The sequence below is a fragment of the Melozone crissalis genome, unplaced genomic scaffold, assembly GCF_028551555.1.
Source record: "Melozone crissalis strain CALT ecotype California unplaced genomic scaffold, PUWL_Pcris_2 ptg000293l_1, whole genome shotgun sequence".
NCBI lineage: Eukaryota > Metazoa > Chordata > Aves > Passeriformes > Passerellidae > Melozone > Melozone crissalis.
In genome coordinates this window covers 2,361-146,539 of record NW_026536045.1, presented here as the reverse complement: position 1 = coordinate 146,539, position 144,179 = coordinate 2,361, and the positions used below count along the sequence as shown (strand labels likewise).

Genomic DNA, 144,179 nt, shown 5'->3' with positions numbered 1-144,179 from the left:
TGTGGGAGGATTCACGGGAGGACCAGCAGAAGTCGCTCAAGCACTAGTTTTGGGAAACTATCAGAATCAAAGCTGACTAGAAAAGGATCTTAGGGTAGTTTTAGAGATAGATGGAAAGGATCAAGAATTTATGGTAGACACTGGAGCAACCTATTCTGTACTTAATAGACGATTGGGACCTTTGAGTGACACAACAGTACAGGTGGTGGGGGCAACAGGGAAGCTAGAGGAACAACCATTTTTACAACCTTTAAATCTTAAGTTTGGGGGGAAGGAATTAGATCACCAATTCTTGTATATGCCAAACTGCCCCACACCCCTTCTTGGCAGAGACCTGTTGTCCCGACTTAGTGTGAAAATAATATTTGAAGGGGGAAGGGTGAAATTGGAAATACCTGAGGAACAAATAGCAGGCATTTTTGTGATCAAGGAAGTGGATGCCTCTCCTATTCCAGAAGAAATTGAGCAGGCTGTAGTACCCTGGGTATGGGAGTCAGGGGTTCCCGGAAAATCTAAAGCTGCACAGCCAGTAAAGGTGGAACTAAAGGAAGGGGCCCAACCGGTGAGGGTAAAGCAATACCCCTTGAAGCTTGAGGCAAGGAGGGGAGTAGCCCCATTAATTAAACAATTTTTGGCTCAAGGAATATTACAGGAATGTGAATCAGAGTATAATACTCCAATTTTTCCAGTAAAGAAACCTAATGGTAAGTACCGTTTGGTACAGGACTTAAGGGCTATTAATGAAATAGTGAAAGACATACATCCAGTTGTTGCTAATCCTTATACCTTGTTAACATCTGTATCGGAGGAGTTTAAATGGTTCTCAGTGATTGATCTTAAAGATGCCTTCTTCTGCATCCCACTGGCAGTAAAGAGTAGGAAATATTTTGCCTTCGAGTGGGAGAGTCCTGATTCTGGGAGAAAGAAGCAGCTTACATGGACCAGAATCCCACAAGGATTTAAATGGTCCCCCACTATTTTTGGAAATCAACTGGCCAAGGAGCTGGAGGAATGGAAGATAACCCAGGTAACAATATCCCCATCCTTGTATGTAGTCCTGCAGTACGTGGACGACATCTTTCTGGCTACTAAGGAAAGGGAAATGTGTGTGGAATTAACAATTAAATTACTCAACATGCTGGGCCAAGCAGGGTATCGGGTTTCTAAGGAAAAAGCTCAACTGGTCAAAAGCGTTATTTATCTCGGTTGTGAGATCACACAAGGGCAGAGATGTTTGGGAGTAAACCGAATAGAGGCAATATGTGCTATTCCTTTGCCTCGTAACCATCAGGAATTGAGATTTTTTCTAGGAATGGTGGGATGGTGTCGACTGTGGATCATGAATTTCGGTCTCCTAGCCAAGCCACTGTATGAGGCCTTGAAGCAGCATCGGCTGGAGTGGACAACATAGCAAAAGAAGGCCTTCCAGGAATTGAAGCAGGCACTAAAGGAGGCCCCAGCCCTAGGACTCCCTGACCTGACCAAGGAATTCCAGTTGTACGTGAATGAGAGGCAAAACTGGCATTGGGGGTCCTCACCCAGAAGGTGGGATCCTGGAAGAGGCAGTGGGATACTTCTCTAAACAACTGGATTCGGTAAGTTCCGGGTGGCCCTCATGTTTACGAGCTGTGGCGGCAACAATAATTCTTATTCAAGAGGCCCGGAAATTGACTTTGGGGGCAAAAATGAAAGTGTTTGTTCCCCATATGGTCATGGCTGTTTTGGAGCAAAAGGGGGGTCACTGGTTATCATCCAGTCGAATGTTGCAATACCAGGCTACCCTGAGAGAACAGGATGATATTGAAATAAAGACTACTAATCATGTTAATCCAGCAGAGTTTTTACGCAGTGACCAGGAGGCTGGGGGACTGGTGCACGATTGCGTAGAGGTAATTGAACAAGTATATGCCAGCAGACCCGACTTAAAGGATGAACCATTGCAAGACCCTGAATGGGAACTATACACTGATGGATCCAGTTTTGTCGAGAATGGGACTCGCTATGCCGGGTATGCAGTGGTAACATTGGATCAGGTAATAGAGGCAAAGGCTTTGTTACCTGGAACTTCGGCCCAGAAGGCAGAGGTGATTGGACTCACCAGAGCCCTGTATTTGAGCAAGGACAAAAGGGTTAATATCTGGACAGATTCTAAATATGCCTTTGGTGTGGTTCATGTACATGGGGCGTTATGGAAGGAAAGGGGGCTATTGAATTCACAGGGAACCAACATCAAGCACCGGGAAGAAGTGCTACAGCTACTGGATGCAGTACATAGTCCCAAAGCAGTTGCAGTTATGCATGTTAGAGGACATCAGACTGCGGAAGGAGACGTTTACAGAGGAAACCGATTTGCTGATGTTACAGCACGGCAAGTGGCACGGGAAATATGGACTCAAATGGCACTGGTACCGGTAAGAACGAATCCGGCTACCCCTTACCTGAATCAGGAGCCCAAATATTCAATAGAAGATGGAAAACTAATAAACTTGCTAGGGGCACAGAGGAATCAACTTGGGTGGTATGTTACACCAATGGGACAAATAGTGGTACCTACTCGCATAATGAAATTTATTTTGGAATCAGAACATAACAAATGTCATTGGGGGGCAGAAGTATTGGTAAAATTTTTGAAAAATGAGATAATCTCTAATCAGATGTTAACAATGGCAAAAAGAGTTAATGCAATGTGCCCGGTATGTTTGAAAAATAATCCAGTAGTTAGGAGACAAATACAAATGGGAAAGCTGCAAGTCGGGCCACAACCGGGAGATTACTGGCAAGTTGATTTTTCCAAATTGCCTAGGGCACAGGGATACAGATACTTGTTAGTGTATGTATGTACGTTTTCAGGGTGGCCAGAAGCTTTTCCATGTAGAACTAATCAGGCTAAGGAGGTGGTAAAAACCTTGTTAAAAGAAATAATACCAAGATTTGGAGTACCTTTAGGATTGTCATCAGATAGGGGTCCGCATTTTATAGCCGGGGTAGTACAGGAATTAGCACGACTGTTAGATATAACATGGAATTTGCATACCCCCTGGAGACCTCAGTCTAGTGGGCAGGTGGAAAGGATGAATCAAACCCTGAAAGTACAAATTAAAAAGATTTGCCAGGAAGCTAAACTGCACTGGCCTCAAGCTTTGCCTTTGGCCCTACTCAGGATTCGAATTAAGCCAAGGGAAAAGGTAGGCGTAAGTCCATATGAGATACTATATGGCAAACCATATCATGCAACTGTATTAAAAGGGGAGGTACATGTGAGTGGGGACCAGGCAATTGCAGAGTATGTTATGTCACTTAATAAGATCTTGAATTCTTTAAGAAATACTTTACAGTGGAATAGACCGCTCACGCTGGAGAATTCTGTCCACAACATTCAGCCTGGGGACCAGGTGTACGTCAAGAAGTGGATCACGGATCCGCTACAGGAATCATGGAGTGGACCCCACCAGGTGATGATGACGACCTACACGGCGGTGAAGGTCCAGGGGATGGATGCTTGGATCCATTACACCAGGGTAAAGAAGGCACCGTTCCAATGGGAAACCCAGATAGTGTCTCCAACCCGGATGATCTTCCGCGCAAAGCCGCCTTCTTAATTATATTACTGCTAGTGATCATGAGACTATTACCCGTTCAAGGGTCTACTCTAGTACAGGTTGAAGAAACAAAGGTTACAGTCATGGAAGGGATGGATGTTCAATTAACTTGTGTTATATTTGACAGCCAGAGAGTTGAGGCCGGTGAAGTTATTGCAATATGGCAACGGGGGGCTGAAAGAAGCCGAGGCAAGATCGGAGTCGGCTGGGATCAGGATAAACAACAAGGAAACACGGTACTGAATCTTACTAAGGTAACCACAAACGATACGGGAGAATATACATGTTTGGTCAAGATACGGGATAGTTTTGATTACAAAAGAGTGAGTATGAGGGTTTTGCCATGGACAGGGGATCGTGCTGAAAACATAAAGGTTGATCCAGTATCAATGGCAGCGGACATGTGGGATGGGTCACCCCTTAGAATAAATTGTTCCTTCCTAGTAAGATCAAGATATCAAAGGAACCTATGGGTCAAAAGGTGGAGGCAAAATAGGGAACTGACCTGGGACAGAATAGAGGACAGGACCAGTTGGTGGGAGAAGGAAGGCAAAGGTTGTGGGTGGTTGAATGTCACTAATCGTAGAATAGGAAATGCATGGTGGAGGCATGACAGAATGATGTTATCCTTACAGAGACACGGTAGAAGGGGTAGACGGGAGGCTAATGATACAATAGAACGGAATACTGAGCAGGAAAACTTAGTGGTAGGATTAATTAGAGATTTTGGGATCATGCAGAACGTGACTAAAATAACAGCTTGCCTACCATTACCACAGGCTGCAGGTGAACCAATTCCCTGGGGAATAATACCGGTAACCAAAATGCCTGAAACATTTAAGAATGTTTCATGGTCCTGCCAGTCAGTTCCCAAACCAGTGGATGTATGGAGGGATTTGTGTATGACCATTCGGGCTATGACTAGAGAGGAATGTGAAAAGAAACCCAATCATTATGGTTGGATTCAAAATACCAGGAGGTGTTTAATTGCAACCCCAATAGATGAGCCATGCAATACAGTACGAATAAGAACGAAATCCCACCGAAATGAGATGAGTTGTCAGAATGTCACACAGAATTTTGACACCTGGAATAGTTGGAAGACATTATGGGGACCTAGTGTTTTGGAACACTATAATTACCTTGGGGAAGTACAATGGTGCATCCAATGGTCAGGAGTAAAGAATCAGTCACATTATAGGGCCCTCATCACATCTACATCTTCCCGAGAGTTCAGACCGCAGAAAGAGGATTGGAATTGTACTGAGGTTTTTACATGTGATACACCGGAAGACCGAATTGGATTGGTACCGGTGAAAATGGCATTAAAGTGGGGATGTGAGTGTAGGGGATATGATCATACAGTTAGCAAAGAGTCCATGGAGGGACCTATAGATTGCAGATATACTACTGTGCATAGCCCTGGAAATCTAGTCTGGGTGTTGGGACATGGACAGTGGACCACACATTTACCTCTAGATGGATCAGTAACACAAATCACCCTAGGGGTTCCCACATTGTGTCCATACTGGAAACAGAATAGATTGATCCAAAGGAAAGGACTCAGAAAGAGGGAAGAATCCCTAGAGGAGCAGTGGCATGAACCTGGCTCAGGAGTACACTTTGGATGGATATTAGAATCATTATTCCCTCCGGTAGCGACATATCGAAATAGGGAAATGCTCAACAACTTGTTAGGACAGACAGAAAGGTTGGCAGCAGCTACTAAGAAGGGATTTAAAGATCTAAACTTGCAATTGCAAGCTACATCAAGAATGACCCTACAAAACAGAATGGCATTGGATTTGCTACTGTTAAGAGAACATGGAGTTTGTGGTTACCTGAGTAGGAGAATAGATCATTGCTGTGTACACATTCCAAATGTTACACTTGAAGTTGAGAAAGATATTTCTCAACTGGCAGAAGTGGAAACAAAAACCAAAGAAATTGAAAAGGAAGCACAGCATAACTGGATAGGAGCAGTATTTGATTCTTTGGGGCTTCACCTGTCTGGCTGGATTACATCTGCTATACAGTATGCACTAATGTTTTTAGTATTTTTAGTGACTATATGGATTGTATATAGATGCCTCTTAGGAGTGATCGAAAAGGAAAAGAAGCGATCTCTCCGGTTGCTGAAGGCGATGACCCGCGGGCGGCAGAATGAAGAACACTCCCCACCTCGTTATGAAGATGTTACTGTCAATACTGTTGATTGAGCATCCTTGCAGTAGGACTGAAGGATGCTCAAAAGGGGGGAAATGTTGGAAAAGAAATGAAATTTAGCAAAATGTGTAATTATAGTTTAGTTATGAGTTGTGTGTGAATTGGTTTGTTAAAAGCAGTTTTGCAGTTTTGCAGCCGTTGATAGTGTGTGTGTTTGGTTTGTGTGTAACTTAGCAGGTAGTCTTAGGAATTTAGTAAATAATTAAACTAGTGCAGGAGAGTAAGAATGCTAACCTGTCTGAAGGCAGCATACAATGCTCTTAGAATAAGATAAGCAGAAGATTTATGATCTTGCCTGTGAACTAAGGAATGTATCACAAGGGAACTGTTTCTTAGAGACTTTGTTGTGAATCGCATGTATAAGAGGGAAGCACCCATATGTGAAATGGGGGGCTTGGGTTTTTGGGACGTGAGTCCCCCAGCACCCCGGGCCCGTAATAAAGCACCCACAAAACTTATCCGAGTTTTGTGTCATTTATCACTCGGGCAACATGAGGAGCCCCTGGGGTGGCAGTGAGCAACCTCGGCTCTGCTCACTGCTGCTGGCATTTTCTATTGAACCATCTCCAAGGACTTCTGTTGTGCTCTGTATTTCTAAGGGTTTCCCCCCTTGGTTTTTTTGTTGTCTCCTGCACCTTTTTTCCTCCAAATTTTCCTACCCTGTCAGCAGCAGCCCCTGTCCAGAACTGGCTCTAAAATATCAGCAAAGCAGCTAGGAACAACAATGGGTGGAATCCTGCGGCTCAGGAATTCGTATGTCAGAGCCCTGCCTGTGCCTCATGCTTTGTCAGGACCTCCTTCTCTGTGCAAAACAAGGGACTAGTGGAGTCTTTTTGCCAAAGAACTCCTGAGAAGCAAATGTTGTGCTAGGTTTCTCAGGAGTGTATCCGTTAAGTTCATTGCTGGCAAACAGAAAGTAAGGCCAGGGTAGCAGAGCAGCTGGGAGCTGGTCACTCCCTGCAAAAGGCTGGTGCAGGATGTGGGAACACCACGTTCCAGGAGGGGTGAGCAGGGTCAATGTGCTCAAGGTGCTGCCAATGAGGTTTGGGTTCACTTAGAGAGTAGTCAGAACTGGAGAGCACTGGAAGATCCAGCTGCAGTCCCCATCCATGTCCCTTTCAGTGCTGGCTTTAGGGTATCTGCAGCCTGGATCCAGAGCGCCCTGGGGGCTCCTGAGGCTGCCTTTGCACTCAGGGTGAGGATGCCCAGGAGCCCCTGAGGCCGGCAGTGGGCACCAGGGCTGGGGCTTGTGGCCTGGCAGGTGTGGCTCTGGGGGCTGTGACATGCCAGTCCATGGGTCACTGTCACTGCCCTCCGCAGCCCTGGCTTGCTCTGTGATGCTCCAGGGACAATGGCAAGAGTGGGGAACTGGCTAGGTTGGGGTTTTGCCTGAGCCAGAACCTCTAGGCCAAATGCCGAGCAGTAGAAACCCCTGGAGGACCGAGTGAAGAAAGCAAAGGAGGCTCTTCGGCGGTGTAAAGGGCAGCAATTTCATCAGGAGAAATAAGGGGAAGGTTCACAGCTGAGAATTCCCAATGGAACAGATGTTGCAAAAACCCCCACCATCCCTGTGCACGGGTTTTTAAAATCTTTCAAAACAGGGGGTGGACACCATATAGTAACCAATAAGCGACTCTTGGGGTGTGGTTTTGAGGGCTACAACAAATCAGAACAAGGGGAGGAGAGAGCGTTGGCATAGGGATTGGATCTAAGGGTGAGGGACAGGGAATTTTCTGGAACAAAGGGTAGGGTTTGGGCTGATGGATGGGGCAAAGGGGCCGAGTTGTCTTGACAGACAGGGAAAAATCTGGTGAGGAGGGAGGGGATTCCTCGAGGGACACTTGGGTAGGAGGGCATAACATAGGGGAGGAGCTAACTGTAATAACTCGGGGAGCACTTGAGCATACCACTATATAACAGAACATTTGACTCAATAAACTAACACAGTGCAACACAGAAATTCAGGCTTTCAGCAGCTGAGAGGTGGCACTGTTAGAACCCGCAGCAGCTGGTGAAAGCCGTCTCTGTCCTTCAGGTTCTTGCTATGTGGGAAGGTGCTGCGAGTTGTGGTGGCTGCACTCCCCCTTTGCTGGAGGATGATCTGTACCAGGGGAGAGCAGAAAGCTGCCATGGTGAGCAGAACATGCTCAGAGCATTACAGTTCCGAGAATGGCGCTCCACCTGAAGGGCAAACAGCTTGAAAGCATAGAATTCTGTGCAGAACTGTTGCACAGATTTTCTCTTCTAGAACATGCCCATTTTTGTATACTGTAGATGAATACTCTGGGTTTTATAGAATACATGGGGTTTTTTCTTAAGTTTTTTGGGAGAACTCTCAAGTTTATTTCTGTTTGTATTTTACATCCAGCATGCATACAGGTTTTTTTAATTATTATTATTTTTCTTCAGTAAATACTTAGGGAAAAATACCTAAGCATTTTTTAATCCTTTGGGATATTGTGATTAATATTCTTAGAAAGAAAACCTTGTTGAACAAGTGTGAAAACACAGAGAGAGGGAAAACAGTATAAAAGTCTTTTAGAACAGGGCATGTAATAGGGACTGCAGAACTGAGTAATTCCTCCAAGTGCAGAATTAGCAAGATATATCCCCAAGAGTAAGTGCCAAGATACTTCCTTAAACCAAGGGAAATGTGACCTGCAGCCATACGAAGCACAGCCAAAGCAAATGAAAACCTTTGGAAAAGAGGGAATTTAGCCAGTGACATCAGTCTGTCTGGATAACTGAGGGATGCCCATCAATATTGCACTACATTCCTCAATATTTGAAATGTCTTTTCTCCCAATTTCTGCAAAATTAATAAGCTGCAGTTGTTTACCATTAACTTAAGCTCTTAGGGGAATTACCAAGCACCATGTATGTTTTTCTGTAGCTGAGCAGGACTTGAGTTTCCCAAATCTTCTACAAAGCAGAAGGGAATCACACAGTTACTTGTGCTAATGTTAATGAAGGATTTAATGAAAGCAGGTGAATGAGAGCATTGCATTGTAAAACTTCCACATGCAAGAAAACTGGGGTCCACTTAGAATAAAACATAGAAGGCTAGCATAACATCAGAACAGGATAAAATGAAATTGCTAGACAGGAACTGATGCGTCAGAAATTAGGTGTATCATTTCTGATAGATCTGCATGCATTTGCAAGCTAAAACAGAAAAGGAAGGGCAGAGATAATAAGGAACGAAGATTTTAAAATTGCACTGTGCAGAAGAGACACACAAACCACCAGTGTGAACACAGCTGGGAGATTCAGCTTGGAGATGGATTAGAGTGGAATCCATTCACTGAAGGTCTCTGGTGCACATGAGTGCAAAGACTGAGGAAAAAAGGAGAAAAGTTTAATTTCTGAAAGCTATTTAGATTCCTGGAAGCATTGTCTAGAGATCTAAAAATCTAAAGCCTCAGAGAATCTGAACCTAAACCATCCCCAAATGGATTGATCAGGTATGATGTGCACATCTCTGCTGTTTTCAGAGTCAATGAAATTGACAATGAGTGTCTGGACATTAAAAATGCCCACCCAGATTTTATCTCCATTACTTTAAGAACACCTTAATAAGGCACTTCAGGAACTGAACACTGACATTCTCACCCTGCTCTATTTACTTTACATTTAAATACAGGTTGGTAGAAGGAGAAATCGGGCTTTAATTTCTCCCCAAATTACCTGTTGCACTTTCAGGTTAGGAGTAGATGTAAAATTCAGCTAATCACTCTCTCTATGCATGAATATTCCACTAGTGAACTGACATACAGAACATCCTTTTTCTCTTTTGTACCTTCCTAAATGGTGCCCAATGAACAGGACTCTTGCATAAATCTCACAGAAAATCACCAAAATTGCTGAAATTAACACTCAATTCCCTGATAAAAGCTTCTGAGAAAAGGCTTGAGAGAATCACTGAACAAACTGAAACTTGGAAGAGAAACACACATTTCAGCACTGATCAAGGGGAAAGAAAAAGAAATGCTGTAAAAATTCCAGGTGGAAGTTAAGGAGAAACACAGGAAGCACAGAAAGAACAAGGCCCTGTCAGATGACCTGTGCAAAGTAACTTTGTGCCCCAGCACTGTTAGAGGTCATTCCCTGTCATTGGTGCAAGCAGCTGGAGACATAAATGCTGATTGATTTGGGGGCCACAGTCTTGATAAGTGCAGAGGTGGTTCAATAACGTGACATGAGGGAGTTCCCTCAGAGCAACTGGGATGCCAGAAAGAAGTGAACAGCTCACCACAGCCTGGCCCGCTCGGCTGCTTTTCCTTCTGACCCTCCTGGGGAGGCTCTGACATTTCCTCTTCCCTGATGGAAGCGCAGCCGCTGCCAAGGGAAACGTCCCCACACTCACTCAGTGTTCCCTTTGCTTGCCAGATGTCCCATCTGCTGTCCCTGCCCAGGAGAGCTGCTCTGCTCGGGAGGAGGAGCCCGAGCGAGAGCCTGGGAACATCGGCGGCTGCAATCCCTCCTGATCTAGCGCTGTTTATGGATGTGTAGTTAGATTCGGATAGTTACAAGTATAGGGATATTTACATACACGGGCTGATATTTGTATAGGGATAGTATGTGTGTATATTGTTATATTGATGCGTGTATATTCATCTGTTTACATACTTGTACAGCTCTGTAGCTGTGCATTTCTATTGCTGGGGTTGTATTGATGTTTTTATTGGTCCATTGATATTTGTGTATTTATAGACAGGTTTGTTATATTTGTATTATATTGTTGTGTTATATGTCATGAAATATGTAATGCATGTTTACATCTCTGTATTGTTATGCCTATATATGTATTTACTTCTATTTATTATGTATGGAGTTGTATAGTTCTAAAATTCTATTTATTTAGTTCTGGATCTGAGATTCTTTGGAAAGGGATATTGATGTTTCTGTATTTGTATATGGGCTGTATTGTTGTAGTAATATGTAATAAATTTAATTGTTAAACTTCAATTCAGTAACTTCAATATTTGTGTACAGTGAGTTGTTGCAGAGGGTTGCAATAAAGTAATTTTTTTTTCACTGAAGTTGATATTTGTATATATTTACATAGCACAATTATCAGAATAAATTAGATTTTAATCATAAATTGATATGTCAGTGTTTCTATATTGGTAACAAAGGTGTTGTAATTTATAATAAATTTCATTTTTAAACATAAGTTAATGTTTGTGTATTTGTACATTAGTAGTGCGGGTGTAACTATCTGCAATAAATGCAGTGTTTCAACTGAAGTAAGCGTAGATTTGTGCTACCCAAAGCCATGGGCAGATGTAAATGCTGAAGGATTTTGGCCATGCAAATCTCCGGCCATGCCCAGCACATGCCCCACCTGCACTCAGGCTGGGCAGGGGAAGTGCAGATTTGGGCTGGCAGCAGAGCCCCACGTTGGCTCAGAACTCGCTGCAGAGGCTGCTGAGAAAACTCCGGGGCTCCATGAGCACAGAATCCAAGCAGGAGCCACCCGGGGAGGACAAATCCCTCATCCCACGGGCAGCTCTTTAGGAAAGTGCTCCAAGTGTGCCCCTGAAGCTCATCCCAGAGAGCAGAAGCCAGCAGGGATCCTGAGCCAGCTCTGCTGCCTTTGGCAGCACTTTGGCAAATGAGCTGCAGCAAGGGGGAGGCAGCAGCGACTGTGACTGCTGCAGGCCATGGACACAAGTGCTGAGATGCCCCAAAATCCAGAGGGAGGCTGGAGAGCCGGGAATCAACTTGGCATTTCAGTGCCAAGCTCTCACCGACACTGAAATGATGGAATCCCTTTGTGTGAAGTGACCTGGAAGAACTGACAGGGAGTTGCTGCTAGGATCAGCAGTAGCAGAAAGCAAAAATGTACAAACACTAGGAGATAATCTAATATCCCCCACAAGCAATGGCTTCAAAAATGATCTCATGTATATATTATATTATGTTATATTATATCATGTTATGTTATTATTATATTAATGAAAATATATAATATATAATATGCATGAAATTTAATGCACATGTATTTTTGGACAATTTTATTTTTTGATATATATTTTCATTTAAGATGTATATTTGAAATAGTCTTTCAGCTTGGGATAGTGAAGATTTACAACAGTGCAAAACCATCTGCACACACAGCAGTCAGCCCCCGGGTGTGTGCATGCACACCCACCCACTGTGCTTGCTCCTCTCAGCACCTCAGGGCTGCTGTTTGCACAGAATTGGGATGAATTTAACTCAACAGAGCCACGAGTGGGGTTTCCAGCTTGTCATGAACACTCATGTGGCAATGAACAACAGAGAGCTCTCAAATCCCATTATCACATGTCGCTTCATTCCTGCTGGGCACTGCGGAACTCTTAAAAGACACAGAAAAGGGGTGGAAAACATTGGCATCATGCTACTGCTGGTGTCCTCCTGGAGGAAAATCTGTTGGGTTTCTTAAGGTGGTAGCTTTCCAAAACCTAGGAATACTGCTCAGTAGTGGTAGCCCAATTCTGAATGGTTTTCTTGACTTGGCAAAGCTGGGGTGTTAACAATGGACTCTGTCCTTGGTCCAAATCACCTGCCCTCACCTGCAGACAAAAGCACCACCACCAGCAGCAGCTACATCTGTCAGTTTTCTCAAAAAGCTGTGTTAAATTTGGGAGAGGAAAGGAAAACACGACAGACACTGTGGATTAATGACAAGACTCTGAGGAGCAGTTCCAAAGCAAAGGGCAGCAGCTTCTCTCTGGGCCACTCCTTGTGCCCCAAGGCAGCCGGGCTGCCCTGGCTGCCCAGGACCCTGCACCCCGCGGGCTCTGCAGAGCTGCACAGCGGGGAGGCAGCTTCGGGCACCTCAGCCCCTGGGCAGGAGGGGCTGCTTGCTCTGCAGGGCTGCCTGTGGGCAAAAGCAGGGTGCTGGCCTTCTGCTCTTGGCCTCAGCCTGGCCTTGCAGGGCTAATCCTGTTCCCTGTCTCAAATGTGCTAAAGACAGACTTGTTTGTTTGCAGCTCTGCACAGGTGTGATTTGCACCACAAAATACTGAAGGACTAAGGACTGAACAACAGACCCTGACTGAAGCCTCAACAACAGGACCTGAGCCAAAGCTGCCCTCTAGGTGACCTTTCCAACCCAATATTCTATGTATCTGCTCCTTAACCAAGTGTTATTATCAAAAGGATTGTTGCATCCATCCACTGGTGAAACACGTCTTCACCTTTCTGCATGAGGAAAATGGACAAGGCCACACCTGGCCTTGGTTCCTCCTTGAGCCCTGGCACGCCCTGGGGAGAAAACCAAGAGGAGAATGACACCAGCTGTGCCCCCAGCAGAAGCTCTGGCACATTGCTCGCCCAGCACTGTCAGAGCCGGGCTACTCTCACAGCGCACTCGGGAGCCTCGTGGCTGCCAAAGGTGGAGGCACCGCAGGATTTCCCAGTTCCCGGCCGTGGCTCTGCAGGGCTGGGCTGGGACAGCTTCCCCCAGCTGATGTGCAGCTCTGGATGAAGGGGAAACCATTGGGCTATCTGGTGATGGATCTTCCTTAATCACCAGAGGCACCCTTTTGTAATAATGCTGAGGTGCATTGCTTAGCTTATCCTTTCCTGACTCTTTTTTGCATTTGTGCATTACAGTAAATTACACTGTTCCTTCAGCTGGTGTCTGTGTCTGCATCTCTGACCCTCTCCACCATCAAAACAAACACACAGCCCGTTTAGCATGTGTGGTGGTTTGACCAGGAAGAAGCGGGAATTCTGGGATGCTGTGGTCAAACCAATGGGTGCTCGGATTTTGATATTGGCACCTGATGTGGCCAGTGGGATCTGGACACACCTCCGAGAAAACACAGGGGTTAAAAGCAGAGCTTCGGCCCTGGGAGGCTCTCTTGGGACTTCGAGGGACGGAGGTCGGATCTCCCTTCCCCCGTCCAGCCGCTGCTGCTGGGCAGGGGAGGGGCAGCCATGTGGTACGCCTGGGCCTGGACAGAGATGGGGGGTGAGGAGGCCCTGGAGGATGGAAGGGTGGAGGAGCCCCAAGAGACATCGGGCAGCCATTCCCCCCCGGAGAGAGAGAGGGAGAGCTGGCGACGACGAATGTGATAGCAGCCGGCCCAGGAGGGGAAAAGGGGGGGAATGCAGCGAGGGAGGAGGTGCCCGGCCGGAGCAGCAGCAAGTGTGGGAGTGCCGGAGTTCTGGGACAGACAGAGACTGAAATTTTTAACCCTTTTCTTTCATGATTGGAGCATTGCAAAAAAATACTGATCCTCCTCGGAGCTGAATAAGACGGGAGATAAGAGATGAGATGAGACAAGGATCTGGCCTGAAGGACATGGAGAAGGCTTGCTGAGTGGAGAGAGAGATGATTGGAGTGGCCTTTTGGCTGGACTCTTCTTGTGTAGCCATAGACTGAACCAGTTTTATTCCTGTGGCACAGAGACTGCATTTAGGGGGAGGCAGTGCCTCAGAACCAGGAGGGTTCATTGTGGGGACCCCTCGGCCCCAGGGGGTTGGATAAAAATGGGGGGGACAGATGTCCCAAAGCAGAGACTGTGCCTTTTTGGAGTGAGACAAGCCATCCTTAAAAGACAACCCTAAAAGCAGCTCTGGTCCATGCACAGTGGTGAGAGCACTGGGCATGGAAGGAAGATGTCACAAATGGCAAAAGGACTTTCTGGGCAGTGCTGAGTGACATGGAAGCACATGAGGTTTCAGCGTGTTTCCAGGGGAAGCCTGTGGTGTAAGAAGGACTCCTCTCCTCTTCATGGACTGAAGTTTGAATATCCTAAAGGGTGGTGCCAGACTGGGCAGTTGGTGATTTGGGGGAATGTATCGGATTGGGAAATATTGGTGGTGGGGAGGAGGAAAGTGCTTTTTGTAAGGTTTTCAATTTTTTCCCTTATAGTTTTCTTCCTTCTTCTCTTGTAGTTTAGGTAATAAAGTTTTCTTTTTTTCTAAGCTGGAGCTTGCTTTGCTTATTCCTGGTCACATCTCACAGCAGACACCAGGGAGAGGGTATTCTCATGAGGGCACTGGCTCTGTGCCAGGCCCAAACCATGACACTAACCCAAAGGGAAGAGGGAGAGGACTCTTTGTCAGGAAGTGTAGTGACAGGACAAGGGGGAATGGGATCAAACTGCAAGAGGTGGAAGAGATTTGATGATGGGAAGAAGTTCTTTACTCACAGGGTGCTTGTCCCGGACACAGGGACCAGTGCAGAGAGGCTGTGGATGCCCCATCCCCAGGAACATCCAAGGCCAGGTTGGACAGGGGCCACAGCAACCTGGTGTGCTGGGAGGCTGCTCAGCTTGGAACCAGATGAGCTTTAGGGTCCCTTCCAAGCCAAACCATTCAAGGATTTGATCATTCTGCCATCCCCATCTCCCACTACGCAGTGGGCATGGAATTTCAGTGACATCACAGCTCCCAGAGGGTTCCAGGTGGAATGTCCAGGACCTGGAAACGAGCAGAGCAGACACTTCACTGGCTGCCAAGGGTCAATTGCCACTCGCTGTGTGCTCTGCCCCTCACTGCTGAGGTGTTGCTGCTGACTGGGCTTTTCCTGCCGCCTACTCTGGAGTGCCAATCGCAGCAGGATGTGCACTGCTGTGCCAGTGGAGGTACAGTGCCATGCCAGGCAGGGGGCACCTGGCTTGGGCAGGCTGCAGCCATGTGGGAATGGATGGTGTGGGACAGGAAGCCCAATGGGGGATTGTGCTGCCCCATGCAGAGTGCCAGAGACACCGTGGAGGAAATGGAAGTGGATATGGAGCTGGAGAGGGAGGAGATGATGGAGGTGGACGAGAAAGATCCTGTTGAGGACAGGGAAGTAGAGGAGGGGGACAACATAGAAGAGATGGAGGTTGATGAGGAGGATGACATCGAGGTAATGGAAGTGGACGAGAAGGATGAGGAGGAGCCCATGGTCCTTGGATGAAGATGGAGCCCCACAGGTAAGACAGGCAGATGCTTCCCACGCCCTGCCCACACACACACTGGGTCCCCTGATGCCAGGCTGGGGCTGGGCTGGATGGCCCCGCTCAGGGACATGGTGCCTAAAGGGGGTCTGGATTGTGGTGGCAGAAGCACCAGTCCCGGCCTGCCCTGCGCTTGCCTGGGGCCACGCCAGCCCTGCCAGGCCCGGCCCAGCCCCTGGGGCCCAGCTCCCAGCCCTGCTGGGCCCAGTGCTGCCAGCTGAGTCCAGCTCTGCTGCTTCCTTTCTTCCAGGACTCATGCAGACGATGGCACAGTTGGGATGCCTTTGTGAATACGTTTCAAAGTTTGGAAGTTGCTTGTAAATACGTTCAGTATATTAGAAGTTTTCTGTAAATACGTTTGAAGATTGTTAGTCCATCAGATCCCATGTAAATACGTTCTGTACATTGTTGTTGTTGTTGTTATAAGGATTGTTATAATGAAACTTGTTCTGTAAATCCGAGCTTTTGCCGATCTTCAGCAAATAAATACTGTTTCTTTTTAAAACATCTCTACTTTTTGCCATTCTTTTGGGTGCAGGCAGTGTTTGCACTGTTGTGGGTTCCTCTTCATCCGAGTTCGCAGGGCTGGAGGTCCCTGGGGGTGCTGGCACAGGCACCCTGGGGCTGGGGGTCCCTGTGCACAGGGGCTCCCACTGACACCACTCCTGCCACTGGACACTGCTGCTCTTCCTGGCCTGGGGCACAGCGCTGTCCCCAAGAGCTCAGCTCTCACCAGCTCTCACACAGGGGGCTCTCACAGCACTGGCCCCTGCAGTCATTCCACCAAAGCAGGCAGCAAACCTTCAGCCACCCTTCCTGCTGCAGCCACAGGGACTCCTGGGCCCAGAGCCGGCAGCAGGCCACAGCCATGCAAAATCCACCTGCACACTCTCAAGGCCACCACAGACTTGGCAACTGGGGCACCTGCATCTGGGCTGCTGCAGGGGCTGATCTTTAAGCCTTGCAGCCTCCAAAGGCCCTGGGCTCTGCTTCCCAGCCTGCTCTGCACTGCCCTGAGCCCGCCTTGCTCAAGAGACAAAAGCCAAGCCAGGGCATCCTCGCCATGCCCGCATTCCTGCTGCTGGCAGTGGTCACTGGCCCCTGGGCCCCACTCGGGTGACAGCTGCCGGGACAGGCCTCTGCTTTCAGCACAACTGAGCTCCTCACCCAGCAATGAAGTCTCAGGAAGTAGTAGTTTTGTGGAGGTCCAGGGGCCTTCCACTGGAACCGCAGTACCTAAGGGCAAAGATAATGAATTAAAGTGAGACACTTCTCTAAATGCAATGATCTTGCCCAAAGGCTTTTGCAGGCCTTTGGGGATTCAACAGGGTTTCTTGGTATGATGAACTTTTTTTTTTCTTTATATGTACTCCCCCAAGTTGTTCTCACCTGTCTTTTCCCCTGTTGGTCCTGGGTTGCTGCATATAAGACCCTTTTATCCCCCATATAAACCCTGTGTTCCCAGCGCCATTTTGTCTCTGGCCCTGGACCCTCTTCAGCACAATCCACAGTGTTTGGAATTCCACACAAAGACCCCTCTCTTGCCTCGTTCATCAGCAGTTTAAGCGAGCCTGCTCCCAGCTCTGGCAGTGCAGGTGTCTCACAGAGGCTGGCTGTGGACATGCCGCAAAAAGTGCTGCCCAAACAGGGACCATCTTTGAAAATTCCTGAGAGCGACTCCAGTGATGATCCGGCTGTTCCACTGTCACTGGATAGAAAAACGCCTCGGGTCAGCCTCCGCCCTGGAGTGGGACCTGAGTTTTATCAGGGCTTGCTGAAGGCAGCGTTGGCACCCTCAAGGGGCAGGAGGGCCAGCTCAGCTGGTGAAGCCCATGGAACATTTTGAAACACCCGCATCCAGAGCGCCAGAGCAGTGAGTTGCGGGACAGTGCTGTGGAGGATTTTATTAAGAGTTGGTTAGTTAAGAAAGGCCATACTGACTTAATGCCGCTGGTTAAGCTTGAAAGGGAGGTCAGCAGTCTCTGATTCAGTGACTGCTGACAGGCAAGAATGCCGGATGGCCTTGCTGCAACATGAGGAAAGGGAGGTGAGATTAGTCCTGAATATCTGCAGAATGTAACAGAAGAATAAGCACAAGAATGTAGAAGTAGGTGTAGTTGCTGATATGTAACTAACCAATCCTGAGCTCAACTTTTGCAATATGTATGAAGCTTATTAAGAACTATATTTAACCCGCCATATTCGATCAATAAATTGGACTTGGATGAACCAATTGGTGTCTGGGTCCCCTTCCTCCGACAAATGGTGGAGAATGCGGGCAAAGGCAGCATTCTGAACGTTCGCTCTCTTGGATTATAAATTCGCCACGGTCGGGGAAGTTGGGTGAGAGTCCTTGCAGCCGGGACGGTGCCGGATTTTAAAAGCACCCTTGAGGATTACAAAAGGTATCTCAAGTCTCTACGTGTCGCAGGAAGCCTGGAAGGGCTGCAACAGCGCGCGCTGATATATAGGTATGGATAGGCAAGCGACATACGGTCCCTTCTCCTCATATTTAGAAAGGCGAGGAGTAAAAGGGATAGATTTAAAAAAGGAATTACCAGGGTTATTAGCTTATGGTTATTCTAAAGCAATTTTTGCTAATTCATATACAGTTCATGAGATAGTAGAGTGGAAAAGGTTTGGGGATATCCTGTGGGATACAGTGTTAGATGATGATAAGTCAGCAAAGAAATTTGGCAAGTTATGGCGGGTGGTATATAATACGTTACTTCAGCAGGTCTCTGAGAGAAAGGCAGCAGAAAGGGCGACAGAAGCTCATAAGAGGAATATAGGGTATGGTCGTGAGGATGATCCCTTAGCACCTTCTGTAAATCAGATACTTATGCCTAAGGGTCCCCAGCAAAATGGTGTGGAAAATTTTCCCTTAGATACAGTGGAACCATCTGCACCCTTCCTGTCAGAGGGGGAGGGCGAGTTGGATGGTGGGGGTGGGAGCAAGCCAGCTTCGCCTCCGCCGCCAGCTTCAGGCGAGTTGGATGGTGGAGGTAAGAGCAAGCCAGCTTTGCCTCCGCCGCCAGCTTCAGGCGGGTCGGATGGTGGGGGTGAGAGCAAGCCAGCTTCGCCTCCGCCGCCGCCTTTGCCTCCGCCGCTTCCCCCGAGCGGGCCGGCTCCCGGGGGGCCACTTCCCCCGCGCGAGTCGTCTCCAGTTTCACTGTCAGCTCCAGCAGCGGGGGGGCCGCTTCCCCCGCGCGAGTCGGCTCCTGCTCCACCGCCTTCCCCGTGCGAGAACTCGGTCTCGGTACCGAAGTGCCAGCAGCATAGCACCCTTAAAAAGTCAGATCCCATCCCGGGGGCACACAGTGACCTATGGGGGGAGATGGCTAAACAGAGGAGGGAAGCTTGGGCTGCTGTGGCAAAAGAAGTAATGCAGATGGGGGATGGCGAGGCGGTGGAAGTAGCTTCTAATCTTGCATGTCCGGTCACATACACACCACAGTATGATGCACAGGGGAACCTTACACATAATATAGCGGAATATACTCCCTTAGATTGGAAGATGTTAGCTCAATTACGTTCTATGGTTAGTTTGGAGTAAAAAGTGAACCTGTTAGGCAAATGCAAGAGTGTTAGCTACTTTAGGGGCAAATTGGACTATTGAGGAAGCTTTAGAGCGAATGGCATTAATGCCAACAGCTTCACAGGCATTTATAGTAGAAACTTTAAAGGAATTAGGATTAGGGTTACAAAGGCAAGCAGAGTCTACTCAAAATCAGGTGTTAGCTGCTCTTGCTCCTCTCCGAAGCGGCTCACTGGCGGACACGCAGAGCTCGAGACCATTCATCAAGTGTTACTGATGCGGCAATGAGGGACATACGCGCCCAGACACAAGTTGCCGCCGTGACATCGGAGACATCAGCTGCTGCCGTGACATCACTGTCACCTCCTGTCTGCAACAGCAACAGCAGAGAGCCTCGGTTTGGATTTATCAGCAGCAGTAGACGTCACACTAATGACGAACCGGCCTGAGAGGATACAAACTGGAGTAAAGGGTCCTCTTATATTAAATGGATAAAGATGTGGAGCATTGTTATTAGGACGTTCTTCAATAACTATGCTGGGATTATTTGTATTGCCTGGTGTTATCGATGTGGATTATACAGGGGAAATACAAATCATGGTTTACACCCTTTATCCTCCTATTAAAATAACAAAAGGACAACGCATTGCACAATTAATACCACTATCACAAATGACATCTGGTATACCATCATTTACTGGGCAAATACGGAATGAGAAGGGTTTTGGCTCTACTGATGTTACACTTTTAACTGTGGATTTACAAAATAGACCAAAACAAAAAGTGGAAATTACCCATGGGCATCAAAGCATAACCCTTTATGGATTATTGGATACAGGAGCTATTACAGCTTTTACAGATGCAGGAAAGAAATCAAGGCGTGCTGCTGTCACCTGGCAAGAAAAAGGACAATGGAAGCATCAACTTCTCACAGCAGACCCTGCAGATAGCTTACAAACCCTGGAGTTGTTAGCAGTAGTATGGGCAGTGTCCAACTTACAGGAGCCTTTAAATGTGGTCACAGACTCTATGTATGTTGCCGGAGTAGCCAGACGAATAGAGGAAGCAGCAATTAAGGAAGTGAATAATAAACGATTGTATGAACTATTGATACAATTAAGGAAAGCTTTACGAGAAAGAAGTGCAGCGTATTCTGTGATTCATATTGGGAGTCATAAATGGTCTGAAGGTTTAGGAGAAGGGAATGAACGTGCAGACAAATTGGTTACTTTACCCATTGATAACTCTTGTCCTATTGACAAACATACATTGGCCAGAGAAGCACATAGCAGATATCATCAAAATGCAAGAGGGCTTGCAAAACATTTTGAGCTGAGTTTATCAGAAGCTAAAGCCATTGTTAGAGCATGTCCAATATGTAGTTATCATAATGAGGGAATAGGTTTAGGCATGGGAGTTAATCCTCGAGGTTTGGAAATAAATGAAAAATGGCAAATGGATGTTACACAGGTACCTAGATTTGGTAAAGTTAAGTACGTGCATGTCACTGTAGATACATATAGTCACTACATATGGGCTACGGCTCAGGCAGGACAAAAAGCTACACATGTTATTAGACACCTGTTAAGTTGCTTTGCTGTTATGGGAGTTCCAAGAAGCATCAAAACAGATAATGGTCGAGCTTATGTGTGTGCTAGGGTCCAGAAATTCTTGAATCAGTGGTCTGTTAGGCATGTGACAGGTATTCCACACTCTCCTACTGGATAGGCAATAGTGGAAAGAGCAAATGGTACCCTTAAGCAGTATATTGAGAAGCATCAAGATTTAACAGACCCACAATCATGCTTAGCTAAGGTTCTGTATGTGATCAATCATTTATGTATTTTTGGGGAAGACAATATCCCTCCTGCAATTAAACATCATCCGAGGTCAGGTCAGGAAATTAAAACTCGACTACAGGATTATGGGAAAAACCTGCAAAAGTATTATACTGGGGTCGGGGATATCTTTGTGTTTCCTCACCTACAGGACCTTTGTGGGTGCCTGCTAAGTGGACTAAACCTGTTTTTGATGCAGCCTCTGGTGGACCACCTCACGGAGGAGGACAAGGAGCTATTGGGGAAGAAACTGTTTCTAGTCCTACGACCACTACTGTTACAGTTGAAGGGACACTCGAAAGTGTTGGACAAAGCACTGACACGTCACTATCGGACGGCCCAGGAGCCGATTGGTTTTATTGACTCATTATCAACTTTTCGTTTAACAAATCCAGCAAAGGAACATTGCCTTGACTGTTATGATCCACATTGTGCTGCCTGGATTGCTCTACGTTGTGGGGGTTGTGATAATACTTTTTGGATAGAACAATCATTATTATGGGATTTGTGGTGCCACATTTGTAAGCACGAGCACACGTGGGGTAAAAGCTGGCAAGATGAATTAAGGAGACAAACAGGGCTAAATGCATATGTAGCTTTAAATCTTTATGAGTCTCCTGAACAAAAAATTCTTGCTTATTATCAATGGGAAGTACAATGTGTTGTAAATAGAATTGAGGTTCAAAGTAAAGTCACGTATAGTCTCTGTAAGGTGTAGAAAATTAGTACCTTTAATGCAACGTTCGATTGTAGGGTCCTTCAGAGGGAATCCTGAAAGAGCACTAGACTGCTGCATTGAAAAGTTGCAAAAATTAAGTTTGCAAGTAACAACACCAGTGAAATTAGGAGCAGCAAAACTGAAAACAGATAAGAAAAAGAAGGTAAGATAGGGAACGACCTCATCTAAATAAGGCTATTAGTGATTGCTAATTAGCTTTCTATGATTAGGGCAATTTCACATCTATGGGACTCTGCCTTGTGGGATGATGTAGCTCCATGGGACCCTGCTTCGTGGCATGCTATAGGTGTTGAAGAACAAGAACAGCGATTACGAGATAAGATACATTTTGTATTAAAGAAGGAGCTTGAATTGGTAGCTGTATATAGTAAGAAAGCTGAAGAGGCTTTGCAATCACCGCCATTGAACTGGTTGGATTGGATCACACAGATAAATTTTAATACTGATCCTTTCCTATATACACTTCCTTGTTATGTTTGCAAAAAGGATAATAATAAGTGCTATGCTTGGGTAGCTTTGCATTGTGCTGATTGCAATAAGGTTTACTGGTATTCACAGAGGACAGTAGGAATTTTATGGTGTCACCCTTGTTTTGGGAAGTGGATTCAAGATTCTTCCTGGTATAGAGCTCTTGAGCAAAGTACTGGTCTACCAGGAAGGTCAGGATTACAACTTTATGAGAGTGCAGAACAAGTGGCCATAGCATATATGAGGTGGAAATTACAACAAGTACTTAGAGAGCTTGAAATTACTACATCCTCACACATCATAGCAGCTCGCTGTAAAGCTGATTTGCCTTTAAATCTACCACATGTTATACCTGTAAGCAAGGATGCTGATTTGGAGTTAGATCAGTGTATTCAAAAACTAACTCAAGTCCACTTTAATCGTTATAACAAACCAGGGAAAAGACAACGAAGAAAGAAAAAACAGGCAAAAAGGAAAGAAAAATGAAGTTTGTTTTTATTATACTGCTTAACGCTGTAGCGATTAAAGCAGTAGGAATAACACATTTCAGTCAGCCAAGAGAAAATCTATGGGTAACACTTGCTAAACAAATTAACCAATCATCGCTTTGTCTTAGTCTTGGAGGGGTTACTAATCCATTTTGAACATGCTTGGTAGGACTTCCAGTGTGGTCTCCAGGAGAATTTTGCGGTTTGATAAATAATCGAACCTTATGTATGTCTAACATGTCAAACATCACATTGCCAGTGCAACAAGGGTATACTGCAGGTCAGTGATGGCTATCGCCAATGCTTACTAATCCAATCACTTAACACCTCTTTGCATTCTCCTCCTGAGGAATTGGATCTTTTTGGAAGTGCAAATGCCAGTATGCCTAACACTACAGCTGGAGGATAGTTTAGTTTCAAACCCTTGGATGCCCAGAATTTAAATCAACCTAAAGACACATGGGTCACCTTGGATTCATCCCTGAATTTGAGTGAATTCTCTCCACAGCATTACAGTCAATGTAACGGCACAAACATCACGGCACCAAGAAATTACCTACAGGAATATTTTTAATTTGTGGAGACAGGGCGTGGAATGGTATACCAGCTAAGCCACAGGGTGGACCCTGTTATTTGGGAAAATTGTCCTTGTTTCACCCTAATGTATCCTTGCTAATGCAGCTCAGTCAAACATCAAACAGGAAAAGGCGTAGTATACATGACTTGGACTGCAGCCAGATTGGAGATCCAAAGTTTTGGGGTACATTCAGACAAGTAGTAGTTTCAACTATCTTACCAGGAGGATCTGCCAATAAGGCTATGAATTTAGCAAAACAATTAGGGTGCTGGACAAGAAATGAGCTGAACCAGACATCCCAAATTCTGGACATGATGACTGCAGATGTGCAAAGTGTTAACCATGCTGTTTTACAAAATAGAGCTGCTGTAGATTTTTTGCTCTTAGCACAAGGGCATGGATGTGAAGAATTTGAGGGAATGTGTTGTATGAATTTGTCTGATCATTCGGTGTCCATTCATACTAAGATAAAAGAACTACAACAGGGACTTCACAATCTCAAAGAAGAAGAAGGTTTAGGAATTGACGAATGGCTTAAAGGCTTAGGGCTTGGACCATGGCTAAGGAACATTGTGACATATGCTATCGGCTTACTCGGTGTGATCTTAATGTTTTTGCTTATTTTGCCTTGTATTTTTACTTGTATTCAAAACATGGTTAGCCGTATGATAGCAAAAACCTGGCAAACTAATCTCCTTGCTCAAGAAGAAAGCGGGGGAAATGTGGAGGATTTTATTAAGAGTTGGTTAGTTAAGAAAGGCCATACTGACTTAATGCCGCTGGTTAAGCTTGAAAGGGAGGTCAGCAGTCTCTGATTCAGTGACTGCTGACAGGCAAGAATGCCGGATGGCCTTGCTGCAACATGAGGAAAGGGAGGTGAGATTAGTCCTGAATATCTGCAGAATGTAACAGAAGAATAAGCACAAGAATGTAGAAGTAGGTGTAGTTGCTGATATGTAACTAACCAATCCTGAGCTCAACTTTTGCAATATGTATGAAGCTTATTAAGAACTATATTTAACCCGCCATATTCGATCAATAAATTGGACTTGGATGAACCAATTGGTGTCTGGGTCCCCTTCCTCCGACACAGTGCAGTGCAGGATCCTTGGGTGATATTTTAGTCCTGTGGGTGGGCGACCCTTTACATAAGGGGCAGCTATGGGTAACCAATTATCCAAAGCTGAGAGGGACATATATGTTCCAGTTAGGGAGGTTCTCCTTTCAGAGGGGAACACTTTTACTAAGGGAAGTTGGAAGCCTTTTGTTCATTGGCTCTTTAAGGAGTTCCCAGACATTTCTGTTGATTCAGTTCTTCATGGAGCATTTTGGGACTCAGTTAGGGGGAAGACTCTTTCTTTTGCAAACTCAGGGAGTGGTAAGAGTCACAAAATTTTACCCAATTTTTCACATGACTTATAGAGTTTTCTCAAGGGTTCAAAGTTCTAATATTCAACCCAGATTTTGTGCTCTGCCCCCAGCATTCCTGAACCCACTGATACCAAGATTAAGATGAGAGACAGAAACTGCTCTAAAGCACAGACGAGCCACCTGCTGTCTGCCATCTCCTCTCCTTCTCTACCCCCTGTCCAGGTCTGTACTGATCACACCGGCCTGGATTCTACCCTAACCCATTCTTCAGTACCTCTTCTCCCTGGATCCCCCTTCAGATAGCTCACAAAATGTCAAAATCCCTCCCACCCCCAGGGATGTCTCATTGGGTCATCCCCCGTGTGAAAAATGCATATATTTTATGATTGGCTTTTCGGAAATATTAAAATGAATATTATACGTGTTGTGTTAGAAAGCAATGCTGTATTAATTTTCTTAAGTACTGTGTTAAATATAGTTTTAGGTTATAAAAATTGTTATGCTATGTAAGATGCATTGTTTAAAAGAAAGGACTTGCAGCAAGATAGCAGCCACAGGACACCTAGATCTTTAAGAGAAAAAGAATTTATTGCCTTCTTATCAGAAGAAACTAACTTCTTCCAGCCTCAGAGGCGCTATTAGGATTAGAGGGAAGAAGTTGACACTGACCAGACAGAATCCTGTGTTTGAATGGAATTTATGCATCATGTATGAAGTGCATTAATATGCAACAGGCTATTGTTTTTGAGGGTTAATGCTTTATTAACGGGTGTCCTTTTTTGGGCTCGTGATGCTCAGAAAAAGGTACCCAGACATCCGTAAGTCTTTGTTTTTATTGCCTCATATTGTCCTAATTCAATTTGTCCAAATCGTTATTACTCTAATTGTGTTACTATTTTTATAACCATTTTACTACTATTAAGCTTTTAAAATTGTAAAAACAAATGATTGGCATTTTTCACAGGGAAAAACACGTTCAGTCTCCTGTTAAAATGTACAAAGTTTAATAATGGATAATGGGAGACCAGGACCATGGAGCAAAGGTTATTACGGTCAGGTGCATCTTGGCACTCAGCCAGGAGCACCCTGTTACCTTTGGGGATCCCCCTGAAATACCTTTCCTTTACATCAGCCTGTTGCATATTCATAGAACCTCACGCATATCCATAAACTACTTTACATATTCCAGGAACAATTTTACATGGCCCCTCTTGGGTCTGCCTTTTCAGAGCATGTGTGTTTCTTGGCTGTGGTTTTGGCTCCTGCTCTTTATCACCGCCAGTTTTTGGGCCTTGGTCCACTCTGCCTTCAGACGGGGAGTGCTGATAGTTGGCAGATCTATACAGGTGTCCACATCCTGTGTGCATTGGATGTGATCCCATCCAAGCAGGCAGTTTAACACAAGCAGCTATTCCACTGAGCTTAATTAACAACAGAAATAAAAACTGTATCTTTACAACAAAGTTACTTTAACACCACGCATATAAAATCCATTTTAATATTTGCGAAAAGCCAATATTATAATATGTATCTATAACATTGCCCATATCTGTCCTTACCCTTTGGTTCCCCTGAGTGCAGCAAGGAGTGGGAACTGCCAGCACGGCACAGAGTTGCTGCCGTCTCTCCATCACCCCGTGTCCCTCTCCCGTAAGAACCTGAATGAGAGATGTGGGACTCCAGGCAGCTCTTCAAAATACAGTTTATTGTATCCAAGATGTTACAGCAGTCCAGGATCGTGGGTGGCAGTGCCTGTGCCTACAGCTGTCAGCTCCAGCTGCACACAAGCCTGGAGACCGTTTAGCTTTGGTTACAGTGCATTATAGACTCTTCTTTGCTGAGCATCTTCACACAGAAGAACCAATCTATACCTTTACTTTTACCTATAGCCTATCATAACTCCTGTAATTACCATATTGATGTTACTATTCTTCAATCACTAAAAGTTAGTATGTGTGTCTCCCTGCCTGTGCTGAGAAGCCCTGATTCCCTGGAGAGCACTGCTTTTGACCTTTGTCCATGGAGAAAGCTTCCAAGGCTTTGGGATGAACTGGAATCTACGAGTGTGTGAAATAGATAGTAGCGTAGTTTATCACAGGATGAAAAACTGAGAGCTTTGGGATTTTAGTATGAGGGTGAACAGAAGACAGGATGGAGGATTTTGGGCATTGTCTGATCTCCTTGTCCTTCATCTACTCCATTTTCTCATTTTCTCCTGTGTTGGGAGCACAGGGTGATTGGTTGGAAAGAGCGGCAATGCAGATGCTGAGTGGCAGACAAAGAATTAGTCACTGGCTGAAAGGTAGAAATAAAATGCATTCTAAGATTTAATTGGACAAAATCGTTTTAAAACACCTTGAACCTTGTGTCCTGTGACTTTTGGTGCCTTCTCTTTTTACGCTAAGTCTGGTGTGCAGCCAGCGTGCTGAACTGTTGACGATAGAAAAATAAACAACAACCTAAAGACAAAAAAACCCAAAAGTCCCGTTCGTTTCTCAGTCCTGGCCCAAAACTTTTTAGGGGTGTCCCCATCAGGGGATCCTCGGGGGGGTTTCACACCTCCTTCCCTCCCCCCCTTCCTGCCCCACTGCTCAACCCCCTCCAAGCCCTGCACCCGGGGCACTCACGCGTCACAAAAGGACCCAAAATTATCCCAAATCCACCCAAAATTACCTCAGAGCCCATCCTGAGGAGCTCTGGGGGAATTTTAGGGGAGTTTTGAGGGAATCTGGGGAGATTTTGGCTGGGTTTGTGTGGGGGCCTGAACATATGTATGTATTGTTATGGAGAGAGTCCCTGTTAAGATCTATGTGTGGGTCCTAGTTACTCCAAATGAGCTACAGCTGCAAAGTCCTTAGTTGGGCAGCAGCTGTGGCTCCTGAGGGTAACTAGAATAAATAGGGGTGGGTCGAGAGCCCAGGAGGAGCCCCTGAGAAGACACACGAAGAACTGCACAGCAGAAAAGAGCAGCTTGGTGCAGTGTGTGGGACCTGAGAAATATGACTACAACAAGAATGCAACAGGTTTGCATCCTACGTCAAATTTGTTGTCCAGGAGGTACCAAAACCACCCAAAATCCACCCAGAATTGACCCAAAATTACCGGAAATTAACCCAAAATTACATCCAAATCTATCCTGAGGAGGTTTGGGGAAGACTTGTAGGGATTTTAGGGGAATTTTAAGGGGAATTTTGGGTGGGTTTGAATCCTATGCCCACTTCGGCATCCACAAGGTGCCAAAATCACCCAAAATTACCTGAAATTAACCCAAAAATTCATCCTGAGGGGGTTGGGGGGAGGTTTGGGGGCGGAGGAGTTGAGGAGATTTGGGGGTTTGGGGGGCAATTTTAGGGGTGTTTTTGGCAGTCATCATCATCCAAAACACAACACCCCATGCCAAAGCCAAGACCAAACCCTAAGGACTGTGCCCCTCGTGAAGGAGAGATCAAAGAACTGCACCCCTTCTGGGGAGGAGATCAAAAGCCAGAGGAGACTGAGCTATTAACTAAGCAAAAATGTATTCATTTCATCAAGTATCATCATTTCTGTTACTTTATCCTTTGTGATTAGGTCTGGAATGCTTTTCTAGTCCTTGTTAATTTAGCTGAACAATATTTATTTTGGTTTCGTAAACGATTAAGTTATATTCCTGATGTTATATATGAAGTCCCATATGTCTAATTTAATAAACCACAAACTTAAAATTTAGCAGCAGTTTTACTGAGATAAAATAATACAATCAAATAGAACCCAGTAGTTACAAGAAGAAATTTGGCAGTGGTTTGGATAAAGCATAAGCAAAACCGATCGATCGGGGTTTGGGGAGGGCTTCCCACCCTGCCTCACATGCAAAAGGCAAAAGAATCCAAACACAGCTTATATACTGTGTGCTAATACATATTCATCAATATTTTCCTGTAAATCTCCTCCTATTTCCAATTCCTGAAATCTACATCACCACACATACAGCACATGCTCCCGCTGTGGCTAAGGGGGCTTCTGGCTCTTTGGTGCTCTCCTTGGATGAAGGCTGACAGTCTTCCTCGCTGTCCTCTGAATAACTTGACAGGTTGTGCCTGTGCCCCAAGTCCTGTGTTATGTAAGTAAGCACTATGCTCCAATTAAGCCTCATTATTTTATAGATAAGAGCACTATTTTAGACTCCCTGTCTGGAATTGTCCCAGCGTTATTCATGTCACGGCCGATCCTGTCCTGGGAGTTGTCTTAACTTTGTCTTGATGCCAATTCTGACTTGGGAGGCTTCCTAAATTTTGTTCATCAAGGCCATTCCAATCTCCTGTATCCTGTTTCCCACAGGTATCATCTACAAAGAAACCCATTTTCTTCATAACATTAATCACATATACCTTTCCAATTATTTTCCAAAAATATTGAAATAATTACAATTTTGTTAGAACTAATCACATCCATCTATCACAGGAGGCCAAAAGCTTGGAAAAGGATGAAAGAAATTCTCCAATGATGACGATGACAAAAAAATCCCAATTTATTTTTGACAGCAAATGAACACCGGCCACCCTCCAGCCCTCTCAGCCTGGCAGGCCGAGCGGGGCTGTTCCCATGGCATGAGGTGGTGGCAGCCTGCGGAGAGAAACCAGAGAGCCACGGTCAGTCACAGCAGGCTCCTGTCCCCCTGTTCCACCATGGCTGTGCCCAGGCCAGGCTGCTGGCTGTGCTCAGAGCCCAAACCTCCCGAACCATTCTCTGTTTTTAGAGAAGGGCAGTGGGGCAGGCAACGTTCCACCTCCTCTGCTTAATCAGGGCACAGCAACCTCCTCAGCAGCTGCAGGAGCGGCATGCCCGTGTGCCCGCTGCTGCTTGCCCGGAGCCCTTCTGCCAGCCCAGCTGTGGAGCCGGGTGCCCACCTCTGGAGAGCTGCTGCCAGGAGAGGAGCCAATCATGCACCAGGTCCTCATCCTTCTGGAAGGGGCTGTCTCTGCAGACCCTGGCCCCTGGGGTAGCGCTGGCACTGGACGCGCTCCCCGGATGCTGCAGGTGCTTCCCTGTCCGGTCCGGGCACCAGGTGTAATCCTCCTGGGGAAAACAAAGAACAATTGCATTAAAGTCAATTCAAAACAAGACCTGGAAACAAGAAAAAGCACAAAGCCTGTCACTGTTTCACGGGCCTGAGGAGGGTCTGACCACTCCATGGGAGAATTAAATCTGTCCACCTTTCCCACCCATAAAGGCACTCCCCACCTTTCCCACCCATAAAGGCGCTCCTTCCTCAAGGGCCTGCAGAGCAGGCCAGCTGGGGCACTGCTTCGGAACTTGCCCCCTCTGCTGCCCCTATCCACATGGATGGATGCTTTTGTCAGGCTGGGTGCCCCCACCTCAGCCCGTGCCAGGCTGGCTGGCAGAAGCTGTCAGCAAGGCCAAGATCTGGCTTCCCTTCCACAACATCAGTCCCGTGTCCCGCCAAAAAGCAGCTCAGCGGCCGGCGGAACAATTAATATTCCCCAGTGCTGCCGAGCGGGGAACCTCCGGTGCATGGCCAGGCCGAGCCCTGCCGTGCCTGGGAGCACCAGCATCCCCCCGCCCCGGTGCCGGCTGGGGACTCATCTTGATTCCATCGGGGCGCAGAGCGTGTCCTCCAGGCAGGGGCCACAGCCAAAGACAATGGGCTCCAGGATGGTGTTCCCAGCTCCACGTCGTGCTCCAGAAGAACATGCCAGCTGTACCTCAGCTTGTGGGGACGTCACGATGCCATTGAGCTGCAGGGGGATGTTTCCCTTGTCCCAGTCTGTGGCACCTTCACCGCACTGCCACCACTTCTCCAATGGGATGGGCAGCATCGATCCGCTCCCTCCACAGCTCACGGGGACCAGCGGAAGCATCTCCTCGGCTGCACTCTCTCCTCAGCGCTGTGGCCACAGGGAAATGCTCTGGGGTTTTCTTCCAGCGCCACAAGACGCGTGCCGCTGCTACATGCTGGCTCCTGGATCCTACTGTGCACAGGGATGAATCTCTGCTGTCTCCTGGGCCAGGCAGGGCTCCTGCAGCCAAGAATGCTCAAAAAGGTCCTCCAGTGATGGCCCGTCTGTGGGGTCCATGCATAAACACCACCTGATGAGGTGCTGGCACTCTGCGGAGAGAAACCAGAAACCGCCGCTCAGCAGGAAGGGGCTCCTGTCCATGCTCTCCCACATTCCACAATGCCCAGGCCACCAGGAGTGCTCAGAGCTACAGCCAAAAGCTTCCTATTGATCCTCTCTTGCAGAGGACACCAGCACAGAGGCACAGGTGCCACCTCCTCCAGCTGAGCCCAGGAGATCCACTCCTCACCAGCTGCAAGAGTAGGACGCTTATGCGCCAGCTGCCCCTCCCAATCCCGTTCTTCCCCTCATGCCTTGAAGGTGCATCCCCACCTTGAGACACCCGTGGCGGGAAGAAGAGCTGGTCCCGGACGATGTCCTCATTGGTGTGGAATGGAAGGTGCCTGCAGACCAGCTCATAGAGCAGGATGCCCAGGGACCAGATGGTGGCTGGCTGGCCATGGTAGCAGCCAAAGAGGATCCACTCTAGTGGGCTGTACTCTGATGTTCCTATGGGACATAGGCGCAGCTCATCAGGCCCATGCTACTCCCTCCCTCCCAGCCAGCTCCCGTTCCACAACAGCCAGCCCCTGCCCTGCCAAAAAGCAACTTGGCTACAGCTGGCTGAAGAAGGATTCCCCCTCCTTCCCTCCCTCCTTCCTTCCCTCCCTCTTCCCCCTCTGCCAGCCAAGGGGGGAACTTTGCTGCCCTGCTGGGCCCCCGGCTTTGGGCTCACCTGACATCTGGGTGTAGAACGTGTCCTGGAGGATCGTGCTGCAGCCAAAGTCGATAAGCTTCGCCTCACCTGTGGCCAGGTAGATGAGGACGTTCTCGGCCTTGATGTGGCGGTGCAGGACCCCCCGGCTGCTGCTGCACCACACGGCCTCCAGCACCTGGCGGAGCAGCCCCTGCACCATGGCCTCCGTCAGGAACCGCCGCTCGTGCAGGAAGTACCAGAGGTGCTGACAGCGCTGCGGATGCTCCATGAGCAGCGCGAAGCTCTCGGGCACCTCGAACTAGTCCAGGAGCTGTATGACGCCGCGGAAGCCAGGCCGCGACACCTTCCACAGCAGCGCCGGCTCCAGGGGCACAAGGGCGCCCTTGCACTGCGGGGGGACCGCAATGCCGTCAGCGGGGCCGATGCTGCACCGCACCTCGGGCAGCCCCTGCCCGGCCCCGCCACGGCTCGCCATGGCCTGGCCCGGGGCGCTGCGCGGCCTCCACTCACTCCACGCTTGCGCTTGCTGCCCTCGCTGCCGCCCTGCCGGGCCTCGCCCGGCACGCCCCGCCGGCTCCTCCCGCTGGCCCCGCTCACTCACCAGCCACGCCCACTCCGAGATGCGCTCCTGGGACACTCGCTTGATGGCCACCTGCGAGCCAAGGCAAGCGGCGGACTTAAGATCACACTTGGTTAAGAGCGTATAAGCCAGAGAACACGCAAAATAAAAAAAACTTTTTTCTTCTCGTACCCTGATCACATGTGTATTTCACGTCTGGCCTAATGGCGACAGTTGCCCCATCTCTGGGTCAAGAAACAAGTATTATCTGACAGGTAACTTGTCAACAAACTGAGAAAGAAATTAGTACCTGGGCATGCAGATTTCTGAAGGGAGGAAAGAAAAGTGTTGACAAGAATAAGCCTGAATTTTAAATGCCTGAAACACTCAAAAATGACATGTTTTGGGATATTGTACCAGATGTTACACAGAGTTCAAGCAAACCACAACTCATTAGTATCTGGACTTCATTGCCCACTATGCTTTGAAATGTTGCTTGAAGGCACTTTGTGTCAAAGATCCAGTTCCTGTAGGCCACTGTAGATGTAGATCAAAATCCTACCAAAAAATCCATGTCCAAACCAGCAAGAGTGAGACTTTTGTCCTTGGCAGTAGCTTCCAGGTGCTCCTGGAAATCCCCAGGCCTAGACACAAAGATGTGTATTCAACGGAGGGAGAGAAGCATCATGCTTAGCTCTAACTGTGACCTTTGCTAGCAGATCTTACTAGCAGGTAACAAATTCCATTTGTTCTGCTCTTAGCCAGAGCCAAGATGGGAATCACAGTTTAGATCACAGGAGAAGATCACAGGAGCCTCAGCTTTTCCAGAAGAGGAGAAATACAAAGGATAGTAAATTTGGGTTGGGTTTTCAGGGTGTTTTTACAAATCCATAGACAAGTGATGAAGCTTAAGAGATGACAGCAAAGGAAAATCAACAGATATGCTGAAAGTGAGTGAAGAGGAAGGAGACTTTAAATTCACTGAAAAGCTGCACAGAAAGCTTCTCTACTTTTTGCAGTTGCTTCAAATTTGAAATGACAAATTCTTGTAGCACTTCCAACTTCTTTTTATTAATTCTAGATTAAAGACAATCAAAACTGTGTACTCCTGCTTACAGTATGCGGTAAAGCACAGGAAGCCATTAGAGTAAGAAAAATTGTGTTTAGAAGGCTGAGGCAGCCTTAGGGGTAGGAGGAATGGGGAGGTGTGGAAATCAGGCCTGTGGGCACCATTCAAGGAGCATCCAGGCCCTGAGCAGTCCCTCACAGTGGGTATCCCAGCAGATGGAGTCCATATGGAGCCACAGCTGGGTGGGAAAAGTGCCGGGCTGGTGAGCCGTGGTTAGCAGGGGCTCCTGCATCAAATTGCTCCCTGATAGGTGTGGTATGCTGTGTGTGTGTGTGCCCAACAGCTGGCAACAGCAGGCTGGCCCAGATGTGGGAAAAGGCCAAGGAAGCAGCAGAGTGGGAATGGGGCTCTGAGGAGGCCCTGGTGGTTGCACACACCCGTGGGGGATGAGGCTGGCCCAGATGGGCCCTGGGACTCTGGGTTGAAAAGGGAGGAAAAGAGAATCAGGGAGGAAGGGCCAGAAGCCGCTATGACAATGCCATTCCATCCCATAGGTGACATAGTGAGAGGAGGGTGGGAACCAAATGGTGATTGCTGCTGATCACCCTGACATCTCCAAGACAAGAGGCCCAGCAAGGACTGCACATCTGCCTCCTAGTGTTGTCCTGAATGTGAGCTCATCTCCTGGCGTTCATTACCCGCAAGTCTCTCAGCTTCCCACGGGCATTCCATACTTCAGGCAAGCAAAGCTGCTTACCTCACTATGTTCTTTGGGCCTCTGAAAGGGACTGTCCCCTTAGCTACAGCCTGGCAAGGAAGGGAGTCTTACAACACTCTGGATATTTTAGACTTTTATTGGCACTCGGGCTGAAACAAAGTATCCCCTCGCCACTTCTCCATCTTCATCCTTCTGTCCTGCAGGTGGCCTGTTCAGGCTGACAGATTGGAGCACCTGCAGGCTCCAGTTGGGCTGCAGCCCAGCTTTTCCTCTCACAGCTTAATTCTTATTATGACAATTCTTTCGTTTCTACTTAAAAGATACCTCAGAGCTTCCCTAAATTAACAACACTCTACTCTAAGCTAAACAATCCTCTATTATCTAAGCTATCTATGTTCCAAATGTTGGGATTCATAAAATTTGAGGGTTTTGAGAAAGTGGTAAAAAAGACAGGCCTCAGACAGCAGATTTGTGAACATTGCTAATACAGCAAAAAGTTTTCTAAGCAGTAGAGCAGACATGAGAAATAGAACAATAAGCCCCTGTGATTTACCCTTATAGGTTGCAACAAGTTTATTTAATGTATATCTTTAGAAGGTTAGTATGAATGAGCCTCTGTGCTTTGTCTCTCATAAACGAGCCATTGTGTTAGAAAATAAGTCCTTATTTTGTTAACTACTGTTACGTGTGTTTCATATGATTGGATAGAATTATTGTCAATATGTTTTGCTCTATGTGTGATTGGCTGAAACTTAGGCTGAGAGGGTTTTATGCTACCCTGTAATGTGACGTTTCCTTGGCATTCCATTTGAATCAGCGAGCTGTAAACATATCCTGTCTCCATTGTCCTAACAATGTACTGAGACTGATGTTTGAAATAAACAGCTCATGACACTGATTCAGAGTGTCCCATTCCGTTTGTGGCTGTATATAGTGTGCCAACAGCACCATAGTCCTTAGAAGTTGATCCCTATATTTCCTAATTTTTTAAACGTTCATCTTTTTGAGAAAGAAAAAACAACAGAGTTTTAAATGGAACCTAACACACCCAACCTAACCTAACCTAACCTAACCTAACCTAACCTAACCTAACACACACGTAATCTAACCTAACCTAACCTAACCTAACCTAACCTAAGACCTAAACTGAGCAAATATGAAAAATGTCACATTTCCTATCTAGGGCACAGCTCCTCTTAATACTTGGGGGATGGCTGAAGCTCTGCCTCAAGATGACACATCCCCTTTTCCCTCCTCTCAGCTGGCGGGGCATAAGGGTCTCCTCAGGTGCAGGTGTCTCCTCTCCAGTCTTCCTGCACTTGCTTGGCTGAAATGATCAGAGCAGCCAGGATGGAGGCAGGATGGCCTGAGGTCACAAAGGGATGCTGCCCAGAAGAAAAAGAACAAAGAAAGGAACTCTTACTTTCCAGGACCCATCCTCATGGGCTCAAGCAGGATTCCCTGGCTACCAGGAAGACACACCAAGAGCACCGAGGGCAGCATGTCCCCCTGCACCTTCCTGTCCTGGGAGCTGTCTGCGCCACGTGGCCCACACTCCTCCTCATCCCTTCATGCAGGTGTCCTCAGCTGATAGGGCTTTTTGCCCCTTTGCTTTTTCTTACCTGCAGGAGTTCCTGGGCAGAGCAGCGCCTGTCCTCGTCTGCCTGCAGGCAGCAGTGGAGGAAGTTGTGCAGGAGAGCCGAGTGGTGCCTGGGCTTCTGCAGTTTTGGGGGCCCATTCCTTTCTATCAGTTCAAAAACCTACAGCACAAAGATGCAAGAGGACACTGCACCTGCTCCTTTGCTAGCCACATCAGCTCTCTCCATGATAGTGGAGCTCTGGGAAAAGTTAAAGATAGAATCTAAAATGTTAGGCTTTGTGCTTTCCCAGATCAACTGCACCTGCGTAAGCAGTATGATAAAGTACATAATTGTTAGATGTGATGATTGTTTAGTAATTAAATATAATTACTATATAACCAGAAGAAGAATAATGAGAAAATATGTTGGAAATTCAGAGAGGGGCTAAATTTATGTATACAATAGAACAATATAAGTTTAATAATTAACATGAAAGTTATATAAAGATAGAGTATAAAAACATGATCATTTTGGATGTATGGTTGGAATCAAATTTGGGTAATACCCTGATTCCCAGAGCTCTTGAATAAAAAGCACCACATATAATCCCTACGTGAGTATGTGTTTTTGAACACTAACATTTTGGCGACCCAGATGGAACCGTTGTGAGTGCTGCTGAGCGAGTTCGCGACTTGATCACGCTCCAGCCGGCACCGAGGGATTCTTGGGGAGCCCATTGGCCGCGACCGCTCCTGCCGCTCACAACGTCCCCAGGAGAAAGGTAAGGTGCTTTTTTTACTTTGGTTTGGTTTTGGATGCCTGCCAAATAAGACACAGCAAAAGCTACGCTTGGTTGGGCTAAAGGAATTCCTGGTGGTACAAGCCTAGGCACCGTTCCATAAGACAATCACAAAAGCATTGCGGGTTCAGCATTTGTGGTGTAATTGAAATGGAGAAATTTAAAGGGATTTTGGGCAGTAACACCCCTATCCCGCAAAATTCTCCTTTGGGGTGCTTATTAGCACATTGGAAACAGGGTAACTTTGGGGAAGAATTACGTAAAACTAAGTTGATTGATTACTGTAATTCATGGTGGCCAGAATATGCCTTGGAGAATGGCAAAAAATGGCTAAAATACGGTACTCTGCAATATAACACTATTTCGCGATTAATGTCGTTTTGTAAACAAGAAGGAAAATGGGATGAAGTCCCATATGTTGATCTGGTTTTCTATTTACAGGGAAAGCCAGAATGGCAGGATGAATGTGGATTATTAGTGGTTAAAACATCTGCAAAGTGTGGGGTTTGTGAGGAACGTTGTTTAGAACACTTGGCATTGAAAGAAAGCTTGAGTAGGGAAAATTATACAGATGTTGAATTACAAGTAGCTCCAATAGGAGCTAAGAAAGCTACAAGAGAACCTAACCCTATCCCACCTGTTTCACCTGTTTCACCTGTCCCTATCCCACTACCTGCTCCTCACCCACCTAGTCCTGAGCCCGTCTCGTCTAGTACACCTTTCCCTCTTTATCCTCCTCTCCCATCATCACCCGGTCCCTCTTCCTCGGAAGATGAGCAAAACCTAACTGTGATAGAAAGGAGAAAGAGGTATGCGAATGAAAAAGATAGCAATGGTAATGAATCAGTGACCCCAATTGCCCACAGAACCCGGAGTCGGTCAAAGCTCGCCCCAGTTGTGCATAGAAAAGGCATAAGCAAACAAAAACGGACTGTGATTGCCCCCTTACAACAAGGTGTCGGAATGGAAGGGCCAGTATTTGTAAAAGTTCCTTTTTCCGCTGCAGGCTTAGTTATTTGGAAACAGTCAGCCGGAACTTATAGAGAAAATCCTGATAAAATGGCACGCGTAGTAAAAATGGTTATGAAAACTCAAAATGCTGACTGGGATGACATACAAGTAATATTAGATACTCTGATGGATTCTACTGAAAAAGAAATAGTACTTAAGGCAGCCAAAGAGAGGGCAAGAGAAGATATTAGATATGGGCTAGTAACAGGGAATTTAGATGTGAATTTCCCAATTGAGTATCCAAATTGTGACCCTAATTTATTGTGCGATATGAGGAAATTATGTAAATATCAAGAGTGGATCCAAATAGGAGTTCAGAACGCTGTGCCCAAAACTATAAATTGGTCCAAACTATATGAGGTTCGACAGGAAAAGAAGGAATCTCCCACTGCGTTTTTGGAAAGGCTTAAGGAGGTAGCAAGGAAATATACAGACCTCCAAATGGATACAGAGCAAGCAAAGGTTCAGCTCACTCTCATATTCTTGGGCCAATCACAGGATGACATTCGTAGAAAATTGGAAAAATCAGAGGGGGAAGAATTAAGGAATTTGGATAAGTTACTTGAGGTTGCTTGGATGGCATATAGCAAACGGGAAAAAGAAGCTAGTAACAGACAGCAGCAGAATCTATTGGCAGTAATACAAGGAGAAGGTGACCCAAATTTCAGGGGATGTAACAGGAATATCCGCGGTAAGAGACCAGTCACACAAAGGTTAAGCCTGAATCAATGTGTGTATTGTAAGCAGGAGGGGCATTGGAAGTGAAATTGTCCAAGCTTGAATAACCAGTTTGACCAGGGCAATCAGTTCAAGCAGGGAAACGCTGCCAAAGCCATGGTGTTAGGAGAATATAACTAGCTGAACCTGTGGAACAGGTTCAAGAACTCACCACAAACATAGAATAGAATTTAATCCACCAATATTTCCAGTAAAGAAAACAAATATCTGAATATAGGTTAGCGCAGGATTTGAGAGCAATAAATAAAAAGGACATTTATCCAGTGGTAACAAATTCTCACAAATTGCTAACATCCGTAAAGGGGATTTATAAGTGGTTTACTGTAATTGATTTAAAAGATGCCTTTCTCTGCATACCCTTTGAGAAAGAAAGTAGGAAACTGTTTGTTTTTGAGTGGGAAAACCCAGGGAACAGAAGAAAGACCCAGCTCACCTGGACACGACAAGAACTCGCCGACCCTATTTGGAAACTAACTGGCAAAGGAACTGGAGATTTGGACCGAAAATGGGCTAGTACCAAGAGACCAATACTTATTGTTGCAGTATGTTGATGATATACTAATAGCTACAGAAGAAAAAGTAACCTGTATAAAGGTAACCATTGAGATTTAAATTTCACAAGGGCAACAAAAACTAGGTACTAACCATATCCAAGCTATTTGTGCTATTCCAGAGCCCCAGAATTTACATGAGCTGCGAGTCTTCCTCGGGATGGCAGGATGGTGTCGCTTGTGGATCATGGACTGTGGACTGATTGCGAAACCCCTGTATGAAGCTCAGAAGATGCAGCCATTCACCTGGGGCAACCACAGAAAGAAGCCTTCCTAAAATTAAAGGAAGCACTGACAACTGCTCCAGCATTAGGGTTACCTGATCTGTCTAAAGATTTTCAGTTGTTTGTACATGAAAGGCTGCGCCTAGCACTGGGAGTCCTGACCCAACATCTGGGAAGCTGGAAAAGGCTGGTGGGCTACTTTTCCAAACAACTCGACAACATAAGTGCCGGGTGGCCCCCATGTCCGCCGGCAGTCGCAGCTACTGTGATCCTGATACAAGAAGCCAGGAAACTTACTATGGGAAGGCACATAGATGTCTATGTACCACACATGGTAACCACTGTCTTAGAACAAAAGGGGGGCCATTGGCTATCTCCCAGCAGGATGATGAAATTCCATGTAGTCCTGACTGAGCAGGATGTCACATTAAAAACAACTAACCTTTTGAATCCAGCTTTGTTCCTAGGTACCACAACTGAACAAGGCCCATTAGAACACGACTGTGTAGAAGTAATAGAGTACACCCATTCAGCAAGAGAAGACCTGAAAGATGTCCCACTAGAGCAGCCTGAGTGGGAGCTGTTTACAGATGGGAGCAGCTTCGTGGAAAACGGAACCAGATACGCTGGATATGCAGTAACAACAGTCAATACAGCAGTGGAGGCAAAGGCATTACCACCAAATACATCTGCCGTGAAGGCAGAACTGGTTGCTTTAACCAGGGCACTAGAATTAAGTGAAGGGAAAAAGGTAAGTATGTGGACTGACTCAAAATATGCTTTTGGAGTGGTGCATGTACACGGAGCACTATGGAAAGAAGGAGGACTGTTATCTTCTCCGGGTATGCACATTAAACATCAGGATGCAGTCCTGCAATTGATAAAGGCAGTGCAAAAACCTGAACAAGTGGCAATCATACACTGCAAAGCACACCAATCAGGAAACTCCAAAATCTGTGAGGGAAATCGAAAGGCAGACTGGGCAGCCCGACAGGTTGCTCGAGAGGTACAAACAACAATGGCATTGATACCTTTGAAGCTTAATGTATCCCAATTCAATTTGCCTCCAAAACCAAAATATTCAGTAGAAGATGAGAGACTGGCACATTTGCTAAATGCACAAAAGAATTCACAGGGATGGTATGTGACTGCACAAGGACAACTAGTGGTACCCCCCTTGATAATGAGAGAAGTTCTATAAATTAAACATAATGAATGTCACTGGGGAGCAGAGGCATTGGTAAAATTGCTAAAGCAGAGTTTAATTTCAGTACGGATGTTAACAATGGCAAAATCAGTAATGACAAAATGTGATATCTGCTTGAAAAACAACCCAGTGGCCAGGCGACAAGCACAGCTAGAAAGAATTCGGGTAGGAATAGAGCCAGGAGACTATTGGCAGGTAGATTTTGTAGAACTACCAAGGACTCGAGGATACAAATACCTGTTAGTGGGGGTTGACACATTCTCTGGGTGGCCAGAAGCCCTTCCCTGTCGCACAAACCAAGCAAAGGAAACAGTTAAGTGGTTACTACAGGAGATTATTCCCAGATTCGGGGTACTCCTAGGGGTATAATCACATAGGGGACCCCATTTCATAGCTACAGTAGTAAGAGAGGTAAGTAGATTGCTAGGGATAAATTGGGACCGACACACACCATGGAGACCCCAGTCAAGTGGACAGGTAGAGAGGATGAATCAGACACTAAAAAGGCAAACCAGTAAAATATGCCAAGAAGCCAAATTGCAGTGGCCCCAGGCTTTGCCAATAGCACTGTTGAGGATTCGGATAAAGCCTAGGAGTGGGATGTCAGTCAGTCCTTATGAGATATTGTATGGGAAACCATATGAATCTCCTGAACCCTAATGTACACATCACAGGAAAGAAGGAAGTGTATAATTATGTTCTGTCTCTTGGGAAAACTTTAGCTCGGCTCTGGAGTATCCTCGTGTGGAATAGACCACTGACTCTCGAGAACCCAGTCCATAACATACATCCAGGAGACGAGGTGTACATCAAGAACTGGAACAAGGAACCGCTGAAAGAAAAGTGGAGTGGACTCCATCAGGTACTACTGACCACCTTTACAGCAGTCAAAGTAGCCGGTGTGGACCCCTGGATTCACTATACCTGAGTGAAGAAAGTCCATCCTGGATCACAGACTGTATAAACTCTGGAATGAACAAAGGCTGCAGATAAGATGTGTTTAATTGCTTTCAGAATGCTATCAGTAATTGTGCTAATGTTATGGTTATTAATATCTTTGGGATGTGGAGTGCAAAATGATCGACTAACCATTCTTCATTCTAGAATGAAGAGAGAGGTACAAACAGAAACACAGGTGATAAAGGTTTCTAATGCAATTCGGGCTTAGAATGTAATGATTGGATTAGTCAAAGATTTTGCCAAAATGCAAAACACCAGTCGAATAACTGCCTGTCTGCCAATGCCAAAGACAGCAGGAGACCCAGTAAATTGGAGAATCATAACATCAAAACTACCTGAAATACAAAAGAACAAAACAATTACATGTAAACAGGTACCCGAATCGAGGCAAGTTACAGAAACCACTCTTGTATGGAAATGTGAGGCCAAGGATAGGAAAGATCAGATAGAACCTTGGGACAGTGTGTGGTGTGTGAGTATTCTTCAAAGATTCCAATATATGGCAAAAACCCCTTGGTGTATTAAGTGGGAAGGCCCTGAGAATGAAACAGATCCAGCAATAACGAACACTGACACTAGTAGCAGAACGAGGGCAGACAAAGTAAGTTGGTGGACATGTAATAAAACTTTAAACTGCACTTCAGATGATGTAGAGATAAAGCAGATGCCACCCCTGACAATAGCCCTACAAATTGGTTGTGCTTGCAGAGGGATCAAACATAAACAAGGCAGAGTGAATTATAGAGTAATTATAGGGTGTACCAGGGTTACAGTCTGAGGTCCAGGACAATTTGTATGGGCAGCAAGTGATGGTACCTGGACAACATATCTGCCTGTAGACGGGAAAGTAAAGGAGAATACTTTAGGCCTCCCAACCTTATGTCCAATTTGGAAAAAGTCCCCATTTAATGGAAAACATGAACTTCTGCAGATAAGAGCAAGACGAGAAGTTCTAGACGATGAAAATCCAGATGACATTTGGCAAGAACCCTCTAGTGGAGTGAAATTTGGATGGGCCCTAGAGTCATTGCTTGGTCCTATAGCAAACTATAAGAGCAGAGAGATGCTGTACAAACTTACAGGTCAGGTAGGTAGACTGGCAAGAGTCACCTGGGAAGGATTTAAAGAATTAAATATACAATTACAAGCCACCACAAAAATTACTTTACAAAATCGATTGGCCCTAGATATGTTACTCCTGAAAGAGCATGGAGTATGTGGATTCTTAAAGGGACAAGTTGATCATTGCTGCGTTCATATCCCAAATGTAACTGCAGATGTTGAATGTGACATCAATCAGTTGAAACAAATAGAGCATGAAGCACAAGAAGAGCAAAAGGATTTGGCTACAAGTTGGTTAGGAAAAATTTTTAATAGATTAGGGTGGAATGTGAGTTCATGGATTAAAATCTATCATTGAGAGCGTGATAATCTTACTAATTGTATTCTTAGCAATTTGGTTCGTTTACAGCATCTTAAAGGGAGAGATACAGAAGAAAACGTCCTGGAACCAGAGGATAATAAAGGCACTAACACGCCCACCATCTTCTGGTTCTCCAGTTCGTAACAGCATCCACGACAATGTTTACATCAACCCTGGATTTGAAGAACCAAGTACGAACTGAGGAATAAAGGACTGTATCAAGTGAACATTTACACCTATAGTGAAGTGAAAGTGCTTTCAAAGGGGGGAGAATGATAGTGGAGCCCTGGAAAAAGTTAAAGATAGAATCTAAAATGTTAGGCTTTGTGCTTTCCCAGATCAACTCACCTGCGTAAGCAGCATGATATATTATATAATTGTTAGATGTGATGATTGTTTAGTAATTAAATGTAATTCTTATATAACCAAAAGAAGAATATTGAGAAACTATGCTGAAAATTCAGAGAGGGGTTAAATATATGTATACAATAGAACAATATAAGTTTAATAATTAACATGGATTTATATAAAGATAAAGTATAAAACATGATCCTTTCGGATGTATGGTCGGAATCAGATTTGGGTTGAATATACCCCGATTCCCAGAGCTCTTGAATAAAAAGCACCGCATATAATCCCTATGTGATTATGTGTTTTGAATGCTAACATTGCCAGCAGTTGCTCCAGGTGCTCCTGCCATCAGCCCCTGCAGGAAGGAGCACAGCCCCTAATGCATGTGGGCTTTGGCTCCCTGTGGCACAGAAGCCCCCGGGGGCACAGGTCTCTGGGGCAGCAGACGGGCACCAGCGCTGCCAGGGCTCGGGGGGTGGCAGCTCTGCTTGGCCAGAGACTCTGCTCCAACTGCTGATGGCAGCGCTGCCCGGGCCCCAGGGCTCAGAGCAGCATTGGTGCCCGGGCCTACACGTTCCTTGTGCGTGTCACACCTGTGGGTTTAGGATGGCCACGGGCCAGGACGTGTCCCAAGGAGGCCCTGCCACCTTCCCTGGAAGGCCCTGTGCCCTTCCCAGCGTGGCTGCGTCGGCAGCCAAGGGGGCTCCTTCTGCTGCCCTGATCCCGCAGAGCAGGGCAGTGTTCGCTGATGCTCTGAGCCCTTCCTAAAGATCCTGTCAGGCTGCCTTAGACACCTGGGGCCAGGCATTCCTTCCAGCCTGGGCCACTTTGGCTGGGCTGGGGGCAGCCCCAGGGCAGGCGGCAGTGTGTGCAAGGGCCCTTGGTGACACACTGCAGCACGGTCACTGTGACATGGAATGGAACCCGGTGTCCAAGGTCCCTTTGTGACACGTGAGAAATAGAAGCGTGCCCGGGTGCTGGGAGAACGCAATGGGACAGGACAGGACAGAGCGGTGCCGTGAGGAGCCCCCGCACAGCGCACTCGTTCGTCTCCCACCTGGAAGTTTTCTGAGGCGTTGTTCTTTTAGCTGAGCTCGAGGCCAGACCACAGGACTTGCTGACCCGTGGTCTCCCTGAGGCTTCTCTTTCGCAGCTGCCCTTGAGGGCAGCGTGTGGGACTTGGTGCCCTTGGAGCATTTCCAAGGTATCTCTTCTGCAAGAAGCTAGTGTCACTGACATGAAGCACAGAACCCCAGGAGTGCCCAATCTGGCCTGGGGGGAAGAGGAGGAAGAAGGCCCTGGAGCTGCTTCACCACTGGTGACTAAACAGTTGGAGCCATTCCAGCCACCACAGGAGGGTGAGTGGCAGAGCTAGGCCACAGGACTAGTGCCTGCAGCCAACCTGACCCCATGCCATGCCATGTCGTGCCATGCCATGCCATGCCATCCCCTGGGGACATGCCCAAGGACAGGACGGAAGAGGGGCCGGGCAGACACCCCGCAGTGGTCGTGCCCCATCCCCTGGGCCATCCCGGGGCTCTCCCTGCCTGGGGATCGCAGGGCTGGGCTGTGTTCTCCGACCTCTCCCGCAGCCCCTCATCTCTGGCTGCGCTTGCTCTTTGCCAGATGCAGCCCTGGAGCGCACACAGGAGCAGGAGTCCAGCCGTGGCCGCTTCCGCAGAACAGCGCAGGTACCTGCAGCCACCCCCACCTGGGCTGGGCCTGCTGTCCCTGCTCAGCCCAGCACCGTGTGTGCAGCACTCCATGCAACATCCCCGGCTTCTTGCCCTTCTCCTACAGTTCGTTTGCAACTTCCTCAAGAGAATTGAGGAGCAAGAGACCATCGCCACGGGCGTAGGCCTCAGACCGTACTCGCCCATCTTCCAAAGCAAGACCAGTGCTGCCTTGCTCTCTATGCTTGTAGAGGAACATTTATACACTCCAAAACAAGTAAGCAGCCTGTGGCCAGGCTTTGATCCTCCCAGCAATTGCTTGGCCTCCCCAGCCACGCGTGCTGGTTGCTGTGAGCCTTTCAGGCCACATGGCAATGGGGTGGGAAGGGAAGCACTTCTCTGGGGAAGCTGGGAACATTGCTCCCTCTGGCAGCTTTCCAAGTCTCCCCGTGCCTTCTCCAGGTGCCTGCCATGGTGAGCTACATCCACCAGTGGCTCATGGCAAATGATTCTGCTGAGCACAGGCTGGACAAGACCCTGCTGCATCTCACCGAAGCACAGCCAAATGACGCGGTCATGACGCTCCTGCGTGTGGCCCCATCCTGTGACAGGTATGGGGCCCACCTGCCCACAGAGCTCAGGCCTCCCCAGCCCATCACCCTGTACAGCCTGCCCAGGTGTCTGAGCAACAGAGACTTCCAGGGCCCTCTGGCTGCTCCCTTTCCCAGCGCTGCTACGACAGCCCCTGAGCCTGCTGCCATGCTCCCTTGCCGCCTCTCAGGGCTCTGTCCCCACAGGCCTGGGCTGTCGGGCTGCTGCTGGCAGGGGGGCAGTGGGCCCAGGCAGAAATGGCAGCCAGCTCAGCTGCCCATGGTGCTGTGTCTGACACCCCCCTGAGACACAGCTCTAACCCTGCAGAGCTGCCATGGCCATGTGGAAGACCATCATGGGCTCAGCCAGGACTGTGGAGCTGGCGCAGCTGATCCTCCTGGATGTGCTGGGCAGCTGGCCAGAGTACAGCACCTGCACCTCCGATGGGGACGAAACGGCTGTCTTTGCCCTGGCTGTGAGTTTCTGCAACTGGCCTTTGCTGGCCCCAAGGCTGCCTCTCCAGCAGCTCTCCATCCTCCTTCCCCCACTGCATCTCCCTGCCTCAGGCGCTGGCCTGAAACCTGGCCCAGGGGCAGCTTCAGGCCCACCAGGCCCCGTGCTCCCCCTGCCAAGGTCTCTCCGGGCCTCTCCCTGCTACGCTCGGGCCCTGCCACACGCCACCTCGGCACTGAGCGCTGTCTCGGTGGGCTTTGTCCTTTGCAGGCAACCGTGGTGACGTGGAAGATCCTCCAGGTGCCCTGTCTGCCACGGATATTGAAGGTGTATTTCCCCCGCCTATTGGCGCATCTGCTATTCCAAGTGTTCTTCAGCACTCTGGATATGCCAGAGGCGGTGGACACCTTCTGGAAGGCATGCCAGGAAGAGCACGGCCTTGCCACCAGCCCCAACAGGTGCTCCATGCCACTCCTCCTGTCCCTGCCACGTGGCCTGCCAAGGAGCCAGTGCTGCCAGTGTGACCTGGGCTTTGCTCTGCACACAGGTTTGCAGTGCGCACCCTGAAGTCCCTGCTCTGCCTTCTCTGCTGCGAGGATGTGGTGGTGGCAATGGAGCGCAGGTGTGCCTGGGACACGCTGCTCTCTCTTGACACTCACCACTTTGCCATGGCTCTGCTTGCCAGGTGAGACCCCCTTCTCCCCACTGCCTCTGACATTGCTGCTCTGTGCCCAGATGGCCCACAAAGTGTTTGTGGTGGCCATGGGCCAGAGGGCCTTGTCACTAAAGGAACGGCCAAGCAGACTGGAAAAGGCTGGCAGAGGAGGGTGCCCATGAGCAACCAACTGCCAAATGGCCCACGCCCCTTTGCTGGAAGGGTGCTGGGGAAAGATGAGAACTGGATGAGTCACGCCTGGGAGAGGTTTGCCTCACTAGCTCAGGCTCTTGTTTCCTTTTTCCCCTCTTCAGAGAAATTTGCCGCTTAGCCATCCACTTTTGTTCCGCGGTTGCATTCTACCTGCTCGCCATGCTCAGAGAAGAGATGCCATACTGGGATTTCCCTGCCCTGGCATTCCTTGTGGAGGTGAGCCTCAAGGCCAGCGCTGCCTGGCTGAGCTGCCTCCCAGCCCTCTGCCCACTCACAACCACAGCTGCCAGGACAGTGTAAGCCCGTGCCCTGTGCTGCTGCCTGGGCCCGGCCCTGTGCAGCTCCGGGCTCCTGCCGGACGGCTCCCCTGTCACTGCCCTGTGCCTTTCAGGTCCTCGAGTGCCTGGACTTGAGCCAATGCAGTGACAGCGTTCTGGAGATCCTGGCACAGAACCTGCAGAGCGAGCACATGGCCAGGTGTTACTTAGCACTCCGAGGCCTCGTAGTGCTGGGCAAGAATCCCTTGATGGTGAGAAGGGGGCAGTGGCTGAAGCCGTGCAGGCAGCGGGGGGCTGGGCAACATTGTCGCTTGGCCTTGCATGGGCTTCGGCCACTAGGTCAGCTGCTCCCAGCTCTCCTGCCTCCCGCTTCAGCTGCCCCAGTGCTTTGGGACAGGCCTGTGGCCTCTGGGCCCTGCGGCAGCAGGGCGGCCTTTCACAAAGTGGTGTTCCGCACAGGCCGAAAAACTGCGGAGCCTGACTGGAAGTCTTGTGGAGCTCCTGGAGGAAAATGACAGTGACATCATCAGGATGAGCATTCTTTTACTGAGATATTTGCTCCTGGATAATGGTGGCCCCATAGCCACCCCCATCGCCCTGCAGCTGGTGGAGGCGCTCCTGCCACTCTTTGACAGCGTAAGGCTCTGTGCCCACAGCCACGGCCACTGGCTGCTGTCCGGACCCTTGGTGCCCTGTGCAGATGCAGGCCTGTGCCCTGGGGGGCCTGAAGCAGCTGATGCCTACGTCTTTTGCCCTTTCCTTTCATCCAGGATGATATCCAGCTGCAGCTGAGCTCCATGGCTGTCTTTCAAGAGATGCTGGACTTATTAACAGAAGAGGGAAGAAAGGCCCTCAAGTCTCACGTGCACCAGAGCCTGCTCCCTCTCTACTTCCACTGCCATGATGAGAATCAGATTGTTGCTGAGGTGAGCACTTGTGGCCACCTGCTGTCCCCCTGGCAGGGGCTTGGGCTGCCTCCTGCCCTGGCACCTTGCGGGCTGCAGCCTCCTCCAGCCTGTGCCACTGGGATGCTCCTGTGCCCTGGACTGTGGGGCCATCTCTGCGTCTCTGCTGCTCTCCAGGCCTCCTGGGAAACGCTGCATTCCTCAGCCAGATTCCTGAAGAGGAGGGACATCGAACAAATGCTAAACCTGGATCAGAGCTTTGGCGAGTGCCTGGTAAGAGCAGCCGAGAACCCCCAGCCTCAGCATGGCCAAGGTCCCTGGGGGCGGTGCTCAGTGTGCGGGGCTGGCAGCTGTGCCCGCTGCTGCAGCCCAAGGCCACGCGGGCTCTGCTCCAGGCTCCCGTGGGCCCGAGCCGCGTGGCCTTGGAGCCCCGGCCCGGCAGGGCTGCAGGCCGGCACCGCGGCTCCCCGGGCAGCAGCCGGCCCTCCGCCCCCTCCCCTCGGGAGCCCTTGGCCAGCGGCTGCTGGCCGCGCCTCAGGCCTGTGCGGGCAGGGGAGGCCGGCGCTGGGCGCAGGCAGCACCCTGCCCAGGAGCTGAGCCCACGCCAACCCTTCCCTCCTGCCGCTCTCTCCAGTTGGCAGAGGACAGGAGCCGAGCGGCCGAGCACCTGCGCCGGGCTCTGCGCTACCTGCAGAGCCCACAGGAGCCCCTGCGAGAGGCGGCCGTCAGGTTCCTGGGTGAGTCCCGAGCCCGGGCTCCTCCCCGGCCCGGCGCAGGTCGGCCCTGGCCCCGCCTGCTGCCCCCGCAGTACCAGCCCGACTCGGCGCCGTGGAGCCCCGCCTGGCCTGGGCATTGCTGCTGCCGCCCTCTGGCAGCCGGGCCCTGGGGCGGCAGCGTGCGGCAAGGGCCCGGGCTGAGCCCTGCCCGGCCAGCAGCCCGTGTGGCCACAGTGCCGGCAGCACCGCTGGCAGGGAGCTGTGCCGCTGGGACCGTGACAGGCTCTGTGTTCACAGGCATGGCCGGGCGGCACCTGAGGGGGCAGCAGCAAGAGCTGCAGCTGATCTGCACTGGTGAGTGAGTGAGGGCAGCGGGCTGACCGCTCCAGGGGGCTGGAGGGGGCAGCTGCAAGCCCTGCTCTGGCTGCGGAGGGATCTGCACCCGTGGGCAGAGCACACAGAGATTTCAGGGCCACGTGTGCCATTCATGTCCAGCACCTTCGGGCTGATCCCCTTGCTCCCTGCTCCCTCCTGGCCATGGCAAGAGCCGACCGGGATGGCCCTGGCAGGGGGATCTCCTCGGCTCCCTGCACATGCGGGATCTGACCTTGCCTCTGTTCCTCTCTCTTGCAGCCCTTGAAGAAATGGCCTATGACAGCAGTCCTGCAATCAGAGATGCTGCAGTTGAATCTTGTTTAGTTCTCCGGGCCGTACAGAGAGCTCCCTACTCCCCATGGCGTAAGCTGCGAGATCAATTCCGCAGTGCATGGAGGAAACGGCCTCGTCTGTGCGGCACTGCTTTGCTGTTCTGCTGGAGCTCCGCAGAGAGATGACCTGCAAGACTGTCTGCTGGAGCCATTTGAGCCAGCAGGGATTTTCTTTTTGTTCTTCGAGATTTTTCTGTTTGTATTTTCCTTTTTGTTGAGTATAGAATATCTTAGAGTAGAATAGAATAGAATATCTTACAATACACAGAGTCCCAGGATCTTTCTTTTCCTGCACAGGGTCAGTAGGGCATAGGAGAAGAGGGGGAAAAGGGTGCTTGTGCTCAGCCAGCTGCCCAGGTGTGCGGTGTTGCAGGGAAAATAGCCAGAAGCCCCTTGGCCTTTGGTGGTTCTGCTGAAGCCTTTGTGCCCGCCACAGAGCGACTGGGCAGGGGCCGGAGCTGCGGGGATCTCTGCCAGAGCGGTGCCTGGAGATGGCATCAAGCCCTGTGCCGGGCAGGAAGGGCCATCCGTGTCCTCCTGGCCGCGTGCTGCTGGCTGCATTGCTGAGGGCTCCCAGGCGCCTCTGGATGGGGCTGCTCCGGCGCTGCTGTGGGACTGCGGCGCTGCTGCCGGGAAGCTTGGCCAGGCTGGGGGAGACCCTGAGGGGCTGAGGCACTGCTAAGCCCTGAGCAATTGGCTGTCAGAGGCCATAAGCAGCCCCCTGGCAGCCGCCTTGATCCTGACAGCCGGCTGCTCTGGTGCTTCTAGGTCAGTGGCTAGTGGGAGGGACCCCCTGGAATCAGGCGTGGAACCCTGGTCCTGGCCTTTCCGGGCTGTGAGGCCAGCTGTTGTGGGGCTGGGCGTGTGCCCTCCCTGTGCTCCAGACTGGAGGCCCCTGCCCCTGAGCCTTAGGCATTGAGCTCCACTGCCTGATATCCAAGTCTTGTTCCTGTTGCTGTGGGGGAGGCCGAGCTCTGTGGCTTTAGGCCCCATTGAGCCAGAGAGCAGCAGCTTTGAGCCCAAAGGGGCCACAGAAAGGCCCTCTTGGACCACGGACATTCCTGTCCTTCCCAGGCCAGGGACACATGAGAGTGCAGCGGGCACCTTCAGGGTGCCATGCTGGCTTTGCACTGGGCCACCTCCCTGTGCTGCGCACGGCTGGCTCTTTGCTTTGCTGCTCTCGGCCTTGTGTCGTCGTACTCCTTTGGCTGCCTGCAGCCCTATCAGGAGGCTGAAAGGCCCCATCTCCAACATCTCAAGGGGGAAATGGAGCTCTCCCAGCCCTCAGCCCACGCTGTAAGCAGAGCAGAGCCTTTTCCCCAGCCCTGATGGCTTTCTGCCTGCTTCTGGCCCCTGGCCACCATGACCCTCTGCACTCGCTCTGAGTCACCTACAGCATGGCTGGTGCCTCTTGATTTGCTGACCCTGGCATGTGAAGCTCACTGAGGGAAAGGTGGCTGTCCCAATGCTGAGGGCACACGCGGCTCACTGAGCAGACTTGAGGCTTCCCCAGCAGCTTGCAGGTGCCTTAGGTGTCGTGTTACAGTGCTTGTGCTCCTGCCTCTTCCTGTCCCTCTTCTCACCCTCACCCAACCTGCACCCTCTGACCTACCTTCAAAAAACCCTGTTGCATCAGACACTGTGTCAAGAGCCCTCCTTCGGCTGCCGGTCGAGCGCACATTACAACCTCCGGGCCTGAGAGCAGGGTGGGCTGGGGGAGCTGGTCTCTCAGACCATGAGGGAACGGCTCTCGACAGCACCTGCCCATGGACCTTCCCCGCACCAAACAAAATCATCTCCAAGCTTAGCTAGTAAGCTAGTAAGGTATAAACCATTAATTGCCTGGAAATCTGGCACTAGTCTCTAAGTTCCATTAGGTTTCTTTATTGCTGATGTAGCAGTATTAAATTTTGGCTGCCATTCTTCCAATAGTCCTGATGTCAGGGATTTCATTGATTGTTGGCTCTATTCCTTTCCTAGCTTCTAATCTTCAAGGGTATTGCTTTCTGACTACTGCCTTAACTCTTGTCTGTAGCTCAATTTTCATAGGGTCTGCTCGTTTTGATTTTCCTGGGCTATCAGTATCCCATACTCTTGGGTATACCTGATTCAATACTTCCTCTAACTAGTTCTTCTTGTTTGTTGGTCTGGTGTCAGTTGTCAGTCCTACTGCTAAAACCACTCATTTGTGTTCAGGTACCTTCCATTGAAGTTTTCTTTTTCTAAACGGAAATGTTGCTTCCAAATTTTCAAGCAAATCCCTGCATAGGACAGACTTGGGTGAGTTTGGTAAATAAAGAAACTGATGTATTCCCATTTTCTACTTGATTTTACATTGAAGTGGTTTCAGGAAGAATGCATTTTCTGGCTGGCCAGTGGCTCCTAGTGCTTGAAGATAGTTTTCACTTTTGGGTATCAGTGCTTGATTCAAGAGTGAAAATGTGTCTCCACAATTACTTAAAAATTCAACTTCTTTATTATTCGTTAGCTGTATTTAAACCGGCAACCTGCTAGGGTAAGAATTGCCAGTCTCGGTCATTTCTTATCATCTAGAGTGGCTGCAAGAGTTTTGTGTACTTTGTCTGCTAACTCTGGGCACTGGCCTTATTTCCAGTGTCCTGATTTCTTACAAGATGCACATTGATTTGGCCCCAGCTTGGTCTGTGGCTGCTTTGAACCTCCTCTGCCTCTGCTCTTTTCGTCCCTGCCTCTGCTTCATCCACGCCCACGTCTGGCCTCTGCCTGGTGCCAATCCAGAGCTGCCACCATGGCTGCAGGGAGCTCTTTTTTATTTTCTCTCTCTTGATAAACACTCACTTTCTATGCTTTTCTCATTCATGCCTTTAAGTCTCTCTTGACAGGCTCTTTCAGCTTCTGAAATTTCTGCCTGACATCTGGACTAGATTGCCCTGACATCAGGGAAACCCACTGCTGCTTCTTTCCCATATCCGACCAGGGATGCAGGGCTGCGCATTTACATGCAGCTGCTAAGAGCCTGTCCACAAAGTCAGTGGGTGACTTGTGCTGTCTCTGTGTAACGTTATCTCTTACTGACCAAGTTATTGCTTTTGGAAGGGCATTTTTTAATTCCAATGTGACTACGTCCTGGTATCTAGTTAACATTGCACAGCTGCCTGCATTGTTCGCGTCCCACAAAGGGCTTGCAGTAGGACACAGCTGGTCCATTGTACCTTGCAAGGCTCCACTAGCAATTTGTCCCTGCACACGTGCTCTGGCCACCTTGATCACCAACTCTTTTGCTGGTTTTGTTATCTCTGTCAATATGAAATCACTATCACCTCAGTCTGGCTCTTGACTCTTGACTATGAACTCCAATCTTTTTGCTGCTTTGCTAGCGTTTTCTCTATCCTTTTCAACTTTTTGCCACCAACTCTTGAGGTCACTAGTAGAAAAGCAGATGTTCACCCACATGGCTTCTCCTGGGGGACTCAAGACTTGCCTTAAGGGGGTGACTAAAGGCCAAGCTTTCTTGGTTTTATTCCTTGTGTTGGTTGTCACTGGGGGTCCCTGAAATTGTCCCCTCACCTGGATTATTCATCTCATCCTCACGGCCATTTGGCTTTCATTCAGGTGCCGGAGTGGTTGCCTGAGGTGGAGTGTACCCGTGCTGGCCTGGGCTAACTCAGCTCTAAGTCTTGGACACCTAGAACACAATCTTCCTGGTGAATTTGAGCCCATTTCAAACATCTCTGCCTTATGCTGAGTGCTAAATGACATCTCTTTCTTTTCTGCCTCTTATCTGTTTCCAAAGTTAGGACTAAAGATCTTGTGGGACCAAATCAAAGCCACATTCTTTCTGACACTTGGGTTTATTCTTCAGGGTAAAAACCATGTCTGCATATATCACTGGATCTCATTTTTCTCCTTGTCTTAAAAATAACATCAACTGTAACAATGGATCATAACGTTCCATTAGGGGGTCACTTTTCAGCACTTTCTAATTGATACTAAGCCTACCATTGGGTAAGAGTATTTCATCAGATTACCTTACATGAAAAATTACCCTCTGGGCCTCCTCCCAAATCTTTCTCATCTGCTAAATTACATTCTAGTGGACTCTTATTAATACCATCTTTACTTCTTGTGTTATTCATTCTTCATGCTAGCTAAATTTCCAAACTTAGCCGGATGTATTAGTACTTGTTGTTTCCTTCTCTTTATCCCCTGTAGACTACACTTAACATACACAGGCTGTCTCTGAGTCACCCAGCACGAATATTCTTTTTGATAGTCCTAACAAGCAGTGAAAACAAAAGGATTCCACATTCCACACAATCTACAAGGATTTGGGGTATGATCGGACATAAAACGAGTTTCTTAAAACACTGCCTAAAGTCATACTCAGGAGTATATACTCATGTAAACTTAGAGGTCACTACCCTTGACTTTGGATGTAGTGTCTAAAAGCTTGAGTGACTGCTCCAAGTTGTTCAAACACTTCTCAAACTCAGACGGGATTGATGCTGTGCCCATTTCCCTGGGGTGTTCCGGTTCGTGTTTATTTATCAGTTATGGTAGAATGGTTTCTTTTCATGTACCCCGTATTTTCCCCAAGTTGGTTTACCCCTAGGTTTTTCCCTCCCTCAAAGCTGTCCCTCATGCCATTTCCCGCTCTTTGTTCCAGCTCCTTCCCTGCCTCTCAAGATAATCCAGCTCTTTATTCCTCAACCTTCCCTGTCACTTTTGCCTTGGACCAATCCCTGACTGCACCACCCCTTTGGAATTCCCTATTGCTGGAAGCCCCTCTGGCCCATGTGACCTACCCTCTCCTCTCATGTGTCCTAATTACTGATGGAATTCCCTCGCTCCTCCCCTGCAGATTCCTTCTTGCTCAATCCTTTGTATCCGCCCCCCTGAGTTGTACCCCGATAAAATCTCATGCACAGAAGTGCTGGCGGCTCTATGCTGCTGAATCCTTCCCTTGGGATAAACCTTTGCCTGTGGAACCTCACCATGGAGGAGCCTCCTCCTTCTCTTTGGCTGCTCCGTGCTGCAGTTAGTAGATCCTGAACCACTGAGCAGTGGCTCAGCAGGTTCAGCCGCAGGCAGAACCCACGCCTTGGCCGTTGCCCATTCCTGGCGCAGCGCCGCAGTTTTCCCAAGAGCCAGCCCAGGCTCCGCTGGGCTGTGTCCATGGGGAACCCGTCCCAGTGCCTGACCGTGCTGCAGCGTGCCACCCAGGGCCCTTGCACACACTGCCTTCTGCCCTGGGGCCGCCCCCAGCCCAGCCAAAGTGGCCCAGGCTGGAAGGAATGCCTGGCCCCCCCAGGTGTCTAAGACAGCCTGCACAGGATCTTTGGGAAGGGCTCAGACCATCAGCAAACACTGCCCGGCTCTGCAGGCACAGTCCTATCCCCATATCTTTCCCTGAGAGCATTTGAATTTCTAAATGAGAATCATTTGAAGGGAGGAGATTTACATTTTCCATTTCAGAGAAGGCTTCTGCCTTCCTTAGCAGGCACCTCTCTCTTAAAACCAAGACAATTGTTTATCATTTTGCTGATGCGCAGTTGCTGGGGAGCCCTGTTTTACACCCGGGACCCGGAGAACCATTCCCAGCAACTGGGAAAATCCTAGGTGGTCCATCCACTCACAGATGAGGTCTCCAAATGTGCCCGAAATTGGGTCCAGCTCTTAGAGGCCTAAAAGAGCAAGTCCAAGTGACTTGATGATATTTTTAGCCCAGAAGGCCCTGCAGCTGATGGCACACTTCACAATCAGCAGGGGACACAGCTAGGCCAAAGCCCAGACCTCTGCTGGGAGCCTTTCTCCTCAAATACCCTTCAAACAAACCTCCATGCAAGTCACTTGGAAAGTTTCTTCAAATGATCCATTTCTGGCACATGACTACACAGGGTTAAGTGAAAGATTCTAAAGCAGCTGCTGTGGAGTCAAAGAGGCAGCACTAAGAGTCCTTGTCACCTCTTTGTAGCTAAATGCCACTTTGGCGGATTTGAGGGAGTTTGGAACGAGCTAGAGAGCAGAGCTCCGAGTTTTTTAGATGATGCCATTGCTTTTTCTTCACTTCTACACAGACAGGAAGGGTGAGGTTTGTTCACATCTCCACCGCACGGCTCACAGGGCCACAAGACTTGTAGTTACAAGAGCTTTGAAGGATTTCTTGGCCAAGAAGACACGGCCAACAAGGATATTTGTGTTTTGGACCCAATCTCCAGTATCTCGTCTTATGGACTCGTGCTCTCGGGGTCTCTAGCTGGTCAGAGTGACCCCAAGATAAGTTTGAAAGTCTCTTTTCCCAGCCCGGCGGTCAAAGAAGGAGTCAGAGCTCTTCATTTCCCGGTCCCCAGGTTGTTTATTGTATCTTATCTATAAAATTCTTTCTCCTCTCTTCCAAGGTCCGCTCAGCCAGACAGTCTAAGGCACTCTGCCTCCCGTGGAGCGGTGTTATCTTTTTATACTAAAAACAACTACGTGTACAATATTTGCCATTACTTTCCCATACCTATCATCTACATTAGACAGTGAGCTTCTACTCTAAACCAGCCTAAAAGTGCCAACATCACAGCAGAAGATGGAGGCCAAGAAGAAGAAGGAGAAAGGCTGGACATGCCCAGATTCCTCATCTTCCCCCCTGAAGCCCCATTCTAAAACGCCCCAAAATCTATTTCTCCACTCTGTGATAAATTCACTGTCATTCTGCTTAAACCTTTGTGGCTTGTCATTCTTCCTACAAGGTTGGTAATTGTTTTTTCCAAGGGCTAAATCAAAGGCACAGGGGTCTTGGGCTCTGTTCCAAGGCCTCTGAGCCCTCTGACAGGGTCTCGAGTCCTGCAGGGCAGCCAGAGGAATTTCCTGGGTTCCCACATCCTGCTACAGTGTAAGCCTCCTTAGCCAATCATGCTATGACACACAAACCTACAGCACTGCATCCTAAACTTCTTGTTTACCACTGTAACTGATTTGATTTTTTCTAGATCTTGAACTCTAAAACTCTAAACTTTCCTCCACTTCAACTTTCCTCCCCATGTCTCTGCTATAAACAAGAAATCCGCATTCTCGCTTCTAGCACCTAAGTTTGGGAGCCCTTTCCAAGGTCTCCCATCAAATCCTGTGTTTAATTCTAAGCTTTGCTGCCAAGACCAAAGGTCTGAGATTTCCCTGCATTTGGATTTCCAACAACACTGATGCTGTTAGTTCCAGAGTGCCCAGGGTCCCTCTTGCAAGTCAACTCTGGCAGGAACAAGGCGGCTGGCAGGGGGCTGCTTGTGGCCTCTGACAGCCCATTGCTCAGGGCTTGCCAGCGCCCCAGCCCCTCAGGGGCTGCCCCAGCCCGGCCAAGCTGCCCGGCAGCAGCGCCGCAGCCCCACAGCAGCTCCAGAGCAGCCCCATCCAGAGGCACCTGGGAGCCCTCAGCAAGGCAGCCAGCAGCATACGGGCAGGAGCACACGGATGCGCTTTCTGCCTGGCACAGGGCTTGTGGCCATCTCCAGGCACTGCTCTCACAGGGATCCCCGCAGCCCCGGCCCCTGCCCACCCGCTCTGTCACCAGCACAAAGGCTTCAGCAGAAGCACCAAAGGCCAAGGGGCTTCTGGCCATTTCCCCTTGCCCACTGCACGCCTGGGCAGCTGGCTGAGCGCAATCATCCTTTTTCCTTCTCCTCCCCTATGCCCTCCCTACCCCACCCTGCCCCACCCTGCTCACCCCTGCGCCATCCTGCCCCACCCTACTCTGCTCCACCCTACCACACCTTGCACCAGCCTACCACACCGTGCCCCTCCCCTCCCCACCCTGCTGCAGCCCGGCCCTACCTCACCATGCTCCACCCTATACTGCGCCATCCAACCCGGCCCCGCCCTGCCCTACCGTGCCCCACCCAACCCCGCCCTGCCCCACCCTGCCCCACCCTGCCACAGCTAGGTCCTATCATTTCCTGGGGGTCTTTGCACAAATCACCAGCGGGACGGGACTGCTGGGGAACGCGTCTTGAGCTGTTTATCTTCCAGCATCAGTCTCATTACATGGTTATGACAATGGGAAAATGCCAGCAGCTCCCATCTGTCGCAGACATCTTTTGTGAAAAATCCTTTCTTAGGATTTTTCTCCTTTCTGAGAAACTGCAGTTTCAGCAACAAGATGTAAACAATTATTGTCTGCTGATGTAGAATGCAACAGGTTCGCCTGTGATTAGCCCCTCTTAGATAATTATAATTAATGGCCAATCAAGATGGAGCTATCTCGGACAGAGTCTGAGAGAGCTGCCTGTGTTATCATTCTTTTCTATTCTATTCTTAGCTGAGCTAGCTTCTGAGGAAACCTTTTCCTTTCTTTTCTTTTAGTATAGGTTTAATGTAAAAAAAATATATATAATAAAATAAAAAATCAAGCCTTCTGAACATAAAGTCAATATTCTTGTCTCTCCTTTCACCTGAAAACCCCTGTGACCACAGTCACACACATCCCCAGAAGCAGACAAAGAACTTCATGTTAGAATTTACTTTAAAAGTTTTTGACCAATCACACAAAGCAGAAGCATATTGACAAGAGTTCTATCCAAGCGCTGTAAGCGCATGTACCTTCAGTCAAACAATGCTTGCTTATTTTGAATATAATACCTGCTTGTAAGCATTAACATACAATCCACAGGGCTTCATTATTGAGCTTAAAACTTCCTAATATCTTGGTAGATAAACTTTTCTGTAGCTTAGGGAGGAATTCTAGCCAAGCATTAATACTCAGACAATTGTCCTATTTTTCCTTAGTTTTCTACTTCTTATAAAAACTTTCTGCTGACAAATCTTATAGCTACTGCCTAACTCTAATCGCACTTCTGCTGTCTCTGAGGCCTGCCTTTTGTAGCAATCCTAAAACGCTCTGATTTTCAGGATGCCCACAGGCCCCGGCCCTGCCTGCTGCCCCGGCAGCGCCAGCCAGGCCCGGCACCGAGGAGCCCTGCCTGGCCTCGGCATTGCTGCTGCCACCCTCTGGCAGCCGTGCCCTGGGGCAGCAGCGTGCGGCAAGGGCCCGGGCTGAGTCCTGCCTGGCCAGCAGCCCATGTGGCCACAGCGCTGGCAGCGCCGCTGGCAGGGAGCTGTGCTGCTGGGGCCAAGATGAACTCTTTGTTCTCAGAGATGGCTGGGTTTCCCATGATGAAGGAGCAGCAGGAAGAGCTCCAGGATCTCAGTCAGGGTGAGTGAGGGCAGTGGCCTGGCCAGGCGAGCTGCAATCCCTGTCCTAGGTACAGTGGGAAAAACTCCACTCCAGAGAAGGAGATGTCAGGCCTGATTCTGGGTTGGAGGGATGAAAAGGACAAAATGCCCATCCTTTTGATGCAGGGGATGCCCTGAATGTGGGAGGCCTGCCTGCCCTTTCCACTGGAGCACCATGCTGAGATACCCTGAGAGCAGCCCAGTGCTCCTTGCTCCTCTCTGCTGACCCGTGAGCGTTTCTCTGCTCTCGGGATGGCCCTGGCTGTGTCAGGGCTGCTCCGTGGACACGAGACAGCCGGTCCTGTCGCGCTGGGTCGCAGCAGTGCCTGGCAGCAGCCCTGCACCCACGCCAGGATGCTGGCCAAGAGAGGCCCTGGAAGCTGAGGCAGCTGATTTGAAGCTTTTGCAGATCCACACAGGGGATGGCCACACACAAGGGATGGCCAACAGCACTCCTGAAGGGTCTCCCTAATTCAAAGAAATCGACAGACAAATGCATTGTCCGCCAAAAGCCCTTTTATTGAGGTGGCAGGAGGGCAGGGGTCTGCACGCCGCTAAAATGCTTCTCTGCCACATGTACATTTCAGTGGGATGATGTCAGAAATGGATCTCCAAAATACCATCCATCTTGTCTCTGCTGAGGTGATTCAATAGGCAGGGCGTTAGAAATACATTCTGTCAGATTCCTGTACTTGAAGCTGATGTCCAGGCACTGGCCAGGAGCGGCCTCCATGCCCTAAAGCAGCACTTCTTCCTCATGGCTTCCCTGCACAGGGCTCATTTTACACTTGCCCTTAGTTCTTCTGGTAGAATGTGTCTAAAGCTTTTTGTCAAGTCCCTCTCCTGTCAAGTTAGGCCAGTCAGGTTTTTCTAATGCTAACTGGTGCTAAGTGCTTGTGTAGGTCTGTGCTAAGTACTTGTTTACTTATGTGAATTGCTTGTGCTTATGTCAAACAAAGGCCTTGTTTCATTCAGCTGTTCTCTTTATCCTGATGCAAACTCTTTTGCAAGATCCTCTGGACAGTCCACAGTACATATGTACTGCTCTGCTGCTGTTTTAATTTTCTACCACATCCATAGGTTTATGATGGTTAAGAGGAGAGGGGTAATTTTTTAAAATTAGAACTGGTTTGCTGAGGAAGCTAAAAATCTGAGGAGCTGTTGGTGGTTCCAGATTTGTCCATCACAAGAAGACATCTGACTCATGATGTTCTCTTTCTTTCTCTCTTTTGGTGATGATTTTGGTAACAACTTTGATACCGGATTTGAGTGTCCATCAGGCTCTGTGAGATGCATTTTTGACTTCTGCCACTAGCCATTCTATATTAGGCTGGTACGGCATTTGCTTTAGAATGTTAGCGTCCTGTGCAGTTTGGAATTTGGGCACTTGGTGGTACCCATCATGTGCATTCTGCAGAATCTCAAGAGAAGTTCTAGTGTGGTGCAGCTGAAGTCGCATCCACTTTTGGTTGTTGTGAAATTACAAATAGAGAAGTTAGTAACATTAGTAGTTTCATTCAAAGACTCTATTGTAATAGTTGTGCAAGCAGATCTCACACAGGCACAGCCCCTTCCCACATAACACACCTGTGATTGTGCACGGGTAACTGGGCTCATTTCAACAATACAAGTGCTGCCCTCAGCATGCAGACACCGATCCTCTCTTTTGAGGATCCCTTTGGAATTCCTCTATTGCTGGAACCCCCACTGGCCCATGTGACCTACCCTCTCCTCTCATCTGTCCTAATTAGTGCCAAGCAACTGATGGAATCCCCTCGCTCCTCCCCTGCAGATTCCTTCTTGTTCAATCGTTTGTATCCACCCCCTGAGTTGTACCCCGATAAAATCCCGTGCACAGAAGTGCTGGCGGCTCTTTCGTGCTGAATCTTTCCCTTGGAATAAACCTTGGCCTTTGGAACCTCACAATCGAGGAGCCTCCTCCTTCTCTTTTGCCTGCTCCATGCCGCAGTTAGTAGATCCTGAACCACTGGGCAGTGGCTCACCAGGGTCAGCCGCAGGCAGGACCCACGCCTTGGCCGTTCCCCACTCCTGGCGCAGCGCCGCAGTTTTCCCAAGAGCCAGCCCGGGCTCCGTCAATGGGGAACCCGTCCCAGTGCCCGACCATGCTCTGGGTGAAAAACCTTTTCCTGCTATGGAAATGAAACTTGCCCTGTCCCAGCTCCCTGCCCTTTTCTCCAGTCCTGCCACTGGTCCCAACAGTGACGAGAGCTGCAGCAGCCCCTCTGATTCCCCATCAGGAGGACGTTGAAAACCACAATGACGCCCTTTACCCTCCTCCAGGCTGAACAAAGTGGCCTCAGCTGCATCTAGGCCTTCCCCTCCACACCACACTCCATCCTTGCAGTCCTCCTTTGCATTCTGGCTAATGGCTTCATAACTTTTTCTATTGTGCTGCCCAAAACTGCGCCCGTCTGCTTCCAGCGCTTCTCTTGGCTGCTGCTTCAGGGTGTGGGCACCATCATCAGAGACACAGAACAGCTTCTCCTCCCAGAGTTGTCCTTATCCTCCGCACTTCCACGTCTCTGCCTTGATGTTCACTGGGGAACTTGCCACTTTGTGGCCGCTCCTTGCTGTGCTCAGCAGGGACACAGTTTTGTTTGGACATGAGCTGCCAGAGCAAGACATGCAGCAACTGAAGCTGAGAGTAGCAGAGGCTGGGCAGAATGAGGAAAGGATGTGGTGAGACACTGGCACATTGAGTGAGCTGCACTCCCATAATCTCTAGGCTAGCAGGTCCTGGTCTCACATTCTCCTCTTGGTTTATTTAAATGTTATTTATTTTTTTTTCATCATCAAAATAAAATATATAGAGTTAAAAATATGTCATCAAAACTTAAAGACAGAATCAAAAGACATTAATTCAAAACTACATCTAAAGATCAGAACATATGTACAGCTGTAACTATCGAGCTTAACACATCAATCCTGTTCTTCAAACACTCTTCATACAGGCAGCAGCTTCTTCCTGAGCTTGGAGGAAAGAGAGCTCTTCTGGATGGGAGGCGAGGACTTTGTGGGTGAGGGAACATTGGAAGAGTCTGGAGAAAACTTCTCAGTAAGACTGTAACCAGCCAGATCTGCAAAGTGGAGACACAAAGTTTAACAGAGGCCACAATGCAAACCTAAAGCATCTGAAGCTCCATATTTCCTGGGACAGATTTCCTGGAAATGTCTAAACAGCTGCACAGGGAAACATGCTCCTGCTGGCAGACACTTGAGGCAGGCCAGGGCAAAACCTTGAACCACTTGCCCAGAGCTGGCACAGGCACAGCCTGGCCCCTGGGCTGCCCTGGGACAGCAGGGAGCCCAGAGCCCTGTGCTCTCCAGGAATGGCTCAGCTGCACATGCACCCTCCTGCTCCTCTGCCTGCCCCACAGCTCAGCAGCCCTACAGCTCCAGGGGCACTGGCAGCAGCACAGCTCATTGCAGGGGCACATGCAGGCACAGCTGTTCCCTGGCAATGTGCACAGCCTCTCTGGGCTGCCACAAGACCCTTCCTCCCAGCAGGGATTGGCCCAGCTCCCCCCTCACCTCTCTGTGAGGCTGAGCCATGATTGCCTTCACCCTGTCCTCCATCTGGAGCTGCTTCAGGCCCCCCATGCCATGACTAGGAAGGGCAATGGAGAGAGCAGGGGCAGATGCACACCCTTCCTTAGGATTTTGTCATTTTTGGCACAGCTCAAAAGGCAAATCCAGAGGTGTCCAACTCAGCACTTCCTCAGCTTTCTGGAGAACATCTCACCTTCACCAGCCCAGCATTCTGGAGAGGTTTTCCCGCACATGTGGAGGCTTGCTGGCAGCACATTTCTTCAGCTGGGTGCCCATCACCTTGCAGAGGGCAGAGGCGAGCTTGGTGGCCACGGTGCGGACGTTGGCGCTCCGCACAGGCAGCGCCTTGTTCTCCAGGCAGGACCAGAGCACGGGCAGGGTGTCGCGCTGGACGACTTCAGGGCTCCTGGCATGAACCCCCTGCACAAGCACTGCCGGGACAGAGACACAGCTCCTTACCCACCAGCCTCACTGCAAACAAGGATCTGCCTCTGCTTCTGCTTCTTGCCAGCCTCTCTGGCCAAGAGCAGCAAAATAGCACCAGAGCCCCTTGATCCAGAAACGGGCAAAGCAGCTCAGCATCCTGGAAAGAGAACCACCAACCCCTCAGCACTAATTGCTCCAACCAGAGCCTTGTCCCCGTGGCAGACTTCCTACCTTTACTAAATTATTTCACAATCTCTTTCTGCATGAACAATGAATGAAATGTCCAATTGCCTTTGATTTCCATTAACAAATTGTCTAAACCCACACTGAAGATTTGGAAATGCACCATAGAGAGGAAATGGAGAGATTTCTAATAAAAGGGATGATTCCATTTTTGTAACTTTGATGTCAAGTGCCAAACGTCTATTCTGGCTCTTCCCTGTGCTCAGTGGCACACAGCAAAGGGCAGGGTTAGAACACACCTCAAAACTCCAGCCCACCAGAGATGGCTGCTGCCTGACAGCTGGATGAGAAACATCAGTGACCAGCTGGTGTCTTTGGCAGAATGCTTTTGGGGCTTCCAACAAAGAGCTGTTTCAAACCTTAGGTAATTACTCAGACCCCATTGCTGTGGCATTTGGGCATCTCCACATTTTAATGCCACTTCCCTTCCCAACGTTAATGGCATTTTTTCTTGTAATGTCCACTCAAATAGGGGCATAGAGAAAGAAAAAGGCTACACAGGGGACTGAAATGTAACCAAAACACCAGTGTTTTCTCATATTGTCTCTGAAACCTCTGCCCGTTTTCTGAACTGAATTATATCAATCACAGACAAAAAGTTACTACCAACAGGCTTCTTGCATGGCAGATTTGTCTGAGAGATCAAAACCTGAAATGCTCTGGAGACCATTCTTATTTTCTGATCAGACAAAATGTTATTTAGCAGCATTTAATATTCTGTGGCAGAAGAGACTACATTTTCTCTATGCTGTTAATCCACCAGCAGTCATCAGCATTGAAAGAGCTCCTGCAAGTACCCAAAACCAATTCTGCTAAGCAGGAAAGGGTTATGGTACCCATTTTAAAATGGGAATTCATTTGAGTTTAAATGCAATTAAAGACATCGGTGACTACTGAACGTAAGGAGCACCTGTCTGTTCCTACTGAATTGCAGAGCGAGCATCTGCTCTTTCTAAAGTAGTCCTAATTTATGGTTAAATCGTTTTTATGAAAAAGAGGTCAAAAGAACTGCTAAACTAAATGCCCTATTGCTGGATATATACTTTATTCAAATGCTCTTTAAAGGACCTTTGACATTCCCAATCAGTGAACATGCCCTTTTGAGATTCCTAATGAAGACACAAAGTGTATTAAACCTTGCATTCAAAGATGTTGGCATAATTAGCAGTGGATTTAGCCCCAGTTAAAGCAAGGCTATCAATCATCTTCTCTGCTATATATTGAGATTATCCTTTTTCCATTCCTTGGCTATTGCTGACATAGCAAGCTCCTCTGAGGAATCAATTATCAGCTGCATTTGTAGCATTTTGGACAGCACTGACACAGGCAGACACTGTTTGCACACCCTGAAAGGCTCAGTCCAAGGCCACTCTGACAGCACAGGGAGGGAGCCTCAGCACTCTGCTTCTGTCCCTGTGCCCCAGAGGCTGCCTTGCACTAAACCCGTGCCTCTGATACCTCTGTTGAATTTTGGCCTAAGCTGTGACCCCCAGGCTCTGCACGGTTCAGCCTCAAAACTTTCCAAGAGAAAAACAAGAATTCTGTGAGGACAAAACAAACTGATGCCCTGAAACAGCATTTGCCACCATTTCCCCTCAAAGATCACAGCTGTCCCTGTGCTCCCCAGAGAGGAGCCAGCTGGGGCATTTTTAGCCCTCCCTTTGCTGGAGGTGGTTCTGAGATGCCCCAGTGAGAGCTCAGCCCCAGGCCGAGCGCTGCCCCCATCTCAGGTGCTGCCCAGCTCTGCAGCAGCCAGGGAAAACCTGCCAAACCCACCTGCCTTGGCTATGGGGCAGCAGGGACAAGCTCAGCACCTCCTGGTTTGGAGGAGCTGCTCTGCTGTCTGCTCACAGGCATTCCCTGTAAATGCTCCCTGGGAAGAGCTCTTGGCTCAGAAGGGGAGGCCATACCTGTGATACGCTCGGTGACATCCAGCAGGGCTTGGCCACTCAGGTGATTCCATTGGTAGCTGAGCTCTTTCAGCAGTGACACTTTATCTACAAGGGAAACACACATTTCTGCTCACTTTTCTCAGGTCATAGGAGAAAGGGCAGGGCCAACCTCATTTTATAAAATAAAGTACATTTCTGCAGATGTATGAATCCTTTCCTTCTTTCCTTCCAGCCTACTTGGCAGGGTTTTAAATTCCAAAAGAAAAGCTCTCCCTTCACATTTGTAAATCCAAACTTGTCTGCTGTACCAGGAGCTGTGTTAAAACATTTCACACCAGGGACCTCAAGAGTTTAGTCACATGGAAGCAGTGAAAAGGTTTGGCAACCCAGAGCAAAAAGGAAGAGCCCCATACTTGGGTCACAAAAAGGCACTGAGTCAGGCAGTTCCTGAGCTCACAGAGCAGCTGGGGAGGAGAAAGTGGAAACTCCCCTTGAAGACCTGCCTCTTCAACACTCCTTTTTTCAGGCATATTCCCCCAGTACGGAATTTTCAGAGCTGACATAAATGTGTGTGGCAAAGGAATTTACAGCAGCCCTTGCCTATGTAGGTAATTGCTGTGGCCATCTTGCCCCATGCAAAACAACATGTGGAACAAGGCATCACTGACAGTTGGGTTTATACCTGTTTGTTCTAAACAAATGAACTTGGTGAATCATCAGTTCCCCTTTGAACAGAGAAGACAAAGAAGAAAAGTGGAAAATAGGCAGCTAATGCCTCTAATGTAGAGCCTTCCAGGTGGCTGCTCTGCAGAAGCTCTGATGGGTCAGTGTCCCTTCATGCCAACCGCAAAGCTGTTCATTTGGGAAATCAGACAGGGCCCAAGCAAACTCCAAACTCCCTTTGCCTCTGAACTGTAGCAAAGCTGTAGCCCAGGACTTGCTCTTCAGACAAGCAGCAGAGAGCCAAGGGCTCCTGGGACTGTTGGGAAATGCTGATCCCATTCCAGCCTGTTGGGGATGGTGCATAAGGACTGCACCGGCACAGCCTCTGGTGGGTGTCAGCTGGAGTGTTCCACAGACAAGAGCAGCTGTCAAGGCACTCAGCACTCTCTTGTGCAGGAGAGACAGAGACGAAGCTGAGGAGAGTCCCTGCCAGGGCTCAGCCTTACCCAAATGAGCAATGGATTCTTCCAGTGCTTTCACAGCTGCTCCACGAACCCTGGGATCCTTTGAGTTCAGGTTCTTTGTTATTCCTTCCACCAAACCAATGATCACCGGGTTCAAGGCATCTTTCAGGGCTCCTGTGATTTCAGCCAGCACATCCAGCGCCCTCTGCTTCACTTTCTTGTGGCTGTCAGATATTCTCAGGACATAATAATCAAAAATCTGTGAAGAGAACAAGCCACATGAAAGCTGGATTCAAATGTCCTTGTTTGAAGAGTGGATGTAGCAGTCAGAAATGTCACAGATGAAAGTGATCCTTTCTGTCAGGTCAGCACTCGCTTGCACTATTTCACTGTTTTCCTGTAGGCCACTCACTGGAATGGTAGCACAGCCTCATGCTGGTTGAAAGCTTTTCTTCTGTTTTTAAGAGGTTTGGCTGGGGACAGAATAGTTCTTATGGTATTTCTCTCCATCTATAAATCATTAAATCAATTCCATTTATTAATGCTAAAGACTACCTTTGCTTTGAATGCAAGCAGATGTTTACAAAGCCCAGTTTTCTATACAGTTGCCTCAAGTACTGAGGGCAATTATGATTTTTCCAAAACTATGGCTGGCGGAGATCTAAGTTTTCTTTTGTTTGTCTCAGAACCAGTGTCTGGAGAATTGCAGGGCTCTGATCAACTCTTCCAGGATCCAGACCATTTCTCTAAGTAACAGGCGGACTTCTGAAATGTAAGGTGCTGTACAGCTCTCATTAGAGCAGGTTCAGTCCCTTGACAGCCTCATTATCAGGCACCTTTTCCTGGAAAAAGGGAAAAAGCAGCTACTGGGAGGAGAAGGCAGAGATGAGTCCTTAGCTGTTTTCCTCCTTTTCCAAAGAGAAAAAAAGATCTCCAAGAAGGGTGAGCACTGTCTTTACCAAGAGGAAAAGGAACAAGGATGGAAATGAGTAGCCAGAGCTGTGCCTGTGTAAGATAAGATGGAGTATATAGAAGTATTCTTTAAAAAAACATCTGGGTTTAAACCAACCCAGCCTGATACTTCTCTTCCCTATGCAAACCTATTTTTGGTCTAGAGAACAATTGCCGTGCTTTCAGGGGCTGGATTCCCTTCACTTAACCCAACTGGAAGTAGGAGAGAGCAGCAGTTACACCAGCAGAAAATTCTGCCATCATCTGATGAACAGCATCAATATGCACCTGCCAGACAAATACAGCTGGACTGAAATAACTTGTCCTGAAGCCTGAAACTGAATTACATTTGTCTGGGTAAGACGGACCAGCGGGTCCCAAACAGACAGGATGGAGTGCCAAGACACACTGAATTAACTTTACTGTTACAGGCTTAGGAAAGGAGCTAAAGGAAAGGAACAGTGAAGATACCTTACATACTTGGGCAATGTTAGTGGAGATGAGCTGGGGGCTGGTTTTGCACAGGTCTAGGAGGAGTTCCACTCCTTCCATCCTTGTCTGAAACCCCTTGGCTTCCAGGAGATGGTAAAGCTTCTGGAGCAGCTCCGTTTCTTCCACAGCTGGAGGTGACGTGACCTGGGCTTTTGCACGGGGTAGGAGGTGTCCATCAGAGGGAGATTTCGCCCTGGAAAATAAAACCAAATGAGGACCTGGTGGTGATAATTATCGTAGCATGGCATCCCCATAGTGGAAATAATTAGCATTGACTCCATGATTCCAGAAGGCTGATCAATCACTTTACTATACTATACTATACTATACTATACTCTACCATACTATACTATACTATGCTATGCTATACTTAACTGTACTATACAGAAACTCATCGCCCTTACAGACACTCTGATACAGACAGACCAGATTGGCCAATTGAATCCAAAACACCATCACCAGTGGCCAATTAGGAAATCACCCTTTGGTAAACAAATCTCCAGAACACATTCCACGTGTTCACAACAACAGGTGCAGCAAGTGAAGATAAGAATTGTTTCTCATTCTTTTCTCTGATCTTCTCACAGCCTTCCCCACGATAATGCCTGGCAAAGTTGTGCCTGCTCTTCTCTGTGGAGAGAGCTGCAGCCACACACAATACCTTCAGTTAATTGTGAGCAAAACATCTTGAGCAGCTTTCCCAATTTTGTGATTTCAAGCTGGAAAATCATGAGGCTCTGAAGAACAATGTGGACCTCATGACAATCATTATGGGAGACAATCTGCCAGTGACATTCTCACCACTGCTCACTCAGGAAAACCAAGGTTGAGCTGCATCTGATCTATCTTCAGATGGCTGCCAGGGCACACAGGTAACATTACTTTGTGCAGAAAGAGAGACACTACTTCCAAGTTTAAATGCCTCCTCATAAGGGACGTGTGTGTCTTAGAATAAGGAAACTCATCACTCTGGAGAAGTGTCTCTACAACCAGGCATGACAATCTGGAAAAGTGGCTCAGATGCATCTGAACAGATGAACAGAGCCATATTTGAAGGATTCAGAAAATCAGTAAGGGAGATAAAAACAGAAGCCAGACATCCCAGAACTACACTTACCTTTCATTTGCTTCCCTAGAGACCAGATGCACAGCTTAACAACCCCACTGGGAACAATTCTCCTGGATCAACCTGTCTCTTCCATGAGCACAGGAAGATGCTAGCTGTGCTACTGAGGCATGTGGTCACTTTCCTGCCACTGCTGAGCAGGACAGAGCTAAATAAATCCCCTCTGCTATCAGAGGAGAACAGGTAAAAGCAGTTCTGCAACTGCCATGAAGAGACAGCAAGGAGCAAATTCCTGTCTTAAATGCTGATTGCAGCACAGGGGGAAATAAACCAAACATGCTGTCCATCAAGCAAATTACATGAAGGACAGGAATATCAAGACAAAAAGTCCACATTCAGACACCTGTTGACTGAAGTTTTTCAGGAATTGCCTTGCTCCTTACTACTCAAACTTGGTGCTGTTTGAAGATAAGAAAACCATGATTCAGCCAGGCCAAACCACATGGATGAGAACTGCATCTTTGTAGAATGGCATCTTGCTTCCAGACTGAGATTTCTCTTCAAAACACCCATCTGAAAAAGACTCCACTCAGATGAAAAAAAATCCTGTTTGAATTTACTTGTCCCAAATCAGGCAGCAGAAACTTGGCCCTCTCCCAGCCTCCACAACACTGCCCTTGCCACTGCACTGGATCGTCTGAGCTGCAACCAATGGGTGTCTGTTTGTCTCTCCATTTTTGTGGAAATCCCTCCAGAGAAGTTGTGTTCAGCACAATGCACAAGTAGACATTTTTTATCCTAGAGCATTTGTAGGGAAAGGAAATAATCTGTGGCATTGGTCATCTCTGCCAGAAAGTTTTTCCTGAGGAAGAGGCATGTAAAGCTTGTCATGTGCTTTGTCACATCTGACAAAAGTGCTCAGTATCGTTTGCTAGCAGACAATGTGGCCTGGGGCTCTTCTGAGCCATCGTTCCTCTCCTTCACCGTCTCCTTGACAGATGGGCCTTCAGCCTTCTGGTTTTCCATCCCCTACAAAGACACAGAGAAACCCCATCAATCTTTGGAATATAAGACAGGAAATTCCCTGTTGAAAACACAAGTTAGAACCAAGATCACTGCTACCATGGCTTAGGGAAACATTTCCTAACTTAGAGATGAAACAGACCAGAGATTCAGTGATGCCAACTCTTTGTTTTCAATAGCCCAATACAGGTTATGGGTGCTACCAGACTGACAGCAGTCTAAAATCCCAAATTCCCTAGTCTTGAGCAGAAATGGGAAAAATGCAAACTGGCAGGCAACGAGTGTTCGTGAAGGAAGCAGCAGAACAAACTGGACTCTTTGGAGGTTGGCCCAGTGTGTTGGAAGTTGATTTGGTTCAACACTCACTCTCCCTGTGCCTGCATAAAGGCAGGCTTCTGTGGAAAAATGGCTACATGACAGAGGTCACGTAGACATTCGCATGTTAGCCGATCAGGAGCTGGGAAAGTACCAAACACAGCTAGTTTGAGTTTTGCACCTGCAAGATAGCGTGTCCCTGGGCCTAGCTGGGTATGATAACAAGTAGACAGAGAGACATGGGAAATAGGGAATGTAGGCCCAAACGAATGAGGAAGAGTTGATGGTATAGTTTAACCAATAGATCGCTTGGCTTACAGAATATTCATAAGCTTATTACTTGCTGTATAAGTGTCTGATGCTCTCTTCAATAAATGGAACTTGCTTATCACTCATATTGAGTGTCCGAGTCTCCCCTCACCAACAAATGGCTCATCCCCGACAAAGGCCTCATTCTGCAATAGGTAAGCAACAGAAAAAATTAAGAGCATATAGGAGTGAGTGTAGTCACAAGGACCTGGAGAAGAAAGAGCCCCAAAAGGCCAGACATGATGTAATATCACCCATAATAAGGGTAAAATATATGTTGCTATTCATCATGTATCCAAAGAATTATGGAATGGTTTGGGTTGGAAGGGACCTTTAAAGGTCATCTGGAATGACAGAGTACTGACAGCAAGAGAAAAGTATCTTAAGTGCCAGGGAAAACTGTGTTGAAAGCAACCTAAGATTAGAGCCAAAACAGCAACACCTTATCTTTGAACTAAAGATTTGTCAATCACTAATGCTGTCTGCCACTAAACCAGGGGCACACTAAACCAGAATCCTCCACTCCAGCTTTGCCATGCTGTGCTATCAGAGCTCTCCATGCTCCCCAGCTCCTGCAGAAACTGGACTTTGTGATGTGACCCCAGCATGGCAGCAGCCCAGGTGAAGCATCACCACTCCTACAGAATAAAGCAGTTTTTACCTGACTATCAAGCAACATCAAACTTCTCTGGGAAGCACTGGGTGCAGGAAAATCAGGGACAGAAAAGGGATGTGTCTGTGGAGCAGAGGGCTGGTAAAAATTCTCATTAGGTTGTTAACAGCTGGTTTCATTAGTCTGCCTACAGACAATCATAATTACTTAGTGGCTACTGCAGGGTGAAAAGCCATTGCAGTTTATTAATGTTCTCAGAGCTGCAAACCTGGCAGTGAAATTATTTTTAAAGTGGCTTGTAAAGTTTGTCTCTTCTCAAAGAACGTGTCAGGCTGATAGACCAGGCTGTGAAATTTATGCCCCAATAAAAGAGAGTTTGAATGCAGTTTAATGGCACCTTGAAATGTTCTGCTCTGAGAAACTGTCCCCAAAGTCCAGGTGGACCTTTCTCCATTGGAACTCTTAGAAATTTGTAGAAACTATAACTTAGGCATTAATTTTACAGGAGCATTTATAGCCCAAGGGTCAAGAGCAAAGCCATAAAATGCTGCTCAAGCCCTGAGCTTTCTCGAACCAGAGGTAAACTTGTATCCAAAGGTCTGTCTGTAGACCAGATTTGCTCTAGTAGAATTCTGTTTTAGAGCTTAGCCTGCAACAAAGGTAGACTTTTATCTCAGCTTAGTTAAGCTGAGTTTAGCTTAGTTAAGCTTAGTTAAACCACCATAAATTATAATTTCCCCACTATAATACATGTTTTGTCCACTCCTAATTACTCTTTCTTCTTGCCCTAAGCACAATCCTTACTCATACAATACATTTTATGACTCTCATTAAATTTATTATTCTACAGACATATGTTAAAGTTTACCTGAATGAGAGCTTTATCCAGTTCCTGCCAGAGCTAATGGAGAAGATATTTCAGTTTATTCAAAGCAGCTGTTATCTCAAAAAGAGGATGATGCTTAAATTATAATAAAAGTTCTGCCAGAAACAGTATTCCTTTGTTTCCCCCAACCATTCACTAAAAGCCCTCAGTCACTTAGGAACTTTTTAAATAATTTCTAGTATTCACTACATGGCCAATTACTAAAGGAGCTCTGACCCTGCAGTGCAGTTAATGACCATCTCTGACATATTTCTTACATGTATTTTTTTCCCCACCATTTTCTTCAACAGCAGCTAACCAGGTGCCTTGCCCTTTTTATCTCCTGTTTAATCCATTTACTCTCATCCTCCATGGCACAGCACACAATGTTTCCACAGAACCAGCCTGCACCAGACACTATTTCACAACTCACCCATAAAATCCCAATCTTTCACACTTCCACCTCTTCATCTTCCCATCCAGGGAGGGCAGTCAAGGTCAGCCAGATGCAAACGAGGTGTTTGAAACTGAGGTGTGATGAGGCACTGATTGCTTGATGAGTACAGGAGGAGGAAAGGTCTTGGCTGTGCCTTGGTCCTTAAATCATCCTCAGTTGTGCAGGAAAATTAAGGACAGAGCAGTGATGCTCCTCTGACCAGCTTCCCCATGGCATTGTTCCTGTCATGAAGTCAAAGACAGGCAGGTCACACATATTCTCTTTCTCTGACTCCTGCTGGGATGACAACATTGAAAAATAAAAAAAAAATATAATGATCAGGGCTTTTCATAGTGTGAACTCAGGATTTCCCACACTCTTGCAAAGGGGGAATGTTCATCAGGCAAAGGATATGAGAAGGAGCCTCAAATTGTCCAAAATCCCAGTAAAAATATTTTTTCCTATGGAAAGCTTCACCAAAGCTGGTCACACTTCAGGCCCTTTGTGCACCCATTTCCTGCTGTGCATCTCCCAGTGGGGTGTTCCCACTGCTCCAAGGACCCCACACAAACCTTACAGCCTCCCACAAACACACCCCCAGGAGCTGCACCCTTGCCTCCAAACCTGGGTACCTGCATCAGCCACCTCTGTGCTGAGCTGAGCCTGGTTCTCCCCAAAAAGAAGGTGCTCAGTTTATCCTTGAAAAGATTGACAACAGCATTCTTGTCTTCTTCAAAAGAGCCATTATTTCACAGCTGTAATCTCCACACTGAGACTTTATTCCCTTAAAGTGTCCAAGTACACAGGCAGCATCAAGGAAGGCACTGAAGTGAGTCAAGTTTAACCCCAAAGAGCTCTCAGCTCCCTGTGAAAGCTGAGAGAAGCAGTAGAGAAAGAATGAATGCTCCTGTAATGGCATCTAACAGCCACAGGGCAAGGGAGAAGTTGGGTTTAGAGAATGAAGAAAAAGCACTAAGTAATAAAAGGTGAGAAAAATCCATCACTCGAACAGGTAAATAAAGGTAAACCACTTGAAGAGACAGATTTAAGATGGAGAGAAAAAACCCACAATTGATAGTGTTCATGACACCCAGAGGCAAAACAAGCCCAGGGGATCAGGAAAGAGGTAAGCCTGTGCTCCGAGGAACAGCAGAAATGAAGTGAGAGCTCTGGAGGGACCAAAAGAAAGAGGCACTCTGAAGAAAGGAAAAAATGCTTCCACACAAGGTGCTTTGGTTTTTTTAAATCAAGAGTCTCTTTTATGATTTTTTAGAAATACAGAAAAATAAAGGTCAGGAGAAGCATAGTTGATTGGGAACATTCCTGCATAGCAGACAAGAGATATCCTTGTGCAAATTATTCCATGCAGCACTCACATATTTAATTACTTCTTTTCCTCTTCCTGGGGAAGCAGAGTTGCTTTATTGACTCCAAGCAATATTTTCTCCCTGCTCCCTGGCTAAGAACAAGCTCCCACCTTGGCAAGGGCTCACTGGTTTACTTAATGCTCATCACAGCCATGCTAAGGAGAGTGGAGCAGGTTAATTTATCACTTGTTACAATGATTAACTTGTCCAGCTGCCGGGTCCAAGAGCCCCAGAGTGCCTCAGGTTATACAGGGTCACAGAAGGAAAAGCTCCATTGCATTAAGCTGCTGCCACACTGGCCCTCTCTGCCTGTCAAATACACTCAGATACTCTTGCACTGCCCTCTGAAAATCCCCCATAAAATACAAGTGAAAATCCCTCATCACCTGTGAGAAAGCACAGCTGGGTTCTGCTCAGAGCATTTCAAACTATGGGGTATTTGTGAGCTCCCCTTGCAAGGGCAGCATCTCAGGAAAACCAAAAGTTTCTTTCCATGGACTCACCATACTCAGGACACTTCCCCTAGACCAGGTTGCTCCAAGCCCCATCCAACATGGCCTTGAACACTTCCAAGGGTGACACAACCACAGCTTCTCTGAAACCTGTTCTGCTCCACCCAGATCTAAAATCATACCCAATTTAGCAGCCTCAGACACAGATTTCTATTAAATATCTACATTTTTCTAGGAAAGAAATATGGCAAACCTTGTTTGCATCCAACTTTGCAAAATCAACACAAGCTCTTCAGAAAGGGCTGCCGCCCACTTTTCTTATTTTTCCCCATTTGGTGGAACATTTTCATTCTGCTGTTGTTTGGAGCAATATTTTAATATATCTGGCTGAGCTGCTTAAAATAGTACAGCAAAACACTTGTGTGAGGGGTGGAAAACTGAGCTCTTGCACATCTAGTGTCTCTGTTGTTGGAAGTCTTCAATCCCACTTCTCTGGTGGGATGAAATATGTGCTACTAATCCAATTTCTAAAGTATCATGCATCAAGCTGACACTGTTTTAAGACTTTAAAAACCCCAGTCAATTTAAACAAACCTCTGCTCCTTTCCATTTTCTCTGTTCCACAGTTTATGACAGAAGACAGGAGAGAAAGATTGTTTTGCGAACAATGTTTTCAGCACTCTAAAAATAATATAAAAACTGCTGTGCCACACTCTCAGCTGTTACAGCCCCAAAAAGCACAGGCTGTCTTTGCTCACAGACTCACAATTGTGGTGGGATTTCTACCACACCAGAGGACAATCAATTTTTTGTTTTCTCCTAGAAATAACTACAGCACTTCTGGGTAGCAAGGCAAACATGAGCCTCTTTCAATGGCCCTTGAAACTGGCTATCTGAAATGAGGGACACAAAGCCAAAGGCCAGCTGAACCTGTGATCTCTGAATGTCTTCACAATCTTCCCAGGAAGATGAATGGCAATCACTGTTCTGCCAGGGAAACTGCATCTGCTGGGAATGGGGTGTAGAAAATGTGCTTTCTGCTCCTCTCGGAGCCAAAATTCCTACACATTTCTTGTAAGTCCCTCTTAGAAAAGGACCATGTTCAGCTGAGTGACAGTGAAGCAGAATGGCAATCCAGGAATAAATGTTCCTGTGCACAACATCCTCCATTCACATGGATGCTTCCTCACTGGCACACAGGAACAAGGAAGGAACAAAAATGCATCATTGTACATAAAGTCAGATGTGTTGAGGGATGAACAGATCTCACAGGCATATGGAAACCTCCCCTGAAAACCCAGTCCAGGGAGAGCCTGAGCTGTTTTGTGGTTCTAGGCATGAAGATGCTCAGGATCTTCCACAGATGCTCAGGATTGTGCCTGGATCTTGCTCTGGAAATGCCAGTGGCTCAGCTGAGAGCTGTGGGGATGATTTACACTGCACTGAGAGGAGCCACAGTCCTGCAAGGGTCTTTTATCAGGAGCAAACAGCAGCCTGGAGGGTGCGGAATGCTGGGTCTGAACCACTGCTCATCCTTCACCTTAATGTGGAGCTGCCCCCAAAGTTGCCATGTATCACTTTTTATTTTTCTCCTGTTGGGTATATTTTGGAGCAGCTGTTTTATGTGGCTTTTTATGGTGATCCTGTGGGAAGCAGCCATTTGCCTGATGTGATATCCTCACAACTAACACTAACTCCTCATTCCCTTTGGTTTTATTTGGAGTTTTTTATTTGTTTGATTGGTTTGCATGGGTTTGTTTATTTGGGTTTTTGTCTGTTTTGGTTTGAGCTTTTTATTTGCTTTTTTATAAATGACTGGTTAAGTTGGCATAGCCAAACTCAAGAAAATGTAAACCAGGCTTGACTTTCCAGAAATTACTTTTGGCTGGGTTTAGCTGCATCCCTAGACTCAGGATCACCAGTATATTTGCAGGTTTTGCTCTGCATCATCAGCCTGCCCAGACTCTGCTTGGTGTTTCACAAATGGAGAAGACAGTGGACATTATGCCAAGCTTCCTTTCAAACAGAAAAACCATCAGCATGACAGAAAAGAAGAAAAAAATAAAATTCACCAGTTAGAGCAAGTGTCCCACCATCTTTCCCTCCACTGTTATTAATTTTGTACATTTAGAGGCAAATCTGGGTCTAAAACTTCCATCTCTCAGTTCCTGATGCTATTTGCTACCCTTCAGCCTTGACGTCCCCTGATCTGACTGACTGCTGTCCAAGTGGGACTGGGGATGCTCAGCCTGAAAAGAGGAGACATTGGGAGGCCCCACTGTGGCTGTGCAGGACTGGGAGGGTCCCACAGGAAAGAAGGGGACAGAGAGTTCAACAGGGCCTGTGGTGACGGGACAAGGGGGATGGCTTTCAACTGCCGATTGATTGAAGCTGGATCTAAGGAAGCTGCTGTTTTACACTGAGGACAGTGAGGCACTGGCCCAGGCTGGGCACAGAGGCTGTGCATGCCCCATCCTTGGGAACAGGGCTCCCCCAAGGTCTGGGGGAAGATTGCTCAGCTTGGAACAAGATGATCTTCAGGGTCCGTTTCAAGCCCAACCATTCAGGGATCCCCAGTGACCACTTCTGTTGACCCTGGAATCTTGGGATCTGTGTGATGTCACATCCCATGTTCCAACTGGAAGTGCCACCACCCAGCACAGAGAACAACTCAACCACTGGCCCTTGTGTCAGCCAACTGTTCGGTCCGCTCCTGCTCACCCTCGTCACCGTTCTTGCCGCCCTTCTTGTCACCTGCCCGCCGCTACTCCCATCAGTGCTGAGAGCTCCCTAGTGCCTGGATTTTGTCATCCATCACTTCAGGATGCTCACGTTTATCCTTTGTCTCATTTGTCAACTGAGGGAGGTACGGTGCCATTCCATGGAGGTGGACACCTCCAGCTGCCCGAGTGGGCTGCAGCTCTGTGGGGATGGTGTGGGACAGGGACCCCACTCTGAGGTTTTGCCACCTCTGCAGGCTGTCATGGACAGAGAGGAAGAGATGGAGGTGGACATCCAGACTCCTACAGTGGAGGACGTGGAAATGGAGGAAGAAGAGACTGAAGAGGAAGAGATGGAGGTGGATATGGATATGGAAGAAGAGATGGAGGTGGATGTGGAAGAGGAAATGGAAGTGGATGTTTATGAGGAAGAGGAGGAGATGGAAGTGGAAATGGAAGAATACACTGAGGACATGGACATTGATATAAAAGATGAGGAAGAGGATATGATTTTGGGATGAAGACCAATGCCAGCAGCAGGACAGGCACGTGATCCCCACAGGCAGAGTGGGTCCCCTGCTGCCCGACTGGAGCTAGGCTGGTCCCTGTGCAGAGACAGGGCACCTCGCGAACTGGAGTCTGGTGGCCACACACTGCCTGTCCTGTGCTCACTTTGGGCCACTCAAGCTCCATCCCACAGCCAGCCAGGCTCAGCTCTGGTAGCAGAGTCCTGCTTTGCCCACATGTGCCTACCTGGGGACACATGGAAGAGCCCTCTGTGCCTGACTGCAGTGACCACGGAACCTGCTTTTCTTCCAGCACTGATGAACATTCCGGACAGAGATGCCACCCTTTTGTACATATGTTCTACAGTATTTTGTCTTTAGGCATAGGATTTAGGACTTAAGACTTTTAGAATTTTTTTATCTTCTACAAATGAATTTCATATATTTTAGCTAGATAGGTTCTTATGTATATACGTTCTACGGATTGTTGTTGTTACAAGTGTTCTTACATTGTTCAAGTGTTCTGTATTGTTGTTGATGTTCTTCTGTAATAAACAATTTTTTTTTCACACCCCGTTCTCTTACCATTTGCATTGGGCACAGGCAGCATTTGCAAAGTTGTGGTTTCCACTTGCTCCAGGTTCTCAGGGCTGGAGGTCCCTGGGGGAGCTGGCACAGCCACCCCAGGAGTGGGGGCACCTGTGCACAGAGGGGTCCCACTGACAGAGGTCACCCCCTCCCTGCAGTTTCTCTGGACACACCTGGTAGCTGCAGGGGCAAATCCCAGCGTGCCCTGTCCCATGGGATCCCATGTTGGAGCAGGGCTGAGCCTGCCTGCTCCTGCAGAGCCTCAGCCATGGCTCTGCCCTTGGGAGCCCCAGGGCTAAGGAGGATGCGCTGGGCTGTGGGAACCCCTGTTCCTGAGCACCCTGATGGGCTGGACCAGCCTGGAGGGAGCCCCAGCCCTACATGGACCAAGATTTCCCTTGGAAACCCCGTCTGTGCCCAGACTCTGGTACAAGCACAACAGGAATTGATCCTCCTAGTTAAAGGTGTTAATTGGCACAAATTTATCCCTTGGACTTTCTAGTACAGTAAATGTCAGCACTTGTAATCCCTTTTCTGCACTCCCTGGTCAGGCACCAAAACATCTGAACCTGACAGAACATCTTTAATTAGCACCAACCTGCAGAGAGCTATGGGGGAGAACCTACCCCCAACAGCCAGAGAAACACTTGACATTGATAGTCCGGGGCAGAGCTGAAACTAAAGCATTTTAATGCCAAGAGAGAGGATTTTTTTATTGAACAATAATGAAAGCTTTTGGTCTCCTCACCTGCCACAGATGTGTATTGCCAAGGTTTGCTTCTGGGTTATGGCTGATTTTTATTAATCTGTTCAGAACTCTGCTGCTGTTCCTGGCTAAGGTGCAGAGATGATATTTCAGAGCCAGATGAGCTCAGCACAGCTTGTGCAACACACAATTTCCACACCAGACATTCACGCCATGCAAACTGATACTATTTCATCTCTGTGCAAAGATGAGTGTTAGGACATCACTGACGTACCACACACTTCTCAGAGCTGTCCCTTTCATCCAGCTCTCCCCAGTCACTTCACAGACTTCACTCCAAGCAGTTTATCTCTGATAGAGTTCAGTGGCACATGGGATTTAATCCTGGTTTTTCTTCATCTTCTCCTGAGCTGTCTCCAGACACAGTGTGTGGGCACTGTCTGACAGCAGCAGCATTAACGTGTCACCTCCCTGACACTGAGGTTCATGTCACAACTTTTCACCAAAAACAGCAAATAAATGATTCCCACTGTGTCCCACACAGCTCCATGGGGAGTTTGTGTGGCTGCAGTTCCAGCACCAGCCCTGGTGCACAGGAATTTCAGGAGGAGATACAGAAGGAATCAGCCATTCACAGAGAAAAACAGCAGTTTGCATGGCCCAGATCCCCACAGCACTGCAGACTCTGGTGACCCAGACTCTGCATTTACACTTTGGCCTCTGTGCCTTCCTTTTCTTCTCACTAAACTCCTCCCAGTTTCCCTCATGCTCAGGTTCCCAAGATAATTAAAAGCAGCATTAGGAGCAGAGATAGATGACGGGAACTGTCCCAAGGCTTGATAAAATTTATCTTTTCAGAGAATTCCAGCCAAGGAGAGAGGAAAAGCCCGCGTGAAAGAGGTGTGAAATCAAAGCAGTAATCAAATTTAAGTATAATGAGAGAAGCTGAAGAGGTTTTCAATGTTCAGAACAAGATTAGCAGCTCCAGGCACAGGAGGGATGGGACAATTTCCCTGCTGTAACAACTCTGTGATGCAAATTGCATCTCAAACCATTCTCCCCAACTCTGGGACCTCTTCAGCCACAAACGTGGTGCTGAATTTTTTAAAGCAAAGTGGAAGCTGGTCAGGGAGGTGGTTTGCAAATAAATAAAAACCACAGAGGACAGCTGGGAAGCACCACCTGGAGCAGAGAGAAGCAGAGCCTGGCCCTGAGGTGCAGCACAGCCTGAAACTCTAACAAATTAAAGAACTTACCACTTGGGTTTTTTTCCCCCAGGAGCTACAGAAGCTGCTTTACAGAATCCCTGCCTCCTTCACACCGCATCAGCCTGCAGGAGAGCCCAAGGATGAAGATTACAGCCCCTTCAGCTGCTGCTTCCACCTCCTGACTCAAATCTCACCAAAATCTGTCACCACTGGGCCTTCCCAAAGCCTCAGATTCACTCGGTCTGTGCAGGATTTCAGTTCTGAGAAGCACGAAGGGAGATAAAGGCACTTGCAGACACCAGAGAAGCAATTGCTGCCTGAGGTGCATTTCACTGCCCAGGTTAGTGCCTCTAAAACCATCAAAATCAGCCCCTTTGACAGCACCAAGCCAACAGCAGGACATCAGGGCCTGCACATGGTTGGAAATGCCATTTTTTAATATTCTTCTCTCCATCTCTCATTTCATGGTGCCATTGCAGGAGTTAATCCCATCACTTGGCAATCAGCTTCAGATGGATTTTTAGTGCTGAGCAAATAAGAGGCAATTTTACTTTGTCTCCAATGAATGAAATTTCACCTAAATCAGACAAACTCTGTGTTCTGAGGCTGGCCAGGCACTAACCACTGCTAGGTCCCCAACCTGGATGTCAAACTGCTTTAATACTGAAAAGTTAAATTTATTTGGCTTTGTGTACAAGATTAGTCTCTCTCAAAAGAATTGGAATCCATATAATTGCATTTCCAAGCACTAAACTCAGACCAGCCACAAAGAGCACAAGAGACAAGAAAAGAAATAGAGATTTCTAAGGAGATGGAAATTGAATGCTGAGTTTTTTCCCATTATAGAAAGTTTCATAAATTATCACCTGCCAGCTCCTTGCCTTCACTTGTGTGGCCACCACTGAATACACTCACAGATAATGTGAAAATGTTTGTCCTACTGAAAAGTGGGACTAGAAGTAGAAAAAGGCTCAGATATCTGAATTAAGACAACATATGAAAAGAGCTGCCTTATAATAGCAAGATATGATGGACAGCAGGAATGGCTGAAGCCAGCAGAGATAAGTCCATGAACTATTCATGCTACAAAGATTTCTGACAAAACCCCCAATAACCCAAATACAACGTTTTGTCTGGCAGAGCTGATAGGAACCCTGTGCATTTAATTCAGTCATTGGCAGCAAACAGAGATCAGCTTGAAGCTCCTTTGGTCCACTACTACTTATTTTTGCACCCAAAAAATGTAATTACATCTACTCTTTGGGAAGAAATTACTGCTTTGAGTGGTTCAATGCAAAGAGATTCTTCCCATACCCACTCATAATCAGTCACCCAGAGAAATATTTTCTAAAAAGATCTCTTCAAAATTTTGGAGTGACTTTCAACATAAATAACTGGGTTATTTTGCTCAAAATGATAAGGGAATTGAATTGGGCTCCCTCATCTTAAAAAGAAGTGTTTCTTCCTGGTTCTTCACAAAGAGGAACAAAACACTGTTGCAGCAGACTGAAGGGAGGAAGAGGTTTTTTTCTCCCTGAGCTGCACAATAGGAGACAATTTTGTTGCCAAGAGGCAACAAAACCCAGCCGATTTCCAGTTCTTTTAGTGTAAGGGAAAAGCTCTGAGGATCTCAGCTGTGGGAGACACAGAGTGGCAGGAGCAGGGGATCTGCTAGGGGGTTTTGGAGTGGGGGACAGATTAAAGAAATACTCAAGCGAAACCTGTGAGAGTTCAAGACTCCATCCCTCAGAGGAGAAACTCGATTTGACCCAAATGCCATTCAAATCCAACCAACACTGAGGCATTTCCCCAAGCTCTGCTGAGCCATCAGGTACAACCCAAATCACTCTGTGGGACCAGGGCAGCAGATCCCAGGCATGGGACAGGGATGCTCCCCTGGGAAGTCACCTCCATTGCCCATGGGACTCTCAAAATCTGCTTCTAAAGACCCCAACATCCAAAAAACTCCACATTAAAAGTCTTTAATTTGGGGTTTCCCTTCTCCATCTGTCTGCTGTCACTAGGCAGCTGCTCCACTTACACACCCTTCTGATGAGTATAAATTTTCTCCTGATTCCCAGCCTAAAGAGGAAGTTATTTCCATTTATTCTTCTGCAAGTACTGGGAGCTTGTACCTGCTTTGCTCTTTCACTCCTGGTGTGCACATAAAATGCCAAAGCCAAGAGCATTTCCTTGTTTAAATCATGTCATTTGTCCTTATTATTTCTTTCCCATAAAATTGCATGGATTCGGTGCTGGCTCAACACTCAGAATATTGACAGCACAAAGTCCAGTTCTTACACTGACCTCTCCAAGTTTTGGACCAAGCTTGCAAAGAAGGAAATACAGCAAAGAAATTCCAAACAGGGGCCCTAATAAAGGTAATAAAATGCCACCTGTGTTTGCTGCATGGAAGAATAGTGCTGCTTATTAAATCATTACAAACAATTAAAGCAGCAGAGGGGAGGAAGACAGCGCTATCCTTTCCAGCTCCCCAGCCCTCTGCCACTGGCAGGAATTTCATAAAGCACAAATCTCCCAGCAGAAATCTCTCAGCAATTGATTTGCTGCTTGTGGAACACAGCAGGCACACACCCTGGTTTTCCTGACCAGAAAAGTAGAATTTGCCTCGATGTTTTTCCCTCGATGTTTTGTGATGTCAAATCCCCCTCCCTGCCCTGAAGTGACATGTTTCTGTAGGGTGACAGCCCTCTGGAGAGGCACAGAGAGCTTTGTGTCAGTGTAAGGGATCCCCACAAGGGCAGATCCCTAATTCAGGCTCCATCTCTGCTTACATGCAGTTCCTAGCAGAAAATTCATTGCATTTCCCCAGAACAGGTAATTTCAAGCACAGAGCTGTTCTGCCTTCCACAAAAGCAGCGTTCCAGGGATTGCTTTGGAGACCAGCATCAGGAAACATAGCAACACCTAACAGCCAGGACCATCCAAACCCACTTATCAGCTCACCCCCACATTTCCTGGACTCACTTGAATGCCCAGGAGAGTCTGAAGAGCCAACTGTTTTCTAAGAAATGGTTGTGCAATCAAAAGGTAAATGACAGGGACAACCAACCCCACACAGGTGCCCCAGGCAGGAGAAAGAGCAGGAGGGATCCATCCCTTACTGACAGAGGTGCAGCTCAAGTGATGCTCTCTCACTGTTTGGGTTGTCTTTGTTACTTTTACATTAAAAACACATCCTCTCAGGAGACAGTCTCATTTAAATCTTCTACCTCTTTAGCTTTGTACACTCAGCCCATTACATTGAAAGATTTTATCTTAATTTCTTCTCCAGGAAAGAAGTAATTGATCTTTTATTTGTGGCACTTTAAATTGGCATGTTGACTACAAAAATCCACTGCTCGTCACATCAAAAGTTGATCCAATAGTGCCAATTACTCCAGGAACGGGGATCTTTAGAGGGATGGGTGGAAAGGAACAGGATCAAAATGGATGGGTCTTCTCAGAGGAAGAAGCAGAATCTGGGAAGGCAGCACAGCTTTAAATTAGGATATCTGCTGTGCATGGCAAGACAAAACACAGCCCATTCCTCATCCTGGCTCTGGATGTGGTTCAACCCACTCGTCCCCAGCTCTGGAGGTGTGGTGGAGTCTGATCCTCACTCCCCTGGCAAATGACAGAGCTGAGTTGATCTCAGCCTGGAATCCCTGAGGGTTGACAGCAAGGACTCCTACCAGATGTAACTTGTGTTTGCAACAAGCACAGCATCCACTGGCAGGGAATGATTTGCTCTTCATCCTTCCCACTCTCCAGGTATTTCTCTAGGAAAATCCACTCTCTAATGGGGACAAAGCAGTAGATATGGAAGGCTCGGTGTGCCCCAAAAAGCCACCAGCCTGTTCACCCCACAGCTTTGCCACTCACAGCCACCAGCTCTGCACAGAGCAGGCAGCAAACTGGTGACTACTGGCACTGCCTGTGGTCTGAACTGGGAATGGTGGATCACCATCAAGCTGCAAGTGTTTTCTAGTGGGAAGTATTTTACCCAGTTCCATACAGATTCTGGTTCTGGGTCAGCCCCACAGCAGCTTTGGGGAGTGTTTAGGTCAACAGGATCTCCCCAGGCTGCAGCTGGAGCTTGGGGCCTCCTTCCAAACTACAGCACAGTAAAAAAGATATACGAAGGTCACAATGAAAAATCCTCTGCTTAGCCTTCTTTAGTGTCTCTCAACTCCTAATTCTGATTGTAAAATGCTATTTAGGAAGATCAGACTGATCAAAATCAGGACACCTTTGTGGATTTTTGTAAAAATGTGTTTTGAAGCTTTAAGATGACGGATTTTCACTGAAGTCGTTATTCCTCTTACAAGTTTTTCAGCATCCTGTTGTTTTGACTTTCTACTCTTATCTCTTGCCAACTTTTACCTGCCCAGAGCCAATTGTTTTGCTGACAGCTGCCATGCCCATGTGCCATTTTCTGAGCATCACCTGCATGAAGCCTCAGGGGCTCACTAAGGAAAACTCACTCCTTCATATTCTTTGCAGAACCAGGGAAGATCCTGCTTGGAAGATCTCTTGCCCAATAGAAAAACAGTTTTTTATTCAAACCTACTCTATGTGCCATCACTGATGTATTTTTGACTCAAAGAAATTTGTTTATTTTCTGTTCTTAAATCAGGAGTGAGCAGCTCCATGAGCAGCACCACAGCAGAGGAAACACAAAGAGGCTGTTACTCAAACGCCATCTCTGAAGAGGTTGTGCTCTGCTTTTCAGATGAGATTAAGAGCTCAATTACAGTAGAGAAAAAGGCTTTCATTAAATCACACATAGAACATAATAAGGACAAATTACAAAGCTCTTCAGAAGCAAATCTGTGTCAGACTGCTGGGTAAGGAGGCCCTTTAGAGGAGGCCTTCAGAGGTCTCTCCTGCCCTTCTGAAGAAATGAGTCCTGCACACCTCATCTCACCATGTTTTTGAGGAAAGCTCACAACCAGATTCCTATGGGGCATCCAGTGTGCAAATCCCATGGACAGAAATATCCACTGGCCTCTGGATTTGCAGATGTGAACCTGGAGGTGAGGGACTGGATGCTTTTCCCTCCCCAGAAACCCAAGGCACTGCATGGCAGAGCTCAAAGTGGCCAGCAAAGGGTTACCCAGAATCCTGCACCTGAGAAAGGGGAAGCCCAGGTTCAGTCACAGAGTCATCACCACTTGATTTTGTTCCCTTGTTATTTTGCTCTCCTGGAATGTATTATGGTTAATTAAAGGCAGTTAGCTAATTGGATGGTAAGCAGATGCTGGTTAAAAAAAACCAAACCACTGTTCCCCTTTGAAATGTCAGATAGGAGATTAATTGAAATTCCCTTTGAAAAGATATCCCCAAACCTCCTAATCTGTTGATGGAAATAGTCAAGGAAAAGTCAAGTAGAAAAGAAAGAACAATGTTTTTCAGGAGGTTTCACAACTGAGGCAACTGCAACCGCCATCAAGCATTAGGATTGAGGATTGTAATTGCCACACCAGGAAACCTTTCAAAGTCTCAAAATCTTCCACTGAACAGCAGTGCCAGAATGCCCCAAAGCTGAACAACAATCCCATGAAGGCATAATATTTCCACCAAGACCAGGATGAGATGAGTAGGAGAGGATGACTGGGGCTCTTCAAAAGCCAGACCTCAGAGCTGAGACAGGATTTAATCCTGATATCCCTCTGGTTATCCAGAAAACAATCAAGACATGTGAGGGAGCTCAGAAAGCCAGAGTGCTCAAAAAAGCAGCATGTACACAGAAGAAAGAAGAGAAAATACAGCTGGATGCTTCCTAATGCTCTTCTTTGGACCGACCTGGTGCAGTGAGTCACAGAAAACTTGCTCTAAACATGAGTGACAGAACGGAAAATGCTCACTGGTAAGTGTGGAGAAATGGCTACAGGACAGAGGTCACGTAGACATTCGCTTGTTAGCCGACCAGGAGCTGGGAAAGTACCAAACACAGCTAGTTTGAGTTTTTGCACCTGCAAGATAGCGTGTCCCTGGGCCTAGCTGGGTACGATAACAAGTAGACAGAGAGACGTGGGAAATAGGGAATGTAGGCCCAAACGAATGAGGAAGAGTTGATGGTATAGTTTAACCAATAGATCGCTTGACTTACAGAATATTCATAAGCTTATTATTTGCTGTATAAGTGTCTGATGTTCTCTTCAATAAACGGAACTTGCTTATCACTCATATTGAGTGTCCGAGTCTCCCCTCACCAACAAATGGCCCATCCCCGACAAAGGCCTCATTCTGCAACAAATGGTGCCTGAACAGTGACCCTACGGACTCTACAGACCCTACAGACCCTACGGACTTTACAGAAGATTTGGGCCTGCGAGCCACGGTCGGTACAGTATTTGGGTGTCAGTCCCGACGCAGCCCGGGAGGCACAAAAAGCGGGCCCTGCCTTAGGCGACCATACAGAGGAGTCCTGGAAAAAGGCAAAAGGGTGGGCTTCAGTGCCCTGGCAACCTCACAGGAGAGTCCAGCTGACTGAATGCCTGGCGACCTCACAGGAAAGTCCAGCTGATTGAATGCCGTCAACGTTTTGCAAAGGGTTGCAGCAGCGCTGACTATCAGGTTAGAAGGTAATGGAAAGGCAAGAGGCTAATCACCTTTTTAGATGCTTTTTAGAGAAACGAGGATTACAGGGTATAGATTTGCTTTTTAGAAAAGCGAGGACTATAGACTGTTGACTTGGGAAGAGAATTCCAGAGATTGCTGCATATACACTTGCAAAAACGTGCGTTATGGTGCTGGCACTGCAAGTATATGCACAGTGGGTCAGCGACCCTGCTGTGATGGCGGCAGCAGCCACGGCTCGGGGCACCTGTGGAGCTGTGCCACTCCGAACTCGCCATGGGCGCTGTGCCATGGGGAGCAGCCACGGCGGGCAGCTCACCTGAGATGCTGCGCTGCAGCGGCGGTAGCGGCGGCAGCCGCAGGGGGAGCGGAGGCGCCACTGGGGGAGCGACCTGCGCCGCCATGGGTGCAGTGCTGGGTGCGGCGAATGCAGTGAGTCAGCCTGCCGGCGAGTCTCGCGAAACAAGGAGCCCAGCGCAGGGGGTTCACCCGCTCCGACACAAGCGGCGCAAGACCAGAGCGCTTTTCCAGTGCGAGCGCTTCTCCCTCCGCCCCGCAGCCAGCAGGGGCCTTAGTTTCGACTTGGCAACCTAAACAAACTGTACCTTAACAGACTCCAAGTATAGCTGCGCAGCTCAGCCGGCGCCGCCATGGACAGTGTCTCCGGGGTGCAAAACTTGGTGCGGCCGGCTGGCGCTCAGCGAGCAGCAATACGAACAGCCACAGAGCCCGAGCGAGGCAGGTGGTGCCGTGCCCGCGGTGCGGTGCGGTACGCACCAGAAAGGCTGGGTGTGCGGAACTCAGCGGCAGGCGGACAGCCCGTGGTGGGGGCCGCCGTGCCCTGCTGGCAGCCTGAAGCGACGGCGGCGACGGCGCAAAGAGGGCGCAGCGCGGTGGGGGGGGGCCCACTGCCGTGGGGCTGCGACTCGCGCCGCCGAAATGCTGTGCTGCGTCCAGCAGCAACTCCGTTAACCCACTGCACCACAGCGACACGAGCAGCAGCGGCCCAATCCCAGGGCCTTCCAAGCGTGACTACTTTCCCACCTCCGCCCCGCGGCCGGCAGAAGTTTCAGTTCTAGACCTAACAGCCGTAATAAATGTGACTCTTGTCAAAAAAAGAAAAGATCCCTACTGCAATTAAGAAACCAGTGATAATAAATAAGCGACACCAAGGAGCATTACTATCAAGACGTTCCTCACCTAAGTTTTGTTCTTCCTGTCAGAGACTGTGAAATAGAATGAGTAGTGAATGCGTGGGCCAAATTTCGGCCGATTTGGCTTAGCATCCATTATTGCTGCCTTAAAATCACCTGTATTAACATAGACTTTAACATCAGAAGCCCAGATAACTCAGTCGGTGGAATATCAAACTCTGAAATTGTATTTTGAAAAATTTAAAAATGTTAAAGACATGTTAAAGCGATTGTATAAGCAAGATGTAATAAGTGTACTTTTTGTATTCTTTGAGCTTTGCTTGGATGTAGTAGATGTAAAAGCAAGCACTGAATTCAAAAGAATTTTTCCACAGCTATACCTTGGACAAACTCCTTATGTTTAGGCGCATTCAAGTGTAAAAATGCTGTAGCAAACACATGAAAGAAGTTGTTTTAGCTTAGTATTTTAGAGTCAGGCCTGTATGTAAGTTATAGTAAATTCTACATTCTATTCTATTTCTATAGTAGGTTCTATCTGTTGCTAATAGTTTAAGTTAAATTATCTATTTAGTGCCAATAAATGTTAAATACTGTTAAGGTTGTTTTGTTAAGTTTATGTCCTGTTAGGTTTAAGTGCTGTTCAGTTTAGTTTCTGTTAAATTTAGGTGTTATTAGGTTTAAGTGAAGTTAGATTCTGTAACATTTAAATTATATTAAGTTTAAGTTATGTAGAATTTAAAGTCAGTTGATTTCTGTTAAAATTAAGTTCTGTTAAATTTAAGTGATTTTACATGTAAGTTCTGTTGATTTGAAAATCTGTTAAGTTTAAGTTCTGTTAAGGCTAAGTTTTGTTAAGGTTAAGGTCTGTTAAACTTAAGTCATGGTAAGTTAAAGTTCGTTGAGATTAATTTCTGTTAAGTTTAAGTAAAGATAAGTTTAAGTGATGTTAAGTTCTGTTAAGTTTAAATATTTTAAGTTTAAGTATTTTAAGTCTAAGTGCTATTAAGTTTAAGTGATGTTATACAGATTTATGCTTTTATGCTAGGCATTTATTTTATGACTTTTGTGCAAGGTGTTGTCGTGAACATCAGAGAAACTCTAGTTAGAAGAGACAATCAGAAGCATTTGTGAGTAGAGCCACTCCTGTTTGAAGTATATCTGCTGTTTGAGAATGGAAAGCAAACTTACCAGACAATCGACGCAGATGAAACCTGCGCACATGTTGCTCCTGTAGCTTATTTTTGTAGGTTGTATTGGCACACCTGAGTTTTGTTTGAGCCTTGTAGCAGCATAGAATCCTTTCTGTATCTGTCTTATGGCATATCCTATAAATAGTGATAGCCTTTTCGGTTTGTCTCCCTGGCTTAGATCCCTTGTAAGAGAGAAACCTTGCTAGTGGAGAACACTGCTTGTAATGTAATAGTTGTTAGAATTGCCTATTCTTGTATTGCAAAGAGTATGACGCAGTTAACCCATCAAACCTTGCCTGTGCAACAAGAAAACAGGGGAATTTTGGAGAAATGGCTACATGACAGAGGTCACGTAGACATTTGCTTGTTAGCCAACCAGGAGCTGAGAAAGTACCGAACACAGCTAGTTTGAGTTTTGCACCTGCAAGATAGCGTGTCCTTGGGCCTAGCTGGGTATGATAACAAGTAGACAGAGAGACATGGGAAATAGGGAATGTAGGCCCAAACGAATGAGGAAGAGTTGATGGTATAGTTTAACCAATAGATTGCTTGGCTTACAGAATATTCATAAGCTTATTATTTGCTGTATAAGTGTCTGATGTTCTCTTCAATAAACGGAACTTGCTTATCACTCATATTGAGTGTCCGAATTTTCCCTTACCGACAAATGGCTCATCCCCGGCAAAGGCCTCATTCTGCTACAGAGACCTATTCTACAAAGTTCCCTTAGCCAAGGTGCAAAGCTCTGTCCTTGGAACAAATCATCTAACCATGACCCACCATCTTCCTTAATTGGAGCTGTCGAATCTTTCAGCTTTTGTATGCTTTTGTGGATGGATTCAGAGTGATCAGAAAGGTTCATGCAACACAATCCTTCAAATTCCTCACAACCATGTCCATGTGCCTGTAAAAGAAAATCAATTGCTGCTCTGTTCTGTAAAGTTGCATGTCTGACAGCACTAACATCAGCCATCATGTCACTAATTGCAATGGAAGTAGCACTGTCTTCTTTCTTCAGACAACACCCCAATCGGTATAGTGGTTTCATGCCTCGCCCGAGGCAAGTTGATGGAGAAATCAAGTTGATGTACCTCATTTTGCAGGGCCCTAGGGTCTGAAATTGCTATTACAGTTTTCTTTTTAATGATGGGCACATCTTTTTTCTCTGTGTTTTCTCTTGATGGCTTACTTAACACTAGGTGCTATCACAGTGAGTTGTCTGATGCTACATGGGCCACATTTAATTTCTGAGGGAATGTCCTGCCAGGCTTTATCTCCACAAATGAGCCAATATTCTGTTGCTCATTGTCATGGGGACTCATCTAGGTCATCTACCTGTCAGCAGTTTCACCCTTAGGGGACACTGGGGTAGTACAATTGCACCCCAAACTTGAGTATCTGTCCTCAGGATGATGGGGAGTAACATTTAACTGTGGATCTCCCTGGTACTGAAACTCAGCAAAAAATTCCATCACCAATGAACCAGGAATTCCAATTCTTGAGGTTCAGAAGGTGCTTTAAGAGGATCAGGGGCTCAGTGATGCCAGCTGGTTATGGGATTGGTCTTGTTGGCAGCCTCACACCAATATTTGTCACGATTGGGTATTGGCTACTCCTTGCCTGGCACAGGCACATCGACCAAACAGGTTGCAAAGGATTTGTCTGGGCTCAAATTGGTCAAACACATGGTGTCTGAGCCTGCTGACTTGGCTAAAGCAAGGCAAACATTCATTTTTGGTTGATCTACAGGCATGTATGCATGCAAAAGCAAGCAAGCAAAACCAACAAGTGCCAGTATATCATTTGATCAAACTCGGTGTTCCTGTTCAGCTGTTTTTTGGCAAAAGCTTCCCCATCTATTTCAGTTCTCAAGCAAATCTTTTAGCACTTGTTCAGGGACTGGCCAACTATAGGGCACTAACCTTCAATTTTTACAAATTTGGATATCTTAGAATTCTTTTGAAAACAATGGACACCACGCTTTTGCTGAAAGAGCTCTATGATACAAACCATTTTCACAGTCCAAAAATCAACATCAAACTCAAGATTTGTAGCTTTCACAGGTTGAACAGGGAACGTCTGGCATGAACCGTAGCTTCTCCGTGCAGCTCACGTCTGCGTGCTCATTTCCCTGCTGGTGGAATTGTCGCTGTGCTCTTTCACATCCTTCGTGGGGACCCACTTAGGTCCAGCACCTGTGCAAATACAAGCATACCCTTTGCCCCAAGCGATTAGTGCAAATGGTCCTTCAATTTGTCCTAACTGAAGGTTTCTGATCAAAACTGAAGGATTTTCTTTCAATTTTGCCTGTGTGCTGTTTGAAAAGTGCCTAAAAATTGGAGGACTAGGTCCTGCAAATGAGCTATTCAAAACATAAAGACATCTAAAGCTTTGCTCAACCTCATCTGGGGTATTGCTTCGGCCATTCCCCCTTTTGTTGATCTAGAATGGGTTTTAGAGTGGTGCATCCTTTCAACAATTGCCTGACCTGTGTGGGAATAGGGAATTCCAAAAGTGTGGCGAACATCCCGGTCCATCAAAAATGTGGCCAATTTTTGATCTGTGTATATGGGACCATTTGTCAGTTTTCATCTCGTGGGGGATCAGTTTGGCGAGCTGTGGACCCAGTGACACTGACAAGGACAAAAGCAAAAGACAAGAGGCGCTCTCTCTTCCCGGGACCAAAATCCCACAGCTTTAATGGAGAACAGCTCCAGGAGAGAAAAGGAGTGTCCAAGGGAGGAAAGAGGATGTCCAGGGGAGGAAAGAGAGCGTCCACCTCGTGGCAGAAGACTTTAAACCCTTGGGGAAGGGGGTGGTAGAAAGGAACTGCCATAGTTCAACATAATAAATCACCACACTGTAGTTTTCTGCATAAATTGCTGCACTTGTTGCAAACAAAATCCTAAAATCTCCCCAAACACAACCGTGCAGTCCCAAATGACCACAGTGTGGGAGAAAAACCACTCAACCCCCCTGTATACCCAAGCACCAGGTGTCACAGGGAGCACCAACCCCTGCAATTAGAAAGTCCACACACACAGGCTCACGGGAAAAGGAGTATCTCTTTATGAGGGAACAGAGTGCTCACTTTTCTCAACACAACACACACCATCCACCACATCAGCATCCACCCACATCATCTTCCTCAAACATTCACACACTGAAAACACAACCACAATTACAACACACAGCAAAAATTGCAGCAATAAAACAGGATTTGCTCAATTCACCCCCAGAATTGCTAGCAGGTCCTTATTGACACAGCAAATCCTTTCTGCCAGCAGCCAGACCCAAACTCAAACGGTACAGGTGTACGTTGTGCACAGGACATCTCTGTGTGTCTTGTGAACAGCCCTTTCCCTGTGTACGCCTTACGGGTTACTTTATACAGAGTTAAACGTTCCCTTTCTCCTCAGTCCCAGCAGTCTTGTCTGTCCCCCACGAGGAACAGCCAAGAGCGGAGGTGCCTCCAGGAAAGGAATGTCCTGGCAGCACCCAGACACATCCAGAGCCCAGTTGTTCTCACTGGAGCAGAGAAGCGTTCCTGCTGCGGTCACCAAATGAGGTGTGGAATAGAACTCGCCACAGTTAAAGGTAGAAGGTGGTATGTTTATTACAGCCAGGCACAGGAGGAGTTGTCTTCTAAAGACATGTGTGAAGAATCACTGGCTCTCTCTCTCATCTCTACTCATCTAAAATATCTTACACATTCATATAATTCCCAAAAAACCTAACGCATATTCATTAGATAACACTGCCTACCCTCCTTTGAATTAAAATGTATTATAATTGAGTCCAAAGTTCCTTCACATTTCTGCAGTCTTTCACTTCAAATGGGTTGGTGGGTTTCAAAGTGGGGAATGGTCTCCTTCTGATGAAGGCCAAGACGTCTTCCTCAATTTGACCTCTTTCCTTATGACATGTTGGCAGACTTTCGCACCCCTTGGCTAAAGCTGAAATTTCGGGGCCCAGGTGCAGGCTACAGTCCTCTTCTTTGTCACAAAGAAATCCGCATCCCATCCTGCTTCTTTAAACATAGTAAAGACAGGCAAGTGATATATTACCCTAGCCTTAACTACCTTACCTGCAAAAAATTAACTATCCCTTATTATTTCTACTCTTCTTCCTATACTCTTTCCCCATAACTAAATCTTGCTAAAATTTTAACTCTTCCAGTTCTTTTAAATCCTAGATTCATTGGCCTCATCTCACACGCCAGCCATGTGTGAGCCGATGCTATACCTGGGAAATTCCACTCCTGAGCAGGAGATACAAGGCCTGGTTCTGAGCTAGAAGGGTGAGAAGGATGAGATGCACAGCATTTTGATCCAGGGGATGTCCTGAAAGTGCACTGCCTACCTGCCCCTGCTGCCAAGCACCACGCTCCACCTCCTTCTCCTGCTCAGCAGATTTTTAGGAATCCAGTGGTTGCTGTGTATTATTTGCTATTGCAACAAATAGAATGAATTTTCTTTTCAAGCCCCGTTTTGTCCTGGGTTATTTTGTGCATGGGTCTCCTCCTGAACCTGTGACAAAGGCCAGCAGGGACCTATAGGACACTCCTATACTCATGTCAGTAAATATGTCAGATAATTAAAGCACTCAGAAGTGCTTTAAGTATCAATAAGGCAAAAGGTATCAATGAGTTAATAAAACAATTTGGGGGAATATTTAGCCTGTGAGTTTCAGCAAAGTATTGAATATGTCTTAGATCCATGGATACAAAGTAGTAAGTGAGACTGCTGGGTGTGCACGTGTTAGGGATGTGATTCCCCACACACCCAGTGCTGGGATAAAGGATTGCCTCTCTTCTAACCCTGAGCTGGCAGCAGGGATCAGGCTCTTCTTGGTAACATTCATTTTGAAGACTTCTGTTGAGCAGGTAAGAATGGTCAAAATGAAATCTTGTCCAGCTGTTTCCCTTTGGTTTACCTGTTTGAGGGTTAAAATTCTGTGCTGCAGGTGTGCTGGGTGTGTGCAGAGCAGTGCAGCCCCAGAAACCCCTTGGCTTGCCCACAAGTTGTCATGCCTTGTTGCCAGGTGTGCCCAGCTATGGCAGGAGAAGGAGCCCGCAGCGCAGTGGGCACCGTGCCCTGCCCAGCTCCCCGCTCCTGCCTTGGCTTCCCCTGGCACACAGAAGCCTCTGGAAATCAGCACCGCCAGTGGCGTTCCCAGCTTGGAGCAGCTGCTGCTGGTGGGCAGATGCTGCCAGTTCGACTGCTGCCAAAGGGGAAGAAAGGCAGAGATGTACAGGCACCAGAGCCCTGGGCATGTCCAATAAAGGTGCAAATATGTGGGGAGATTTGTTAGGAAGCATTTCAGCTGTGATGCCAACAGTGGCTTCTCTCCTGGTTCTGTGTATTCTAGACAAGTAATGCAATGGTTGGCTCTGACAATTAAGAAGTAGATGTTATGTGGATGTTCAAATGTGCAGTGATGGTATTGTAATATATCCTCCCATAGTCCTCTTTCCCGTCCCCCTTGTAACAGCCTTGGTAGTCAGAGCATTTGTGGAGGGCTGGCTTGTGACCAGCAGGCAGCACACCAACACCTGACCTCCAGTCAGGATGCAAGAAAGTAATCTCCGCCAATGGACAGCAGAGAAAGACTTGACTGACAAAACTTTTGGAGGGGCTAAGGGTATAAAAGGCAGAGCATCCTTTTTGTAGATGAGCATATGGCTGCTAGTCACAGAGACTCCCAATGCTGCAATTTTTCCTTATTCAGTCCTTTGTTAAGGTTTAGTAAACCTTTAAAATGTTAAAAGTGAGAGTCATTTCTCACATCTGTAATGCTGTGGGCCATTTTCTTGGTCTGGTTTCCTTTGCTTATGTCCCATCTGAGTGCTCAGCTGGGGTACAGGCTGTAGGTGCTTGGGGCACCCTTGGTATTCCTCTTGGATCCCTGAACAACAGGGTTTGGCCCATGAAGGGAGTTTGTGCTGCTTTGTGACAGAGAAGAACTTCCCAGGCTCATTTGTGTTTGCTATAGGGAAGGTTGGTTATTGCTTTGCATAAATTCACAGACTAACATGCTTTGTGATGCTTTGCTTTGTCATACTTTACTTTGTGATATCAGGGCATGGTTGCCGTATTTTCATGGTGACATCAGAAGGTTGCCTTGGTTCACGGAAGGTCTCAGTGCCAGAGCAGCCCTAGGGCTTGCTGAGATCAGGCGCATCTTCCTGAGTGTGGCCTTTGTCAGCATGTAGCTGCACTCTGACAGGAGTCTTGGTTTCTGTAGTGTTGGAGTAGACTTGAACAACAGTGCTACAATGATTGAGCAACTCACTGCTGCAGTTTGCACTGTGTATGGCACTGTTTATTCTGCCTATTTCATTACCAGCCTGGCAAGTAAGTAGAGGTTTCAACTCTGTTTAGATTAGGGTGTAACCTAACCTGGCTTTTGTATGTCTTCCTGTTCTTTCTTGGTGGCTGAGTTTCTGATTTTGAAACAGAAAGAGCATTAGGATGCCACTGGTTTGGTAAAGCTCCTGTCAAGGCATTCAGCTAAAAAGGGGGTGTCTGTAGCCACAGGGGCAGCATTTGCAGGGGAACCTGCAGGGCTTCTGTTCCCTCCACGGGAGAGTCTGTGGCAGCAGAGTCTGTCATTTCCTCAGTTTGCTGCGACAAGCAGGACAACTTACAAAATGCAGACTGGGAGGCCTTCTCAGAAGGCCTTCTAAAGACTTTGTAGTTCTCTCCAGAACTCAGGGAAAGCTTCTTTTATTCCAAATTTTGTAATGAAAGGGTTTGACTGTCCGTTTTGACCCTTGGCTGAGTGCTAAAAGAGTGATTCCCTTTGCAGTGAAGTGCAAACACCAAAGCAGTGAGTGTCTGCTCCTGAGCCTGGAGCTGCTGCTGTGCTGTTTCACAATAGAACTGCCACAGCTCAGGGGGGTTTGGGGCAAGCTTTTCTGGGTGACTGTTTTCAGCAACTTAATGGGAATTAGTGCATGCAACTTCTTTTTTTTTTTAAAAAGTACCTGAAAGACAAGAGAACAAAAGCTGCTTTATCTGTTGGACAGAACAGAATAGAAGCATTGAGTGTTAAAGAACAATTTGCATTTTCTTGATCATATTTGTATTCATTTACTGGCTAAACAGGCTGAAGTGTAGGCACAACCAAGATTATTGTACTGATCTCTTGCTGGCTGTGTGAAAGAACTATGTCACGTGGAGGGATGTTGATCAAGAAAAATACTCTCTGTTTGGGTTGACTTCTTCTCTTCTGTGAGATTCAGCAGCCCAGGCAGTTTTCTCACAGCACTTGTTCATTTTCCGTTGCCCACTACAAGTCACCTGAAGCGTGTATTCAGAGGTGCTGATCCTGAGGTGAGTGAGAAAGGAACATTTCATGTTCCTGGTGCTTAAGAATTGTAGAGCAAGCTGTGAGCTTGGCCTGTGGCAGTAGAGTGTAGAGGGCCCGCTAGGAAGGCTGAAAGAAAATCCATTTCCACGTCTGCAGCAGCAATAACAAAGGCATCTCTGGCTATTTCCTAATTTTCCATTTCAGAACTTTCAAGGAATGAAAAGCTCATGTTGCAGAGAGAATGTTGCTTCTCGATAGTAGCCAGGGCGTAATGTCTAATTCAGAACTATTGGCAATTCTGTTGAATTAACCCATTTAAATTTAGCCACAGTGACTTAGAATCCCATTGTTATCAAAGTTTCTGATTTGTCCTTAGTAGAGCTAGTTGTAGAAATAGAGCTGAATAGAATAAAGTGCTGAATAGAAATAAGGTTATAAATTATAGGTAACTTTCTGTCCCTCACACTGCTGTCTGTCCAGAGATCACAGAACCAACAGCAGTCTCTCCTCTGGCCCCCTCTGCTCATGGAGAGGAGGCCGAAGAGGAGGCAAATGAGGTGGATGAGCACCAGCCTCCATCAGTGCTCACACCACAGCCTGAACATTCTGAGCCAGTAAGTGCCAGCTGTGTGTGCTGCTGCCTTTAGTGCAGGGCAGAGCTGCAAGTTTCTGACCAGCCAGCACTTTACTGTTGCTAGCAGGGCTGAGGATGCTGAGTGCTGGAGTCCTGCCAGGACCCAGTGATTGCCCCCAGCCTGTGACAGCTGGACAATGGGCTTTGGTCTGTCATGTTTAGGCACCAGCTTCCTGGCATTTTGATAGGGGCCAGCCTGAAGCACGAAGGCTCCCTGTTCCCAGAGCAGGGAGCATGTCAAAGACACTGTGCTCAGCCTTGTTGGATACATAGGGGACACTGTGGCGCAGAGAGACCTGTCCCCCTGCACAAACTGGCCAAGTAGCTGCAGGCACAAAAAATGTTGATCTGACCACACAAGTTCTTTGCAGCACTTTGTCCCCACAAACTTCTTGGGTGTGCTTACTTGGGAGTATTTCAGAGACACACTGGGGATGTAGAGTTGCTGCTTGAAGTCAGGGATTTTGGTGCCTTTGTTGCCAGGTTGCTCTTTTGCCTCTTCAGGCAGAGCAGCCAGTAGCAGAGCAGATAGGTGCTCTGAGTCTGCCTGTTTCTTGGTCCTTGATAAGCTGCAAGGAGATGACTGTGTTGTCCATGAAGCTGTGAGGGGCCATTCTTGTCTAGTGTGGCAAAAGAAACAAAGTGACTAGTTCTGAATACTTCTTCTGAGGCAAAAACCAGACGCTGACTTTGTCTGTTGATACTTTCTATTGTGTAGTCTGCTTTGAAAACTGTATTGGAGCCCAGAATGGGAGCAAAGCTGCAAGTCCTTGACTGCTTTCTTGTAATGCTAAACCCAGGATGTACACCTTGCAATGGTGCCTGCTGGATCTGAAGTGAAATGGGCACCTTTGTGGCTGGGGAGCTGCGTGGGCCAAAAGGACGCAGGGCTGGCGGCCTTGAGCAGCTGAAGATGAGGCAGTGTGGGGCCAGGGGGCCAAGAAGGCCAAGGGCACGGTGGCTGTGCCAGCAGCAGTGGGGCAGCAGGAGCAGGGCAGTGAGCGTGGCCCTGTGCTGGGCAGCGCTGCGGCCACAGCTGGAGTGCTGTGTGCAGCTGTGGGCCCTGGGAAGCAGAAAGTCATGGAGGGGCTGCAGCGAGTGCACAGAAGGACAGGGGAGCTGGGCAAGGGGGTGCAGCACAAGGTCAGGGAGGAGGTGCTGAGAGAGCTTTAGCCTGGACAATGGGGGCTCCTGAGGGACCTTCAGGCAGACTTCCATAGATCCCTGCCTTAGATCCATAGATCCAATGCTCAGCACAAGGGCTGTTTCCCTGCCAAACATCCCTTCACTGCATCCAAGTGCTTTAGACACTGGAGTAGGTAACACTTTCATATTTTGTTTGTTTGTTTGCTAGAAGGGGAAGCCTTGTGTAATTTCCTCTTTCTGCAGGGAGCAAGGGAGCTTTTTCTCAGTTTTCCTGCCCTTTTCCAGCACTGGCAGAAACACATCACTTTCAGGGTAACGGCTCCCATGTCTTTTGGCAGCCCAGGGAATCAGTGTGTATTGTGTTTGGGAATTGAGAGGAAATCAATGCCCTTGCATTCCAGCTGGTGCTCAGAGATCACAGGAGCTGGGAGGGGCTGGGCTGCATTTCTGATTCCAGCCACTTCAGCACCACCAGTGTGATCGAGTCCAAGAGAGGAACTTGCCCGAGCACAGAGGCACAAAGAGTACAGTTCCCAGTGCAATGCTCTGGGTCTGGTTGCATTCCATAAGGACCCACATGCTCCAGATTCCCCAAGAGTGTGCTTCTTTGAAGCAACAGGAGAGCAATCTCAGGATTGTAGTTGAGTGGGGCACTGGCTACCAAGTTCTGATGTGTGTAGCAGCGGAGAAGACAGTAAAGAGAGATTTCAGTCATGAGATCTGTCTGTCTATCTATCTATCTATCTATCTATCTACCTATCTATGTAACATTTACATAATTAAACCTTCCTAGCTTGGGTCCAAGGCAGCTGGAGGTGCAAAGGTCACCTAAAGCATCCCTTTCAGGAGAGGATTAGAGACATGCTCCCTCGACCAATTCTGAGCAGTTGGAGATGTTTTCCCCTCCAGATATGGTGGTTTTTTCCCCTCAGAGTTGTTTTCCTCCTCCGGCCTCTTCTGCCCTCAAGTCCCCAGTTAATTCTTTAAATTTCTGCCTGTCCTAGAGAGGTGCAACAATTCCATGTTTAGGTGGTGTTTGGTGACTGTGGTCACACATGCATTATGTGACACATGATTTCCTTCACTGGCATCCCCAGGGCTGTGCAAGTGCATTTGTTCACGGGGCCTTAGGAGAGTCTTCTCTTTCCCTCAGCAGCAGCAGCAGCAGCAGCAGCAGCAGCAGACACAGGGAGCAGTGGCAGGGTCAGGAGAGGAGGAGGTGCCTGCCCTGGCCCTTTGCTCCCGGGCCCCAGGCCAGGAGGGCTCTGGCTGCAGCAGGGCGCTCTTCGGGCAGCCCCTGGCAGCCTCTGCACGGAGCACGGCACGCTGCCCCCTCCTGCTTGTGCCACTTTTCTTCAGCAATACCCTAGCTCCTCCTCACAAGGAAAAAACTCCAGCAATCTAAAAAGAGATCATTCAAGTACAGTTCTACCTGCCTTTGCATTGTAGTTCAGGGCATGCATTTTTTTGTCTATAATTTCATGATTTTTATGAAAACATGCATTCACATCTTCACATTTTTGTGGTTTTAATTATTCATATACCTAAACACTGTGTTTTAAACTCTTGATTTGTTGCAGTTGGTAATTTTGAGGTAGTATATTTTAAAATGTCACAAAACAACACCTTTTGGGTAGTTTTTCTCACTCTTAAAAAAACCCCATACGCCATTTTAGTCTCTGTCTCTCCAAGTTGGTTCATATCGGCCTATTTTAAATCAGGGCTACAATATTTTTATAGGATTTAGAGAGGTCCAATGAAATGCACACCAGTGATTCCTCTTGTGGAACATTCAGGGCCCTACCATAAAGGCCCTATTTACTTTTTTTTTTCTCTCATTAGCTCAACTGCAAACACATGTTTAGTTGCAAACTTACACAAGATGAGCAAAATCAAAATGATGTGATGGGCCTTTGGGAGCTCCTTGCTGATCTTTCTGCTTCTTCAGCTGAGCAAGGCTCTGATGCAGGCAAAGAGATTGCACTTAGTGCTACACAACCATTTGGCTGGAACTCTGCTGATTTCTAGGAACAGCTGGAGGCCTCTCTCTCCCCAGGATGTTTTGGCTGAGCCAAGCTTTGCTGGGTTTTGGCTGCAAATACCTTTTGCCCTTGCTTTCTTATATCCACAAGTACCATGGCTGGGCAAAAACTGCCACGTGGGCCATCTTCCAAAGGCACTTTGGCCTGGAGTTTGTGAATGAACGAGAGCCTCATCCACTTCCAAACCACATGAAAAAAATCATGAAAGAGAACTTCCCATCCTTAACAAACAACTGACAATTCACAAGTGGATCTAGAGCTTCTTTACGCAATGAAAAGGAAGGCAATCTTCCAATGGAGTTGTGCTTTCGCGAGTTTTTCTTCTGACTCCCACTCCCAGCTGGCACTGGAAAAAGTCACGTCTCTGCAAGCGTCAGTGTCTTCTGTCTGCCTTGAGTTGTTTTGCTGCAACAATCAGAACAGGCATCAGGCTGCAGAGAGGCTCAGCTGATGCTAGCAACAGGAGCTGCCCCAAGGAGAAAAAAGACATGAACTTTTACCTCCCAAACCCATCTCCCCAGAGGCTCAAGCAGGATTCCTCTGGTTCCCAGAAATACAAAGAAATAGGGCTGAGAAGACCCTTTGCAGCTATGTGTTCATGCCCAAGACTTGACTGATGCCATTTGAGTTTTGCCTTTTTCCTTTGCTGTCTTTTCTGTATTCCCTGCACATCAATTTAGAGCTCTGTAGGCTACTCGATTAGTGACTACTTTTCCCAGTCCTTTTCCATGGCCTGTGCCTAAGCAGAAAGACAAACTTCCAGAGCTCCAAGCGCCAGGGGGTAGAAGGCCCCAGTGTTATCTTGGTTCTTCCTGGGACAGACCCCTCCAGGGAGCTGGTGGACTCACCATCCCTGCAAGCCTTTGAAAGAAGACTGGATGTGGCACTTGGTGCTGTTTAGTTGAGGTATTAGGCCACAGATTGGACTCGATCATCTTGAAAGTGTCTGTCTTCCAAGCCAGGGATTCTGTGATTCTGTGACTGAGGCAGCTTTTCCTGCAGCCCTGGAAAGGGCTGCGGGGGCCCTTGGCCAAGGACGGGGATCAGGGCTCATGGAAAAGAAGCAAAGGGCTCAAGGCGAAGGCTGACAGGGCAGAGCTGCCCCAGCGCGGCGCAGAGCGAGCCTCGTGTCCTCCTCCTCAACCTGGCCCTCTGCGCTGCCCTTTGCGGCACCGGCGGTTCCTCTCGCTGCGGGGCTCCAGGGCGTGCCCGGGGCCGGGCCCCTCGTCTTCGGGAAGCGCCGGAGCCTCGGAGGCGAGCAGCTGCTGCCGTGGCCGGCAGGGGAGATCTGCGGCTGCGGCCTCGGGCACGGCGAGCTGCCGCTATGGCCGGCTCCTGCCGCGGCTCCTGCCTCGTCTGCGGGCTCTGCTCCTGCCCTGTGCGCACAGACACGGCCGAGGGTTGCCCGGCAGCTCCATCCCGCTCCGCAGCGGGCCCGGCCGGGCTGCTGCTCTCTGCGGCCTCTGCCCGCCGCTGCCGGCCCCGCCGCGCTCCCGCCTGCCTCTGCCGCAGCCGGGTTCACACGGGGAGGCAGCACATTACGGCTGGCTCGGAAAAGCCCTGCCCGCAAACCGCCCGCCACGGCCTCGGCCTCAGGGCACAGGCTGCCGGCGTCCTCGCAGCTGCGAGCCGGCCCGGGCCGCCTGCCGGCCTCGGCCACAGCTCCCGCCTGTGTCTCCACGGCCGCGGCTGCTCGGCACAGCGGGCTGAGCACAGCCAGCGCCAGCAGCAGCTCCACACGGGCCCAGGCCCTGGGCACTCAGAGCCCACCCAACCCCGAATTCCAGCCCTGAGGGGCTTTGCGTCCCAATGCATCCCCTGGGGACAGCAGAGTTGGCCGCTGAGCTCAGCCCATGGTGACGCCACCAAGTGACCAATGGAAAATTCACCAAATCCTCATCAGAGACAAGACAAAACTCCCATAGTGCCTGACAGCCTGAAGCAACTGCCAATTCCAGATCATTCCATCCATGTATGAAAAGAGGCTTTTGCATTAAAGCAGAAAAGACTTATCGAAAAGGAGGGCAGGAACAAACAACAAAGTTATTTGGACTCATGCTTCTTGTGTCTGTTAGAAAGGCCAAGAAAATGCACTCCTTGCTCTTCTGACACAGCTCTCTCTGTTCATGATGTGGGACAGCGAGTGCTGATGATGTGCAGGAGCTGATGCAAGGGACAGGGACGAGGATGCAGCAGGCACAGTGCCAAGCTGACAGAGGGATGATCTCTGGCAGTGGCACTGAAGGAGAAGAGTTTGCAGGCAGCACAGAAAATGGCTCTTTGTTTCACCTCTTCTTTCAGTGCTGCTAAGAATGTAGCCTGGAGCAAGCTGGGAACACCAGAGCCTGGAGCCCTTTCCAGGCAGGGCTGCATCAGACACAAACCAGCAGGGGACTGAGGAGCCCCTGGGGTGGCAGTGAGCAACCTGGGGCTCTGCTCACTGCTGCTGGCATTTTCTATTGAACCATCTCCAAGGACTTCTGTTGTGCTCTGTATTTCTAAGGGTTTTCCCCCTTGGTTTTTTTTTTGTTGTCTCCTGCACCTTTTTTTCTCCACGTTTTCCTATCCTGTCAGCAGCAGCCCTTGTCCAGAACTGGCTCTAAAATATCAGCAAAGTAGCTAGAACGACAATGGGTGGAATCCTGCGGCTCAGGAATTCGTATGCCAGAGCTCTGCCTGTGCCTCATGCTTTGTCAGGACCTCCTTCTCTGTGCAAAAACTAGGGATTAGTGGAGTCTTTTTGCCAAAGAGCTCCTGAGAAGCAAATGTTGTGCTAGGTTTCTCAGGAGTGTATCCGTTAAGTTCATTGCTGGCAAACAGAAAGTAAGGCCAGGGTAGCAGAGCAGCTGGGAGCTGGTCACTCCATGCAAAGGGCTGGTGCAGGATGTGGGAACACCAGGTTCCAGGATGGGCGAGCAGGGTCAATGTGCTCAAGGTGCTGCCAATGAGGTTTGGGTTCACTTAGAGAGTAGTCAGGACTGGCGAGCACTGGAAGATCCAGCTGCAGTCCCCATCCATGTCCCTTTCAGTGCTGGCTTTAGGGTGTCTGCAGCCTGGATCCAGAGCGCCCTGGGGGGCTCCTGAGGCTGCCTTTGCACTCAGGGTGAGGATGCCCAGGAGCCCCTGAGGCCGGCAGTGGGCACCAGGGCTGGGGCTTGTGGCCTGGCAGGTGTGGCTCTGGGGGCTGTGACATGCCAGGCCGTGGGTCACTGTCACTGCCCTCCGCAGCCCTGGCTAGCTCTGTGATGCTCCAGAGACAATGGCAAGAGTGGGGAACTGGCTAGGTTGGGGTTTTGCCTGAGCCAGAACCTCTAGGCCAAATGCCGAGCAGTAGAGACCCTTGGAGGACCGAGTGAAGGAAGCAGAGGAGGCTCTTCTGCGGCATAAAGTGCAGCAAATTCATCAGGAGAGGCGGGGGGAAGGTCGTGCAGGCAAGAATTCCCAAAGGGAACAGATGTTGCAAAAACCCCCAACATCCCTGTGACCGGATTTTTAAAATCTTTCAAAACAGGGAGTGGACACCATACAGTAATCAATAAGTGACTCTTGGGGTGTGGTTTTGAGGGCTACAACAAATCAGAACAAGGGGAGGAGAGAGCGTTGGCATAGGGATTGGATCTTAGGGTGAGGGACAGGGAACTTTCTGGAGCAAAGGGTAGGGTTTTGGCTGATAGATGGGGCAAAGGGGCTGGGTTGTCTTGACAGACAGGGAAAAATCTGGTGAGGAGGGAGGGGATTCCTCGAGGGACACTTGGGTAGGAGGGCATAACATAGGGGAGGAGCTAACTGTAATAACTCGGGGAGCACTTGAACATACCACTATATAACAGAACATTTGACTCAATAAACTAACACAGTGCAACACAGAAATTCAGGCTTTCGGCAGCTAAGAGGTGGCACTATTAGAACCCGCAGCAGCTGGTGAAAGCCATCTCTGTCCTTCAGGTTCTTGCTGTGTGGGAAGGTGCTGCGAGTTGTGGTGGCTGCACTCCCCCTTTGCTGGGAGGATGATCTGTACCAGGGCAGAGCAGAAAGCTGCCATGGTGAGCAGAACATGCTCAGAGCATTACAGTTCAGAGAGTGGCACTGCCCCTGAAGGGCAAAAAGCTTGAAAGCATAGAATTCTGTGCAGAACCATTGCACAAATTTTCTCTTCTAGAACATGCCCATTTTTGTATGCTGTAGATGAATACTCTGGATTTTATAGAATACATGGGGTTTTTTTCTTAAGGTTTTTGGGAGAACTCTCAAGTTTATTTCTGTTTGTATTTTATATCTAGCATGTATACAGTTTTTTTATTATTATTTTTCTTCAGTAAATACTTAGGGAAAAAATACCTAAGCATTTTTTAATCCTTTGGGATATTGTGATTAATATTCTTAGAAAGAAAACCTTGTTGAACAAGTGTGAAAACACAGAGAGAGGGAAAATAGCATAAAAGTCTTTTAGAGCAGGGTGTGTAATAAAGACTGCAGACCTTAGTAATTCCTCCAAGTGCAGAATTAGCAAGATATATTACTGTGATAAATAGGTATGATTTGTGCTGATAAAGATTGAAACAGTAATCAATAATGATACTGTAATTAATATTTGAGAATAATAAAATAGTTAAAAGTTGTGATGCCAAGGAGGAGAGGGAGAGGAGGGGCTCCACGCCCCCCAAAATGAGCCTTGCTTGGTCTTATCCTAGGCAAGCTGTTACAGCTCCAGAGCTCAGTCTCCTAGGGGACTGGGTGCCAGAAGCCAGCTCGCTCTCAGACCAAGGCCGCAGGACAGCCCTAGCAAGCAGGGAGTATTCAGCTCTTAGTGATTAGGCAGCTCTTGTGATTTCAGCATTGCTTGCTAGGTAGCTTTTCCCTTGGCCTAAGGCTCCAGCAGACAGTAGAGAGAGAAGAAGATGCCGGCTATTCCACAAGTATGGCTTTAATGGAGGGGTTCGTGAAGGGTCTCAGCTCTTCTTCTTCCGAGTTAGTAGGGGTACAGTATGCTACTTTTATACCCTTGGCCCAGATCCAATCCTGACCAATGGCAAAGGTGTTAGAGTGACCATAAGTGACCAATAGTAGGGTTAACAACATATTGCCTTACATGGCTATAGGGATAAGGTACAAGGCGGATGTCCCTGGAGACAGGAAACTTCTTTGCCGCTGTGTCAGCTTTCTATTCTCCAAGGGGCCCTGGCTAAAGCTGAGGGGTTTACTACACCCCCCCTTCCCAGCAGATGTTCTCAAGGACCACAGGAAACAAGCTGAAGATACAGTTTCTTAAAATGACCAAGAACCTGGTTGGGTACCATAAAATGCTAATTATAAGGGATTTATTGCCTTGATATGTAGATGCAGTGATACGTTAGTCTTGGCTTACATTGTACTGGCTTGATGCGCATGTGTAACCCAAAGGTGAATTAAAAGACAAAGAGGAAGAGGAGAGGTCTTCATCCAAAACGACCCCCAAAGACTTGTGTGAACACCAAACCGAGTGGTGGCGCATGCGTGATAAGGGTGGTAATGAGGGCGGAGATAGAGATATGATGAACCGAAAATGAGAAGAGATGGTATTGACACAGGACATATAAGGGGTGATTTTCATTTGGCAAGCTTGTACGTGAGGTGGCAAGAGTCCCAGAACTCTGCCCTCCGTACCCCGCGGTTATCGTTTGTTTATGCGCTATTATTGGAACCAAATTATCTCTTATTTTTATCAAATTATATTGTATCAAATTTTAATTTTTTTTATTTTAACTATTCAATTAAAATTGTTACTACTTTTAATATTGTTTAGCTTTTTTATGATGGGATAATTGAGCAAACGTAACAATTTTGGTGCCGATACCCGGGACTCTTTTAAATCCGGGGAGGTGGATAGCTTCTGGGAAGGAGCTCCCCACCAGACTTTTAAGTGGTCCCAAGGCTAGACCACTCTCCCTTGGGAAAAGAGAGTCTTTTTTACAATAATGCATAAGCAAATTAGTTTTTAAGAGCACGCAAGAGAGGCTCCCATCAGAGTGCCGGCTTGTAGGAGAGAGAGTACCCATAGAAAACTGCCTTGTGCACAAAGACCCTTGTGAGAAAAGGAGGCTGTGAGTATCATGAGGTTTTGGGTTGGGGGGCGGCTGTATGCATGTGTGAGTGTGTGTGGAGTGTCTGAGATGGGGGCTGGGCAGTCTCGGACCCCCGAAGCGAGTGGGACCTCCCAGTACCGCGTTTTCACGCTGTCCGAGAGGAGGCCAGCCGGGAAAGGAGGGAAATGAAAGAAAAGTGAATGAGTGGGGACCCCGGGAGGGTTTGACCCAGGGGGAAGGAGGGGATCCCTGGTCCAGGCACCTGTGGGAAGGTCCTTGGGCAGGAGGGATTGACTCAGTGGGGAGACTGAGAGAGTGAATGAAGAGGTTCAATTTCTTTGGATGGGTTGGTAGCAGGCAATTTAGTATGTGATTAGATGGTGAGAGGACGGGGCTAATAGATTGAGAAAGAGGAAGAGATAGGAGTGGAACAAGTAGATTGCAGAGGGAGAGATAGGAGTGGAACAGGTAGATTAAAAAGGCAGTGTGGCAGAGTAGTAAGTGAGGAAGTTGAGCCACGAGGTGAGTGTGGGAAACTAAGACTCTCCTGGTACCAGGGATTTCTTAGTTTGTTGCCGCCAGAAATGGGTCAGGGAAAAAGTAAGTTCCTTGACCCAGGGGCTGCGAATTGTAGGAAAAATTCGCAGTGGTTTGAGGTATCTGGGAACCGTGAGGGGGGTTCTCGGGGGGGGAGCATTCCTCAGGACAGCCCACTGGGGATGATGATACGGTTTTGGGATGAATGAGAATCCCAAAGGAGAAAAAGTAAACAGAAAATAGTTAAGTATTACATGTTTAAATGGACAAAAGAAATGATCCAGAAAGATAATTTATATTGGCCCAAGTTCAGATCATTTGAGGATTGGATTTGCCAGGCTCTAAATATGTATGTGAGTTCAAAAGACCCTGTTAACCAGGAAGAGAGTAAGTATGCTGCCTTTTAGAGTCCTGAGGGGCGGCATCAGGAAGAAGCTGGAAAAATTAAAAGACTGGCAGGACAGGGGACTTCAGGAGTTACTGAGAGAAGCACAAAGGGTGTGTGTGAACAGAGATGAGAAAAAGCAGAAAGCAGATGCCAGAATTTTGGTGGTGGCAGTTAGAGAAATGCAGGCAGCTTTGAATACAGAAAAAAAGAAAAAAAAGAAAAAAAATCTGCCGGGAAAAACAAACTGCAGATGTCAGGATCTATTTTTAAGAACACGGGACCTGTGTGTTTTTTCCCGCCACAAGAAAGGGCACTTAGGAAATTCTTGCCCTGCCTTGAAGGGTGCAGGACCCACCTGTTTTTACTATTATAAAAAGGAGCACCTACAAAAAAAGTTGCGGGAAGAAACAGCACGATGAGGAAAGTTTTCAGGGAGGTCAGAGGCTCTGTTTAATGAAGGCGACAGAAACGCCACCAGAAGAGCCCTTGATAAGTTATATTTTTAGTAAATATAGGAGTTTCTCAGTCGACAGTGACAAAATTACCCCAGGGATGTGAGATAAGTCGTGAGCGAGTTTCAGTAATCGGAATTACGAGAGAAGCTTTCCCTGTTCCTGTAATAAAAGGAGTGCAAATTAAAACAGATGACAAATTTGGAGTAAATGATTTATTGTTGTTATCAGAGGCCAAGAATAATTTGTTAGGCAGAGATCTAATAATAGCCTTAAATTTACAGATAAAACCCTGTGAAGGAAAACTTAAAATTTATTCTTTAACTGAAGAAGATAATCTAGAAATTAATGACACGGGTTGGCATTCAGGTGAAGTGGGAAAAAGTTGAGGGTAAAGGAGTCTGGTCCCCTTAGTCCCTCCTGGTCAGCACAAGCCTGTGAATTGTATGCATTACTCTGTGCATTATTAATACTAAAAGGGCAAGAAGGGACTATTTATACAGACTCCAAATATGCTTTTAGCGTAGTACATACTTTTAGAAAAATTTGGAAAGAAAGGGGACTTATAAGCACTCAAGGGAAAGGGTTAGTACACGGGGAATTGATAATTCAGATACTTGAAGCTTTAAAAGGCTCAAAGAAAATAGCAGTAGTTCATGTAAAGGAACACCAGAGAGGGAGGGATATTAGGATCAGAGAAATAATTTGGCTGATGAAGAAGCAAAAAGAGTGACCTTAAGAAAAAGAGATACTGAAATAATGATCTTACAAAAAATAGAAATTCAGCAGGAGACACTTTCCCTTCCGCTAGCAGAACTGGCAACTATAAAGAAATTAGGAGCAACATTTAAGGAGGGAAAGTGAGTTTTTCTTGATGGCAGGATTATGATGCCAAAACCAGTGGCACATTAGATCTTAGATAACTTGCATAGACAGACACACTGGGGAACAAGAGCCTTTTGTGATCACTTTTTAAAATTTTATGGGTGTATAAGGATATTTGAAATTGGAAAGCAAATTACCCAGGGGTGTCTCACCTGTCAAAAAGTAAAAAAGAAAGTGTTAAAAACCCCTCCCTCTGGAGGATGCAAAAGAGCCTACAAGCTATTTGAAAAGATCTAGGTTGATTTTATAGAATTGCCTAAAGTGGGTCGGTGGAAATATTTGTTAGTTATAATAGATGAATTAACTCAGTGGGTTAAAGCATTTCCAGCAGCTCGGGCTACAGTTCAAACTGTTGCTAAAATATTGTTGGAACATGAAATTCCAAGAATGTGATAATATGGTGGGATTTAAGTTGATTTATATTAACCCTGATTTATTAAGAATGAACTAGGCATCCTGGATGGCTGCTAACCGCAATTCCCTTGAGCTCGGAGGCAGAAGAACGCCGGTGGAAAAAGAATAAAAGACTTTCTGAATCAGTGGGAATGGCCTAAAAAGATTGAAGATCTCCTCCAGGGTCATGCACCAGCAACATCATTAGAATTGATTACAGAACTGCAATTCCAGAAACTGCGATTGATAACAGCTGTTGTTGAAAGAGAGCGGAGACAAGTAAAACATTGGGAGTGCAGTAAACATGGTTTAAAGTGTCGTCCCTGAATATGTATTGTTTGCACACTTTGCTTTAACTCATGGTGGAAAGTAAGAGAGAAGAAAAGAAGAGACAATTTATTTGCTTGCTTTGCTATGATTATGTATTTAGCCAGCTAACTATAGAACGTATTGTTAATAATTTTTTTTGGGATACCTTTGAGACTGGGAGATGAGACCCTTCCAGCAGCAATTAGATTAATAGAAAACTTAGATCAATTGGTTCTTGCTATATTTGCTATAGCACAAAAAAGAGAACGAGCAACTCATAATATTATAGACCAGTGTCTCAAAATTGATAGTTGTGGCGGAGAAGAAGTCTATACACCACATCATAGGCGCATTCCAGGGGCACATTGGCGCCGCGAGTGTGCCTATTGGAGATGGTGACTTAATGCACTCCCCGCCCCTGAAGCACAAAATAATTAGAAAAATCTTCTTGTAGTTGGCACATCCCTGAAATTTTGGAAAATACAGGTTTATGGTATTCCGGCCTAATCTTTTCCCTGTTCTTTTTGTTTTAATTATTGCTTCTTAACCAGCTAGAACTGGGAAACGGCATTTAAAAAGAGACAAGCAAACTCTGTGGGGCTATGGGTACCAAAAATACTAAAAGCACCGGTGACTAGATGCCGGGATATTACCTTTGCTACTGAGAAGACTGGCATCTCGGCCCTTGGCTGCAACCCAAGGGGCCTTGAGAAAGGTAAAATGGTAGATTTCCTAAGGATTATTTTCACTGTGATCATTCTGGTACCCTGGGCAGTTGGCCAAAGCCAGAAAGCCACACTGGACAGAGTTTCAGCAATGAAAAAGCAAACAAGGCAAAAACCAAGTCCCAGCAATTGCAACATTTGTGACTATTGTAATCAACCTGTGTGGATTAAGGACAAGGTGGAATCTGTGTTTGTAACACACCCATATGCTAGTTCTGCCTGCTACAATCGCAGCAGTGTTATAGATGTTTGTATTAAGGAAGGAAAGATGTATTGGGTAGAAAAAAAATTGGGATATAATGGACGAGCTCCTTATCCCCCTAGTAATCAGATTGGCCCTCAATATGAAAGGTTTTTTTGTTTTGAAAGAAATCATAATAAAGATGATCCAAGTATAAGAATAGGAGGCCGGGCACTAAAAGAAAAATTGAAAAAGAAAATAAAAGAAAAAAAAAGAAACAAAGGGGAATAGAAGAAAGAACAAGAAAAAAGAGTCAACAGAATTAGCTGAATTGTATGAACAGCTAAAACAGTACTTCAAAGATTGGAATTTGCCAGCCTTGAATAAGAATCGGTTTGTAGGATTGATGCAAAGGAATGCTACAGAATTGGAATTATCCAAATGTGAGATTTGTAGAGGTCTAAAAAATGGCTAAAAGATGGCCGTAGAAAAGTGAGAGCTTAGCTCCAGAGCAATTTTTAAAGTAGAACCACACCCAAATTTCTGGAACATTGAAGAGACCTGAAGGATGGATTTTAAGCCATCAAGTAATTGGAACCATTTGTATAACTTGAGAAGGAAGGAAATTTAATAAAATAGTAGGGCATACTCCTTGTAAATCCACGTTGGTGGTTAATATGGATAATCATTCAAAAATTTGGCGACCTGAAAACCCCATTGGATATTGGGGACCAATAAAAGAAATAAATTGTGAATAAGATTAACAGATTAATGTATGCTGGTACAGAAGTCCTGGAGCTAACCCCTACCAGTCCATCAACGGCCTGAGGTCTTATTGGGAACAACCTGAGAAAACTGATAAGAAATGGAAAGCCCCAGATGGGATATATTAAATTTGTGGGCAACGAGCATACAGTGAGTTATCTCAAAAATGGGGAGGAACTTGTACTTTGGGAGTAATACAACCCTCCTTCTTTGTTTTACTGAGGTCTAGGAGCAATGTGCTAGGAACTCCACTGTATGAAACCCTGCAGTGGAATAAAGGAGATTTGAATTTAAATTTTCCAACAGCAGGAGGGAATCAAAACTGGGGAGAGGACAAATAGCCTGCAGAACGAATTATAGCATATTATGACCCAGCAACATGAGCTCAGGATGGGTCATGGAGATATAGGACCCCAGTTTATCTGTTGAATCGATTAATAAGGCTCCAAGCAGTAGTAGAGGTGGTGTCAAATCGCACCTCCGATGCTTTAAAAATATTGGCCAGGCAATATACATGAATGTGGGTGTTTGTGTACCAAAACAGGATCACCCCAGACTATCTGTTAGCAAAAGAAGGAGGAGTTTGTAGGAGATTTAATGAATCTGAGTGCTATGTAGAAATTAATAATTATGGAGAAGCTATCACAGAACTTGCAAAAAAGATTAAAAGAGTAGCTCATGTGCCGGTACAAAAGTGGAATTCAATCTTGAAAACAGATTGGTGGGGTAACCTCTTTAGAAGTGTTTGGAGGAAAATGTTAGAGTTCATGTTGTTATGCTCAATTCTAGGACTTATGTTTCTGCCTTGTATGATTTTGTATTTTATTAGGCTAATTCACTCAGTGATTCAAAAGATGCAAATTTCAACAATGTCTCTAGATTCAGAATCAGCAGAAAAAGGAAAACCAAGATCTATAATGGTATTAAAAGCTAAATCAACCCCTGTTAAAGACAAAAAGGACTTAAAAAGATTGAAATAGACCAGGACATGCTAACTAAACTTGAAAGTGTGAAAGACTAGAAGCAGTAATAGAAATGCTAGAAAAGTTTGAAGCTGAAAAGGGACAACAAGAAAACCAAAATTCTGAAAAATATAGAAGACATCAGGGCACAGCTTTGTAAATGTAGCACCAATCATAATGATCAAAAAGAGAAATGAGAGATTTGTGATAAATAGGTATGATTCGTGCTGATAAAGATTGAAGCAGTAATCAATAATGATACAGTAATTAATATTTGAGAATAATAAAATAGTTAAATGCTAAAGAAGAGAGGGAGAGGAGGGGCTCCACCCCCCCCCCCCCCCTTCCCAGCAGATGTTCTCAAGGACCACAGGAAAGAAGCTGAAGATACAGTTGCTGAAAATGACCAAGAACCTGGTTGGGTACCAGAAAATGCTAATTATAAGGGATTTATTGCCTTGATATGTAGATGCAGTGATACGTTAGTCTTGGCTTACATTGTACTGGCTTGATGCGCATATGTAACCCAAAGGTGAATTAAAAGACAAAGAAGAAGAGGAGAGGTCTTCATCCAAAATGACCCCCAAAGACTTGAGTGAACACCAAACCAAGTGGTGGCGCATGCGTGATAAGGGTGGTAATGAGGGCGGAGATAGAGATATGATGAACCGAAAATGAGAAGAGATGGTATTGACACATGACATATAAGGGGTGATTTTCACTTGGCAAGCTTGTACGTGAGGTGGCAAGAGTCCCAGAACCCTGCCCTCCGTACCCCGCGGTTATCGTTTGCTTATGTGCTATTATTGGAACCAAATTATCTCTTATTTTAATCAAATTATATTGTATCCAATTTTATATTTTTTTTATTTTAACTATTCAATTAAAATTGCTACTACTTTTAATACTATTGGGTTTTTTTATGATGAGATAATTGGACAAACATAACACTTTCCATTTTCATTTCACCTGTGGAAAGCTGTTTCACTTCCCCAGGAATCTTCTCCACACTCCTGTCTGCCCTTTTCAAGAACCTTTCCTGGAGAACGAGGTGCAGCTTCTGTCACAAGATGTGCCCCCAACTGCAGCTTCTCTTGTCTTTCCACACCGTGAGCAGCATGACTTCTGCAGCAAAGCCAGACAAATGTTTGGATTCCTTGGCAACTTGTCCTTTCTTTTCCTTGTGGGCTGGGCAGTTGTGCCATTGCTGAGTTTTTCATTGTGCCTGTTCTAACCCAAGAAAACAGGAGGTTTTGTTGGGGACTTGCTGGGGAATGCAAGCCTGATCGAATGCAGAAAGAATCTCCAGGACACTCTGGGAGCTCCCCGGGCTGGGCTCAGGTTCCCGCTGGGACTCTGCAGAGGGCAGGGCTCCAACTGGGATCAGCAGCAGTGCAAAATACCTCTGGGCATCTCCATTTTCTGCTGCTCCGAGGAAGCAATGAAGGCAGCCAACTTCAGTATTTTCGTTCTCCTGGTGGATTTTTTCATTTGATTTGCCACTCCAGAGGCAATTTCTGTGATGGTCTCTGTAGGTTGATTCTATTTCAACAGCACCAGCAGCAGGGCTGTGTTTGAGTGCTGCAAAAGTGGTCTGTGATGCTTTCATTCCCCTCGACTTGGTGCTCAAGGACTTGTGAGCATTTCAGTCTCTGCTAATCATGATGCCTGTGACAAAAACACTGAGTTCACCATCACAAAAAGCACAGTGGGCAGCAGTGATTGAAAGAGGCAAGTGCAGTTGTACTGATAAAATTCAGGTGGCAAGCAGAAGAGGGCCAAGAGCAACCGTGATCTCCAATTGCCAAGGCAAAGGCACCAGCAGCCTCCTGCTGTCAGCTCAGGGTGAGTGAAAAGAGCCTTGAAAACAGCGCTGGAGCCAGATCCTTTCTTCCTCTGAGGGCTGGCTCAGGGCAGCACAGGCGGGCCCTGAGCAGTCAGGGCTGTGTGTGGGTGATTGCTGCTCTGCTCCAGAATTGAGCTGTTAAAAGCCCTTGGGAGCCGAGGCAGGAGCAGGCGGGAAGGGGCCGGCGCTGCTGCTGCTCCTGGCCGGGAGCCCCGGCTGGGCCGGGCCGGCGCCCCCTGCGCTGCGGCTGCTGCTGCTGCCAGAGCCGGGCGGGACTCGGGGACAGGGAACGGACACGGGGGGACAGCAAAGGCCTGGCGGCTGCAGGGATGGTGGCGCTGGGGCCAGCGCCAGCACAGAGCTTCAGCCCGCAGTTAACCCCGAGGGAAATGCTGGGGAAACGCTCCATTTCAGCTTTCTTTGCTTGTTGCTGTAATGAAGGGACTGAAATGAAAGGGGAACAAGCAGGGCCCGACCCCTCCTCTGGGAGGAGCCCCAGGACTGGGCCTGTAAGGGGCCGCGAGGGGCTGTGAGGGGCCGTGAGGGTGTTATGAATCAGAAGCTTGACTAGTCCAATATTCAAGCAGCAATCAATTTATTATTTAATATGGTAAAGTATGAGCAATACAGCGCCAGGTACAGTGGGGGAAGTTTTCCCTCCAACTGCATACCGCTAATTGATGGTTACAGGTATTTACAGGGGTACCCATCAGTTTTTTTCAGCAGTTTCTATTTCCAATCTTTTACTCATCAGCAATTTTTATTCCAAATTATTACATCACAATTCTATAAACTATTGTGATTTTAATTTCTCAGGATCTATCTCAAAGGAGTATCCCCAGATGGTGACGGTCCAGTTTCCAAAAGAAGAAAGACTAATTCCATCTGGTGGAGTCCAGCTCCCCAGATATGGGTCCACCTTTTAATTGCAGAGACTCCAAATCTCATAACAGTGATGTCCAGCTTCCCTTTGGTCGAAACCATAAAGCCTTGAGGTGATGTTCGTCTTCCTTTTTCAAGCTGTTTTTCTCTGCTTCAATAAGGCGTGAGATAAGCATATTTCCTTTATATATATTCCAAAGCTACAGTTTCAATAATACAAGTAATATTCTAAAATTATACTTCAAAAGGTTATTATTGCAGAACTCTTTATGGATTAAATGCAAGCAAAAAGCAACATCTATAACACTTTAATTCAAATGGTCCTAAATCAACTAGGGTTAATTTGCAAACAAAAGATAGGTTCAAAAGTCTTTTTCCATGCTTTATTTTCCTCAGTTATTACTAGAATTCACAACTATCCCATTGTCGGTATCCACACATTTCTCATTCACAAGTACACACGTTGCCTGTTTGTACCTGACACGAAACACAGCTTTGCATCTCACAAGGGGTTGTGAGGGGCCGTGAGGGGCTGTGAGGGGCCATGTGGGGCTGTGAGGGACCATGAGCAGCTGTGAGGGGCCCTTGCCCCTCTATGGAGACCTGTCATTCCTGTCCAGGAACCCATGGCTGAAATGGAATTCCACCCCAAAACTCCCCATATACCCAAGGGTTGCTTTCAGACAAAAGCTGCAAGGACAGACAGGTCTGGCTTGCCTTGGCCTCTGGGGACTGCTTCTCATGTGCCTTCAAAACCCTGGAGTTCTGTGATTTCCTTCCTATAGGAAAGAACTGTCCCCATTGTCCAGGTGCTCCTGGCCTCAAGCACTTGACCACTATACAGGGATGCAGTTTGACAAGAAAGTCTCACAGATATGTATGCTTGGCTGAAAGATTTTTGAATGTAATGTCTGAAGACGAATATAAATGAAAGCAAGTTTTGATATAAAAGAAAAGAATTGATGAGCCAGTCTTTTTGGATAGCTAAGAAGGCAAAGTGTATGTTAGTTAGAAGGGGTTTTTATGGCTTAGAGCAAAGGATAAGCCCACCTCAAACAAGAAGATTTTACCAAGCAGAAAGATAGCACAGGCAAACAAGTCAGCAAATTTTGCAAGTAGAAAAAAGGTCTCAGAATTTTCCACTGCAAGAAAACTGGAAAACAACTTTTAGCTTAAACTTTATTGTACTAACTTTTAGTGATTGGAGAATAGTAACATGAATATGGTAATGATAGTAGTTATGATTGGCTATAGGTAAAAGTTAAGGTATAGATTGGTTCTATTTTGTGAAGATGCTCAGCAAAGAAAAGTATATAATGCATTTGTAACCTAAACTAAGGGTCTCCAGGCCTGCAGCTGGAGCTGACAGCTGTAGCACAGCTCTGTCACCCATGACTCTGGACTGCTGTATCACCTTGGATACAATAAACTGCACTTTGAAGAGCCGCCTGGAGCCCCACATCCCTCATTACAGCTCTCACAAACTGGTGTTGCCCGGAAGTGCCAGTGCCCAGATCCAGAAATTTCCTGGTGCTGGTGCAGCCCAAGTGCAGCAATTTGCAGGCAAAAACCCCCAAAATCTGGCAATTTTCCACTGCTGGCTCTGTTGCTGCCCAGACCTGGAGTTTCCCAGCACTGCCATTGCCCAGATGCAGAAATTTCCCAGTGCTGGCAAAGCCCAAGTGCAGCAATTTGCTGGCACAGAAATCCAAAACCTGGCAAATACCTGGGGCCGGCACCACCCAGATTTGGTGTTTTCCAGCACTGCCAGTGTCCAAACATGGCATGGCAATTTTCTGGTGCTGGCACAGCCCAATTCCAGCAAATTGCTGGCAAAGAAAGCCTAAATCAAGCAAATACCTGGATTTAAAAGGTATTTAAAGCAACCCAATCTCATGTTTGCTGACACTGCCAGTGCCCAGATCCGGAATTTTTCAGATGCCTGCACAGCATAATTCCAGCAATTTGCTGGCAGAGAAGGTTCGCATTTGGCAATTTCCCGCTGCCAGCACATTCCCCACCCAGATCTGGTGTGCACTGGCACTGCCAGTGCCCACATCTGGCAATTTCCCGATGCCAGCAAAACCCAAAGGCAGCAATTTTCTGGCAAAGAAAGCCCAAACTTGGCAGCGTCCAGATCTGCTGTGTTTGGGTTGGTTTAAAAGAAGGAGACCTCGGCTTAAGGCTGTGGGAAAACCCTCTTTAGGGTGAGCAGGAGCTCCCGCCCATAATCCTCTTGTTCAGTTATGCAGATTGTTACTAGAAAGTTCTGAGTTCTCTTTGCTACCATTGGTTACTTTTTGCCCCAAAATTGTAATATTCTTAATCATTCCTTCCTCTTGGATCCTTCCCTCAGATCCCACCTTAACCCCTCCCCATAAATAAATGTATAAATATCCCTGCTAGATCCTGGACCCAGGCTTTTTTCTGCTTCTCTCTCTGTACTGTGCACGCCATGCTGTTTGTTGTGTTTGCCTTCAGTAAAGTTCTGTTTCCACACAACCAGATGAAAGCAGTCTCTGTCTGTAAAGTGGCCAGAGCTGGTTCTCAGAGAAACCACTGGTCAACGGTCCGGACGAGGACCAGAAGGTTTCACTGGTGTTTGCTGGCACTGCCAGTGCCCCGATCTGGAAATTTCCCTGTTCCAGCACCACCCATGTCCAGCAATTTGCTGGCACAGAAAGCTAAAACCTGTGGCAGCTTCCTGCTACTGGGTCTGGCACCACCCACATCTTGCGTTTGCTGCACCAGTGCCCAGATTTGGAAATTTCCTGGTGCCAGCAGAGCCCAAATCTGGCAGATTTCTGTCACTGGCAATGACACCACCCAGATCTGGTGTTTGCTGGCAGCGCCAGCACCCAGATCTGAAAACTTCCTGGTGCTGGCACAGCCCAAGTCCAGGGATTTGCTGGCACAGAAAGTCAAACTTTGGATATTTCCAGGTTCTGGCATCAACATCATCCAGATCTGGTGTTTGCTGGGACCGCCAGTGCCCAGACTTGGAAATTTCCTGATGCCTTCACAGCCCAGGTCTAGCAATTTGGTTTTAGCTAGCTGCGGCAGAGAAGTTCCTCGGACTGTGACTTTCCTTTTTCTTGGAATTGTTTAAACCCGCTCTGGAGGGAAGTCTTTTCCTCAGCTAGTAGGGGGAGGGGCCACTGGAACTTGCTTTCTAGACTGACCCCTTTTGGAGGTTTCCTCCCAAAATTTGCCTGAAACCAGCACAAACAGTCACAATGCAAACTTCACCAGTGGCACAACTCCCCAGCCCAGCAGGAAAAGAACGGACATGTAAAGTTCTCCTAACATTTGTCCTGCTTTGCTGCAAAAGTCCTGCTGCACACACTGTGCACTGTGGAAAGCTAAGAGAAGCTGCAGCTGGTGGCAAATCTTGTGACAGAGGCTCAACCTTGTTCTCCATGAGAGATTCTTGAGAAGAGCAGACAGCAGATGATTCCTGGAAAACTGAAACAGCTTTCCAGAAGGGAAATGAGGATGAAAGAAAAAATCCAAGATGTTTTCCTCTATTTATTTCTATGCTCCTCTTTTCCATGTTGCACTGCTTCTCCATCCCATTCATTCCAAATGCACCTCACCTCTAAAATCTGTGACTTGGCAAGTTTTAGACACTCTAAAATCCCATGAGCTACACACAGTTTTCCTTTCCACACAGGAAAGCAACACTGGAGGTGTAAGTGCAGTGCTTGGGTCAGGTAGGAATCCTACCCCAAGGGAAGGTGGCCCGGCAGTGTCTGACCCTCAGCAAGGACAATGCACAGCAGCGAGGAAGGGGATTGCTGTGCCAGTGTGCAGGAGTCAGGGCTCTGCATCTGGGCTCAAGGCTGCAAAGTTCCCGTGTTTGGGCAGACGGAGGGGCTGTCCCCGGGGCGCGCGGGGCTCGAACGTGGGGCTCGTGGGGCGAGCGGGGAACGGACACGGGGACGAACGGCCCCGGTGCTTCAGTTGCAGCAGCGGCAGCGGCGGCGGCAGCAGCAGCGGCGGCAGCAGTAGCGGCAGCAGCAGCAAAACAGATAGTTTTGAATAGTCTTTCTCTCTCTCTCTCTTTCTCTTTCTCTCCCTTTTCCGCTGTCGGGCACCCTACTCTCGGGGTCCCTTGCCCAGCGTCCCTCTCCTCTCCCCGCCTCCCTCTCCCCTGCCGGGCTCGGCCATGGCCCCGGCCCGCCCCCGGCCCCGGGCGGGGCTGCCCCGTGCCCGGCCCCGGCCGTCCCGCCGCGGTCTCGCCTCCGCCCGGCTCTGGCCGTACTGGCGGTGGCGCTGCTGGGCGGGCATCAGTGCCTGGGGCGGGGGCGGCATCGCCGCCCTTTGCCTCCGCCTGGCCCGAGCCCGGCCCCAGACCCGACGCAGGGTCCAGTCCCGAGCCCGGCCCCGGCCCCGGCCCCGGCCCCGGCCCCGGCCCCCGCTCCTCCCGCGGCCCGCGGAGGACACAGGCGGCGCGGCCGCTCCCGCCGCCTCCGCTGCGGCTTCCCCGGCCCGAGCTCCGCCGCTCGGCAGCGCGGCCGCCAGCCCCGAGCCTCCCGTGCCGCGTTCCGAAGATGGAACGCGTGGGCATGGCCGGCCCGGGGCGGGTGAGGGGCGCTCGGGGGCCGTTGCTGGCCCCGGGCCGAGCGCTGACAGCCGCGTCCCGCCCGCAGGGACGGCGCAGGAGGCCCTGCAGGAGCGGTACAGGCTGGGATCGCTGCTGGGGCGCGGCGGCTTCGGCAGAGTCTTTGCGGCCACGAGGCTCTCGGACGGCGCCCCGGTGAGCGGCGGGGCCGGCGGCGGGCGCAGGAGGAGGGGATGGAGGAGGAGGAGGGCGGAGGGCGGAGGATGGGGCTGGCAGTGCGGGCGGCGAGCTCACCCCGCTGCTGCCCTTGGCTTGCAGGTGGCCATCAAAAGGGTGCCACGGAACCGCGTCCGGCACTGGGGCGAGCTGGTGAGTGAGCGGGGCCAGCAGCCGGGGCTGCCGGCCGGGGATGAGCCGGCGCCCGGCACGGTGGGAGCCACCAGGACGCCCCGAGAGAGAGCGGGCGTGGGGCCAGCGCAGGGCGCAGAGCATCCCGGGCTGGCTGAGGGCTTCCCCAGGCCTGGCACGGCATCGGCCCCACTGACGGCATCGTGCTCCTCCCGCAGCCCGACGGCACCAGCGCCCCGCTGGAGATCGTGCTGCTGGCAAGGGTGTCCACTGGCTTCCCCGGTGTGGTCCAGCTGCTGGAGTGGCTCGAGCTCCCCAACTGCATCGTGATGGTGCTGGAGCGGCCAGAGCGGTGTCAGGACCTGCATCATTTCATTCGGGCACGGCGGTTCCTGCCTGAGGAGGTGGCACGGGAGCTGTTCCGCCAGGTGCTGGAGGCCGTGCGGCACTGCACCAGCTGCGGGGTCCTGCACCGCGACATCAAACCAGAGAACATCCTGGTTGACCTGGACACCGGGCAGGCCAAACTGATTGACTTTGGCTGTGGCACCTACCTGCAGGACACAGTCTACACTCACTTTGCAGGTGAGCCTGCAGAGGCCTGTGCTCCCGCTGCTGACATCTCATGGCCCAACATCTCCCAGCCCAAGCTGGCTGTGGCAGCGGGGATTCTCCCTTTTGCTGCCAGTCAGGGCACTAAATCTTCAGCTGAGTTGCTTTAGAGCAGGGCTGGGTGGGCAGCCATCTTCCAGCCCTGCTGGCAGCCTTTGCCAGCCACTCTGCCCAGGACTAGGGCTGGGCTGAGGCAGCCAACCCAACCAAAAGCCCCGTGGGTTGGGGTAGCAGAGAGGGAGGGCGGAACCTTTGCCCCAGCCACTTTGGTATGCAGATGACAGGAAGGGCTTGGGCTGCTTCACTCGCCCTGTTTCCCTTGGCTTCATAATATTTTTGGGGAAATGCAGGCAGGGAGGATAAGGGCATGTTTTTTCCCCAGCATGGAGTGGGTTTTTCCTTTGCATGTCATGGTCAGGCCTAGCCAGGGCTGCCCTCTTCCAACACCAGAGGCTTCTTTTCCAACCCTAACTTTGTGCACAAGTCCCAGATGCTGGCGAGAGGGCAGTGGTCACCCTGTGTGCCCCTGATGCAGCCCCTGCACACCCAGGGATGCTGGGGCCAGGCTCTGGGAGCAGCAGCATCCCCCTGCTGAACTCCATCTGTATTCCATAGGAACACTGTCCTACAGCCCCCCGGAATGGAACGACTTTGGCTGGTACCATGGCGAGGCAGCAACAGTCTGGTCCCTGGGCATCCTACTGCACCAGATGGTCTGCGGGGAGCACCCTTTCAGAAGGGGCCAGAACCTCAGCTGGGGCCAGCTCCCGCTGCCACAAGGGCTCTCTCAAGGTGGATCCTCTTCTCTGGGCATGGGGGGAATCCCAGTGCTGGGAGCCAGCAGCGGGCTAGTGGGCATCCCGCTCTGGCAGCTGCTGAGGAGGTGGCACATGTCCTGCTCTCCTCCAAAACAGGGAATTGATGGGAAAGTTTAGGCCCAGCTCTGAGCACATCCAGCATGGCCTGGGCGTGGGAATAGGGGGGCAAAGCAGACAGGAGCCTTCTCTGGCTGACCGGCAGTTTCTGCTTTCTCTTCCCAGAGTGCAAAGACCTGATCAGGTGGTGTTTATCCGTGAACTCCTTGGACAGACCCGCACTGGAAGACCTGTTCTGTGATCCTTGGATGTGGGATATTCCTCTGCCATAGAAGAAGGGAGAGAGCCACAGGCACACTTTGATCCAGGGCCCTGGTAAGTTCCTGCTCCACATATGCCTTGGCAATGAGAAGCAAAGGAACCCAGAGCTTTTTGTGCTGCCTGTGTCACTGCAGCGGGGTCATGGGATGGGAACACACAGCCTTTGTGCTGGGGCTGAGCTGCTCTGCCCAGCACTGGTGGCCGCCATCCCAGCTGGTTTTGCTTGTCCTGGTTCCCTGACAGCTGGGGCCCTGGGCAGAGCCCTGAGAGGCTGGTCTGCCCCCGGGGAAGGAGAAGGAGCCCCTGGAGAAGCTGTACCGGGTGGGGATGCTGCTGCTGCTGCTGCTGCTGCTGCTGCTGCTGGCGACAGCGAGGGTGACATCAAGGATGACAAGCTCTTCCTCAGCTTGGCCACTGGAGGCTGAAGGTGGTGCACTTTGATTCTGGCACCTTCTTCAAAGCCAAACTCCACAGGGAATTTGCAGATGAGTCCCACCCGGGAAATTCTGCCAGATCTGGGCATAACCCAGCGTGGCAGGGAACCAAAGGCTCCCCCTTTGCTGGGGCAGATGCAACTCATTCTTCAGTGGCTGCCCAGCTGCTTTTGGCAGGGTGGGGCATGGGCTGGGGTGGGTACGAAATGGGATTGGGCTCCTGGCCCTGCCAACAGCCCCCAGCACGCACCGTGCCCCGGGCTGGGGCTGGGGCTGGGGCAGCCAGCCCGACACAAAGCCCCATGGTGGGAGCAGAGGTGGGACTCCAGAACCTGTGCAGAGCTGCTTTGCTGTGCAGGCAAGGAAGGGTTTGGGCTGCTCCACTGCCCTTGTTTGCTTTGGGGTCACCGTGATTTTGGGGGGCAGTGCAGGGGGGAAGAGAGAAAGTGTGGGTTTCCCACAGCCATGGCTGGGTTTTTCCCTGGCATGCAGGGGTTGGGCCTTCCTCAAGACCCTGACAGAGATAAGACTTTTTACCAATTTTCTTGTTTTCCCATTTTGTCTCTAAACTCTTTTCAATAATGTGTTGTTTGTTATTCCAGAGGAAGCGTTCCAGGTGGTCCAGTGTGGATGGGGAAGTGCTTGGGAGCAGCTGTGGTGTGGATGGGCCGTGCCCTTGGAGAAGGCTGAGGCCGTGGTTTGGGAGCAGTTTTTCTTGCAGCCGTGGTTGGCGTGAGGTGGGTCCCTGTGTGCTTGGCAGGGTGGGATCAGAGCTTTTGGGAGATGGCAGCGAGCACAGGAGCATCCTGCTCCGGGCAGCTGCTGAGGGCTGGATGTGCTGTGGCTGGCTGCAGGCCAGGCACATGTGCTGCCCTCCTGCTCTGTGCCTTTGGCAGCAGGGATGGGCAGCTCTGGGCACAGCTCTGGGCACAGCCAGCATGGCCTGGTCATCGCAGGCCTTGGCACAAGGGCACAGGAGCCCTCAGCTGACGGGCACTTTCTGCTTTCTCTCCTTGCAGCCGGGCTCTGCGGGTGCTGAGGCTGCTCTGGGCTCTGCCAGGGCTCTGCTGGGCTCAGCCCTGGGCCCAGCTGGGCTGGCTCTGCCCTCACATTGCTCTGACAGCTCTGCATCAGACCAGCCCGTTGCGAGCACAGCGCCTGAGCTTTCTGCTTTGGCAGGTGAGTGAGACTCTGCTGCAGGCCCAGAGATTGCAGCTGGGGACACACATCCAATTGGCAAGGACCCAAACTCTCCACAGTCCCACTGAACGCCTGGATCTGCACAGGGTGCTTTGTCTGTCCCATTCTTCCTTCTTGATTGGCTGGAATTGTGCAATTGCACTTTCTTCCTCCTCTAGAAGTGCCACGAGTGGGCCAAAGCTGGCGAGTGGGCCGTGTTCCTGAGGTACTGCAGTCTGGAGCTGGTGGATGGAGAATTGCCCTTCTGCACTGCCAAACCAGAGCAAAAAGCTGTCAGTGGGACTTCGTGTCTCTAAGAAACTCCTGGCAGTTACAACAGGATTGTGCAGCTCATTTGCAGGGTGAGAAGGAAGGTGATCTTCTAAAGGATTTGGGGTTTGACAGAGTTTCCATTCCCAGTCCTGCTTGGAGCTGGAAGGGCACAAAGCAATTTCCTCTTGCTTCAACCACAATTTCAAATACCAGTGTTGGGAACAAGGCCCAAAATCTTTTAAGAGGCTGCTGAGGTCAGTAAGATGGATCCATGCCATCAGCACATTTACAATGTAAAGAACTGAGTTCTCTTTTGAAAAAGATCATTTACCTCTTAATGCAAAGAATGTGTCTTTGCATTTATGTTTTGTTTTTTTCACTAACATTGTGTTATGTTTTTTCACTAACACTTGGATTTTATTCTTATCTTTTATAATTTACCTAGTTTTTTCCTTTTTCCTTTTTTTCCTTCTAAATAGAAAACATGTCCTACAGAAGAAATGTCCTTTGCTCCTGGTTCCCGTGTGGAGCAGCTCCCTTCCTGCTGGCTGAGCTGCTCAGGCAGAGCCCGGCAGCTCCTGGCTCTGCAGGGCTGAGGCTTTTCCCTGTTTCTGGGCACAGACTGATGGAGCAGCACTGCTGAACACGGGCACACAGAGGGACCAGCAGCAGCTGCCTTTGGCCACCTGAGGCTCCAAGGCCCAAACTCTGAGCAGCCAGGGCTGGAAGAGACTGGCAGGATCTGATCCCTGACTCTGGGCCAGGGCTGCACAAATGACCCCACGGCAGCAGCAGCAGCAGCAACAGCAGCAGCAGCAGCACCAGCAGCAGCAGCAGATGGAGCTGACTTTGAGCACAGCCCCTGCCCCTCTTCCCTCCCGTGTGCAGCAGTGTCACAGCAGCCTGAGGCACCTGGGAGCCCCCAGTGCCAGCAGGGACTGGAGATGGCAGCCCTGGGCTCCTGGAGGCTGTGCAGGGAACGGAGCTGGGCACTCCCTGTCCATGGGGAGCTTCCAGATGGAAAAGGCTGCTGTGCCCAGGCAGCTCCAAGGGCACAGAAAGGAGGCTCTGGAGCACTGGATCTGTGCCAGTGCCACAGTCCTGGGCAGCAGCCACCGAGCCCTGGGGGAACAGAGGGCACAGCAAGAGGGACAGAACCAGGCAAGGGCTGAGACTGGAGAGAGCCAGGCCGCGGAGCAGGAACAGCTGCTCCATTGCACTCTTGGAGAAAGCTCTTGGCTGGTTCAAAGCGCTGAAAGACGTGAAGGGCAGAGAGGAGGCCACAGCAAACAATGCTCCTGTTTGCACAGCCTCCCCTCTCCGTGTCCCAGAAGGAATTGCATGGACTGTGCTCTTCTCTCCGATTCGTCTCGTTCAGCATGAGCAACTCAGCACCAGGAGCTGAAGGAGCTGAAGCCTCAGGCCACAGGAGCTGGGCAAGAGGAGACTTTCTGAGCAAAGTAATGCTGCTAAAATAGCCCCAGCTGAATGCAGTGGATATTAGCATGGAACCACAGAATCCTTTCTGTTGGAAAAGCCCTCTGAGCTCACCCAGTGCAGCCGCTCACCCAGCAGTGCCAAGCCCAGCACTAAACCACGTCCCTGAAGTGCCAAGGTCTGGACACCAGCCCTGAGTGCGGCCTGAACAGCAGGCCCTGAGCCAAGGATGGCCTCTGGATGAACCTTCCAAGCAAAGGTTATCTTTGTATCTGCTCCCTGATGAAATATGCATGGTCATTAGCACCGAGATAGATGTAGCCACTCATTAGGGAAACACGGATTGACCTTTGTGTATTTAGAAGCCAGACAAGGCCATGAAATCTGACATCTGGCCTTGTTTGGGGCTGTATGGTCAAAGTCAGCTCCCTTGGTTCCTCCTTGAGCCCTGGCCAGGCTTTGGGAGGAACCCAAGAGGAGGATGAAAGCAGATGTTGCCACACTAGCAGTGCTGTCAGTTTGTTCAGTCAGCACTGTCAGAGCTGGGCCCTCTCCCAGCAGGGTTGGAGCCTCACCTGGGGCTGGAGGCACCTGCAGGAATGCCCAGTGCCCAGGAGTGGCTCTGCAGCCCTTGGCTGTGACAGCTTCCCCAGCTGCTGTGTGGGTCTGGGGGATGGTAAAGGCTGAGGGTAAATGCTGCTGGATCTTTCTTAATCACTGCTGCAATCTTTGGTGGGGATGGTTGGGTGCATTGCTGAGCTGCTCCTGTTGTGATTCTTTGCTGCTCTGAACTGCAGGAAATGACACTGATTCCTTCAGCTGGAGTCTGTGGCTTTGGTGCTGACCCTGCCCACTGGCAAAACAAAACTGGCACAGTCTGGCCAGATGCCAACAAAATGTCACTTGTTCAGTGTAAATGTGAGGAATCAGTCCCATCAGAAATTCCCAGCTGGGAAGCCCTTCCCTGGAGTTCCCTAACTCTGGAGTGGGCTGAGGTTGGAGCCCCGTGGGTGCAGTGGGGCAGTTGGGTAAAAGAAGCTGCACCCCTGGATGTCTTCAAATGCATCCAAAAATTGCACATGGAAAAGGAAAAGACCGTGTGGGTTTGGGCAGACAAAGATGAATTTGTTGAGAGTACATAGGAAACAGCACCTTCAGAAGGAACAATGATTGTTGGAATGCTCCCACATGGAGCAAGAGAAGAAGGTTTTAATCTTGAACTGATATGCATTTGTGCAAGTGAAATATCTATGTACATAATAATTATATATGTATTTATAGTATAATAAGACCTCAATCTATCTATTTATATAAATTTATTTATGTCTGTATCTATCTATATTTCTATATCACTATCTATCTATGAAATTATATAATAACGTGAAATAGTGCTGACAATACTAATTTGGTAGCTTTGGCTGCTCAGGGATGTAACACTAAATACCCTACAGAACAGGACTGGCCAGGACCCTCATGTCAGTGGTCAACTTTTTGAGATTGTATACAATGAAAAAGGGAGAAAGGGAGAAAATTGGCTATTTTTGCAGGGGTTGCTGATACTGTGGTGCAGGGTGCTTTGTCTGTTCCTGTGAAAAATACAGTGATTTTGCCTGCAGGGTTTTTCATGTACCAGATTATGCACAAGCTGCAGGATTGGGTGCACAGGTGAAGGGGTTGTTAAAAGAGCAGTTGGAAAAATAAGGAGATGGGAATCTTTGTCCATGGAGAACCCATCTCCCAGATGTGCTCCATGCCCTTCACAATGGCCCACTGGGGAAATGGAACCCCCTGGCTGTGCACGGCTGCCCCCAATTTGCAAATCCAACCATGGGCAGTGAGACTTGGGCTGCCTGGGAAATTGTTCTGGCTGTGATGGCCCCTGGCAGGGCCAGCCCAGAGGCTGCAGGGCTGGGCCTTCATGCACTGGAATTAATTAGGAGAAATTCAAAGCCAATGACAGCTATCAATTCTGAAACAGGAATTCAGATTCCTCCAGGACACTTTGCTTTGGTTACTGCTCCCTTGGAGCTTGGCCTTGCAAAGTGTTCCTGTCATGGCAGGAGGAAATGATGCAGAATATCAAGGAGAAATTACAGTAATTCTGTAAACAATAGTGACCAGGATTGGATTAGTCAACCCTGTGACAGGGTAGTACAATTATTGATACTGCATTTTTAGGAATGATTGTGAAAAAAGGAGATCCACCTCCAATCACCACTGTTTGTGCAAATAAAGGGTTTGGGTGCAGCAGTCCTAATAATGGAGCCAGAGTGTGGGTCCCGAGGCCAAAAGGCCCTCCCAAGGCAGCTGAAGGAGCAACTCCTGGGAAAGACAACTCTGAGTCCTGAAACCTGGGCAGGAACAATGGGAATGTGTCCCTGCATCCAAGGATTCTGTGTGAGAACAAGGAGATCTGACAGGATATGGTTTTACACATCCTGCCAGACCAGATCTCCCTGTTTGCCCCAAGGGGCCCCTTTGGAACATGCTCTGATCCACGGGGCTCCCTGTGAAGGCTGCTGTGACACTGAGGGACTTGCACAGCAATTCCATCCAGGAGCCTGGGTGCCCCTCAGGCACTGGGACCCGGCCCCTTCCAGCCAGAGGGGAAAGGGCTCCCCCCAAGCCTTGTTAGCCACAGACAGCATGGTAAAGCTGAACAGCAAAGGGCCTGGGGGCATTATTCTGGAATTAAAAAGGTGCCAGCTCCATGCACAACAGAATTCTTGTTCCTAATTGGAATGAGATTGAGAAAAAAGAATGAAGAACGGTGTCACTAAAGTACTGCTGATGTCTGTAAGGTGTACCTTGATAGTCAGCCAGAATCTTTGTCTGCCACAAACACCTCTGGTGTTTCACCAAGGGATTGGTCATCAAAATGTAATGATGGGTTATGATGGATTGCTGAGCTTCTTTTGTAATTCATTGCTAATGATGATGTGCTTTGCTGAGCTTATCCTTTTGTAAATCTTTGCAGCTGTGCATGATATAAATGACACAATTCCTTCAGTTGGTGTCTGTGTCTTTGGTAGTGACCCTGCCCACTGGTGAAACAGGGTCCCCTCTTGCCTAAGTGTTCCCTGGGAAGGCAAAAGCCCTCCCTCCAAAATTCCCCCCTTCCTCCCTGTTCCCCCCTTTCTCCCCTGAGCATGATGTGCTCTGGTCTGGGGTACCCCAGGGTCAGCTGGGGTCCCCTGTCCTGGCTGTGTCCCTGCCCAGCTCCTCCGCAGCCCCAGCCCCTCCCCAGCATGGCTGGATGAGGGGCAGGACAGGCCTTGGCTGTGCTGCAGCTCAGCAAGAACAAAACCATCTCTGCGTGCTCAGCCCTGTGCTCAGCACCCGGCCCAGCAGTGTCTCAGTGCCAGGGGCTGTGCCCTCAGTCCCTGCCAGGGGTTTCCATGGCAACTGCCAGGCCAGGTGACCCAGGTGTCCCCCCAGTGCCGGTTGCCATGGCAACAGTGCCCAGCCCTGCCCCTTTCTGTCTGGCTGACCTGGCCTTTGGCCCTGGCAGTGCCGTTGGCTGCTGGTTCCTGGTGCCTGAGCGGCCAGCGTGGCACAGGACAGGTGGCCATGGCACAGCCCCCAGCAAGGGATCCCCTCTGGCTCTGGGCACTGACACCAGCCCTGAGCAAGGGCCCAGGGCAGCTTTCCATGGCCACCAACCATCACAAGGGCTCCGGGCATTGGTTGCCATGGCACCAAACCAAGGAACGGGTCCCCATGGCCATTGCCATGGCACCTGGTGGCACCAACGAGTGTCACTGCAATTGTACCTGGAACAGCCCTGGCACTGCTTTGTCCCAGGGTTGCCATGGCCGCTGAGGACAGCAACAGCTCTGCAGGCAAGTGGCCATGGAACCTGGCTGCAGAAATGGCTCCTTGGGCTGGTTTCCAAGGAAACCTGAACTGATGGGGGTTGCCATGGCACCCAAACCCAGCAGTGGGGTCATTGCAGTGTCCATGGCAACAGTCCCTTGCAATGGCTCCACTGCATGTTGGGATGGTGATCCACCCTCACAGCTGGCCCAGGGCAGGTCTGGAGTGCTCCTGGTGGCAGCTTGGGCTTGGCACACACTTGAGGAGGATGTCTGTTTGCAATGGGGAAACTCAGGAGTTTTAGATTGCTTCAAAAATCAAAGAAGGAAAATCCCTCTTTGGCTGTGTGCAGCCAGTTCTTCAAGCAAAGCAGGTTCCAGGTGAGTGAGGAGAGACACAATGGGCTTGGGGAATGTGGAGCAAGGTTGTCTACACTGGCTCAGAGCTCAAGGCACAGCTTCTCTGAGCAGGCCAGGGCTCCTTAGGAGAGTCCCTGGATCAATATCAGTCACTGAATGCTGCAATCACCTCTTGTGTAATAGGAACAGCAATAAAAGACACCCTTTAAAATAGGACTACATATTTCCTGGAAGCTCTTTGAACTATTTCTCCATAACTGTCAAAGGAAACCGTCCTAATGAACTGCACTGGAGCAGAGGGAAATCAAGGCAGAGCCAGGGTTTGTCAGGACTTGCTTGATCCTCATGAGCCTCACTGTGCATTTGGAGCTGAGCCCTTGAACATCAGGGCCTGGCAGGAGATTGCACAAACCTTGCCAGGAGTCAAAGGCAGAGGAAACACCCCAAGTTTCTCCAGGCATTCATGGCTCCCACTGAGGTCCCTCTCCAACACAGGCTCCTCATGCACTCCTTGCAGGAGAGAATTGGTGGCCAGGATGGCACAAAAACCTCTCAGACACTCAGTGTGGAAAGGAAAATCCAAAGCACCTTCAGCACCTTGAGTGTCTCAAAGCATTAATGAGCCCCACTGAGTGTCAGTACAAAGCTCTCCAGGGACTAATTAACGCAGATAATTGGGCCATGATTGGACAAATATCTCCCAGAGTCTATCCAAAGGGAAACACCAAGTACCTTGAAAGAACTGAAGTACTTTGAAGCATTAATGAGCCCCACTGAGTGGTGTTACTGACAAAGCCTCTCTAAGAACTAACTACAACACATAATTGGAGGCCATGACTGCACAAAGCTCTCAGAGACTCCAAAGCAAAAGCAAAACTCCAAGTCCTTTGAAAAACCTGCAGTCCCTGCAGGGAGCATGAAGGAGCCCCCAGGGCCATTGCTGAGCAAGGCTCCCCAGGGACTCCTTCCAGCAGATCCTTGAGGCCACTGGGATGTGGGCTAGGGGGGGATGCTGAGGACAGGACAAGGGGGTGACAGTGCCCAGCCTGGCTGGGGCTGTGCCAGGAGGCCCCAGTGCCTCAGGACAAGGTGTCTCCTCCCAGCCCTTGGTGACACAGACCCTGCTGCTGTGCCCCAGGGCACCAAGACTTGGCTTCTCTTTGTCCGCAGCTGCCATCAGTGCCTGCAGTTCTCTGCTCTGCCTGGGGCCTGGGGACACTTTCCCTGTCGTGTCCCTTACAGGGATCTCTTCAGAGTACAAGAAACTTCAGTGTTTCAATAGAACTGAGTTCTTGAGGGTTCTTGAAGGTTCTGTGACATCCCAGAGCTGGCTGTGACATCACAGAGTAGGGTCTGAGGCCATAGAACACAGTCTGCCATCATAGAGGGTGGCTCTGTGGCATCAGAGAGTTGGTTGTGACATCACCTGGTGGCTGTGGAACATCATAGAGCAGGCTGTGACATCACAGAACAGATTGTGACATCAGAGGGTGACTTTGTGACATCAGTCTTCTGTGATGTCACAGCACTGCTGTATGACATCACAAGGTGACATCGAGTTGGCTCTGTGACATCAAAGGGGCAGTGTCACATCACAGAGAAGGCTGTGTGACATAACAGGGGCTCTGTGACATCACAGGGGCAGTGTGACATCACGGGGGCTGTGTGACATCACGGGAGCTGTGTGAGGTCACTGGGAAGGTCACTCTGCCCCGGCCCCCCTCACAGTTTCCCCCAGAGCAGTCCAACCCTGCTTGTGCACAGCGGGGTCCCCTGTCCCCCCATGTCCCCCTGCCCCCGGCCCCGCAGCGTCCCCCAGAGGATGTTCCACGAGATCAACCCCAGAGCCTGACACAAGGACGGGGGGCCGGGGCCCTGGGGGTGGCACAGGGGGACAGGGACCCCCCGGCAGCGTCCCCGTGTCCCCCAGGGCCAGAGCCTGGGCCAGGGCTCCTTCACCCTGTTACGAACGAGGGCTTGAGAGCGCTGAAAAAATCCCAAGCAAGGGAGCAGCAAAAACCAGATGTAATATTAACCAACAGCAGCACAAAGTTCCTTGGCAAGAGTCACTCTGCTCCTGACTGGACACTTCAGGCACACCAGGGAAACAAAGCAACAACAAAACCAAACAGAATCCAGGCAATCAAACCAGAAATTAACTGAGAACTGTCCCAGTGTGTGTGAGACACAAGGACAGCAAGGGCAAGGATAAAAGGAACACGGCCTGAAAGCTTAACAGAGCTAAAACTTAACCGGACATTACTTATACATTAACCTTAACTGATAGTTTCAACCTCACAATTTAGCAAAAGAGCAGAGCGTAACAGCATGTAACCTAACTTAAACCTATGACTTCGCAATTTAACAGAGGTATAACATTTAACAATATTGAACTTAACATAAAACTTATATTAAAGGTAACCACTTAGCAAAAGAAAAACTCTCAGCAGCATTTAATTTAACTTAGGCCTCGTGATTTAACCTTCCCTACAGGCCTGACTGACTCAGCTATCCAAGGCACAACAACCCCTCAGAGAGCAGCATTACTGCCACATTTCCCCAGCACAGGCACTCGTGTGTGCACACAGACACCAAGAGTCAGTGCAAGGCACCTGTGAGAAATTCCCCTGAGGGCAGGAAATGCTCCCTGTGGATCCTTTGGCATCTTCCCAGTGGGCAAAGGGTTGAGCCTGGAGGAGTTGGGGGAACAGCCCAGGCTCTGTCGTTGTTCAGGATCCCCGAGTGCAGCAAACGGGAGAGTTCCCGGCTGGGAAAGGCCCCACTCAGAGGGAGTCGCTGGCCCAGGAGAGCTCCAAGGGCTCCTTTTGGAGCGCTGTGTGCAGGGCCCCAAGAGAGGGGCTTCAGTCCCAGCAATGGTTCATCCTGGCCGCACTTGGCATCAGCAGCTTTCTTTGGCAGTGTGAGAACAGGGATGTTGTGCCACTGAGGGAACAAAAACAGGTCCCAGGGCTGCTCCTACAGAAACCAGGAGCTGGTTGGGAGGCAGCAGTGCCTGGAGCAGACAGTGTTTGTGATGAGCTGCAGAGGACCGTGGAGACCATTGTGACACTTTGGGGTGTCATGGAACCAAGGGGCCATTGTGACACTGTGAGACCCCATGGAGCCAAAGGTCCATTGTGACATTGCAAGGCCTCATGGAACCATGGACAGACTATTAAGATACATCACAGCCTCATGGAACCAAGGGGCCATTGTGACACTGAGGGGCACCATTGAATCATGGAGACCATTGTGATACTATGAGGCCCCATGGAACAAGCAAAGCATTGTGACACTGTGAGGCCTCATGGAACCAGTGAGACCATTGTGACCCTGGGGGTCCTGAGAGAACCAATAGGACCATTGTGATACTGTGGGGCCTTGTGAAACCAAGAGGCCTTTGTGACACTGCAGGGCTGCATGGAACCAAAGGTCCATTGTGACACAGAGGGGCTTCCTGTCATCAATGGTCCATTGTGACACTGTGGAGCCAAAGGAGATCATTGTGACACTGCAAACCTCCAGAGTCCAAAGGTCCATTGTGACATTGCAGGCCTCATGTAACAGAGGAGCTGCATGACATTGTGGGGCCTGGGGCACAACAGAGACCATTGTGACACTGCAAGGCCTCATGGAACCAAGGTGTCATTGTGACACTATAGGGCACCTTAAAACTAAGGGAACGTGGAACAGGTCTGGCTGGTTTGGCCTCCTGGGCCCCCTTACTGGTCCAGCTGACCATGGCATGTTGAGGGTCTCTTCACATCTGTGGCTGAAACACTGGGCTCTGTGATTTCCCTGCTATGGAAAAGATCTGTCCTTCTCCTCCAGGCACCCATGGCCAGAATTGGGATTTCTCCTCCAACATTGCCTTTTGTGAGAGACTGGAGGAGACTGTTGGCTCAAAACATTTCATGTGTGGGGGATGAAAAGGCAGGTCCAGCCTTGCCCTGCCCTGTAGCCCCAATTCCCCCAGAGCCTCTATCCCAGCCCAGCAGTGTCTGCCAGTCCCTGGCACAGCACAGGCAATGCTCCACAGCCACCTCTGCAGCCCCAGCCCAGCTCCTGAGGGACCCAATGAGCCCAAGTCCCACCTGGGGGAAGGGCCCAGGGAGACCAAGGGGTATTGAAGGCTGACCACATGGCAAGCACACATCCTGACCCTACCTCCTCTTGGAATTTCCATCTGAATACTGCTGGAATCCAGGAGTTGGTAGCTGTGTGTGCTTCTCTGTATCTTTTTTGTCTTTCTTGCTTTCTATGTCTTTTTCTTCAGTTTCTGTGCTCCTGCAAATTTTGATTAACTTAAAATTGAACAGACTTAGAGTTTGTGAGGTTGAATGGGCCAAGTCAACACTTTTAGAAGTGTTTTTTGTTGACTGAATGTCTTTCATTGTTTGACATGAGAAGAATTTTAAAAAGTAATACAAAACTTTTTGTGTAACAGACAATCTGTTAAACCACTAAGACACTGAACACGCCTCTGTGAAACACAAATGTTAAAGATGAAAAAGCCCTGGAACCTCCTCTTTCTTTTCCAGTCAACAAAGAAGCAGCGAGCCCCAGGCTCCATTTCAACCAAACCAAACCAAACGAAACCAAACGAAACCAAACGAAACCAAACCAAACCAAGCAACCCTGCCATGGGGCTAAGCCCCTTCCCTCCTCCCCAGGCTGCCCCTCCCCATCAGCCCCACTCTAACCAAACCAAACCCCAACAACTCCCAAACAGGAAAACAAAAGAGGCCACAAAACCCCAACCAGAACAAAGCCAGGCACAGCTATTAAAATCTTACCACCAAGTCCCCTCCCCCCAAAACAACTAAAACACAAACCCCTACAACCTACAACCTGTAAAAAATAACCCTACAACTAAAATTAAACACAAAAAACCCCCAAAACTATCAATAAAACCAATTCTAACACAACCCAACCACAATTTCCACCAGAAGTTACTGGCAGGTCAGGTGTTAACCCTTTCTATACTTCAATCCTCTCTCAAGTAAAAGGAAAACAAAATACAAGCATTTCAAAAAGCAACATAAAATCATGAAATTCAATAAAGGAGAAATGAACTCCCCCCCCCAAAAAAACGAAGAAAAAATACCTTAATCTTAAAACTAAAATCCTCTTATAAACTATAAAGAAAAAACTCTTTTTCATTATAACACAGAAAACTATTAAGATAGAAAAAATTGAAATTAATATAATACAAAAACCTCCATACTGAAATAAACAAATGTTAAAATAACTGTAATTTTATCGAAAGTTCATACAGAAATAAAATGTAATCCAGTACTGCCAAGAGAAGATCTCTATTCCCAGAGATTAAAAAAAATTAAAATTATATTAAAAAGATTTTTACCTTTAAAGAATTAATCTTTAAAACAATACCCCATAAGTCAACATGGCCCATCAACAAGCTGTAAAAAAGCTTCTGGCAATAAAAACAACTTCACAATGTTTTGTTTGCCCAATTATCCCATCGTAAAAAAACCAAAAATATTAACAGTAGTAGCAATTTTAATTGAATAGTTAAAATAAAAAAAAATGTAAAATTGGATACAATATAATTTGATTAAAATAAGATGTAATTTGGTTCCAATAATAGCACGTAAGCAAAAGATAACCGCGGAGTACGGAGGGTAGGGTTTTGGGACCCTTGCCACATCATGTACAAGCTTGCCAAGTGAAAATCACCCCTTATATGCCATGTGTCAATGCCATCTCCTCCCATTTTCGGTTCGTCATATCTCTATCTCCACCCTCATTACCACCTTTACCATGCATGTGCCACCACTTGGTTTGGTGGTCGCACAAATCTTTGGGGGTCGTCACTGATGAAGGCCCTGTAGTCTTCTTCGTTGTCCTTTAATTCACCTTTGGGTTACACATGTGCACCAAGCCAGTACAATGTAAGCCAAGATTAACATATCACTGCATCTATAAATCAAGGCGATAAATCCCTTATAATTAGCATTTTCTTGGGACCCAACCAGATTTTGCTTCCTTTGTCCTCATTTTTAGCAATTGTATCTTCAGCTTCTTTCCTCCTGTCCTTGTGAACATCTGCCGGGAAGGGGGGGTGGTGGGCCCCTCCTCTCCCCCTCTTCTTTGGCATTACTACTTTTAACTCTTTTATTATTCCCAGATATTAATTACTGTATCAATATTGATTACTGTTTCAATTTTTATCAGCACGAATCATACCTATTTATCACAACAATAACAAAGTCCCCCAGACCCCAGTTATCCATGACAAAATTAAAAACCACAAAACCGCTATTTTTTCCTCTTGTTAAAGAATCTCCATAACCTTAAAGAGAAAAACTTCTCTCCCAAAGTAAACTAAAACAAGACTATTTTAAAAATAGTAAATAACTAGAAATTTTAGATTTCATTTCTTTACATTGCCAGTAAAAATAACGTTGTAAAAAACAGGTGTTCTAAAGAGTTTATTTTAATTCTTACTACCTTTTTCCTTTTAGTTACTTTTAATAAAATTTTCTTTCTACCCTTTAAATATTTTAAGCCTACTGTACCTTTCTCACACTCCTATCTCACAACAAAATAAATACATAAATAATTAATTGACAATAAAACCCACCACACTCATCAATACGTTAATTAAGAAATCTCAAGATTAGAAAACTCTTGAATTAACAAACCAAAACCACTACAGTGTGATAATAAACCTTTTGCCAAAGTTTCTCTGATTTTCTAAAGTTCCCAGTAAAGGCTGTTTTGTTGTTTTGAGCTCCTGAGAATCTCTTGCTGGTATTTCTCCAGTGAGTCAAACTCAGAGTACACAAAAAATTGTAACTCCTTTTAAATGTCTCCTTGGGAGAGTTGTTTGGGGGATGGGAGTCAGGGCTTGTGTGCCCTGCTTGGCACAGCCCAGGCAGGGCTTTCCCAGCCACATTCCACACTCCATTTCCCAGCTGGAGCCCCTGCTGCCTCTGAGTTGTGCTGCCCCAGCCCCAGGGACGCTCTCCTTGTCTGCCCATTCCCCCACGGTCTCTGGGCAGGGATGGCCTCAGTGGGGGCTGCTGACATCCTCTGCACCTTGGAGGCTGCTGCTGAATTGTCCTGCTCCAGAAGCTTGTGCAGCCTTCAGCTCTTCAGTGCAGGAATTCAGTGTCCCAGGGCTCATTAACACTCAGAACATCTTACAAGTCAAGCCTATGGGAATAATTTTATTTCAGTTTCCAAATAACTTGTAGTTACGTAGATCTCAGTAGTTTATTTAAAGTGAACACATGATATTTAAAAAGACAGTAAGAAAAGATTTCTTAGGTCCTGTTTAGTTTTTTTTTCCTGTTAATTTATTGATATATGCAGTCTCCAACTGACATTGCATCCAAGTACCTCCTCATGCAGTTGGACTAGATATGAAAATCAAGTCCCTTAATGGCTGACAATCAATCAGACTCTGTCCCTACCCCACCCCACCATTTCCCCCATCCAAGGCCTGGCACTCACAGCAGCCTTGTGCAAATCTGAGCTCCCTCCAGCCCAGGCTGCACCTGCAGCTTTCAGCTCCTTGGCTTCAACTCCCACCTGCTTTCCTTGGAGAAGGAGCTGCCTGAGACACAGAGGGATGTTCATTTATTGCCAGCCAGCAAAGCCAAGGGAAGGCACAGCTCCATCAAATGCAAAAGTCATTCTTCTCGCTGGCCTTCCCCTGCCCCTGATCCCCACAGCCTGTCCTGTTTCCTTCATCCCTGCATTGCCAGGGACTTTCTGGGACAAGGGAGCTCTGCTCTGGATGTGGAGGGAGGTCCAAGTGCCACCACTGGAGTGGGAACCACAACTCATCAGTTTTGTGTCCTTTGGGGGTCAGGAACTGGTGGGACTCAGAGGCACAGAAACTTTCTCTTCATGGCCAACAGACCACAGTGGAACAGGACACAATTTAATGACAATCGCACTCTTCCCTGAGCTATGTGCTATGTCCCAGCAGCATCTGGTGAGTCCACATCCACAAGTGATTTCCATACTAAAATTAATTTCAGACAAACATGGTTCTATGATAGATATAAACACAATTAAGTTCTTGCATTAGGATGCTCGCCCTGGAGTGGGGGAAAAACCGTTCCAACAATTCCTGATTTGCAAAGCTGTCAGTGGTAGATGGAGAAGGGAGGTCAGGCTGCTTTTGGTCTTGAGGAAATACTGAAAGCAGCCTGACTCATTTCATCACCCCATGCCCTGGTTTATCTCTCCTCTTTCCCCTTCCATCCATTGGCTTTTGTCTCCCCCCAGCCCCCAGAGAAGAGTCTGGCTCTGTGTTCTCCATCCCCTCCTCACTGGCACTGCCAGGCTGGGATGAGGAGCCCCTCAGCCTTCCCTGCTCCGGGCTGGACCAGCCCAGCTCCCTCAGCCTCTGCTCACAGCCCAAGGGCTCCAGCCCCACCTTGGAGGCCCTTCCCAGACCCTGCTCCAGCTGCCAGACATCTTTCCTGCCCTGGGGACCCCAAACCAGGCCACAGTGACCTGGATAATCCACGTGCTTGATGTCCTGGTCACACAGCCCTGGCCCCTTGTCCCCATGTCAGGCTCTGGGATGGATCCTGTGGAACATCCTTTGGTGGAGGCTGTGGCTCCAGGTGGGCCGGGGGATCTCGGGGGACAGGGACCCTGCTGGGCATGAACAGCATTGGACTTGTTGGGAGAAACTGTGAGGGGGAGCTGGGGCGGAGTGACCAACCCAGTGACCTGACACAGCCTGCTGGGATGTCACACAGCCCCTCTGGGATGTCACAGACTGCTCTCTGATGTCATAGTCTGCTCTATGATGTCAGAAGTCTGCCCTGCAATGTCACAGCCAGCTCTGTGATTTCACAGAGGCACTCTATAATGTCACAGCCCACTCTGTGACCTCATGTTACCAGATGATCAATTGTCTCCCCCAGGTGAGCTCACACCTGGAGCTTGTTCTCCACAACCCCAGGCCTATGGAAACCACACAATGCCCATTGTGTGAGAAGGGGAACTGGAAGCTCACCAGCCTCAGTGTCCTGCCAGCTCAGCCTGGCCCACTAGAACATTGGCATCCACGAGCACCAGGGACCACCAGAGAGACCCCCCAGGACAGAAGAATGCATGAGTAAAGTGGACGGGAACTATGTTAATGATTTTGGGGAAATGATTATCATATGTATTTTTAGTCCAGGACAATCAATGAATGTGTATGCAAAATACAGAATATAAACAGAAACTTTCCTGTGCTCAGCATGCATGGCTTTGGGAGGAGCTGTCCCCTGTGCATCCAGCTGAATTAAGAATGCTGCTTCTTAATGCTACATTGGGGTTAAGGAGTTTTCTGTTTTACAGAATTTTTGGTAACACTCCCACTGCCAAGGAAAGCTCTGTCTGCTGCTGTTCACAAACAGAGAAGGGCTGGTGGCAGATATGGGGCTTGGAGGCTGCCTGGGGCACAGTGACCATGAAATAATCAAGTTTTCAATGTACTGGGAAAGAAGGAGGGGCAGCAACAAAACTTCTGCACTGGAATTAGGAAGGGCAGACTTTGGCCTATTTAGGATGCAGATTTGGGGAGTATCAACTCAGGTCCTGATTGTTTTAAGGGAAACAGCCTTAAAAAAAAAGGGGTCCAGGAAGGATGGACACATTTCAAGAAAGTAATCCTAAGGGGGAAATAGCAGCCTGTCCCAGTATGGCAAAAGATGAGCTAGTGAGGAAAATGACTGGCCTGGCTGCCCATGGAGCTTTTGTGGGAACTCAGGGGAAAAAAGATGGTGCATAAATTTTGGACAGAAGGCCAAGCAACTTAGGAAGTGTTTAAGGATGTTGTTTGGTTATGCAGAAAGAAAAGTAGAGAGGTGAAAGATCACTTAGAGATTAACCTGGCCACTTCTGCAAAAAATAATAGAAAATGTTTCTATAAAACAAGATAATAGCAAATCATGGGATAAGGAGAACCTCTCCTCTTTATTGGATGCAGTGGGAATATAGTAACTAGAGATAAAGAAAAGGCGGAGATACTTAACACCTTGTTTGTCTCCATTTTCAATATTAGGAGAGGTTTTCCTCAGCACAAGTGTTCTCCTGAGCTGGTAGATGGGCACAGGGAGCAGAACAGCCCCTGTAATCCAGAAGGAAGCAGCTGGTGACCTGCTGAGCCACTCAGGTGCTCACAAGTGTATGGGAGCAGATGGGATCCATCCCAGGGGGATGAGGGAGCTGTGGATGAGCTCCCCAAGCTGCTCTCCATCATTTACCATCAGTCCTGGCTCACCATGGAGGTCCCAGAGGACTGGAGATGCCAATGTGAGCCCATCCCCAAGAAGGGCTGGAAGGAGGATCTGGGGAACTCCAGGCCTGTCAGCCTGACCTGGGTGCCCGGCAAGGTCATGGAACAGATCACCTTGAGTGCCATCCCAGGGCACCCACAGGATGGCCGAGGGGTCAGAGCCAGCCAGCGTGGATTTAGGGGTGGCTGGTCCTGCCTGACCAACCTGATCTCCTTTTATGACCTGGTGACTCACCTGTGGATGCAGGACAGTCTGTGGATATTGTGTTCCTGGACTTCAAAGACTTTAAAACCATGAGCCACAGAATTCCCTGGAGAAGCTGCAGCCCACGGCTTGGGCAGGTTCCCCCCTCGCTGGGAGATTTAAGAGCTGGCTGGAGGCTGGGCCCAGAGAGTGGTGGGGATGGTGCTGCACCCAGCTGGTGTCCAGGTACTGGTGCTGTCCCCCAGGGATCTGTGCTGGGCCCAGTCCCGTTTAATATCTTCACTGATGATCTGGGTGAGGGGATCGAGTCCAGCATTCACAAATTGCAGATGGCACCAAGCTGGGTGTGAGTGTGGATCTGCTGGAGGGCAGGACAAGAAGACACAGCCTTAAGCTGCACCAGGGGAGGTTCAGGCTGGAAAATAGGAAGAAGTTCTTCACAGAAAGGGTGAGTGGGAACTGGAATGGGCTGGCCAGGGAGAGGTGGCAGAGTCACTGTCCCTCTCCAGTGGCACTTAGTGGCATGGTGTGGGTGACAAGGCCGTATTAGGGCATTGGTTGGACTTGATGATCCCAAAGATCTTTTCCAGCCTATTTGATTCTGTAATTCTGTGATGATTGGGGGACACTGGGGCCATTGTGACACTGCAGGGCCTTGTGGAACTAAGAGGACCATGGTGACACTGTGCAGCCCCATAGAACCAAGGGTCCATTGTGGTGCTCTGGGGCCAAATGGAAGCAGGGAGTGCACTGTGAAACTCTGGGTCCTTGTGGAACCACAGAGGCCATTGTGACACTGCAGGGCCTTGTGTAACCAAGGGGTTTCACCATTTTGGCACTGCAAAACCAAGGAGACCATTGGGAGACTCCAGGGCCCAGTGGAACCAAGGGGACATTGTGACACTGCGGGGCCTCATGGAACCAAGGGGACATTGTGACACTGCCGGATCCTGTGTAACCAAGGGGCCACTGTGACACGATGGGGCCTCAAGGAATCTGGAAGAACGTTGTGACACTGTGTGGCCTTGTGGAAACAAGGAGTCCAGTGTGAAACTGAGGGCACTTGTGGAACCACAGGCACCATGGTGACAGTGTAGGACCTCATGTAACCATAGGGGCATTGTGACACTCTGGGGCCTCCTGGAAACAAGGGCCCACTGTGGAACTGCAGCACCAATGAGAACACTATGACACTGTGAAGTCCCACAGAACCAAGGGGTCAACTGTCACATTTTGGGGCCCTATGGAACCAAGGAGACCAGTGTGACAGTGCAGGGCCTGGTGTAACCAAGAGGCCATTGTGACACTGAGGGGCCCCATGGAACCAAGGACATCTTTGCAGATGACACCAAGCTGGATGTGAGTCTTGATCTGCTGGAGGTCAGGAGGGCTCTGCACAGGGCCCTGGACAGGCTGGATCCAGGGCCCAAATCCAAGAAGGCAAGGTTGAACAAGTCCCAGTGCCGGGTCCTGCCCTTTGGCCACAACAACCCCTGCAGCACTACAGGCTGGGGACAGAGTGGCTGGAGAGCAGCCAGGCAGAAAGGGACCTGGGGGCGCTGATGGACAGCAGGCTGGACATGAGGCAGCAGTGTGCCCAGGTGGGCAAGAAGGCCAATGGCTCCTGGCCTGGATCAGGAATGGTGCAGCCAGCAGGAGCAGGGCTGCTGTACTCAGCACTGATCTGTCCCCAGCTCTGCACACAGACATTGCTGCTGCAGCTCCAGAGAAGGCAACAAAAGGGCATCTCTGCAGAAAACTCTACTGGGAGATCCTTTAGTTCTATTAAAGCCACCAACAGTGCAGCTCCTCATTGACACAGTAAGTGGCTCCAGGGAAGGTGGAGGAAAAAAAAAAGAGAAATGGCAAAACAATGGTTTTATTTTATGGACAATATTGAAAAACTAAAACACAGGGGAAAAAAAGAACAAAGCCAAAAGAACTGTCAAAGAATATTTATATTACAAATTATTTATATTAGGAATTAATTATATTACTTGGCCTGTCCCTGCTGCAGCCCCGGCACTGCCACCCCCAGGGCTGTGCCCGGCCCCGAGAGCACTCAGGCCCTACAGCAACACCAGGGCCACCAGGGCAGTGGGGCAGGGCCACGGCAGCAGCACTGGCAACACCAAGTGCTGCTGCTGCTGGGCACAGCTGCTGCGCCAGCCCTGATCTGCCCCCAGCTCTGCACACAGACATTGCTGCTGCAGCTCCAGAGAAGGCAACCCAAGGGCATCTCTGCAGAAAACTCTGCTGGGAGATCCTTTAGTTCCTTTAAAGCCACCAGGAGCACAGGCCCTCATTGACACAGTCTGTGGGCTCAGGGAAGGTGGAGAGAAAGAAAATGGGAAATGGCCCAAACACTGATATTTAATTTTGGACAATATGAAAAACCTAAAAACAAGGGGGAAAAAACCACAACCAAATCAACAAGAAATATCAAAAATTACTTTTATTACAAGTGATTTGCAGACACTGGCCAGCAGTTTAATGTTTCTGAAAGCATCCAGTCATCAGTGTCCACACTGCAGCCTTGAGCTCCTGGTTCCTCAGGCTGTAGATGAGGGGGTTCAGGGCTGGAGGCACCACCGAGTACAGAACTGACCGGGCCAGATCCAGGGATGGGGAGGACATGGAGGGGGGCTTCAGGTGAGCAAAGATTAGAGTGCTGAGGAATAGGGAGAGAACAGCCAGGTGAGGGAGGCAGGTGGAAAAGGCTTTGTGCCGTCCCTGCTCAGAGGGGATCCTCAGCACAGCCCTGAAGATCTGCACATAGGAGAAAACAATGAACAAAAACATCCAAGTCCGAAAGACACAATTACAGCAATGAGCCCCAGTTCTCTAAAGTTGGAGTGTGAGCAGGAGATCTTGAGGATCTGTGGATCAGATCAGAAGAACTGGCCCAGGGCATTGCCATGGCACAGGGGCAGGGAAAATGTATTGGCTGTGTGCATGAGAGCATTGAGAAAGGCACTGGCCCAGGCAGCTGCTGCCATGTGGGCACAAGCTCTGCTGCCCAGGAGGGTCCCGTAGTGCAGGGGTTTGCAGATGGACACATAGCGGTCGTAGCACATGACAATCAGGAGGAAAAGCTCTGCTGAGATGAAGAAGATAAAGAAAAAGAGCTGAGCAGCACATCCTGTGTAGGAGATGTCCCTGGTGTCCCAGAGGGAATTGTGCATGGCTTTGGGGACAGTGGTGCAGATGGAGCCCAGGTCGCTGAGGGCCAGGTTGAGCAGGAAGAAGAACATGGGTGTGTGCAGGTGGTGGCCGCAGGCTACGGCGCTGATGATGAGGCCGTTGCCCAGGAGGGCAGCCAGGGAGATGCCCAGCAAGAGGCAGAAGTGCAGGAGCTGCAGCTGCCGTGTGTCTGCCAATGCCAGCAGGAGGAAGTGTCTGATGGAGCTGCTGTTGGACATTTGCTGTGGCTGGGCACGGGGACCTGTTCATGCAGAAAAGGACAGTGAAGAGTTGGAGGAGATTCCTGTAACCAAAATCAAAGCCATTTCCTATACACCCACCCCTGGAACACACAGATATGGTCTTCAGTATTTTCAAGATCTGAGGTTTTCTTTAGAAGCTCCCCAATGTTTTTCCTGGTGTTCTTGGATATCAGGAAACCCTCTGCATTTCTACTTGACTCAGGAAGAACAGAGCAATTTCTGGGAGGCAAAGTGATAAGTGGAAACTGAGGGGAGATGGTCTGTCATTCTGACCTGTTCAGAGTTTCCTTGGGCTTTAACCTTTCTCTGGTGGAGGGTGATCACCTTCCCATGCTTCCCCTAAAATGTCACCAGGCACTGCTGAGAGCAGATGGATCCACCACAGCCCAGATCCACATTTGTAGCCAAGGACTTGCCTTGCTCATTTCACCAACCCAATAGCAGCATTTTCAGTGTCACAACACCTCTGCCTTGAAGAGACCGGCACAATCGTCTTTGCGCAAAGAAGCCGCTTCCTCGCCTCCGGGAGCCGGAGAGAGCGGCAGCTTCGGAAAGATGAAGAAGGAAGCTGTTCAACACTGGGATTTTGTGTACAGCTTGCCAACTGATAGAAAACAGCACCTTACCACTTTCCTGCCTTTTCTAATCACATGAACATTCAATTGGAAGCTGTTTTGGACAGCTTTCTTTCTCTTCTTGCAAAACACTATGCAGACCTCCGTGCAACTTCTAGAACACGATGGGAGATGTTTTCTGTGCTGGCACAATTTCTCCTTGCCAGACATAGTGGAAAAGCTTTTTGCTAAGATGTAGATGAGAAGAGACGCTAAAGACGAAGGTACGATGCTCTGCAGAGCTAAGCACCGCTCCCATGCGTCTTTCGGCAGAAGCCGCGCTCCGCAGAGCACTGTGAGCGGCACAATCATCTTTGCACGAAGAAGCCGCTTCTTCGCCTCTGGGAGCCGGAGAGAGTGGCAGCTTCGGAAAGGTGAAGAAGGAAGCTGTTCAACACTGGGATTGTGTGCGCAGCTTGCCAACAGATAGAAAACAGCACCTTACTACTCTCCTGCCTTTTCCAATCACATGAGCATTCAATTGGAAGCTGTTTTGGACAACTTTCTTTCTCTTCTTGCAAAACACTATGCAGACCTCTGTGCAACTTCTAGAACACGATGGGAGATGTTTTCTGTGCTGGCACAGTTTCTCCTTGCCAGACATAGTGGAAAAGCTTTTTGCCAAGATGTAGACAAGAAGAGAGGCTAAAGACTGGATGAGAGCAAATGACACCCATCTTCAAAGAAGGCAATTAGGAGGACTCAGAAGAGTCCAAACCAGCCAGCCTCTTTTTTATCCCCAGGAAGTTGATGGAGCAGCTATTCCTGGAAAGCCTTTCCAGGCACATGAAGGACGACAAACTAATGTAGTCAGCATGGATTTTCCAGGGGAATTTCATGCTGAACATCTTTTTAAACTCCTCTGATGAATCAACTTGACTGGTAGATGAAGGGAATATTGTCTGCCTGGGCTTCAGGGAGGTTTTTGACATTTCTCTACATGGCAGCACACATACATACCGGAAGCAATAGTGCAAATGGGAGGGAACCAGTGTCTTTTCAATGATGCTGAGTGAAAAGACAAGAGGCAGTGGGCACACACTGAAATACAGGAGATTGCCTTTGAACATCGCCAAATGATTTTTTACTGTGAGGGTGACTGAACCACGGCACAGACTGCCCAGAAAGACTGTGGAGCCTGGATCTTTGAGGACATTAAAAGTACACCCAGATAGAATCCTGGGAAAGAGGCTCTAGGTATCCTGGTTTAAGCAGGGGGGTTGGGTCTGGTTAGCCCCACCAACCCCTTCCACTCTCATTCATTCTGTGCTAGTGAATTCTCTTCGAGATGCACTTCAAGCACTGGCATGACAAAGTTCTGTGCAGACAGAGATCCAAACGGACATGGGATCTAAGTTCCTTAAGCAGTGTTCAGAAGAATGTAAAAGTCTGGGACAAGTGTCTCTTCCCTAACTGAATCCCTTTCATGGGAAAATTCCCAGCTATAGAAAGATCTTCTGATACGCATGCATTAGACTGACACTGGCTGAGCAAATTTCTCCCTATGTGTATCTAAGACCAGTTAGGATCTTCACCCAAAGTGTTGTCAACATAGTCACAGAATGTCTATTGTTAAGAAGTGACAACTTCCATCAGAATGGCAAATATTGGTCCACAAAATGGATTAATGTATGGGAATTATCTACTTGGGTTAAAAACAAAAATAAAGAGTTGGTCTTTATTTCTCAATTTCATTGCAATATTGTTAAGGGAAGAAAAAGACCTAAGTCCTTGACTTTCTTAACTCGAGGAAAGATTTTAAAAATTCCTTGTAAAAATGTATTATCACGATCAGACTATTGAAACCATTTGAGTTGGGAAAAAAGTTCCAAATTTGTCTAGATAGTGACAAAGAAGCCAAGAAAATAGGAAAGAAACAAAAAGAGAGCAGAAGAGTCAGCTTCAGTGGACAAGCTCGTTCTAAAAGTAGTCTGCTGGGAAAAGGAACCCCCAGTTGAATTTCCAATGTATTCCTGCGCTTGATTCAGTAACTGGTCAATGTAAAAACCAATCCTTTTGTA

At 48.2% G+C, this 144,179-nt stretch overlaps 1 protein-coding gene and 1 pseudogene across 1 annotated transcript; one reads left to right on the top strand and one right to left on the bottom strand.

The window, feature by feature from the left end:
* Positions 1 to 29,721: 29,721 nt before the first annotated feature.
* Positions 29,722 to 85,996, bottom strand: LOC128949774 (serine/threonine-protein kinase pim-1-like; annotated as a pseudogene).
* Positions 85,997 to 86,242: 246 nt separating this feature from the next.
* On the top strand, positions 86,243 to 119,711 carry LOC128949772 (serine/threonine-protein kinase pim-1-like; the record flags this gene model as incomplete). Its single annotated transcript, XM_054294628.1, has 5 exons — positions 86,243 to 86,485; positions 118,126 to 118,218; positions 118,342 to 118,392; positions 118,590 to 118,956; positions 119,599 to 119,711. Coding segments are annotated over exons 1-5 (867 nt in total), but the record flags the coding sequence as incomplete, so codon positions are not given.
* Between the last annotated feature and the right edge of the window lie 24,468 nt (positions 119,712 to 144,179).